This window comes from Phasianus colchicus, chromosome 6 (genome assembly GCF_987193195.1).
Source record: "Phasianus colchicus chromosome 6, bPhaCol1.hap1.1, whole genome shotgun sequence".
Taxonomy (NCBI): domain Eukaryota; kingdom Metazoa; phylum Chordata; class Aves; order Galliformes; family Phasianidae; genus Phasianus; species Phasianus colchicus.
The window spans coordinates 2261433-2363586 of record NC_143441.1 but is presented as its reverse complement, the minus strand read 5'-3'; the positions used below and the strand labels follow the sequence as shown (position 1 = coordinate 2363586).

The following is a 102154-nucleotide window of genomic DNA, read 5'->3' as shown; positions in this document are numbered from 1 at the left end:
GTTGGTTGACTAGGAAAGTGAAGTACTCAGGAAATGGAATAAACCATTTTAAGACAAAAACTGAAGTTGGAGTGTTTGCATAAAGTAGCAATCAGGCAACAATGAGAAAAAAGATATGTATTAGTGACAAGAAGTTGTTAGAAATAGGTGTATATGTAGTTTTTGAAGGAAGACCTTTATTTAGAGATGCAGACTTTAGGAAAGAATAGGAAATATAATGTTTTTGGAAATGCTCATGAGAGAGAGAGTGACTTTTAGGCAATTAAAATAAAATAGGGAGAGGAGAAAGAAGCTTACAGCTCAGAGGGAAGATGGACTACAGAGCAGCAGAGAGAATATGGGTGTTCCAACAGAGGCAAGATAGTACAAGGAACAGAATGTGAGGAGCAAAGCCTGAACTATAAAAGAAAGGTATGAATTCAGAGGAAAAAGAGTTTTCTGGATAGAGAGAAGGATACACTCCACTCAGGAGCACTTTATTCTCCTCCATTGTCCACCTGATACTTGCTTTGCCTTTTATTTTTATTTTATCCATTTGTCCCTCCATCATCCACCCTCACTCATCAGGAAGTAGTTCAGAAGTTCCCTCAGCTCTTCCTATCATTGTGAAGCAGAATTCACCAAGCGTTGGATTGTTCACCCACTAATAGGGAACGTGAGCTGGGGTTAGAACGCTGTGAGACAGGTTAGTTTTACCCTACTGATGATGTGTTGTTGCACTAGAACTTAGCAGATATTTTAGGCAGAGTATTAGTTGCAGGACTGACTTCTGATAAATCACAGATGAAGAACTCTGCTTTTCTGTTGATCATGCTGATTTGCCTATGGTTTACTTTCTTGGAAAAATCTCCTTCTGTCTCTTTATTTGAGAAAGGTTTTTCTCTTCCAAACAACATTGGACTTATTTATTTGTTTGTTTGTTTGTTTGTTAATTGCTCTTTACAATTTGCAAACAGCTGGAAATAAATCCTTCTTTGCTGTGGGAAGAACAGGTCACTTAGCAATGCAATAAAAAGAGGCTATTCATGTGCAAAGATCAGTAAATCCAAACACAATCATTGTAGCAAGTGAGAGGAAATGATGTATCCATGAAAGAAGGCACAAAGTCTGATTACTGAGTGAGAGCTACTTCCACTAAAAACTACTACATTTTGATATAAAAGCCTGTGCAATTATATTAATCAAGAACTGACCCAAACTAAAAGGACCTATGGTGACATCAAAAGAGTTAAAAAAAGAAAGACGTTAGTATTGGAGAAGGGATTTTGAGAGAGTTTATAACGTTAGTGTGATGAAGATTCAGAGATGGAGAAGCTGATGATCCCAGAGGATAAAAACAATAGTATTTGTAGCCAGTTTTCAGATTAGACTGCTACCAATCTTGAACATATGGATTAGAATTACTGAGATCAGTAGGTAAGAGATATGGCATATGAGGTATTCTGGAAAGATGTGCTGGTAATTATTCAGCAGCAGCTGGTATTGAAACCCTCAAAAATGTTGTTATACAAATAAGTCAGAATGTGTCTGAAACAGGTGCTGGAAATTTCTAAATCTCTCCTTTTTTCTTTCTTTTCTTTCTTTTTTTTTTTTTTTTTTTTAAAAAAAGTATTGACAAGAATAGGACATGGCTTCAGATGTTCAGGGTTTTACAGATACCAACTACTGTTATAGCAGAGCAAAATGGGGCCTTGAAAGAGGATGTGAAAAATTCAACGCATTAATCAAGAAACAGAGGAAGGTGAAAACCAAAAACTTGAGCAGAAGGTCACAGAGTTGAAAGCTGATGAGCACTGTCGCATCTGATGCCCTGATAGAAAAAGCCAAGAAATGCTGTGACATATCAAAGAAGCAGATAGGTAGTTTGATAGCTACTTGAATGAATGTGGAAGATGGAAAGCTCACAGAGGATACTACAAGAGAGAAGTGGTAGGATATAAAGGCATTCACCTCGGAAATGGATGTTTGTCAAGAGATCCTTCCCTAGGTAGCAAGCCAGAATTCCCACTGTTATTCCCCTTCTTCCTCTAGCAAAATCAGAGACGGAGGAAAAGTCTTATGTAGAAGAGGAAAAGTACTGGGACTGGCACAAGGCAACAGAGCGTGTCTTTGAGTGTTTCAGAAAGCATAGAAAGCAACAGAGTTCCTAACTTGATTAGAGGGATAGATTACGGATAATCCTGACTTTAAATTAAGCTATCAATAGCCTCTCTTGTATCCATTAACATGAGAATGAATTTGTAGCACATCACAGTGCACATCTGCATATACCATGTGATAATAGCAGCTCCTGAAAAATGCTGGTGAAAACTGTAAGAGTGTTCTCCTCAGAGATGCTGGAGAATAACACTGGGATGCTGCTGTGCAAAGCATAGAGTGAGGGTCTGTGGGAAGGCAGTGTGTGCAGTTCTGCCTGATGTCTCTCCAGAACCAGTGACAACACGTATTATTAACATCTTGGTCATGTGTTATCTTAGGATGTTCCTAGTGGTTCAAATATAAAAAAATAATTTTAAAAAAAGTGTGAAGTTTCTCAGAGGATACAGGAAAAATGTAATTTGTCATCAAAGAAATGAATAACCCAGAAGTCACTCTGCATATAGAGAGGAAAAAAAGGAAGCTCATGTATTAATTACTTATTAAGCAATTCATTATTTTAATTCTTGGTAACGAGTTCAGTAATTATTGATTTATTAAGACAGTTTTGGAAAGTACAAAAAGTTTATTGGGAATTGAAAAATGGGATTTTTAAAAATTAGAAATCAGACAAGACGTTTCACCTGATTAAATCTTGATTTCCACAGGGACAAGCAGTCTTTGTAAGCAAGAATTTTTTGCAAGGTGAATTAGTTCCAGTAATTCCAGTCTGTTTCCTATTAAGAAGAAAATCAGGTAACAGATGGAAAAATACTTGCATGCAAATACATTTAATGTTAAATGAAAGGAAATAAAGTGGTCTCCACACACTGACCCTTAATAAAAAATAAATAGTTATCAATTTGCCACAAACTGCAGGCTTAGTTAGGCCCAGAATAGGTGCTCATAAGTCAAATAAAATAGGAAATGAAATTTGTGAATTAAATGTAGTGTAGATTTTTACAAAATGTCCAGCTTTGTCAGCCACAGACAAGCAGGAAAGTTAGGACTGTTAAGTACCTCCTAGGGTTTCAGCATAATGTAGTAGATTATGCAATTTGCACCTATTAGCATAGATACTTTACTCTAGTTGACAAAAGTGTGAGTATCAATGCAGATTGTGCTTGGAAGCAGATGACATCAGCTGTTGTATCACATTCTCAAGGCTCAGTGGATGAGTGCAGAGGTAATCACATTCCCTAGCAACCCCAACTCCTGAAGCTCTTAAGTCCATCCAACAGTAGAGACAGAAATGTGTTGTCTATTTCTGCTCCAAGCATGATGAAAAAGCACCCTCCCTCCTTGATGCCCTGCAGCAATGATAAGTTAATCTGGAAGTCTTCTTCAGGATGACAGATGTTGACTGAATATAGCAGTGGGAACTGGTAATGGAATAATTTGCAAGTAATTGGGAGCATCAGAACATGTTTAATAATGTGCAGTTTTGCAGATCACGCATTATGAGAAAATATTACAAACTTTAAGTTGCCATGACAGCTTTGTTACAAAAACTGTGTGTAATTTTATATGGAAATGGTGACAGAAGCAATGCCTGATTTTTAAGTAACCAGTAGATGAGCTAGTATTGAGGCAGAGAAGAAATTCACAGCATTCAAGCAGGGAAAACATTACCATGTGGGCAGAAATGTGAACTTAGGGATGTTGGCCCTGTGGACAATCGAGACTGGTGGGAGGAGAAGCAGAGAATGAGGGCTCAGGAGCAGAGGATATTGATGGACATAAATAGTTCTCAGGACCAAAAAAAAAAGAAAACTTAAAAGCTGTTCAGAATGTGAGTAAATAGGTGTCCTGTTAACAAGTATAAAAATATCAGCTAGAGCATTATGTGCCAGGCCAGTACATGAAAAGCAGATTTCTGTGTATTATACAGCACCCTACTTAGTTCTGAGGTTGCAAGTAGGATGTAGAGAAACCTAGAGTGGAAGGTATTTGGATTCATATATCACAAGGCGGGGGAACAGGGAAAATAATGAATTTGGACTGTTAGGAGAGGGAGGAAAAGGAGAACTTGGGGATCCACTGTGCTTGGGTCCACTCTCATTCTAAAGGATGGGACCCCTCACCATATGGTAGTGTTGGATAGCCTGCATGTTTGCATGAACCATGGAGATGGCTGTGTCACATAGGTGTTTGTCCTCTGTAGAAACAGGTAGGAATGCACAATGAGTTTAGGAAGTCCTAGATGCCTTATGTTTACAGGGAGATGGTGTCTGGAGATGCTGCTTTGAGATGCTGAGAGTGCATTGCTGGCAAGTGATTTCTCTGGGATGAAGTGCCCCTGGACTGCATATTGCAGTCAAGGCAGCTGCTGGGGGGAAAGATGAAACCTGGGCTGCAGGGGCTGAAGAAGGCATGTACTGGTTAACCTCTGGGGTAGTCAGAGTCCAGTGTGTGCCACAACCTACTGACACTGTTGGAAGTTTTATTTAGCAATCAAGCAAGTAGCACAAGCAGAAGACACCTGACCACAAGTCACAGACATTGAGCTTTTACTATTAATGCTCTGAAAGATGCAAATCAGCATAACTGAGTCCTAATTCCTCTCTAGTCAGGCATGATGAACTAATGAACAGACAGCTAAAAGAGTTGATAGTTTACATGTCCAAAGATACATAGAATTGCTAGGAAATTCTGCTTGGTTGGAGTTACTCCATGCATAATCAGAGTATCCCTTGTGTGCAGGAATTCAGTGAGCTTTTTCTAATGAAGTGACTTTATAATAGTGCTGATCATTCTCATGCCCAAAGCTAAAGACTTAGAAGTACACTTGAAGAAATGCACAGGAAACACAGATTTCAAATCTCTGGAAAGGATTTAGAAATTCCAAAATATTGAGATATTCTTATGAGGTCTTGTTGGCCCCAGGTAACCCTGCAGGCTTGGGGAAGAATGGCTGGAAAGCTGCCTGATGGAAAGGGACCTTGGTGTACTGATGGACAGTGGGCTGAATGTGAGCCAGCAGTGTGCCCAGGTGACCAAGAAGGCCAATGGCATCCTGGCTTGGATCAGGAATGGTGTGGTGAGCAGGACCAGGGAAGTCATCCTGCCCTGTACTCGGCACTGGTGAGGCCTCACCTCCAGTGCTGTGCTCAGCTTTGGGACAGAAAGGACATGGAGGTGCTGGAGCAGGTCCAGAGAAGGGCAACGAGGCTTGTGAAGGGCTTGGAGAACATGGCCTATAAGGAGATGTTTAGTCCGGGAAAGAGGAGGCTGAGGAGACCTTAATGCTCTCTTCAAATATCTGAAAGGTGATTGCAGCAAGAGTGGGGCTGGTTTCTTCTCACTGGTGACAGGTGACAGGGCAAGGGAAATGGCCTCAAGCTGTGGCAGGGTAAGTTTAGGTTGGACATTAGGAAAAACTTCTTTACAGAAAGGGTTGATAAGCACTGGAATAGGCTCCCCAGCGAGGTGGTTGAGTCACCGTCCCGGGATGTGTTTAATAACCATTTGGATGTGGTGATCAGGGAGGGTTGTTAGAGTTAGGGTGGTATGGTTAGATTGTGGTTGGACTTGATGATCTTGAAGGTCTTTTCCAACCTGAGAAATTCTGTGGTTCTATATTAACACAGAAAGGGCTAGGGAGTTCCAGGGGCATTGATCCCAGAGGGAAGTGAATGAATGATACTGCACTCCTGCTGTAAACTTGTGTGTAGCAGACCTCTCAGACTTGTGTCTGAATCCTTCTTTGTTTTTGGCTCAAAGTTTGCTTTCTGAGACATTTCTTGCGATAAGACTCTGACTTATCTAGGAGATGAGAGGTGAGTGTTGCCCTGTGGCAATCAACATCACTTTGTGGACAATTTCACATTTGAAAGCATTTCTTTGGAGCTGTCTGCCTTCAGAAGAGAGTGTTCAGGAGTGTTTACTAGCAGAAGATCCAGCCTGTGACCAAATAACTCCAGCTTGCTATGGGAAAACTGGGGAATTATACCATCATGTCCTGTGAAAAAAAGGATGCAGGTGAGCACCTCTCTGCTCCCTTTTATCTGCTGGCAAGGCCCGGAAGATGGGAACAAAGGAGTTTCTGATATCTCAAAGCCAGAAGCTGCTGGCTCCACCATTTAGGACTTATAAATAAGTTTGTACTACCATTGAAAAGTCGTTGTTGTCACCCGAACAACAAAGTCTGACAACCCACCACTACTGAAGATCAATAACTGAACTACAAACCACGCTGGATCCATGGTGGTGACTATCTCCCTCCTGCTTCCTACAAAGACTCCTTGCTTTTATTTCCTATCTTCTCTATTGCCCATCTCCCCTTCCCCATCTCCCTAAACAACTAGTATTTGTAATAAACTGGTTGGGCTAACATTTGACCCGTTGTCTCTTAATCTCACAGTCGGGTATACATACATTAAAAGAACCTCCTCTCCCTCCTATAAATTGGAGAGAGACAACTAGTAGGTTACTTCACATAATCAGTTAAAATGTTACCCATAACTCATCTATGTAGTGAACTTTATTCCAAATGCTGTTTCTTCCTGCATCTGAAATAGGAATCTGTAGCCTTGCCAAGGAGTTGTTTACTTTCTAAGGCCAAGTTCATCCAAGTTTATCCCCTGGTTACCATTAGCAGTTTCATCTTCAGAGATCAGTGTGTCAGTATCAGCTTATTATCACTCACCACTCTCCTATCCTTTATCTGTGATGTCTACATCTAACTTTGCAAAATCTTAGTCCATTAAGGGAGTTCTACAGAAAACCTAACTGGAAGAATGTTTGGATATTGAAAGGGAACCCTTTCCCAGGTAAGAATGGAGAGAAATTTCCCTAGAGAAGCTTTATCAGGCTTGAATCTCATTCATGCTGTCTTACCATGTTCCATGGGAGAGCAAGCCTCAAGATAATCGTTTTGCATCTCTGGGACAAGAAGGAGCTGCCTGGCCTTTCCTCAGTGTTTCATCCAATAAATGAAAAAAAACCCAACATGAGCCAATTAGTACAAATTCCGACCAGGACTCAGTAAGGTCCAACTGTGTACTAGCAGCTGCCAGTGCAGGAACGTAGACCAGTGTAACAAGGCAGTGTGTGTCTCTCAGCCTTGTGAGATGGGTTTATCTGTTCTTGATTTCTGAGAAAGAAATGAAGAGCAGACTGAAATTTATAGATGGTGTTATTTGTATGAAGACTCTCTGGAGCACTGGAGTGACTTAACAGATGGAGGCAGGGCAGAGATTCACTCTGTGATGCTTATTTATTAATCCAGCTTATCCTGAGATGGAGGGAAAATACAGTGTTGTGGGAAACCTTTCCCCCTTCCCTGGAATGGAAAAAGAATGACATCTGGTCCTCTTCTGTTCAGCTGTGCTGGGGCTGAATATTTTCCCCAGACAAACATTTCTGAATCCTGTGATATTCTGGTTGCTTAGAATTAGCTCTGGTAGCCCATTTCTTTTTCCCACAGAAAACAGTTTGCATGGTTTTTGATGCACATTGCTGCCCTGTTTCTGTTCTGTGTGTTTATCCAGAAAATATTTAAAAACGTAAGAGAGTCAAAACTTACCAGGGGCAGCTCTTGCTTGATGGGTGCAGTAGCAGGCTGTTGTTAACTCTGTTGTCTGTAAGAGCTTTGAAACGGTGGGAAGAAGGTTGATTTCTTACTACCCATTTTCCTGACAGGCAGAAAAAAAAAAAAAAAAAAGCAGCATTGATGGAGGAGTCACTATGAGCTCTCCTTTCCACTCATCAGTCTACATTAAAAATATGAAAATATCCTCATGTCCTCTTTGATTCTTCTCCCCAGACAAACATCCCTCCTTCTGACTGATATTCTGCATCAGTGAAAGTTAAAATAAACCAGAGGGGCAAAGGCCCAGAGTCAGGGGAAAGTAGAAGAGTAAAGGATAATGAAAAAAAGACTCTACAGAAAGTTTGCATTTATGGGAAAGACGCAATGACTGACAAAACAGGCGGGCGGGAGGGTGGGAGGGAGCAGGATATTTTGTTCCTTTTGTGGGCTAATTTACTAGCTTAATACCTCTGTAGGAAGTTCCAGGAAAACGATCTGTCAGGAGCGTAACTAGCAGTTCCCATAGAGCACAAATCCTGGACTAAGGAGAGTGCCAGTGGCTTGATTTCTCTTTGCAGACATAAGATAAGATTAGTATACCAGCTCCTACAATTACTGGACTGTGGAATTGTGTTGTTTTAACATTTGATGTTAAGAGAGCTGGCAGGGCTTGGGGGACACAGAAGTACCCTTTAGTTATATTTTCTTCCATTGCTTTGTGCATGAGATGATGGGACAGCATGGCCTTGGATCTGATCTTAAGCCTGCAAGAATACAGATCCCAGTGCATAAACCCACTAACAAACTGATTTGCAGATGGCGGATCATTCTTGTTGAGTTGGTATGTAGCAAAACAAAGACCCAGATGGCCTTTGTCCACCTCTCTGCTATTTATAATTGAGAATAATGGAAATCTTTCCATTAGCGCTAACAGCTCAGTAGCCAGTTCTGGTCAGTTCATTGTTTCAGCTAGACATGTCATACTTTTACACAGAGAACAGACTCTATCTTGGATTGGTGCTGAGTTCAGACACACTGCTTTTGCCTGATATGGATTATTATCTTCCACTTTTTCCTCAGCAGAAGGGAAGCAGGGGGGGAATCACAGAAACTACACAATGCAAGGAAACCAGCAGCTTTTCCTCCTTGCCATATGTATGGTTTTAAATGGTGCACTTTTTCCTTTCAAAGTGCTCATTAGCTGAGTATCAGAATTAGGGAGAAAACTTTTTTGAAAAACAACTAATGTGCAAAGTGCTTAAGTATTTCTTCACTGTCATTTATATCAATGGTATATTTCAAAGTATGGCAAACTGCTTTGAAATCAGCAGTGGTCTCACCTATGTCTCTTCCTTTGTCTCTCTTGTCTCCTTTTCTCTGCTGTGTGTTGCCACTTAATGATCATGTTATAGAGGAGAAGCAACATGTTTGGAAGAGAAGATCCCTTTGCTTTCTCAGCTTGGCTTGTCACACATGCAGGTCAGTGTCTGGTCTCTGGGAGGAAGGAAAACAGGAAGGATATTACTGAGACTTCCCAGCAAACAGCAAAATCAGTCTTTAAGCTTGTTGGCATATGGCAGTGTGGGAAATGTCTAAGCAAAGAATACCAACTCTTTTTATTAGCTTTGTGTGTACAGTCTATGGCAAACTCTTGACTGTAGAACAGACCAGTTGAATTTTCATATTGCTGGTCACTTGTTTTCTAGGAGTTGTTTTTGAAGAGTGCTGAATCGGCTTTGCTTGTGTAGAATCACTTGTGTAGAATTACTGAAATGAGCAAGTCTTCTAAATCCCACCAATGACAGCTTCTTGGCTCTGAGTGTAGCCAGCACACTCCAGGGAGAGTCACACTTGTGTAGCTTGCTTCTAGCATGTGGGTTACGTTGTGTGCTTCTCCAAAACCGTGAAAGGGGAGTTGGAGGTCACAAAACAGTGGTAGTGGCTTTGCAGGATCTAGAAATGGATTTAATGTAGGATAGCAAAATCAGCCTAACAATCATAGAATCATAGAATCATAGAATCATAGAACCCCCTGCTATGTGCAGGGTCGCCAACCAGCAGACCAGGCTGCCCAGAGCCACATCCAGCCCGGCCTTGAATGCCTCCAGGGATGGGGCATCCACAACCACTCTGGGCAACCTGTTCCAGACATAGGACCATTGATCACAACACAAAGTAAGTCCTTATTAGTTCAAGCCTTGCACACACATGTAGGCCTATTCCTCTGTGTCCCACTGTTTCAGAGCAGCAGCCTGGATGTTAGGAAATCACATACATGGTCCACAGTCCTCTCAGGAGGTGCCAAGCAGAGTAGGGCTGATCTCAGAGGACTTCACTCTGCATTGTTCTGTGAGTCAGACAAAGACCAAAACGTAATCTATCAGCTGAATAAGGAATTATTTACACAATTTCACGCTCTCAGATCTTACTCTCAGTTATTCAGAGCTCTGCTAGTGAATGGTGTAACTCAAAGAAGGGAAAGATGTATGAGGCAAATCATGAATGATGCAGGCAAAAAGAAAACTCTGTTGTGATCATCTTTGATAAATATGTGTTGGGGCCTGGCCCTGCAGCAAGCATGGTCCCTCTTGGTTGCACCATGCTCCAGGCAGAAGCTGGTCCACCATTCAGAAGAACCACCAGCTAGTCCAGGGCAGGCCATGAAGACAAAAGCCATGGCTAAGGGATGTAGTGAGAAAAAGCCAACAGTGCACTAATCCTTCTTATTCCTTCCATGCCATGCAGTATTTCATTAAAAGTTATTTGACCTAGATTAAGGTGCAATTATATGATGACTGTGCAGCATCCCCAAACCTAAAAATACTGATGACAAACAGCATCCGTACATAAATAAGTGGCTTTCCAAAGAGGAACAACACCTTTCCTATGCCTATATAACACAACACAGATTTTGTCTGAAAGCCTGGCATTCCATCATGCTTGGCAGCCTGCAGTTCTTTTGGAGTAATTTTCCCCTCCTTTCTGGGATATGAATAAAAATGACATTTCTTGCTTCAGGGCATTTGAACAAACTCCATACAGATTCAGCACATAAATTCATTGTAAATGGTATGTCACTGTCATCCTCCAATTCATCCTCCAGCTCCTTGGCTCTGCTCCCACCACCCTTGGGCAGCAGTTCCTCTAGGGACAGGGATGCAGCAACAGCTATCATCACCACCACCCCCAGGGACCAGTAGTGTTCCCTGATGGACCCCAAGCTGAGAAGGAAAAATAGAGATGTTTGTGGGAAAGGCAAGCTGGGCAGAGAAGTGTTTCACAGCTAAGAAGATACTACACTGCTCCCCAAGATCGTTCCTTTATCAAAGAGAGATGGTAGGCGTACATGTCATTAGTGTGAGGATTCACTGCATGCCACTGAAAGTGGATGTAGATGTAGGAAGTAGCGTAGCTCTTGACTTTTCAGAGTGAAGGAGGCAGCAAACAACAAAGATGACCTGGGCCAAGCTTAAGGTAAATGTGCACACTTTTACATCATCAAAACAAAAAGCAAAACTGAAACAGTCTTCTCATTATGGTGACACATTCAAAAGAATTTAGAGCTAATGATAATTACACAGAAATTGGATCTGAATATGCTGGACACAAGGAACATTCAGGAAAAAAATGCTGATCTGTATTTAGTACAATCACATACTGACAAACTCATTTCTGAATTCTTCAAATCTAGGTCTGTGGGATGTGCATTGCAAAAGCCTGGCAAAAAGCATGTATCTAGTTAAATTATAAAAACAGAGCTATATTTCACTGTGGAAGGACTGCACTGACTGCAGGTACTCCAAAGACTCATGGCAGTAAAGGGAGCTGCAGATGTAATAAAGTCAGTGTAAATCCTAAATTTATTTAACTGCAAAAATTTTAGTCTGTGGAGAGCTTAAGAAACTATATTCTCTTTCTATGTCTTGGTAGTAAGTATTGGAGCTGGAGCTGAAAACATTTCTAAGAATGAATGTACAAGAAGCACTGTTTCAGTGTGAGAAATTATGGTAAAGCACAGTGAGTGTGTTTGCTGTATATCTAAGAAGAATGGGTCGATAACTTCCAGGACAGAAATTTGCTGCCTGGTGTTTAATAGCATTGGAGTAAAGAAAAAGAAAAAAGATAGTGGGATGTTTAGGAAACTGAGAAGAAGGTCTGTATTCTCTCTCACTTCAGAAAAATATAAAGTGGGTGTCGATAGAAAAGGAAAATGAGATTTCTGAAGCATGATGTTATTGAAGGGAAGAAAAAGCAATTGTACTGAATGGTGGTTATTGGGAATGATTTCTGTCCAGAATGGATGTGCATTACAAACTAATCTGTCCTGTAAAATTAGCTGAAGTGGTGCCAGTTAAGAGTTGCTGGAGCAGCTGCATTTGGGTGAAGGTCTGCAGTACAGCTTGTATGACAGGAGGTATTAAAACTGGCCTCATGCAAGATGGCAAAACTCTTTGTATAAGCTCTGAGATGGGCATTGTGCAAAAGTGATAGGGAATCCATTAGTTCCAGACTACTCCAACAAAGAGTTGCATGTACAGTGCTGGAAGATTTGATTTACTGAAGGTTGTCTCAGCAAAGGACTCAAGGTGAAAATGGCAAATAGAAGAAAAAAGAGCTTCATGGTCTGTAGTTCCCTCAGTTTTCTACATAGAGTAGATAATGAAGTGAATACATGACAGAAAAGGAGGAGAGAGGCAGTAGGCAGGAATGGCAGTGCAGATACTGAGTTGGGTGACATGTTTAATAGTGGAGGAAAGGAGAGATAAGAAAGGTAGTTTAATAACTGCACGCAAATAAAGTCAAAGTTCAGACACAGAATACGTGCTCTGACATTAATGAAAAATATTTATAAGGTTTCATAAGCTGCAAGAGGGAACCAACAGGTGATACTGAAAAGTAATGGGTGGAGGCTACCTTTTACTTCAGTGCAGAACTGGATGAAGGTGATGATTCCTGGAAGTATCAACCTCCATAAAGAAGCAGTAGCAAGTGACAGAGAGCAGATTATCGTCTGACCAGGTACCACACAGTTGTTCTTTAAGGCAAGGCTGTGGGGTTTTGCAGACAGGAATGGTTTATTTTGAGAGAGGACCATCAGCAAATGCTGGATTAAGCCCAGGATTACCCATTCTGCCTTTGCGCTTCGATAACAGTCCTTCTGCCTGATGAATGACTTGCAGAGATATGTCATGGTCTGGATTTGTGAGCATGATCTGGGTTAAAAAAAAAAAAAAAATAGCTGAGAGGGAAAAGGTGGTTATTTTTAACCCAGATCAGTTCATTATTCATGCTTAGCAGGGCAACCTTATAGAGTCAGCAAGGCATCAGTGGGAGGGCTGCATGTTGCTGAGCAGGGCATGGTTTTAGCCACCTGAAGTCAGGGCTGTGGGACTGAGTTTTAGCCCCTGCTGTGAGCTCAGCTACTGGAAATGTGGCAGGTCTTGCTCTGCTCAGAGCTTTATTTTTGCATGTGTTGGAAGCCATCGGTCTGGATTTGAACAGATGAAGATTAACTATTAAAGGCTGCTACTTTTCCAGGAAGAATATCCCTATTCTATTTTTTATTTTTAAGATTCTTAAGTGGGTAAAAGTGCCCATCTCTGCAGGGAAGAGAAAACAATGTGTATGCTACCACTGAGGCAGTACCTAAGGCATGATGAGGTGCAGCATGGCCAAGGCTGACCATACAGCTGGGGAACAGGCTTCAGAGCAGGGCCTGAAGTACATAAAATACTTTATCCTCTTCTTTTCTTGTTGCCTTTTATCTTGGGAGATTACTGAACTGAGTGCTTGTCTTTTCATAATGAGGTCGGAATACATTGGAAATATCTTCAGGCATCAGTTAATAAACCACAGAATAAAGGGAGAAGAGCTGGCTAAATGCAATCCGTAGTGGTCCTTGCCATCAGATCTGCAGAAAACAGCAGTCTGCTTCTGTGCTGGCAGGGAAGAAGAGTTTGGGGCAGAGGGTACACTCACACCAGTTTTGACAGCTCAGACCACACCTGGTGCAATTAAACCAAATTGCCTGGCTCTATTATCTACTGCCCTCTTGGAAAGCAAGTATCTAATCTGCTGACAGGCTACAGCTGCTAATGAGACTGAGCTATGCAGTGGCATGGCTAGTTTACCTTCTGCTGTGTGTAGGAGAGTGGAATTATAGATGGTGGGCCACGTAAAAATCCTACCACCTTTTGTAAGAGAAAGCCATTAAGTAGTGGCTGATGGCAAGTGGTTATGCAGTTACCACTAATCAACACAGCTGGATGTTGGAACAATGCAAATGTTATTCATTTTCTGTCTTTTTTATCACAGAATTTCAGAATGGCTGAGGCTGGCTTTTGGTCCATCTGGTCCAACCCCTGCTCAAGCAGGGGCACCCAGAGCAAGTTGAGCAGTCCCAGTTCTCATCTTATTACTATTTCAGACAGAACTTGTTGCGCTGCTATCAGTAGCGTTGTCCAGCACTTCCCTTTGTGAAAAGCTGTTTTCAACTGCTTGTAAAAATTCCTAAACATTTGGGCTGTAGTTTTCCACACCAGATACCTGGCTCAACATAAGTAGTTTTGGAAAATTTTCATGCGTTCTGGTTCTAAGGCTTTTTTTTGAGGCATTACTTAAAGAATATGCATTATTTTGTCCATGGTAAAGTTCTAATGCATTTCTAATAGTTTGAAGTAAGAACATAGCACTTGCTGTCCCCATGGTGATCCACCAAGATTTGGCAATACTGTAAACATCCAGAAAAAGTCCTCAGTACAGGACCCCTTGGTAGAGGAGAGACATGGACTGGTTGGATTGTATCTAGGACACAAAAATGATCCAAGGGATGGAAAGCCTCCCCTATGAGGATAGGCTGAGTGAGCTGGGGCTGTTCAGCCTGGGAAAGAGAAGGCTCTGGGGAGACCTGATACTGGCCTTTCGGTATCTCAAGTGGGGCTATAAGAAAGAAGGGGACAGATTCTTTAGGAGAACCTGTTGTGATAGGACAAGGAGAAATTGTTTCAAACTAAAACAGGGGAGATTTAAATTGGATATAAGAAAAAAAATATGATAAGGATAGTGAAGTACTGGAACAGGTTGCCTGGAGATGTGGTGGATGGCCCATCCCTGGAGACATTCAAGGTCAGGCAGAACAAGGCTTGGAGCAACCTGATCTTTCTGTAGATGTCCCTGTTCACTGCAGGGGAGTGATTTGGATTACATGACCTTTAAGGGTCTCTCCCAACTCAAAAGATTCTATGAAAAATATCAGAAAATTCTTCACAGAGCACCATGCCTCAGCTTCAAACCCTAGCAGAAATGAATGTCATGCTCCAGGAATAACTGAGCAAATAATTATGTGCTGTTTGTTTGCTGAGTCTGTGGTTATCTTGTCAGAATGAAGCTTGCAAGTTTCTGTATTTCTACATACGTTTGTGCGTTGAAAGTGAAGCTACTTTGTCTCAGCTCTTAAAGTAGCAAGAATGTACTTTCTTTGAATAAGGTCTGCAGGATTTGTCCCTCAAAACTCAAAGTTTGAGCCAATACGAGTTTGTAATTCAAACCTCTGTCCTTAGTCCACAGTTACATTGATTTTTGATGGACCTAGGAGATGAATTTAAAAATGAGGAGTGCCTTTCCTTCCTTCAGGGAAAGACTGCAATTAGTCAAAGGTGATTGTCTCGATAGAACATCACACACCCAGCTATTTGTCTAGTCTTGTGACTTTAGCAATGAAGTTAAAATCTCATGTATTCATCTGTTCGGATGGAGGAACATAGAAACAGTGATAGCCTATTTATTTTAATGGTTGCTGAACTTCTATTAAGAGGTATTATGCATGGTATTTGATTTTTCTGCCTTTACATCTTTGTATCTCCATGGTTACCGTTTGATTAAACTTTGATCAAAGAGAAGACAAATTGTGCAGTTAGTTGTTTAACCCCGTGTGGAAAGGATTCCTAGGGTAAGAAAATCAATCCTAATTCATACAGGGACAAAATCTAAAATCCTTTGTCAAGTAAAGTACGCACTTAATTAAAAAATATATGTTTGTATAACATGGAAGACGTAGGTTTTCTTCTCTTCTTTTTTCCTGGTATAAACCTGCCATTCCTTATTTTTCATCTGTTGACTAAAATTGTCTGCTCAAGAAAGAAAGAACTTAATAGTTAAAAAAAACCTTTATATTCAATGTTAGTGACATTGGCCAAACAATACTTGATTAGAAAAATCAATGCCACTTTCCTTCTATTCTTTGAAAATGTTTGCGTCATCGCGGGCTGAATGTTGAAGATGGATAAGATAAATTAGTAACATCCTGTTATCCTGACCAACTTCGCCTATTTGCTGGGAGAGAACGGATTGACAGAGAACGATAGAGAACATGGGCAATCTGGAGCTCATCATGTACCCACGTATATAAGAACTTAAACATTAGCAACACATTCTTCCTTGATGTGTGAAGAGCCAGCCCAGGTTTAGGGAGTACTTTCCGCTGGGGCTTGTTTGGGCAGCGGTGCTTATGCCTGGTATTGCCAAGCCCATAGTCAGGAGGATCCAGCTGAGGAAGTTGCCCTATTATGAGACTTGCTTAGGTGTTTGTCTATTACTTTTGAATCAAACCTTGTGGTGCAACACAGCTGGCTCTTCTCAGAAGTGGGATGAAGGTTCAGGATCAGGCCAGCCTGATCCCGTGTACATAGGACCAAGGAGTGTTCAAGGCATTGCAGTGTAGTTTAACCAGTCAACATAGTTTGAGACAGGCTATAAGTCTCAGTGAAGGAGTATTCAAAGAGAACCTGTGACATTCATCGCAGCGCTTGTACTGGGAAGAGTGGAGTAAACAGCAAAAGTAAGGAGTGTAGGACCCCACCACAGGGAATGCTGGAAGCATTAGGCTGCAAAGGTGGAAGGGAGGGATTCTCATCTGGTTTTGTAGTGCTTGAAGTGGTTGGAAAAAATGTTATATTTTGTATAAACCAGGAAACTGGCCATCAGAAAAGGTAGAGAGAAGCAACTCAGGTAAATACTAATACTGTAACAAAATGAATCACAGTCAGGAGAACTGTTTGAAGTATAAAATAATCCAGGGATAGGCATCACAGACACTTAGGGGAAAGTCCTTCAAATAATGTGGAAAACAGGACAAGGAGACAGAAAACAGAGTTCTGGTTAGGTTGAGGCAGCTAAACAAGCTTGATAGCAACCTGGCTAGTAAATGAGCCTTTGAAGCTGTGAGATGTGCAGGAGTTTTGTGTTCTCACGCATAGATAAATCTGATAGTACTAAGAGACACAAATTAACTATGAAATCATCTTAAATGGGAAAAAGCAGCTAGGGGATTCTTTCCATGAAGAAGGTAATTACACTAGAACTGTAGACTTGGGTCATGTAAGCAAGAAGATACAACAGTCAAGAAGTTCATCTGGATTTCATTATAATGGAAAAAATGTATGAGATAGGAACATGTTTGAGAGACACATAATTCGTGGTAAGGTATGACAGCTCCTTCCCTACTCACACAAATCGGGGAATAAATGCCTTATTCATTTCTACATAACTGAGGTTAATTAATCACCTGGTCTGACAATGGTCAGAGACAAAAACATCTTGAAAGTATCTCAGATTGAAACATCTCATTAATCTCAGATTAATTATAATTTGCCATGAATTTAAATACAGATCAAAGAAAGTTGTTCAGGTATGTTAAACAGATAGGAATGTGTGATGCTGTCTATTTGGACAGAGGACTCTGCTTTTTTCTTCCTTGCGTCCCTGCCTTGTTTGACTTTGGAGTATCTCTCATGGCTATGGAGTATCACCAGTGTTGATGGACAAGGATATTAACCAGGATATAACTCACGCCATGACCCAAAAAAACTTCCAGCACTTTGAAACCATTACTTTTCACACCACATGGGAAACAGCATCCAGTTGTCCACATACCTAACTCCTCTCCTCATACAATCAAGATAAAGGGCAGTAGGAAGAACACCACAATAGACTTTGAAACAGGAAAACTGTGCCAAGGGGCAGTTTAGGCTAACTCCAGGATACAAGCTAAAGTGAGTGAAACTTCATAATGCTATGCTAAAGGACAGAAATGTCTCATCTCAGTTCTGTCAATTAAGCATCAACAGAAATAAGCAGATCTCTGAATTGAAAGCTGTTTAGAAATGGCCACAGTACTGTGTTCTTCTTTTAAGCCCTAAATATAGAGCATATGCCATTATGGTTGATGTGCAGGATCCTGGATTGGCTGAACCTTTAAGGTCTATCTTTTCTTTTCTCCCTTAAGCTGACAGACAAAATTGCTGAAGCAACAAAAACGCTGCTCAGTCAGATGAGCGGCAGACAGATGCCTGGATCATCTGTGTAGAAAATAACCATTTCTGGTTAGCAGGACCTGAAAAAGAAAAAATGAGTTTAATTTAGGGACTTCTTTGGCTGATGCCACCACTTTTGAAAGGTTCAGAAATGCAAAGTGCTTTATTGAATCTCTGAACTTTTCATCATCTGTCATGGCGATCAGCTTGGGTCATTACTAAGTGATGTTGTCTACTTCGCTAGCAAACAAGAAATAGGCATAAAGTGAAATGATTGGAAAAGTCAGCATTAAAAATGTCTTATGTGTATGTCTTAGTTGTGCTCCTCCTTGTGCAACACTGCTGGATAAATGTGAGAAAAAATAAATGACAAATGAGAAGCAGACAGTAAATAACTGTCAAACAGGAAGCTGAAAAGAAAAGTAATGAGAACTCTTAGCACTTATCTACTATAGTGGTTTGAAGGATTTACATTTATGATGCTTGTATCTGGGACCATACATACACATTTAAAATGCACTTACAAGGGGCTACTCTTGGTTTCCTGGAAAACAGCCGCCTCCTGCTCGATTACTCCTCCACCTTTTTCTACCTATCAAGAGAAAGCTTCTGCAAGTTCTCCTGCTTCTCCCTGCTGTCTCCTAGTTATTTGGCACTTCCCATGGTTCTCACTTCCAGCAGTGAGAAAGGATTTCGGTTCTACCTGTAAGATTCAAGCTCAGCCCCTGAAAGTGGACTAAGCCTGGTCCCTAAGGGGATATTAGCAACAGCTCCACAGAAGCGCTGGAAATCTTTCTACCTATCCTAGCACATGCTAGAGCTGGGAATAGAAATATTTACAAATTGTAGGGGGAAAAAAAAGTAACAATGCTCTTCTGAAAAAGAAATTAGAGAAATGAAAGTTGTTACTGTAAAAGCTGCTTATCACACAATCAGTAAAAAGGGAATTTCCACCATCAGAAATAAATGCAAAACTGTTCAAACTGGGCAAACTCCCCAAATATTCTCAGAAGATAGATATATACAGACCTCTGATCTTATCAGGAGAGCTTTACCAATATGGCAAAAAGATTGTGACAGTTTATGAAAAAGGGGAACCCAGAATTTTCCAGACTTCAAAAAAACCTCTTGAGACTGTTCTCATTTTAACCTGCTCATATTTCAGCCTCCTGGGAGAGGATAAAAAGAAAAAGGAAAAAAGGGGTTAGCAGAGTTCAGAAAGTCTTGACACATATTATTTGGGAAAGAAAAACATTTTTGCTTCCTGCTACTATAACCAATAATGCATAACAGCAGATGAGATCTGGAGTCAGCATAATAACAAATTTCTCCACCCAAAAGCAGTGGACAGAGTATGAGGAACCCTAGAAAGCTATGAGAACAAGGTTACACGCAGCTGCAGTGTTACTGCAGCACATCAGGTAATGCTAATAGGGGAGCATGTTGCTCTGTGAACTGTGGCCAGTTAGTCTTCACCTTGGTTGAATGATAAGCAGGCAAACTGTAAAGAAGTTAAAAGAACATTTAATTTGAAAGTTAATTCAGATTTGAGTATGGTCTCCACAGAGCACCAAGGAGTTCAGAAAGTGTTTGGACAACTCTCTCAGACGTAAGGCTTGATTTTTGGGTTGTCCTGTGTGACACCAAGAGTTGGACTTGATTATCCTTATGGGTTCCTTTCAGTTTGAGATATTCTATGATTCTAACTTTCCTAACATGCAAACATGGAGTAATGAGCTTGCACAGGTTGTTTGTTTTCTTTTTTAAATTGCTAATTTCTCTTCAGTTTTCAACAGAAATGGATTAGTGGCAAGATTAATTTTTTGATAAACTTACGGTGAAATTTACATCCAGAGATAGTCACAGTCCTTGGTAATTCTCTGTCAGGTCAAACAAAAGTACAATTCAAGCCATTTTAGGCAGTAAAGCATGAGAAGCTGGGTGTATAATCAAAGAATATTAAGATAGCATATAATCAAGGAATGTTGTATAATCAAATAATATTAAGACATTACAATAATGAAATAAACAAGAGAGTTAGGCAAAGCAAGACAAAGAGAATAAAGAGGATGCTTACCCATATCATGGGCTTACTCAGGAAACTCCAGTGGAGTGGATCTCCAGAAGAGAGATCCTTCCCCACTGGTAGTCAGCTCTTAAGTGGGTCTAGGAGAGGTGCAGCCAGGCTCCACCCCTTCCTGCAGCACAGGTGAATTGCTTTCACCTGTGCTCCCATGGCTGACTCCTTGCTTGCCTCAGGTGGTCAATCAGAGGTTCAGGCCATGACCCAGAAGTTCCCATACAGCTGGGAAAACAGATTTTGGGCTAAAACTAGAGTAACCTGAAGCTACTTGAGGTTGAGGATAAGTGTGTTTGAGCATGAAATATGAGGAAGGCATGGCCTTGAGAAGGTGTGAAAAGTGTCTTGGATGTGGTACTGCTGGAGAGCTAATCAGTTGTGAATCAGACCACTCTGCAGGCAGCAATTTCCTCTTATGCTCAGGAAACAGTTTTTGTGTACAGCAGTATAGTGAGACAGGACTATATTAAGAATTCATCTGCTTGGTTTTGCATAGAAATTTTATCCTTCAGGGAAGATACATGTGAGATCTTTTAAACTAACCATGTTCAGGTGAAAAGAGGAATCAGTGTTTTTTTCTGTGTATCTAGATAATAAAGCTGTATCTTTTTGATGACTTTGTTCACTAGTTATAGGTGAAAATTTTAAAAGTGCAGTGAATACTGTATATGGATGCTGAGACAAAGAGGGACTTTCACTGGGGTGCACTTGTGGGGTTTCTACAACTTCTTCCTGAAGAATTTGTGTCTCTTGAGAAGGTGGAGCTATTGCAGAAAATGAATGAATTACAGAGGCTCACCAGAGCACCAAGCATCTTTTTAGTTCCTTCACTGCACACAGAATAATTATAGAAGGATGAAAGGATGAAGTACAGAGGCACCAGGTCAAACACTGTCACCATCTCCTCCTTTTTTCCTAATGACCTGTCATTTGAACTCAGCATTAACTACCCACTTCCTTTAAATAGCTTTTTATCCTAACCCACCCTCCTAATTCTCAAAGCTGCTTGGACTTATTTTTGTTGCCTGCCTGTAACAGAAGGCTTTAATGCTTCATTTATTGTAACTGAGTAAGCTCTGTGTACTCTGCTTACATTGCTTCAAGCAACCAGGCAAAGGTTATCAGGCCTCAAAGTGCTAGCTTGGCTTCTTGAGCTAGAGGCAAAATAAACTCCATGAGTTTTGGGAGTAGGAGGTGAAGGAGGAAACGTAAGTAAGAAATGAGCTAAAGGGGAGAGCTCATATCTTGTATCAGTAAACACAGATGGGAAGAATTCTGTTTCATTTAGCTGTAGACTTAGAATAATTTTTTTATATTCTTCTTCCTTGGAATTAAATGACAGCATACAAAGCAATCATGTCATTAATTCAGACCAGTAGAACACATCCCTGCATTATATAATTTTTTCATTACAGTGAAGGATCAGTTTAAAACTTCATTAAAATCTAACCAGTAGGAAATAATATGATTCCACTGACATTTGATTTAATTAAAATCTCTAAGTTAGGAATATTAAAATGCATATCAACTCTTGAATATCTCCAAAAGCTGCATTCCAGGTATCCTACTCCTCAGTGCACCCAGCTGCTCAGACAGCTGAAGGCAACACGGGGGCATGAGGTGTTCCTGGGGTCCTGGCTCAGTAACACTCAGCACATTGGCAATAGAGCTTTTGTGCATGCAGCCATTCAAAACATACTTGAATTAGTCAAGCTGGCCCTCACATTATCAGAATTAGTATTATTTGTTCAATTCAGCCTTGACAGTCAAAGAAGCAGATTGGTTCTCTGAACTATGAGAAACAATGGCTGTGAGCCAAAGCCCGCTGAAATTAAGGAGATCCCCTGCTGACTTCAATAGCTTGCTGGATCTCACCCAATGTGAGTAAATGACATTGCTTTAAAGTACATTTCTTTTTTTCCTGCAACAGCTTCACACAATATTTTCCATTTTGAACACTGCTGTTCTTGTATGTTCAATTTCACTCTTGTATTGTTTCCAATACTTTGCAATTTTACATTGTCAGGATAGTTTTCTCTGTGGTTTCATAGAGTAAATTGACCTAGTTAAAATTAAAGGCTGCCAGCATAAATTAGATTAGGTTGGCCTAGTGATCTGAAAAAGAACTGTAACATGCTGTGTTTGTCTTTATTTCTATAAGCAAGAGTGTCTGGATGAAAGGGCAGCTATTAGAGCTACTTCATGTACACTGTTACAATTACAGGTCTGATGGTATTCTATTAGGATGCAACAAAACAAAGTGATCAGTCATTTCATTTGGAAACATAATTTCACTGCTTTACTTTCAGCTATAACATTTCACCTTCCATTTGAAACGTGTGTGAATCCAGTTAGTAATAAAGAAATGCAGTTTACTGACAGCAAGGATATGTCTACATTAAGACTATCTACATTGTAAGCCTGAGATAAAAAGAAAAGCATATTCTAAGCTTTGGAGATTGCAGAAAGCATCTATCCTTATACTTCATACCCCAGCCAGTCATGAACAGACATAAAATGGATTATGCCTTCATCTACTAATATGTATCTAAAGTTTTACTCTCTTTAGCCACAGTATAAATACTTGGGAGGCTGAGCTGCAAAAGTCTCCGACTCAGGCTTTTAAAAAATTTCCGATTTTTTAATTTTTACATTTTATTTATTTACTTACTTACTTACTTACTTAAGTAAAAAAGCCAGACTAATATCTTGTTTATGAAGGCTATTCTCCTGTCAGTCCTATTTTTCATGTAAATACCACTTCCTACCACTAAAAAGGGACAAGAGGATAATAGGTACTTATACTGAATTGGAGTCCAGAAGCACTTTACCTTGGGAAATGCATCATTCTTCACAGACAGAATCCATGCAAACATCAAAGGGAGCTTTATTAATGGTAATAAATAGATAATAATTAGTGAATAATTGATGTTGACATTGCCATTTGCTGCTGTATCTAACTGCTGTGTACATAGTGAGCTGAATGTTTATCTTCACTGGTAAAAGCTGCATTGCTCTGTTGATGCCTGGCTGTCCCTCACTCCACTATTTAACCATGCAGACTGAACTGCAGGATACCAGCACTCCCATATTGTGGAAGTAGTTCTCCACAGCTGTGTGTTAGAGCACAACCCTTTCTTCTGAAGCAGCCCAAACTGACTTTTCTGGATTCATTTTATCAATGTTTGCTATCCCAGTAACTTTTATCCTCTACCACATCCTGTCTCCTGTGCCCAAAGACAGCTTTATGTCTACAGTTGGGCACATATCCTTTCTTCTGCATCAGTAAGCCTAGAAAATCCATACCTTCTTTCCCAAAACTATCCTGGAACTTGTTCACATAGTTTCTCAAGGCTGGGCCAGCTGGAACAAAGAAATGGGCATGGGAGTACATGAATGTATATGAATGATTTTAATGATAGGACTTGAAAAGACTGATGACCAGGCAAATATGTGCTAAACTAAGAAATGGTGATGATAAAATCTAGCATAGTCAAAACAGAGCTGCCTAGAAGTCATTTAACAGTGCACAGCACACTGCAGCAGGTTAGAAACACTGGTGATAAGTGTCTTAGATAAAAAAAAACCCTGTAGCGCAGTTTAGGTAGGTGTGAGATGCTGGCCATGCTGAATAGCATTATCAGCTTCTGAAGGCCAAATAAACAATAAATCACAGACTTCATCTGACTTCACTGCTTACCAAGTCCCTACATTGAGATTTACACAATAAACTAGGCTGATAAAATGCATTTTTAATTAGCATAGAAAACTGATACTCCTTGGTTGAATGACTTATCTTAATATTCATGATAAGCAGCATAAATGCACCAAGAAAATCAAAGTGGTTTCCTCACGTAGGGCCTTACATGCTTCAATACCTACATTCATGCTCAATTTTGCGCTAGTGCCAGGGAGAAATTCTTTGCTCTGGTTCTCAGGTCTCCTGAGGAAGGTCTACCTGATGGCTGGAAACAGTTGTTTTTAAGGGGAATAAACCCACTATCTAATACCTTCAGTGCAGAGAAATGGTAGGAGTTGTAGCAGGAAAACTTTGGAGAATAGGTGGATGGAGCTGCCAGTAGGGGTTACCACTGAAGCAAATATTCCCTGCCTAACAGTGTTGTGTATGCGTAAATGTATGCAGAGACACCACATCCCAAATAAGATTGATTAAAGGTCAAATAATCTTCCTTTTCCCATGAGGCTCTTGAAGGCTGCAGCAACAGAGAAAGTGAATAGCATCACTGCATGGTCCTTTCTGTAGTCCTACATATTTTCCTTTTTGTTTTACAGACCAGATGCCCCATTATCTCTGTTACGATTTATAGTTATTCTGATAGTAGTTGAATTTTATCCCTTGTGATTTCTAGAATAAATGTAGTGCTGATTTTTAAAATTTTTCAATCCAGCAACAGCTTAATTCTCTTTCTATCTCATAACAATATGAGAAAATTGAGACTAGTGGGGGAATATTAGCTAATGAACCCATTCCCTGTAGTTCCCAGACAACTGATGCATTTTTTCCCATCTATATTTAATGAGACATTATTTCTCACATTGAAATAGCAAGGCTATCATGGTAGAGAAATTCTCAGTATGCTGTGTGTATTCACAGCATGCTGCAAATCAGATAGATTCACAGTAAGGGGAAAAATACAAAACAAAACAAAACAAAACAAAAAACAGGAAATGATTACTACTTTAAATGGATAAGGAAAATCCCTTTTAAGCAATTTGAACATTTTGTTTAACTTAGATCTGAAATCTCAAATTTTATTCTCCACTTGCACTGGCTTTAGATTTTTTCCCATTGGCTTCATTGGAATTAATCCTAATTTACCCTGGTCTGGGATCACCACCTCTACCAAAATCCTGGTAGAGCTTTTTATTATTTGGATATGAAGATGCTGTAAAGGTTTAAAAGACTGTGGTGCAAACAGGAAGACAAGATAAAGCAAAAATGAAATGCTCCAGACTGTTTCATTCTGGGGGGATTGTTCTCATGAGCTACAAGGCATAGCTTTGCATTTCCACTATATCACCTTCTGCTTTGGATTACTTCCCCTAGGAAGGCAGCATGAAAAGTTCCCACTGTAACTTGACAAGGTTTTGTAATTACCTTGCTCGAGTCTGAAGTAGTCCAGAATACATGTGGCTCCAAAAGAACATGTTTAGACCTCTAATTATCCACTGAACTCAACAGTAATTCTTTGGAGACTAAATGTTTCATTGACTCAAGATTATGTTCCTATAACAGTACCATGAATCCTTCTTTAATCCTTCCACCAAGCAAATATTTCACCTTTCACCACAGACTGTCAGCAAAGAGTTTGAATTTATGAATGATCCATCTTTCAGGAAAAAAATAACCACTTTTAGATCCTGAGTTCTTTAACACAAAGCATTAATATCTCTGCTGAGAGGATAAACTTCATTCTTGATCAAGAAAACAGAACAAAAAAAGCATTGGATTTGATTGATACAGCTATTCTGGTTGCATTTTATAGTATGTCCGATCAATAAACTTCATCCTCCTGATTACTAATGCCTATCTCATGCTTGGTGCTCCACAAGATACTGTTCATTATAGAACTACTTATTTAATATGATGGACAAATACCTGACTGTGCGAGGAGTCTCAAAGCCACAGAATGTGAGCAGCAGTTTTCTGGCCTAGGTATGGCAGTTTGTGTACAATCTTTCCACCCTTTGTTTCTTAGCAAATCAGCTAAACATGGTACACTTTACGGATGCAAGAAGTGCCCATTGTGGTAGTATTTGGTAAGTATGACTACTTTGGGCTCTCACTTGAAAATCTCAGAATACAGTCTAGTCAGAAGTAATTTTCTTCTAGTTTAATGATTTTTATTTAATTTCAGTAGTTACAGAAAACAGCAGGAATTCTGACCCTTCCATGAGCTTTGCAGATGTTAATGATGTTGCTGGCACTGCATTAAAAAAATAGTAAATGGATGTATTGCAATACTAATCAGTAATTTTTTTTACTCAAATTTGCTGATCAGATCAATAATATCTTTCCATATTAAAACTAAGCTGTAGGATGTATAAATGGAAATTTGCATTTCCATTTCAAGAAAGGCAAGTATATCTGTATCATCTCACTGAAATTCCTAAAGATGTAAGCACTAAAGATAGGGGCACTGGGTTAATACGTTAATGAGTTTGGAGCAGATTGCTAAAGCTTAAACAAGTCTCTCAGTCAGACTTCCTTTAACGTCTTATTTGAAGTAATTTTTGATGGATAGTTATTGGTGAAAGTAATGACAGAAAAAGAAGCTTTTATTCTGGGAAGTTGGACTGTAATTTTAATTTAGCTATTATTCTACCAAGAGACTACATCTTTATGTAAACTCCTCCCTCTGCCACACAGTTAGAAAAAAAAAAGGCACATTTTTTTCAGGAAATGGCTCACATCTTATGAGATGCATAGGATATAAAAAAAAAAGTGCTTTGAACTTATCTTGTTATCTTCTTGTTAGAAGCTGCAAAAACACAGCATGTTTGCATTGGTGGGCTACTGTATTTGTGAATACACTATTTTTCTATCTGTTTTCAAATGAATAATGCTAATGTGATTTCTCAAAAGAAAACAGTGAGAATTTAGGAAGATATTTATGCATATTTTGTACAATTCAAAAGGGCTTTCTTATACTGAAAAGTGGTACTGATAAAGGCTATTTCCATTTAAATAATTACAAAGGGGAATCTCAAAATATATTGGAACTTGTCTTACATTTAAATCACAGTTTGGAGAACAAACATAATTTGACAAGTTCTAATAGCACATGTGAAGGAAGTAATAGCAGTAAATAATAAAATAAATTCAAAATTGTAGTTGTTTACGATTCATGCAAAGAAGCAAACAAAATATTGTATTTGTTTATATAAAGTTGTTACCTGCTTCACATCAGCTCTTGTAGAATCAAATGCTTCTCAGTTAGTATTAGGAACAACTGTCCCAACATGAAAAAGAAAAAACTCAATAAAAAGCAGTTTAGAAGCACTTTTCACTGCAAAAATATTCTCCTGTCTGGTTTCAGAATAAATAAAACCTAGAAAATACCTTCATTCATATGTATCTTAAATTCATCAACACCTGTTACTCAATTAGAAAAAGAATTGGTAGAGAAGTGGCAGCCTCAAAAAACTTTCAAGTTTCAGGAATAGAAATGGCTGAATAAAAGAAATACGTTATTATTGGTACCTCCACTGAACAAAGGATTGCAGTATTTTTAGGGAATGTGTAAGAATCCACAAAGGAAAGGAGTGTAAGCCTTGATGAGATAAAATAAAGCTTCATAAATGTTGCTGATCATGGAATTAGATTATTTGTTTCTATGCATAGCTCCTGGGCACTTAGGTGTATTACTATTAGAACAGTGTACCAGAAGAAAGACTAAAATCAGACTGGGGAACGAGGGGCTTTTTTTTCACCCAGAGACCTGGCCTCCAGTAAAAAGCTTATCTCATTTTCCTGTTCCATCAAAACAACACAGTGTGTACCCTGCCTGCTTCGCTGACTAGCTGTACATGGCAGATGGAAAGTGTTCATCAGAGTCTAGATGAACTCTAAGGGGTTCTGCTACAACTTGCACTTTAGCTGAGAAAATGTCACACTCTGGGCTAAGTCTGTTTGTACTCTAACTCCACTAAAGCTAATGGTCATTCCCCAGAGATGAAGATGGTTCCCCGAGTTTAGGCAGAAATGAGAGAAGACATCACTTAAGGGAGCAGAGATATGGCCAAAATGAAATCTGGAACCATTTATGCCTGAGTCAGGAGGTGCTCTTCTTGTTTCAGTTTATCTCTTGGCCTAGAAAGAATTCTGTAGTTAGGACATCCATGCCCTTATATAGGCTGGATAATATATGCACAGGAAGACATATGCTTCCAGACTGTGTGGCTTTCTCTTCCTCCTTCCTGTTACCTCTATCTCACTGTAACTAATCTGGTCATTGGGGAAAAACACACAAACAAACAAACAAATAAACAAACCCAACAATATTCATTTCTTTCTTTTTTGCCTCAGCTGAAACCTTCCTTTTCCTGGGGAAGAAAAAAAAAAGAAAATTAATGCTTTCTTGGATCTCAGCATTAACTCAGAAGGGTTATATGTGTTCATAATTAACTGATGTGTATCTGATACCTGGCTCTTGCCTAGGCATACCTGGGGCCATCAGCTGAAAGTGCAGGCAGAGTTGGCCTTTAATGACCACAGTGCCTATCACACACAGTGCCACAAGATCCCAGATTCCTCTCCTAACTTTACTTCCTGCCTTCATGTTTCCAAAGTCCTGCAAGAAATTGTGCCAGCAGCAGCAGCACAGGGCACTCACGTTCAGCACAGCTCATTTGGTGCTTCCAGATGGAAGTATTGTGTGACCCCAGAAGACTGCTACTTAGGTCATGAAACACAGAAAATAGGGGTGGAAAGGGAGTTCAGTGTAAAAGCTGTCGGGGTAGAGACCTGAAAACAAACGATGCATATATCCTTTTCAAACTTCCATGCAGTGTAACATTTTTGAAGTGGTTCCCAACTTTGTGTTTGTTTGTCATGACAACGTGAGCTGACTTATCTTAGATGATACCTGATACACAATGTGTCTTTCTCTATAACACAGGTTAAATAAAATGGGACTTTCCAACTCATCAGACCTTATAGAGATTTGTGTGTACCACTCAAAAGTTACCTCACCAAGCCTTTATTGCTGGGCAAAGTGATGGCTGTCACATCTTCTTAGATATCTTCTAGCAAATTCAGTTTGAGATGTGTGTATTCATCTAAAAAATGTGCCTCACAGCTTTGGACTGGATGGCATCAAATAAAGATAAACAAATGTCTCAATGGAAAAATGAGAAACAGTGGTCATTTAGATAAAATGTGCACAGGCTGCTTGTGAGTGCACAATGTCATGCAGCGTGTGGGAGGTCCTTAGTCTACAGGCACTTGTTATATAGAGGGTATAGAGGATGTATGATGGCTGCCTGAAAAGTTATGTGTACTATTTTATTATGGTGGTCCACAACATCAGAGGCAGATGTTGGTGGTAGGGCAGTTGAGGTTGAACCTTTCCACCAACATTCTGTTGCATTTTGTTGCCATGTCACAGATGGCAGCAGAGAGGCAGACTAACTACATTGCATCTGACATGGAAGCGCATTATGAAACAAAAGTGTGGAATTGAATTCCTTCGTGTGGTAAAAATGATACACATTGACATTCATCAGCATTTACTGAACTTTATGGAGATCAAACAGTGGATTTGAACACAACAAGGTGGTGGGCGGTGCATTTCAGCAGTAGCAACAGCAATGTGGAAGACAAGCCATGTTGCACGTGGCCATGCAGATTTCTATGAGCACAATATGCAGGCTCATCACTGCTGACAATGCATAGGTAATGGTGGTGATTCTGCTAGGAAAAAAAAAAAAAAAAAAAGCAGAGAATTTGCTCTGTCAAATAGTGGTATTGTACTCTTCATCTGTTATACTTCCATGGAAATAAATAAGTGTGACCTGTGAATGATTAACATGTGCCAGCTGGAAGCCTCTGCAAACTGCCTGAAAGTTGACTAAACAGAAAAAAATACTCACCTGATAATATTTTGCTGAGCCACCTGGCATCAGGAGGTGGCAAGTTCCTTCCTTTAAGTCTGTGATGAAGAAGGAGCTGTGCCTTGCAAGGACATGCTCATCATCTTTGAATAGCTAGCCCACAAAAGAACCATGGGAGTGTACACCTCCTTCAGAAATGCTGTTGGGAAAGGTCTGTTATTTCAGATGGCAACAGGAAGTCCCTCTTCATACCCTTTCATATCCTCCCAAGGGATATGCTAGTTCTTTTGCAACACTAAGATACATGGCAAATTCTAGTCTCATTTGAATGTGAAGAACAGCTGTTTGTCCCTGAAGCAGTGCCAGGACTAGCTGTGGTAAGGGTGGGAATGGACTTGGAAAAGGAGCCTCCAAACACCTCAACAAGATGGCAGTGAAATAAACATCCATGACATAACTACACTGGCCATGCATTACAGGGCTCAATGTACGTGACAATGCTCAAAGCAGTTCCTGACATCTTCTTGAGAATGTGGCCAGGGCTGTTGGTAACTAATCGAGCACATGAAAGATGACAATGGGGACGCAGCCTCTTTGATGAGCCAAAGGCACACTCCATAATGATGTGGGTGCAAAGCCCATCCACATAGCTCCTGTTCCCTATCCGTAAGGCGGTACAGTCTCCTTCCTCCTCCTCTTCCTCAGGGCCTCTGTGTGCTGCTGTGCACTCTTGGCCTCCCACAACATGAATTCCAGGAGCTGCCGTCCCCTGGTCCGGCCAGTCCCCACCACACCAGTCACATCATGGCAGCAACCATCAGAAGAGGGATGGCCAGCAAGGGACAGGAAGGTGATTATATCCCTCTACTCCGCTCTTGTGAGGCCCCATCTGGAGTACTGTGTTCAGGTCTGGAGTCCCCAGTAAAAGACAGGGAGCTGTTGGAGAGGGTCCAGAGGAGGGCCACAGAGATGATCAGGGTGCTGGAGCAGCTCCTCTACAAGGACAGGCTGAGGGAGCAGGGCTTGTTCTGCCTGGAGAAGAGAAGGCTGGGGGTGACCTCATTGCACCTAAAACTAGTACCTCATTTAGTACCTAAAACTACAGGAGGGGAATCAACTCTTTGAAAGGGTAGGCAACAGCAGGACAAGGGGAAATGGTTTAAGTTGAAGGAGGGAAGATTTAGGTTGGATGTCAGGGGGAAGTTCTTTACAGAGAGAGTAGTGAGGTGCAGGACCAGGCTGCCCAGAGAAGCTGTGGATGCCCCGTCCACCCCTGGAAGTGTTCAAGGCCAGGCTGGATGGGACCCTGGGCAGCCTGATCTAGTATTAAATGGGGACATTAGTGGCCCTGCGTGTGGCAGGGGGGTTGGAGATTCATGGTCCTTGAGGTCCCTTCCACCCAGGCCATTCTGTGATCTGTGATTCTGTGACCGCAGCCCCCCCCCCGTGCTCGCTAACACGCAGGACACCGCCTCCACCTGCGCGGGGGTTGATCTCCTCTGAGAAGCGCGTGGCTATTAAGCGCTCCGCAGGCTGCACCGCCGTAACCCTACGGCCCATCCGCCCCCGGCAGAGATAGGGTCGAGCGGCCGGACAGCGGGGCGGCGCCGTGACGGGCACCGCCTCCTCCCCGCCCTCAGCCGCCGCGGCGGCGCCGGCCCCCTTTGTACCGCCGGCCGGGCACCACGCCGTCCGCCGCCTCTCTTCTCAGCGCTGCCCGCCCGGCTCTGACCGCGGCCCCGCGGCGGGGAGCCGCCTGTGGGTGGAGAGGCTGGTCAGCCCGCCCCCGCCTGTTCTGCTGCGGGGCTTCCCCGTCTCCTGCCCCGCCGCGGACCGCTTGCCGGCTCTGCCCCTGTGCCGCCCGTCAGCCCGCCCCCGGCTCGCCGTCCTTCCGCGCGGTGCCGCGTTCCCGAGCCGCCGGCTGCGTCTTCCCCCTCGTGCCGCCCGAGCCCCCCCCGGGCGGCGGCATGGCGCTGTTGACCGCGCCCGTACGCGTCTGAGGCGGCGGGGGCGGCGAGGACGAGGCGAGATGAGGCGCCTGCAGCCCGGAGCCGCGCTGCTGCTGTCACTGCTGTGGGAGGTGAGGCTCCGAGACCCCGCGGCGCGGCGGGCACGAAGGAGGCATCGCGCGCCAGTTCGCGGCGCGGGGCTGGAGGCCGAGGCGGGAGGCGCCGGCAGCCCTCGAGGAGCCCGCGGGGCAGGGGGGCTGGGCGTGACCTGAGGGCTCTGGAGCCGTGCAGAGGAGCTGCGGGCGCCCGCGGGGAAAGTGCGCGGCCGGCTGCCGGGCTGCGCTGTGGTTGTCAGTGCCAGCGCTGAGCCCTTCCGTCCGCTTTGCGCGGAGCCTGGTTACTCGAGTTTTTAATTCTGATTTTAATGAGGTCTTTTGTGGTGGTGTGTTTTTTTTTTTTTTCTTCTTCCAATCTGGAGTGTTGTTGCCATCTGAGTCTGTAGATTAGCGTTCTTTATGTGTTTATTTTCGGAAGCTTAAGGTAGGCTTTTAGGTAAGATGTAAATGAGAAATTACAACTGAAAACGATTTAAGTTGTGTTCTGTAGGACAAGGACACCCAGAAACGGAGCGCCGTGAGTTCAGATAACTGATCTGGCTGTTCCCGAGGGTGTCTGGCATTTGAAACTTCTGCACTGTGCACTCACTTCCACGCTGCCTATTAACTGAAATTGCATTGCTGTTTTTTTTTCTCTTTTTCAAATCCATTTGCAGTTTCCACATGGTCTTAGTTAATATTTAACACAGCATGAGCTGAGGGGTATGCTTTTAAGTGAACATTTTGCAGAAGGCTTTGATTATCGAACAGATAGTTGAGGAGGAGGATGCGTAGTCATTCAGAGCAGTTTGCAGTAGTTTACTGGTAGTTGAAGTTCTCCTAATTAAGGGACTTAAAATGCTTGTTGTAAGGTGCGCTTTCAGTCCATGTGTTTGCTGAGCCAGGAGTTCTCCTTATACCAGTGAAGAGAGTGAGCTCCAGTTGGAAGTGTGTTCACTGATGAAGACATGTGCAGGCTCAGATATGTGGAGTGCTTCCCTATGACTTCCAGGCTGAGCATGGTCATTAAGTAGCGGAGCTGCACTGCTTTGGGGAGTCACGTCTTGTATGCCGTGAATGCTGTGAAAAGAGAGAAAATGGGGAAGACTGGCTGCGGATTGTGCATCAGCTGGTGATTTATTGCATTGAGACAGTCATTATGGGAGGAGGATTTACACATAAGGAGTTCCTGGTTCCTGATCCTTTGAGAGCTTGAATATACTCATTACAGAACCACTTGGAGAGCTGTATTAGTAGTAAAGATTAAGTGATTAATTCAGAGTTTTAACAAGGGTTTTCTTACTTTGTCTTTTACAGCACTCTTTTTCTTTCCCAACCCCACAATGAAAGAAAACCCTTGAATTCCTTATCTGGGTATTGATGCTGAGAAGATGAGAAGACACCCTGTTAGGAGGGACAAGCTGTAGATGCTGTAAGCTTTTCTCACTGTTTAGTTGCTGACTTACTGAACATGTGAGCAGAATCAAGGAACTTTTAAGATGGATTACTTGATAGGTAATTTTGGTTTTTGCTGGAGAAAATGAATGCTGCTATTTATTCATCCATCTTTCTTTTGGAAACTGTTTCAGCTATCTGGAAGTAGCAGCGTGTTATTAAGTAGAGTTGCCTGGAACACCCTGTTTCAGAAGGAGCCTGCAGTAGACATGTAGTGCATTCAGTGTTTACCAGGATACATGTTCAGCTGGTAGTCCCACTCACTAGTGCAGCTCATGGTTGCCCTGGCAGGACTGCATTTGTTTCAGTTCTATACAAGTCCATGGCTCTCAGTTCTTTGGAATAATTTGAGGAATGCCTTAAATTATGTCAGTTTGGCAGTCTGGGCTGTATAACAAGATTTTCTGCTTTTTTTTCAGACATCTCAAAGCTTGTACGCATTTGGCTTTAATTGGTAGCATTGCCTTTGGGATAAGAAAAAAATATAGCCACTGCCTGTATGATTCAGTGAGCTTGTTATCAGCCTGCATGTGTGCACCACATTCTGCTGAGTTGTTCCTCAGGGTGGTACCTTTTTCTCTCCTGCAGCTGTGAGTGTGCTGGGCTGCGAGTGGGTGTCTGATGCTGAACTCATGGATGGAAGTGCAGACCTGAGCTGCTCAAGTCATGGCCTTCACCAGGAGCACATAGTACGGTGCTAATCAAGACAGGGAGGTAGTTGCGCCAAGGATAGTCCTGGTGGTGGCTTGTTGGATAGCCTTGCTTCACAAAGCTGTCATGTAACTTTAAGTGCGTAAGCTTCTGGTTGGCTGTTATGTCCAAAGCGGCCTAGGCACTGGAAAAAGCCTGAATGTTTTTGTATCAAGTCCGTTTTTATTTTCAGTCAAGCTTTTTAGTGCTCTATTTGAAGAAATACCTATGGAAGCTGTTGTAAATGGTGTATAATGTCTGCTGGATGAATTTAAATGTGGCAATACAACATTTAGATGACCTCTTCTGGAAATACTGGAAGTGGGATTTTGGCACACAGTTTCTCCTTATTAGCGATTACAATGTGTATGCTGATAGAAGTATTGATAATTGGATGGTTGGAAAAAAGAATGATCAGTATAGTTGTCCTCTTGTTAGTTTACCAGATGGAAGATGCTGCAGAAGAGTCAAGCTTTTTTTTTTTTCTTGAACAGAGGAATGGATACGTAATGTGAACAGCAAAATGCTTTAAATAAAAGTCAAACACTTCTGACAGTCTGTCATGCAAGATTTATTTAAATAAAAGCAAAGTTGGCTAGTTTCTTCCCAGCTGGGTAAGTGCTGTTTCTTTATTATTTTTGTAAATGGAGTTCAACGGGGCAGATTGTAGCATATAAAGTTAAGCTAGAATCCCTGCCCACCACTGAGGGAACAAGCGCAGTAAATGACTAAGGATTCAAATTTTAAAGAAAAAGAGCAAAAATGCACCAACTTTTGGTGATAGCAGGCATAGCTAGGGCTCAAGGAGTTGTGAGCATCCTTTCACAACAGCACTCCAGGTTCTGATGCTATTTTATCAGCTGATTTGCCATTTTCATTTATGTGCATGTTACAGCAATGTGTGTGCATGCCCAGGTTATCTCTATGATGTTCCTCGCTGTGAAAGCCCCTGATATTGTCCTGTTGATGGAGTGCTGAAGTTTTAGCTACTGTGGGTTTTGCATCAGTGAGTGGTGAGAAGATGAAGTCCCATCCTTTGCCTGTAATGGCAAAGGGCAGTACCAGAATTCCTACAAAGGAGGATGTGTCCGCTTATTCTCTGTTTCTTCTTAGTTCTAGTTACAGAGGAGCTTATCAAGCTTAGGAAACTCTTTCATTTTTCTGACTGTCTTGCAGCCCATTGGAAAGGAGCTATAGCTTTGCTGAGTGGAGGCAGGAAATAATTTACATAGGATTTGTCATTCCCTGATCCAGCTGGTGCTGGCAAGCCTTCCCTGTCTCTTGTCAGCGGTGAGCTGGGCTGTGACTGCCAGGCAGGAGGATGGAATCTGCATGGTTTTATCACTTTGCTCCTGCTGATGAGGATTCATGTTCACTGCAGGAAGGGAAAGGTGGCTGAGTGCTGTTTGCATTCCTTAGGGGAAGACATGAATAATTGTGCAGTGGGTTCTTTGATGTTTTCTGTCTTTTCCCCCTCATCAGAAAAAGCATGTGTAAAACCTGTTGACTTTATTTTTTCCAACAGTCAGAAATGTTCAGCACCTTCTGTCATGCTCTTTCTATAAAAGGAAAACCCTTTGACCCTTTTGATCTGAGTACTCCCACTCAGCTAGCTCAGGTGTAAGGATGCATTCAACTTGATCAAAGTATACCTTTAGACTTAAGCTGCTCTTTTGGAATTTAGCTGAAATGAATTGGGGGGGGGGGGAAGGCCCCAAGGAACTCTTGGTTTGGTTTAATGCAGAATTGTTTTGGTTTACTCCAATAGGAAGAAGCTTAGGAAAAGCTGGAAAAAGTATGCCCACCTACAAGTTTGCCCTGCTCAGTTGCGTAGGCTTAGTCTATGAACAGGAACACGATAATGCTTGAGCTTATACTATCGCATTAAAAAAAAAATTCTGATTTATTGCTAAAATGAGATGCACTTCTAATCTATTGTGGTTTAAAGTAATATCCATTTAAATAAAACATACAGAAAACCTCCATGCAATTGCCATCCTTGTTTTTGAAAATGTCATTGTTTTGCATCCATAAGTTTACCTCTTTCCACAGTTTTTGTGTTTTGCTGAAATCTTTGTTGTTGGAATCTTTTTGTAGTTTATTGTGGTAAATAAAATCTTTATTCTGTGTAGAAAGAGGCAAAACCTTTCTAAAACCATCTTTTTTTTTTCTTTGCTTGAGTAGTGCCTTTTGGGCAACAAATACCACCTTTATAAAAAGGTGGGGACATAATCCAGAATTGGAGGATGTTAAAAGAGCCCTGCAAAGCAAGGGAAAAGATAAAGTCTAAAACAGTGGATATTATCACTTTCTTGACATTTGTAAAGTACTACAAAAAAAAACCAATGTGGGGTTTTTTATTTTTATTTTTTGAGAACGATGCGTCTTGACAGCTTTCTTGCATATTAAGTGGAAAAGTTTGCACTCTGAAGTTAAAAATGTATTTTTTTTTCTCAAGTGTGTCTTCAGCTCTGTGCTAAATGAGTGTTAACTAAACCCATGTTTTAAATAACTTGATGAAAAATCTTTTCCTCTTTCCCTGTGACTCAACTGTCAGTCTGGCAGATTTGGGGAAGCAAGAGAAATGAGGAAAAAGTGTTTTTTTTTCCTATATCTGATCAAATACTGTGTGCTTCTAACTCCTGTGCTAGCTGCCTGCTTTTTCAGGTTTCTTTATTGTGCAACTGCAGATGAACTGGATTGGCCCTCATCGGCAGTGGGAAACTGCTACCAAGAAAAAGTTGGGGGGGAAATAAAAGTAAAGGAAGGAGTTTCCTTTGCTTCTAGAGAGGTTGGTACAGTAGCAGCATCACCAAACTTGCTGCAAGAGGGGAGAGAGAACACATGGCTGCCCACTTTGGTAGTATGCTTATTTCTGTATGTTAGATGTCACCTTTGGTCAGAGTTACCTGCATTCACAATGATATGTAAGGAGCAGAAAGCAGGGTATGGATCTTCTATGTGCACAGCTTAAAGGGAGAACTAGCAGAGTCTGTTTTTTATTTTCCATTGAAAGATGCTATTAGTTGAGACAAACTTCTCTAGAAGCTATTCTGTTGTTTTCCCACACTACTTGCCAAGTGTCTGTTGGAGCAGAAACGCTCAACGTGGAGCTGATGATCTTCCTGATCTTTCTTTTTCTGAGGGGCAGGCAAAGGGTTGTAGCTGCAGAGCATTTTCCCACAGGGTCCATCAGCGCAGTAAGCCAGGGCTGTACTTCTTGAGTCCAGCTGGCGGGTGCTGGCCTGCCCAGCCTTCCTTCAGTGTTTCTCTTTTACCTTAGCTAGCAGTTGTTCTGAGGGTGAATCCTTCTCAGATTTTGCACTGGTGGAGTTAGAGATTATGATCACCAAGCATGCAGATCATATCTGCACAAGTCTTATGTTCAAGTACACTAGGTTAAAACAAGCACACTTATCACACCTTTGTGTCTCTCTACTGAAGTAGATTTCCTGTCTGTTTGCATCATTATTTGGAGAAGGAAGAACCACAGACCTCTGAAATGAAGGAAGGGCGGACCAAAGATCTTAGGCAACATGCATTTCAACACTCTGCCCTACCGAAGGCCTTCCACCCTGATGTAAGAGAAGTATGTAGGTTGCTCCAGAAGAATGCCTTTTATTTATTTGCATGGAAACTATAACAGATATAAAGACCACTATAAAACTCTGCTACAAAACACTATTTTTTCAACAAAGTCCTGACTCTTAGCAATGCATTTTTACCAGCAATGAGCAAGAGCTTTCATGCCATGCTCATAAAAACCTGCACCACCTGAGGTGACCCACTGTCATCTATGATTCTGTGATTCTCTACTGCTGAAATGCACTACCCACCTCCTTGTTGGGCTCACATTAACTGTTTTCTCTCCATAAGCGTCCAGGAGGGGTCCATGAATATCAGTGGGTGCCATTTTTTCCTCAAGGAGAAATTTGGTGACACACCTTTGGTTCAGATGCCCCTTTTCAGCAGTCTGTCACATGGTAAGAAAGTTCAATGGAACACTGGTGGGAAGGTTCAACCTCTACTGCTGTAGCGCCAACATCTGCCTCTGATGTCATGGGGCAACATAATAAAATAGGAGGCTTTACTTTCGGAGCAGTCCTTGTATTTTGTTGTGTGTGCTCATTTTCTTCTTGGGATTCCACTGCAGCATGACCCAAAGATGGCTGCTGCTTTTGCAGGCTTGCTCTGCTGAGCTTGGGGTTGCCAGCAGTGTAGATAGAGTGATAGGCTTTTGCAACCATGCAGCTGAGAACTCTTAGGGTACCTGTGATAAGGGAGCTTTGTCAGGATATGTTTACTAGCAAAAGAAAAAAAAAAAGTAAACAAAAAATACAAAGAGCTGTAGTAGCAAAAGCATGCTTGTCTTATGTTGCTTCGAACTTGTGTTTTGCTGCCATGGTTGTCATTTTACTTATCTGATGAGTGTAGGTAGGCCAACAAAATTCTCTTGTGTTTGCTGACCTGCACCTATTTCTACTTTCATGATAGGAGAGCAACCTTACCTAAGCAGAAATGTTTCGTTGTTCATGCCACAGTAGTTTTAGTGCAATCCGTTTAGTGCTTGTACTGCATGGTGACTACAATTAGAGAATGACAGCACAATAAAGCAGGCAGCATAATCATCTCCACAGAGGAATTGTCCAGGTGTGACTCATTGTTTTGCATTTTAATATGTTATTAGATTTATTAGTGGATAGAAAAAGTATTAATGTGGCCTGCAAATTCCTGCAGGCCTTTCCTGTGATATCTCTATGCATGTGGAAAGTCAGCACAGGTGCCTCTTGGTGCTGTGGGCAGTTTAAAGCATGCTTTTATCTGTTGATAGAAAAACTGGGTAAGGATGAGTCAAGCAAGTGTTTTCTTTCATTTGCGCTCCTTGGGGGAAAGATGTATTGCTCATCGCTGCAGATAATTATCTCAATACTGGTGTAAGTGAGATCCAGAAATTCACTGTTGGCTCTCTTACAACTTGAATTCCCAGCTCAGAGCTGCACTTCCCTGCTACATTTGGAGCCTGAAGTTCAAACCAGTACAGGGAAGCTTTAAAATTCCTCCTGCATCTGTTCAGTGCCATTAAGCTTGTCAGAATTTCAGTTCAAAACAGAGGAGAATACTTCTGCTCTGAAAATCCTGCTTTCAGGGAGGAGAGAGAGATGTGCAAAGCCTTATATCTACTTTTACATGGCTGGCTTTTCTTTTCCAGGCTGGCATGAGCTGTTTCTATCCTGAGCGCTGCCTTGTTGATTCAGAATAAATATCCCTTGAAACAGGGAATTCCCATGGTTTGGGATGTAGCAGTGCTGAGGACACCTATCCATGCTGTGCTTTCAGCAGTGCTGTCATGTCAGACACAAATCTGTATCAGCATGGTCTAGTGTGTGAGTGTGTGTGACCTTTGACCTGCTAATTGAGTAAGGCAACTCGTTTCTCCCATTTATGCAGAAGGAATTGCAGAGTATAGGGTTGGTTGGGTTAAACCTCAGAACTGGGTCATCCTTTGTGTTAAGATGGCCTAAGATGACAATCATCTGCTTCGTTTATCGGGGTGGCTGGAATGATGGCTCTCTCCATTCCCAACCTGGTATTTGTGTCCCTGCAGGAACTGGAGGCACCTCGTGCTGTACTGCGACCAGGGGTTTTACTTCATGTTGCTGGGGATGATCTGCAGTTCCACTAGGGAAACCAGCAAGCAGAGGTATCAGTGAGGAGCCAAATGGCCAAATACTGCTAGCTGCATAGCCTGAGAAAGTGCTTTTTACCTTTGGATCTGAGCCTCATTCGAAGGAGGTAGGCTGAGATCAAAGGCATTATCCTGTTCTGCATTCTTTTTTTCATTCCTTTGGTATTTGGAGAGAGAGGATTCTGATTTTAGCTTCGTAGACAACTTCTTTTTCAGGGGCTTCAGAGTTCTTTTTTTTTTTCTCCTCAATTGCAGCAATCCACAGCTACAATTGAACTTCACTTTAATGCCCAGCACCAATTATGGTAATGGTAGATATTCTAGGACTTGGAGGTGAGATGTGAGGATCTCAGATATTGCATTTTAAGAAGTATCCTGCACTTTCATCATCCAGGACTTACTCTGTCCTTCTCTTTTACTGAGGATAGTACTTCATGCTGGTTTCTTAAAACATTGGTCAAAAATTATAAGATCAGGTCTTATATCCTATACATGACAATGGTCTATGTAGATGTCTGTTGTTAACTAGAAGGCATAAGTGAAATCTTGAAAACAAATTGGTGGATTCACTGGAGTGGACCCCAGACCTTTGAAGAGGTGAGGTTTTCCGGAGTGCCTGCACTGACTCACACTGGGAGCTCTTCAAGAATAAGCAAGAGCCGATCCCTGCTGTGGCTTTGCCTGGTTTTTGCTGCAGGCAAGAACTGCAGGCACGGCTGTGGTGTAAATCCAAGGGCATTTGGATTAAGTTTATTTTAATTCTGCAGTAATCTTGACCTCCTGTTTTTATTGAAGCCCTAAGCCCTATCTAAAGCCCATTTAAAGTCAATGGGGACGCCCTATTTGATCTCAGCAAGTGCTGGTCCAGCTGCTTGGAGGCTGCTTCATACCTTGCAAAATTCAACTGACTCTGGCACCTCAACACACTGAGATGCAGGTTGTCCCTGCTCCCTCTGCTTTCTGGATGCTTCTGTCTTCCCCAGGCCAAAGGCACGTGTCTGTACAGTGCTGTCTCCAGAAAGCCTAGTTGCTTCAAGTTGAATCTTGCCTTTGCCCCTCATGCACCTTAGGCGGCCATAAGCCTGATGTGCTGCTGATGCTGCTCTCATTCGGGAAAGGGGTTATTTTGGCTGACTTGTGTTGCGTAAGTGAAGTGCCTCATAGTGATTATATAAAAGATTATGTAACCCACTAATTCTGTAATCCCTTCTCTGGTGAGCCTCAGAACGTGTATATCTCCTTGATGGCTGGCCGCAGCAATGAAGTGCAGTAAGCTGGCTGCTGGGCAGTGTGTAGGCTTAGTGATGTGTGCTGCTCCAGCAAGGCTTCTCCACAACTTTTCTCTTTTTCCTTTAGCACTGTGCCTCCTGCTCTTGAGGTACAGTGAAGTTTCAAAGCTGTTTGAATAGCAAGTTGCTCTTAGCTCTTCAGTAAACCCATACGATGCTGCTAGCTGTCAGGTGTGTGGTTAAGATGACATGCAGAGCAGCTGATGGTACGGGGATCATGTGTTATTTCTCAGTGAAACTTTTTACTCTTTCTTTCTTCCTGGGGTGTCTCACATACCCCACATCAGATATCTAGGCTGGACCGTGCTCAGGGTGCTGGCAGCAGCAAGAACCCTCCCAGGCTGCTCTGAGACAGCGGAGGAAACCGTGTGTGCTCCGGCTCAGCTGCTGCCTGCCTCTTACTGCCCGATTTGTCCCTGTCCACTGCCCTGGCGGAGTGAAGCAGGATGTGACTCGCTAAAAGCAGATGCAGCCAGGGCTGGGGAGAGCTCATGTAGTGCTAACTGAGATCTTTGGGGAAAAAAAATTCTGGGGAGGAACTATATGCTGTTCTTAAATTCTCTCAGCCCTGAGATAGCTGTGTGGGGATAAGCCAAGGATAGCTCAGGAGGAGGCGAGAGGCTGGCAAGGAGAGGAAACAAGCAAAAGAAGTTTTCTTAGTGTCAGTGATTCATCTCGGTGCATGAATCTCAGCCCCTGAATTGCTGCCACGGATCCTAGCTTAACTGCTGGAGGCTGGGCAGCTGCCTGTTTATTTCTGGCTTCCCCTACTCCTCTTTTTGTATTTTGTTTTTTTTTCTTTTGCCTCCGATATACTGTCCGGACTGCATTGTTGTCACCCTTTCTCATTGCTCCAGCCGCGGTGTCCTCTCTACCTTCAATTACTTTATAGGTGTTGAATCTCATGCTGCCTGAAGCTCAAGATGTTTATCTTCAAGCTGCCACGTAAGCTCTGACTCCATTTCCCCCTCCTCCTCCTCCCGGGATTGTTATGGACATTTGTTCTGCTCCCCTTGGCTTTGGGGTGTTTTCCTTCTCCCTTTGTGCATTATTGATTTAGTGACTGCCACCAATGCTGTTTGCAGATTTTTCTACTTCCCTGGCTGCTGAACCTTCGTCTCCTTTTAAAATTCTTCCTTTTAACATTTTATTTGCTCTCCCCACATCTCTCTTTTCTAGGATTTCTTTTGTTCCTGTAATTCAGGGCTGGCATATTCACATCCTGCGTGGATTGTTCTTCTTCCATTATTTCTTTCCTTTGTCTGCAGAGGTCTATTCTTGAGGCCGTACCATCTGCACTTATAAATGTGACGTAAATCATTTTTTAATATATCTATAAATATGTAATACATTTTTACTGTATTGTAATTATGTTTGATACAGATAGAGAAAAACATTCCTTTTTGCTTTTATGTTTTACCAAATATTTCTTTTTCCCCAGCCTTTTTTGCTGTTAGAGATTTGAGGGTTCCATTTGATGTTTATCCCTAGAGTTTTCTTAATAGCACGTGACCCCTCAATACAGAGGACTGCCCGCTTTTCCTTCATACTTCTTCCTTTTCTTTTTAGTAGGATACTGGTGCTGAAGCATACAACTTCTGCTGTCAAGGCAAAAGAGTATTAGGGGAATGTTTTTAATAGGCACAATGTGGATGGGAGCTAGGAAGAGGAGACTGTGTGTACAGCTAATAAGCTTCCTGCAAACCACTGCAACAGACTTGCAGATGTTTTGCTTTGGTCTGGGAACAAGTCATGGGTGATATGAAAATACTGTAGTATGTCAATTCACAGAATTTTAATGGATGTATCTTCTCAACCTCAAACATCTCATCTGAGCAGAGATGTGAGTTCAGGTGCAGGTTTTAGTGCAAGAGCATGAAAAGGTGTGGGAAAGCTGTTATAAGAGACTGTGTAACATGAAAACTTTTTAGTATGCATCTATGCTGACACAATAAGAATAATCCAATGGAACTGATATGCAAACAGCAAGTAGTGAAAAGAGGGGGACAACGGAATTCACCCACTGCATTGACCTGTTCTGTGAACCTGGGGTTGATGCAAATTAATAGCATTTGTGTCTGTAAACTCCTACCTAGGATCAAAGAAAAGCATGATGTTCTAGTTGCAGATGGATGCAAGAACTTAAGTATAGAAATACAGTGCAAACAGGTACCAGTGCAATTTTTTTGTCTGTAGCAAAGGCCATGTTCAGTCTTTTCTTGGTAAATTGCCTACATTGCCAATGTCATGTATAGTATGTATAATGTTGTTAATTACAGAAGGTGTGTTGTGTTCCTTTACAGTCTGGGATTCCAGATGCAGCTTTGATAGCACAGGTTGCTGGTCCCCAACAGGAAGCCTGCAATGGAGCTCATCATGTTGAATTTGGTGACTCTGTGGTGGGAACAGGACAATTCGTTACATGTTCTGGAGTTTTAGCTCTGATTAGTTGGTGATATGCTAACTTCCAGGAAAATAGGCTTCTTAAGAAAATTCAGTTAAATCGAGTTCCAAGTGCAAGTCCTCTGAAGATGAAAATTAGTGGTGCCTGCAAATACCCTGCTGTCTGGAAATGCCTGATGGAGCCAAATTAATGATGTGTAAAAGCTTCCTTTTGAAATGTTCCTGTAGCAAGCTTTTAAATAAATCTAGAGAAGCTTGGAAACAGGGATCTGTCATAAAAAGGCTTTCTTCTTCCAAGCAAGAACACTTAAGCATGAAGAAGGAAGGTTATAAAGGGACAGTTATTACCAGGCTTTCTGATGCTGCTTAGGGAAAGCTCCACAGCCTTGTTTACAGCAGTAGGAAGGGCACTTGCAATTCCACCGTCGCATCTACAAGTATTATTCTAGCACCGGTAATGATTCCCTGGACATCTCCTCAAGGGTGACTGTTAGCACTGCCACAGCATGGGTCTTGGTAGCTCCTCCAAATACCTATCTTCCGAATCAAATTAAACCTATTTGTATGTTCAGGATATTCCTTCATGCTGTATTTAAATAGCAGTAATGAAATAAAAAATAATTTGCACTGTTACGCTTCATGTGTATCTGACAGTTAGCACTTAAATTTGCATGGATGTCGTGGTTTTGTGATTTTTTTTTTTTATTGTTATTCCACATGATAACATCATGTAAAGCAGTGGGAGTTAAAGAGTTAATGTTCTGGTTCATTGGACTGCCTTTTTTGGGTGTTTGACTCTCGGAGGGGAGGAGAGGAGCAGCATTTTCCCACAGGACTTGGAGCCCAGAGGAAGAAAGGTGGAAGTGCTGGCTGGTCACCAGTTTCTCTCTCTCTCTCTCTCTCTTTGTTCACATCAGAGCAGCACGTGGACCCCTTACAATATATAGAGTAAGGCATCGGTTTTGGACAGTCTCTCTCATTTTTGTTTGATTTGTTGGTCTCAATTCCATTTGTATTGTGTTGTATTGTATTATCTTGCATTCTGAGATCATATTTAGTAAATGAATGTTCTTCCTCAGATCTTTGCCATTGCTCTGTTTTTTTTGTTTCTTTCTTTTTTTTTGACCCATCTATCTCCCTACCCATTCCCCTTTTCCCCTCTCCTAGGGCTCAGGCCTGTGAGTCCCCTGACTTATTAGTCACAGGGCTGGGCTGGATTGACCTGTAAGCCCTTGACACTTTTTTCTTTTTTTTTTTTGTTTTTTTTTTCTGGGCTTGTGTCCCTGTCATGGACACAGATCTAGAGATAACTGTGACAATGGGAAACAATTTTGCAACCATTTGTAGTGACTTTAAGCATACTTCTCAGACACCTCTCAGAAGGGATTTCATAACGCTTTAGAAATATGCTGTATCTTGTTCCTGTCGCAACTAGGCCAGATGCATAGCCATTGTACAGATGGGTAAGTGGGCAGAAAGGAGTGAAAGTGCCATGTGCAGCATTAGCATCAGAATTAGGATCTTCCTATTTTTGACTACAGGTTTCTCAGTCCAGTGCATCACACAAAAGCTTTAAACTCTGTATAGCCACAGAAGGTGGTGACAGTGCCTTCTAATAGGATACAAGCACTATGGAGCAATAGCAAGTAATAAAGAAGAAAAACTAGTTCATCCCTTCAAATGACCAGGGATGGCTCGAGTCATACAGTCCTTATCTAGAGAGATGCTTCTCTCTCAGCTGCTAGCCCTTAAATGAGGTTGAGGAGGGGTGAATTCAGCCTTCACCCCTTCCAGTCACTCAGATGCATTGCTTGAACCTGAGCTCCCTGGGTTAGCAGTGACTTCTCACTTGGTTCAGGCTGTGACCTGGCAATTCTGCTGCAACCTCAGAGTAAACGCTTAATTTCGGTGAGGTAAGCACATGCTTTACAATGCAAAATGACAACTGAGTGCTTCCTTTTCAGGGGCATTTAAACGTGGATGTTTTTTGATACCCTAGGCTAGACATCTCTGTAGATGGGGTGAATCATTCCGCTTGAATGGTGTGGAAGAAAATTTATTGCAGTTGACCTCTTTTGCTCATGTGATTACCAAATTGTGACCCTAATGCTTGTCCAACGAATCTTGCTAGTGCTGAATCTGACATCAGTAAATGCATCCTGATTCTTATTCTCTGCATTTTTAACCCAGTCTTTTGATTATGTATTGGATGCTTAACACCAAACAACAAACTTATATTGGACTTGTTTTCATGACTTTGTGTTGATCTATCTACTGTCAAACTATAGTGATGACTAGAACTGGTAAAAGTCTTCACCTGCATCACACCCCTTGGAATCACTGACTAAATGAGGATTTCTGTTCTCATTTTTGTTTGTTGATGCATTTGTTTTTAATCAAAATGTCCTAGGACTGTGTTTTTCAGAGATTAAAGTTCTGCAAAATTGTGTCAATGCAGCAGAATAGTAGTCAAAATGGAAATAAAAGCATGTTGAAACTTTTCCAGCACTTAAAAAAGCTGAATTTGTTTATATGTGTCCAAAAGCTAAGGAATTGAAAGTACAGGTTTACAGAATGTGGCCAGAGAAGAGTGGAGCTTTTTTTTTCAGAAGAACTCGGTGCTCGCCTAGAGGACTGGAGGCCAGTTTTCTGTATGTCCTCAGGATTTTGTGAATGTTTATCATGCATCTCCTGGAGGAGTTCCTATAGGATATGGAGTATACTGGAGTTAATCTGTATTAATTGTTGTTGTTATTCCTCTCTGCATGATATGAAATGTAAAGGAAATGTGCCTTAAGCCAGATAGATGGAAAGGTCAGTGGTTTAGATGGCCTCTTAAAGAAGGAGTTGGTACCTGTGTTTGTAGTGGAAGCTTGCTTCAAGTGGAAGAACATACAAGTTAAAGACTAAAAAAAAAAAATGTTCATGATGGTTAGGTCTTTTGACTGCTATTTAACAGCACGGCCTTGACATTCCTAAAGTGTTAGAGTTTCAGGAAGAACTACTGGGGAGAAACATGTTACTGGTGTCTGCTGAAAAGTTGGGATTGCTCCTCTGCTCAGTGATTGTTACAGTAAAGCTAACTTTAACTTCTAAGCTTGTAAGGAACTGTAATCATTATTTTGTTACAGTTCCTTGCAAGGAATTGAGCTGGATTCCAGACTTTAGATTTTAATTTTCTCTGCAGGTGGTTATTGGTGGAGTGAAGAACTCTTTGGTACAGAGCCGTAGATCCTAAAGACCCTGAAATGCATGTATTGACTTGTGCCTCATGAAACTTCATTGCTTTTGATAGATCTGGACTGGGGATAAAGCAGTATATGTTTGTCTCCTGTGCAGATGCTGAAAAAACAGGGGACCTAGTCTAGCATGATTTTCCAAATTCAGTGCTCAGAAATGTGCTTGAGTGTGTCTGTAAGAAGAGAGATACAGTTTAGCCTAAAGGACTGTGGATATGCTCTGCTGAGAACAGGCACTTGGAACACACATACTGCTTCTCCAGCAAGCTCTCAGTTCTCTTCTGTTGTGAACGTCTGAGAGAAGGCTGCTCATCACTGTGGCCATCTTGTTAGAGCAGTACCACAGAAATTGATGTTTTGTCACATGATTTGAATCTTCCTGAGCTAATCCTGTCACCACAGGTACTGCTGGGGTCATAGTGACGAGACAAAATTGGAGCTGAAAAATCATCTGTACATTGCCAACATTTACATTCATGTCTCTTCTAACCATTTCTGCATTGATATAAATAAAGAAAATGTATTTATTAAGGCATTTGAGCCTTAATTTAGTTAGCTGAGCACAAATTGCTGAAGAAAGAACTGGATGAAGTAACTGGAATGTGTGTTACTTGTAATCTGACCATTTGATATAATAGGTGTGAGCCTGTACTAAGTTCATACATCAGTGTAGAGATTTTTCCTAAATGTGCTTGTGATTTTATGTGACTCATGGAAAAACTCATGAAGTTGGGTACTGCTTGCTCAGAGGTATTTATTTACCCATTCTTATAATACCATATACATACATGTTTCACGTATGTTTAGTAGACTTTAATTTGCCTATTTTTTGTAGATAGATGCTTGGTATGTTTTTTAAGGAGGACTGTTTTGATACTTAAACTCAGATATCTGTGATTTCTGTGTCATGTGAAATGGAAAGTAGTTTATTACTATGCTTTAGGCCTGAGATAGTTGAATGGAAGATGTGTGGGATTTAAGCATAGACATGGTTTGAATATTCTAAATTCTTCTGAGGGTTTGGGACACAGATGCAATCAATTGGGAATAGTACTCTACTAGCAATCTGTTCCTTAGTTCCAAGTTCTTTTAAAATTGCTCAGTAAATAAAAATGTCAAGAAGTGAGAAAAAAAAAATTGACAGTCTAACACCAGAAAAGTTTTGTTTGATTGTGTTTACTACCTGATTTTCTGGCCAAACTTGTCAGCATGGATGGGATTGCAAAATTGCTGTTTCTGTAATAACATTGATGGTGGTGGCATGTTGAGATCTAAAGCAAAATAAAAATATTTGTAGGCTTGCTAGGCTTATGTACTCCCTGTAAGTGCTGGGTATTTCTTGCTACTATGCTTTGAGAAAGACTTGGGATGTGAACAGAAAGATGTATGGTGGGTCATTCCTTGATCTGCTTGCTAATGGTTCCTTGAGGTTGTTCATGTTAGAAGATATTCCTATTCAACTCCTACTTGGGTAGACAGGGTAGTCAGAATAAGACTCTGTAGATAGGACTTGTCCTGTTGTTCTGGTCCTTGTTCTTTTTTTCCAAGTCCACTCTAATCTTCAAATAAACCTTTGAGGCAACATGAGTGTGGCTCAGTAAGGCACACTGAAGTTGCCTTTTTTCTTTCTCATTAGGTCTTGCTTCCATGGTTGTTTTTACTCTCTGTTTGCATCCTAATTTCTGGTCCTTTCTTTTGGTTGTTTTGTTTTATACTTTGGTACTCCCTGCTCCCATGTTGTGTAGTGATTGTGCAGTACTGTCCTGGCTCCTGATTATAGCTTGTAGATTACACAGTAAGTATTAAATAACAATTATCCTACCATGCTTTCTGCCAAACTATACTTCTGGTGAATTTATTTCTGCTTTATTTCTTTTTGCAATGTAAGCACATCAAACAGCTGCTTCTCCCAGCAGAAATTCAGGAGGACTGACTTTTCCTCTGTTCTTTTTCCCTTCAGTCCATCTGGATTTTTCCTTAGACCTGGGGAGAGATGCTCAATGCCTGCGCAGTTGTATAACAGGCTGTTGCTTGCTTTTGTGCCCTGAGCAAATAATGATATATCCTAAATGCTTATAAAAGCTTTAGCACCAGCTTCATTTCATCTTAATAGACCAATAAAAGTAACCAGTGTGTGTGCTGCTGGCTCCAGTACTTCTGCATAAGCCATTAGCAAAACAACATTACTGGCTCCACACAAAGAAAAACAGAGGTGACGAAAATGAGAATTGGCTCCAAGAATAAGTTGACCAAGTGCCAGTGAATTCAGAGATCTGCTCTTATGCATGCTGGCTGCTGTGTGCTCTTTGTTTGAGGCTGAGAAGTCAGTGCCTTCTAATAATTTGTTTTATATTCTTTTTTTTTCTTTGTCTTCTGTAAGTATCCTTTACAATGTTTCAGCAAAGCTGGCAACTTCCCAGGAGCCTGTAGAGCTTTTCCAGTTAACTTGTATGCACAGAGACCTGGCAGATTTTGCATTTTATACGTGAGAGCAGCTGGTCTGGCCTCTGCTTTTGCTCTGCCCCTGTGCAGTTATACCCACTTGCCAGGTACAGTGGCTTGACTTTGAAGGTTATACATGTCCCCAGCAGACATCCAGTTACCTTGCTGATAATGTGGAAGTATGAAAAGAAATGTGCCTATCTCATGGCACCCAGCCCTCAGTCCAGGGCAACAGCAAAAATAGTCCTGGGTATGCACCATTTATGTAATATTTGCTAAGTGTGCCTATACAATTGATGTATTGTGTATTTCAAAGTATACAGAAACTGTAGAACTACCAGTTAACCCTCATTTAATGTAAACCAATACCATCTGCCTTAAGAAGTGAAAGCACTGCTGATGTGTTGGTACTTGCAGAGATTCCGAATTCAGTCATGCTGCCTGCCAGAGTAGCTGTACCTGGGTGCATTCCTACAAATGCTAAAACTCTTATCAGGGAGGTCTAGAGTCCTCAGCTTTGCTGAAACTCCTGATACATGGCTTGTGGTTAGGCTTTGCCTAAGCCCTCTGCAAAGGCAGGATATGATTTTGAGAGGTTTAATGCCTGCTTCCCTTCATTCTCCTTCCATGCTGAAAATTCAAATTCAGAAAGCAAAGTTAAAAGATGTCACGATTGTTCTGTCCAGGAAAAGCCTTTAGCATTTCAGACTGTCTGAAGATGTCTATCGAGTACAAGCATTCCCAAAAATGGCTCATCGGCTGGAGCAGTTTAGAAGTGCAATATCAGCTAGCACAAGACAGGTGCCAGGGGAGAGATGCAGATGATCTCGGGGAGGGTGAGGAGGTAGTAAAGGATAAAACTATCCCAAAACGGATAGAGGCTTTTTTTTTTTAATTTTCTTTTTTTTTTTTAATCGTTCAGAATGTTCTAGTTTAGTTGGATGTGCATTAGGCACAAAGAATGCAATTGAGACTTCTACCTGTTCCCCTATAGCCTGGAAAAGCAGTCAGTGCATTGCATAGTCTTCCCTTTTGTCTCCTCACTCTTATAGAGCTGAGTGAACAGCACAACATCATCATCTTTCCCTCTCATCCAAGTTTTGTTTGTTTGCAGCGTTCTGTTTTGCTGTCCTTATGCAACATTTGCCAGTCATCTAGTTGCTTATATCCTTAAATTTATATTTTTCTGTGTATCGCTTGTGTTTAGCAGTCTCTTCTTTAGCAACAATCTTAGAGTTCAAATCTGGTATCTTGATTCCTTGTGCTTTCTCTCTTTGCTTCTTTTTACTTACCTTTGTAGTTGTGGTCTTTTGAAGAATGCTCATCCTTTTGTTTCCTATCTCCTGATGTGTTCTATTGTTTAAAGGAGGTGTTTCTAGCCTATGAAGAATGCCATTACTATGCCAGTTTGATTTTTATTTTACTTTACTTGATTTTTTTTTTTTTTTAAGAGGCAGGATTTTCTTCTTTCTTTGCAGAGCTATTCTGAAATAGGACAAGATTTTTCAGTCAATCATCCTTAGACTTTTGGTGCACTGTAGAATTGTTAATTTCAGTAATCTTTGCCATTTAGTTGTCAGTCTCACATTAGCCCCACAAACATGAGTAAGTATTTCAGTTTAGATTTTAAGAGTTTTTCCTGATGATGTTTCCTTTCCTTTCTTTTAATTTGAATGAACATGCAGAATTGCACTTTGCCATGATAAAACATCTGTATGGTGCAGTGGTATGTGTTTTCTTTTTCTCTCCTGCTAGTGGAAGAACATAGTAGGTCCTTCATTTAGCTGGGTAATACCATAGTTGCAAGCCTTGAAGCTTCACCGAACACAATTGGCTGGACTGAGATTTAAGTGTGAAGAGCTTACTCCAGCAGAAAGATTTGTAAAGTGTGCTGTTGTACCCTGATGGCATATGGGCTAGTTCAGATGGATGCAGAAGCTGTGTGTGTGCATGTGAAGGATCTGTTCATGTCTGTACCAGACTGGGTAAGACCTCATTCTAAAATCTCTGTACTTAGTGGGCTTTTAGAGCTCAATGATGACCAGGGTCTTGTTTGATCCCTTCCATGCATTACCGTCATAGAATCATTAAGGTTGGAAAAGATTACTAAGATCATTCAGTCCAATTGTCTACCCATCACCACCATGCTCACTAAACCATGTCCCTCAGAGCTTCTGAAGGTCCAATAAAAATTACTTTTTGACTTTCTGGGGTGTGCTTGGTGTATCTCAAACATTTGCAGAACCAGGCCATCACCATGACAACCAGTCAGAGGAGGTTATTAGGGAAGTATTGGATCCTGTTCTCTCACGGGATTGTCTTGCTTTGCTGACAACCTGACATTATCTTTCCTGCAAGAAAGTTTTGATAGAAACTTATTTTTCACAAACTTGTTACTGCGACCTTGCTTGTTTATGACTCTGGGACAGTGCACCTGCAAGCCCAGCAGGCACAAAAGCATACTTGAGATGGAACCCAGGGAGTTGTCTTCTTCCTCTTCTTTGTCGTCTTAGTTGTCATTGTTGCTGTTTGCTGGATTGAGAATACGACTGTCAGACTGGTGCGATTCCCCCCCCACCATCCCTTCTCCAGCACTCTTGGCCAACGCTGCAACTCCTCAGAACACACCTTTGAAACAGACCAGTCATCAGTCTTTTCCTGTCTGTGTCTTTGAGTCTTGTTCTTTCACTGTTTTTTTGCTTTTTTCTTGAGTATCTGAAATCTATGACACTTATCCTGAATTATGGATGGGAGGAAGTTGGGCAAGCATTTAACTCCCAGACAGACAAATTGGAAATATATCTAGAAAAAGCCAAAAGCCTTAAATTCAGACAGAGAAAGACTGAAAGGAAACTACCAGGCATGCACTGTTTCTCCACAAAAGAGGAAAATGCACTCAGACATTTCCTGTACTTTTCTGGGGTTGAGTTTCCTAAATTTGACCTCTTGAGTGAGGAGACTAAAGGCTTTGCTAGAATGCCTGAATGGTGGCAAGGGCTGCTACCAGGCAAAGACTTATTTCAAAAATAGACATAATTCTTGGGTATTTACCCTGGAGAAGCCTGCACCTGCTATCCAAAATTTGAATTCTTTTTGGAGGTAACCAAGAGCTTTAAATCAATGCCCAGGAGGAGGCTCAGGTTGCTACTGGATAAGGCAGGACATGCAGGAGTGTTGCTGTGATTTGGGGTTGTCTGTTTGTGAGGATATTTTCTGTTTTCCTTGTTTTTTGTTACAGCTATTTCTGCAGGTGCTTTGTGGCACAGGTTACTTTATTAGTGTCTCTAATATGAAATACAAAAGCTGAACAAAATCCATTTGGTGGTTTTGTTTCCTTCTCTGGAGGGAAACTACTGTCAACTTAGACTTTTAACTTTTTTTCCCTCTCTTTGAAACTGTTCCTTGGTTGTCATGCTTTAGATTTTGCTGTTGCAGTGGGCCGTTAACATTATCTTGTTATCAGTTTTTTTTCCCTTAAATGTAACCTGCTGAATGCTCTGACTTTGTGATCTCTGACTGTGCCCTTAAGCATATGAATGAGGCAAATGGAGCCTAAGAAGGTCTGAATTTCCAATTATAATGAAGTTTCCTGATTTTTTTTATTTCTGAGCCTTTGAATTTTACTTTTGGACCCAAGACTTAGTTTTTCTTTTGTATTTCATTGGTACCCTTGAGTGTTGTGAATTTATAAGCATCGACTGTCTACTGATGTGCTTGGTCTCAATTGTAAGCAGATAAGCTTGAGAAACGACTTAGGAACTGCAGATAGTTATTGTTTTCCAAATTGCGAATTTGTATTGAGAACTTTTTTTTTCCAGCTGTACGTATTAATCACTCTGTGAACTTGATCTAACCAACTGGTGAGCTGACTAATGGTTACAAATGAGAGAGAACAAGCAGGGAGAAATGTTTTGTGTGGACACCCAGTGGTCTACATTGTGTTGTTCTCTTGTCCCTTCTCTGGTTGCTGTAACAGTTTACTCGCCTTTAGCATTCACACCAAATCAAATACCTGCCTCCTGCTCATGTAGCGTTGTGCAAGGTCTGGAACTGGAGCATACTGTTCCGTCATTAAATGAGCAATGTTGAATACTTGGGAAATTATCAACAGCTGCAAGTTCTTCAGCTATTTTTATTTGACTGTGGCTATAATTTTTCTGGTGTGTTTGTACTGAAGTTAGAAGTGAAAATAAAAATAGGACCCCTGAGAGACTGACTTTTTGTTTTTAATTAAAAATAAAAAGGATCGTGCCTAACAAAAGCATCCATAGAACTAATAGCGCAGAAAGCAGCACAGAGATTTAATCAGAATTACATGAGCCTCTTAGTCTGGTTTTGGTATGAATGACTTTGTAGTCACCTGGGCACATGGTTTGGTAACTGGCAACTTCTTCAGGCAGTCTGCTCCACTACAAGCCCTACAGAAAGATTGTCTGTCTTAGTCTTTGTAAAGATTAACAGCAGCAAAGGAATTTTGTTTTATGTTTTGTAGTCTTAGCCTAGATATGTCAAAACCCATGGCAGCTGCTCCTTCAACAGTCTTTGGATGAGGCCCTAAAATCAAACTATGAAATCTTAGGATGATGATGGTAAAACAGTATTTCTCAAATATCCTTGAATAAATAGTCCAGCTAACTCAGATTTTTTTTTTCCCAGGAATTGTGTGCTCATATGTCAGGAGTGATGAGGCAGAGCCAGTGCTTCCAAAGGAAAAGTCAGCGTGAATCTGTGAGTTAGCTGCTTGTTCTGGTCATAAAGGGGTTCAGGTTCTCCATCTGCTCCTTGCTCTAGTATAGGCAGCTCACAGAGTTGTGCTGGGGAGGTGATGTGGGGGAGAATCTAGTATCAAAGGTCACTCTTTGTGCTTTCTGGAGCACTTGAGGTCAGTGTTCTTTCCAAGGAGCTAGGATATTGTCTTGAAATCTGGAACATAGCAAGAAAACAGCTGGAAGGGTCACTGGGAAGAAGAAGAACGAGGTCTTTTCAGTATTGCAATTGAAGATTTAGTGAATACAGAATGAATGGGAGGAAGACCATGCTGAAGCCTTAACTTTTCCACCAGTATAAAAAGATGCTTCTCAGAAGTCTTGCCATTGAACAACAGGAACCAGCAGCAGGTGCAGTGGTGGTTTATTTGCAAAGCAGCTTAGCAATAAATAATCTCCTTTAGCTGAGGAGATGGGAGGTCCAATTCTTCAGCCTTTGTGTGACATGACTCATGTCAAAACATCCATTGCTTAAACTGGACATCAATTTTGAAAAGTACACACTTCTGTGAGAATTCGTAGTCATTATTTTACATGTTGAAAATACATTGTTATATTTCTGCATTTAAGTGGAAATGAGTAAGGGAGGCAGTTTTCTGTTATTCTCAGTTTCCTAAAACGTTAATTACAAACTCAAACCTGTTCCCATTAACACCTGTGCATGTGCTTCACTGCCATGAGTTAGTAATGTGTTTGTTTGTGTTGTTTGTATGTGCAGTGCTACTCACATGCTTCAAAGACTGAATCATAGAATCACAGAAGGGTTTGGTTTGAAAGAGACCTTAAAGACCATCTGGTCCCAGCCCCTCTTGCAGTGGACAAGGTTGTCACCCACTAGACCAGGCTGCCTGGGGCCCCATCCAACCTGGCCTTGAGTACCTCCAGGGATTGGACATCCACAATTCCTCTGAGCAACCTGTGCCAGTACCTCATCACCTCTCCATGCAAAAAAACTTCCCCTAATATCTAATCTAAATCTTCCCCTCTTTTAGTTTAAAATCATTCCCCCTCATCCTGTCACTAAGACTGTGTAAGAAATCAGTCTCCTTCCCATTTATAAGCCCTTTTATAAGTTGAAGCATTGTTTGGTATCTTATGACTTAAGAGTCAATAAACTGAGGTAGAGTTCTTTGAGATGTGGCTTTACTGACGTGAGGTGGCAGAACAGCATTTAAATCATCAGATGCCAAACTGCAGTCAACACACAGGAGGGACTGGATATCATCCTGAGGGACCTGGAGAAGATAGGGAGTACCCTGTGTGAATCTCATGGAGTTCAGCAGGTCCAGGTACGAAGCCCTGTACCTGGGTAGGGTCAGTCCCAAGAACAGGCATGACCAATCAGTGTGTACCAGCAGCCAACTGCATTCTGGATAGCATCAAAAGAAGGGTGATCAACAGGGCAAGGGAGAGAATTGTCCCTTTCTACTCTACCCTTCTGAGGCCTCACCTGTAATACTGTGTCCAGGCCTGGAGCTCCCAGCACAAGAAAGATGTGAAGCTGTTGGACTGGGTCTAGAGAAGTCCTGAAAGAAGGCTGGAGCAACTCTCCTGTGAAGAAAGACTGAAGGATAGGCTGATAGGCTTATTCAGTCTGGAAAAGAGAAGGCTCTGGGGACACCTCATTGCATCTTTCCAGTATCTAAAGGGGCCTACAGGAAAGATGGAGAGGGACTCTTTCTCAAGGAGCGTGTTCCTTATAATGGACAGTGGATAAACTAAAATAGGGAAGATCTAAGTTAAGTATCAGGAGGAAATTCTTTACTCAGAGGGTGATGAGGCACTGGCATAGGTTGCCCAGAGAAGCTGCATGATCCACCCCTGGAACTGTTGAAGGTTAGGTTGGATGAGGCTTGGAGCAACCTGATCTAGTGGAATGTATCTCTGCCCATGGCAGGAGGCTGGGACTAGATGGTCTTTAAGGTCCCTTTTAACTCAAGTCATTTTGTGATTCTAAAAGTGTTCATCTTCTAATTGAAAATGAACAGCATCATGGTAAGAGCGAGCCGAGGCTGAGCAGCCTGTCCATGGTGGAATGGCAGGCTTTTTCTCTCATAAATTAAAGACTAAGCACAATAAAAAATGTAGATGTGGTTGTTGGATTTTGTTTGTTTGTTTGTTTGCCTTGCAATGCATGATGATGATACCAGGATTTCCATATTCCTTCAGATGGCTAGAATGAGGACCCACAGCTAATTCATGGTGTCGTGCTTGTCTCTGTCAGGAGGGCTCCTAGTCTGAAGCCTTTTAAGCTGAAGGTGGAAACTGCTACCTCGTAGAGGAGAAATGCAGCTAGTTGGCAGCACCACACATCTGTTACGGTATAAAAATGACTATGACACTGAAATCTGCTGCTTTTCATCAGTAGCCTTCACAAAATGCTCTCAATCCAATATATTGGTCCTCCTACTACATGGCATTCAGAGTCTGCCTTTGTGTTTGGTTTCTGACCTCTGATGTGAGCAGCCTGTTTGGAAAAGTGAAGAAGCCTTGACTGCAGCTTGGAACTTGTGCCATTTGTTCCAATTACCCTTTTTTTTCCACTGCCTGTCAGTTTTGTTTCTGAGGAGCAGAAAGGAGGAGAGGAAGTAGACTGACTGAGATCTGAAATTGTTCTGTAAAATCCACATCCTGAAAGTGTCACTTGTGGGGTCACTGGAGATTGTTAAGCATGATTCTGATCTGATTCTTCGCTTGTTACCTGTTAACTCTAGCCGGCATATACACAGGTGAAGAAGAACAAGCCCTAAATTTTATAGTTTCTTCTTTTCTCATTCCCTGACTTAAATGAGGAAAGAAGTGAAAGATGATATGTTGAGAGACTGCCATAGTAGATAATACATATCAGAAATAAGAATTTATTTCTTTCTCATATGACATTCTAGTCTCTGATTGCCGTCTCCCCTTCCTTCCTGTCTACTTTTTCTTCTCCTTATTTCTTCTCCTTATTCACAGGCCTTGTCTTCACTTCTCATCTTGCTTGCTGGCTTTGGCACTTGAATTTCTTGTTTGCTTCTCTGCTCACATGTTACTCCTGGTTTACTTCTTTCTCCCATCTATGAGTTTACATTTTTGGCTACAGAATAAATGGTAATTTTCTTGCACAATACTGTTTATCGTGATGCTGCCTTAGTGCCCTCATTTTGTGGTCTGAAGTGCACCCTGTAGTGCATGGAGGAGTGAAGAGATGCAGAGAACCAAAGTGTGACCCATGAAAACAGAAGCACTACCCTTGATGCCTTGGGAGCTTCCCACTGCTTTCACAGGGATTTAATTTTCTCTAGAAGTTAGATTTACAGTGACAACATTGACCAACTTTGCAAGTGCATCTGTACTTTGTTCTGAGTGCTATTGAAGTTCTCTACACTTTCAGTTCAGTTGAATAATTTTTAGCTACTAGGTTTATGAATTAAACATGTATGACCATATCTCGTGCTATTATCCATCCATAGCAGTACCTCTAGGCTGAAATCTTGAACTTTTTTGGAATGTAGATGACATGTTAATGGAGCGCTGATGTTTCATTTATACTTCATCTCACTCTTGCAGTTATCAGTTGCAGAGTGTCTCTAAGGAGCATTCGGATACTCTTTGTGAGGAAAATAATCTTAGTAAAGAGATTTGTGTTATCTGTGTAGTGTGTATGAAAGAGAGGGAAGTTCACTGCAACATCCTCACTTTTTTTGAGTCTCATCAAGTAACCTTTCCCCCTTCATGAATGTATTTCGTTAAATGCAAGCTGAAGAGCTTAACATCAAGCAAACCACAGACCATCAGAGTGGTTACCAGAGGTCCAATAGTGATTGCTAGAATTGCATTGTAACTGCTACCAGAGAAAGCCAAAAGCTTGATTTGGTCCAAGAAAACTCAAGTGTGTATGGGGGTGAGATTCTAGGGCAAAGAGCATGCACTAGTTGAACAGGTGAGAAGTCATGTAAAAAGTTCTCACCATCCAACATAGCCTTCATCAAGCTGTGAAGTGTGTGGAGAGAGTTAAACTGCAGGATGAGCCAAGATGTGATTGTGACACCAAGAGATTTTTTGAATTTGTCTGGTTTTCAGCATCCAGTACCTGCAAGAAGATGGAGAATATACTGCAGGTTCCAGAGTTTAGGTGGGTTTTTTTGCTTGTTTGTTTCCCTCCGTTGTTGCTCCTCCCCCACCCCCCACTTTCTTCCAGGGAGTTGTTTTAAATGCGGAAAAACTCAGATGATCACTCACTCTGAGGAAATAATGCTGTTAAAAAGTGCCGAATGCTATTGTGCTTTTGATTTAATTGAAGAGATTTGTCAATACTTTTACTGGATTATATTGAAATTTGACAAATTGGGACACTAGAAATTATTGTTAAAGTACGTTCAGGCTTCTAGTAGAAGAAAAGCAGATACGTCTTATGTAGGAAGTTAGTTCATTTTGAAAATTGCCTTGCCATTAGTAGGTAGGCACTGTTCCCTGCCAGAAGGAGTTAAGCAGTCTTTTCACCGGAAGTACTCCAAGGACAGATGCATAGTATTTCTTCTGTTCAAATAAGAAGTAAGGTACAGCTGTTGGATTGTGTTTGTACTGGAATTTGATAATAATATACTGTCACTATGGTAGTGACAGTCGAAGCAGGAGTTAGTTTATGTTCTTAGTTTAATTTAAAAGGCATTGATGTTTCGGTCTCCTTGGTGAGTGTCTATGCGAAAGGCACAGTAAAGCATCTCTCTGAAAGCTTGAATTTACTTGTTAAGCAAATACAAATTATACTAGGTCAAACTCTTCTGCTGGTTTTCTTTGAGGAAAGTTTTGCCCTGAAAAAGAGATGTTCGCTAACAATTATTAGAAACCTTAACAGAATATGTGCAAGAAGAGAGGCTTGATTATTAACACTGATTAACCCAAATCCGTGAATTCCCTCCAGCGTTCTAGGAACTGAATCCTGAAACAGAATTTTTTCTGCGTTGCAACATGGAGATGACTGTGTTTTACCCTTCAACTAACACAGCCCTGTTTTCTGAGATATCAAATGTGAAGTTGGTCAGGTATTCAAGGCTGTTACTGTTTGAGGATTTGTGTGTGTGTTTGTTTATTCAAAGTAGTTAGTAGTTGGTCCAAGAAAACTTAAGTTTCCTTTAGAACTCTTTCTGTCGTTAAGGCAGATTGAACGTGCATCACAAATCAGACATCTATGTTTTTTGTTTTTCTTTGGGGAGACTGAGACAGCTTGTGAGCATGTGAATGCCACAATAACAGTGACTGTTAATGAAGCACCTGTAGGTAAGCATCTGATAGCAGGGCTTACAATTCACTGCTATGCAGGTGGAAGCTGACCAAGAGCAAAGCCTCCCCAGCAGAATATTGAAGTAGATTTTTCTACTCAAGTTTCTTAAAAAACTGCTTTCCTTATATAAAAATGCCTGCAAGGTAACCTCTTTAATCTTAACTGTATTCAGGTGCTCATTTGCTTAATACATGCATGATGTATGTAATTTACTTTAGAATGAACAGGTGCTTATACCAATAATATAGCATTAAGCATGAGGGGTTTCTGGGATAAGCACTTGAAAGTGAGAATTTGCCTTGGCCTTGCATACTTTACAGGAGAGCAACACTTACCTGATATTTCAGTATTACAAAGTTTCAGCCTTGCGAACCCTACAGGGAAATAGCACTTAAATGGTATCTCATTATTACCAGTTTCTTTTGTTCCCTGCACTGAGTGTGCAGTTGGCCATGAACTCTGTATCTTGTTTCTTGGGACTGAGGCGTTGTTACTTTCAGTGATTCAGGTATTTTTGGACTTCAAAGTAGAAAGGATTTTGATCCAGTATTTGCAGTTTTGAAATAAATATCTCAAAGCCTTGAAGCGAAAAGTCCATGTTGAATGTTTATTAACCAATGTTAATACTTGGTTTTCCAAAAATTGCGTGTAAGAAGGGACTGAGGAATGTGTGCATCAGTGGATTAAATGTCATGAATGAGAGAGTGGTGGGAAGAGGAGCTGGGTCCTGTCAGCTCTTGCTGTGGAAAAAGCGAACGTGCAGGGGATGCATAATACAATCAGAACAAAGCCCATCAACTCCCAGGGCAACTTCCCTGGGTTGTCATAGCCATAAAAGAGATGTGCTCTCCTGCAGTCTCTGATGGCCTGTCATCATTTAACTAACCAGCATCTGTAGCACACTTCCGTTACTGCCTCAATCTTGTCCACTCTGCGAATGACTGAGAAAATTGAACTCTGAATCCATCTTTTTATACTCAGTCTTTCCTTGCTTTACCTTTATTATTACAGAAGATGAAAGATGCCCCCCTAGGAATTTCAGTACAAGGCAATTTACAGGTTGTTTTCATTTTGGGGATGGTAAATTGTAAGAATAAAATGTACATAGGAAATAGTCAAAAGTGCCAATTCAGTGTGAACTGAAGGGACTTGAACTGTAGCATGGATTTAGATTGAAAAATAAAATAGAGAGTGGAAGCTAAATCTAAACTTTCCTCTGAATAAAATTTAAGCAGTACAAGTTCCTGAGAGAAGTATGTTCCTAGGGTTAGGACTGGAGATGAAGCAAGCCATCCCGTCCTAAGCTGAAGGAAAATGTGTTAGATGCAGGTATCTGATGGTTAAACTGAATGCATTATCTACATTCATTAGTCTTAAAGATAAGATTGCTGTATGATGAAATATATCTGGGAAAAACAAACAAACAAATAAATAAAAACCCTAACAACTGGTTTGCTTTGGTTTTAAAGAGACTGAGGGTAGATATCCTCACTCTTGGCATGTCTTACTTTCAGTTCCTGAGAAATAGATCCTTTTCCTCTTCCCAAAATCTTCCTTTGCGGGCTGTTTTGTAACATGACTTATAACTTGTTCTGTAGCTAAAGAATGCAAATAACAACCTTGCTTTTATTTCTCATGCATGTATAAAAGGAAGCATAATAACTGCAGAGATTAATTCAATTCTGGAGCTGTGGAAGCTGCCCACTACCATTTGCAATAGATCAACTTCTAGGGGAGTTGGGGAAATCATAGAATCATAGAATGGCTTGGGTTGGAAGAAACCTCAAGGATCATCAAATTCCAATCCCCTTGCTGCAGGCAGGGTTGCCAATCACTAGATCAGGTACTAGATCAGGTTGCCCAGGGCCCCATTCAACCTGGCCTTGAGCAAGTCCAGGGATGGGGCATCCACAATCTCTCTTGGCAACCTGTTCCAGCACGTCCCACCACCTTCTCAGTGAAAAAAAACCCTCATATCTAATCTACATCTCTCTTCCTTTTTAAAGTTTTAAACCATTCCCCTTTGTCCTGTCATTATCAACCCATGCAAAAAGTTGATTTCCCTCCTGTTTATAATCTCCCTTTAAATATCAGAAGGCTGTTGTGAGGTCTCCTTGCAGGCCCTCTTCTTCAGACAGAACAAGTCCATCTCCATTAGCTTGTTTTCATAGGAGAGGTGCTCCATCCCTCTGATCATCTAAGTGGCCCTCCTCAAGACCCTCTTCCAAAAACTCAACATCTTTTCTGTGCTGGGGACCCCAGACTTTGAAGCAGTACTCCACTTGGGGCCTCATGAGGGCAGAATAGATATTATATGTTTTCTTCTATTTGGAACAGAAAAGGCTACCACTTCCCCCCTTGAAGTTGTGAGATTCCAGTGTGATGTTGAATTTTTTTTGCTTTTCTTAAGTGAAAATGCTTTCAAAATGTGGTATATCTCGTGCTTTTTTACAGATTAGAACTTCATTTGTAAGGTCAGTTCTATCAGGAGGGTTTAGCCCCCCTGAGCTTTTATGCATGTGCAAGTCAGTGGATGTAGAAATAGGAAAACAAAGCAAGTCCTGGTATAGAGGATCTCTTGACACTTTTTGTCTTGACATCCTGACGTCCAAGTCGGATATTTCATGTTGCTACAGTAAGTGTCATAACTGATTTTGCAGACAGTTTGAAAAAGACTCAGCACGATTATTCCATTCAATTATCATTCCTTGCTTCAGTTCCCAGGCGGCCTTTTGCCAGGTGCTGTCCCCGGTGCTGAAGACTTCTTTGCCTTTCTTCCTCATTACTATTTTTTCTCCCTAAGTCACTTATGAAATGATTATATTCAGATGAGACTGTATTATTCTAGGACTGAAGTGCATTTGCAATTTGCTGCATAATGAACAACAAAAAAAGTCAGACTCCTGAAATGAAATTTAATGTGAGGGATATTTATATTTCTTTTGTGGGAAAGGTTAATCGATCTAAATGTAAAGTGGCGTTTTTTGATGGGAGACTGTCTAGTGCTAAACACACATGCATTTTATGCAAAAAATACAATGATTAATGCATGTATTCTAAGCAGTAGAAGAACTAACAAATTAGCTTATTGTGCTGAAATTTTACTGTTGCAAAGTACAGACTGAAGAAGTTGCTTCTATTAAGAATTCTTTTTGGAAAATATTCCTTTTTTTCTCAGAGGACAGAAAAAACTCCTGAAAAATAGGAAAATTTATTCTTTATGCAGTGACTTTGGGTTTTGAATAAACAACTATATATCTGGTGTAGTATCTGTTCTGTTCAGTGCTACATAAAGTAGAAAGTGAAGGACAGAGAAGTCAGCATCCTATTATACACAACTTTTCCTTCTGTATTCTCATTAGCTTAGGAGATAAAAATAACTTATTGTAATCCTGATTTTTGGAGTGAGTTGCTTTGTCTCGAGTCAGAAGTGGATTTCTTGCAATCGCAAGTGACCTGGCTTGCAAGCTCAGTTTCTTAGAGTAGATTGGAGATGGCTACTTTTACTCTCATCTGTAAGCACTACCAGGGAAAAAGTAGGGATGAATTTTGATGGATTCAGACAAGGCTAAATCAGAATGTATTTTCTGTACTAAATTGTTTTCACCTTTACTCTTCACTTCTAGTATGTACTCTAATGGATGACATTTTGCTCTTTTTATTGGCTGTGGGAGAGCAGTATGTTCATATTGTCTTTGTAAATCCAATCTTTCAAACTCAACATGGAGAAGGCTCTCTGATTTTAGTGCACTGTATCTAATGAGAAGCTTGTATCTCTTCTTTCAGCTCTTGTCTAGGCACTGAAATGGATAGTATTCTGAAAACTGATAAAATTCTAAAGGTCAAATCTTATAAAGCATTGTGATTCCTATTCAATAGTGGACCTTCTAGAACCAATTATTTATTCTGGAGCCACACTGTAAACAGCCCTGTCCTTTGGGCTCCATTGAACAGCTGCCAAGTGATGTGACCAGTAAACCTGCAGAAGTTTAGAGCAAGTGGCTCCTGTGACAAATCTTGTGCAATGCAGGCAGAAGGCAATAGGCTGCCCAGAGAGGTTGCTCCCTGGAGATGTTCAAGGCCAGGTAGGATGGGGCCCTGGGCAGCCTGGTCTAGTATTAAATGTGGAGGTTGGTGACCCTGCCTGTGGGAAGGGGGGGGGGGGGGTGGAGCTTGATGATCCTTGAGGTCCCTTCCAACCCGGGCCATTCTGTGATTCTGTAATTCAGGCAAAGCTGTTTGTGTGTCAGATGCAATGGGGATATGTGTTCACGAATGTCTTGTCCTTCCCACTTCCTCAGTGACTGGTTTTGGTCTGGCTGTGTGGAAAACAGAGTTCTCACTATATGCTGGAACAGGAAATTCTTTTGTAACAACATTTGATGTGATGCTCAGAACCGATGATGTCTTCTTCCATGTCTTAGATGCTTTTATTTCTTTCTTCCTGTTCATATACAAATGAATTAATCCTAGCAAAACTGCAGAGACTGTAGCCATATAGAGAATGAGGTTTGGATCACCTGGCCCCTATTAGTGCACAGCACGTACCCAGCTGAATGGGAGGCAGCAGCTCACTGATGTGCCATGCTAGAACACTGTGAGCCATTCCTGTCCTATCAGGATGGCAGGTCACTCTCTTAAATTTCTACTTTTTTTTTCCAGAATGTATCTATTTTGTTTATTTCAACCCTTAAGGGAAATGGTGTGTAGCATCTTTCTCTGGTTAAAAAGAAGGAAAGGTGCCCTCAGCGACTCGGAGCTGATACAATTTCATTCACTAAGATCAATAGCAGACCTGTGCCTTTTGCAGAATCTGGCTTTGAGCAGATGTTACCAGCCCAGCCTGAGCATTCCTTCAGAATACAGATGGTCATCATCCCACCCTGCCCTTCACAAACATGTCTGTCAATAGCAAGCTGCTTTTTTTCATTGCTGCCTGTCACAAAAATTGATTGTACTTGTATTGCAAAGTATTTACTATCTACAAATAAGACTGTAATTGTTCTTGCATTGTTATAATTTAAATCTCCAATGAAAGCAAAGTGCGTAAATCCACTGCTCCCTTGATTGCAAAGACTAATTAATTGACCCATTCTCTTTTTATTGTCCTGTGAACAGAGAGATAATTATGTACAGTTTAGAGGATATTTCTGCAAGCCCTTCAAAGCATAACTAATGATTTGTGGAACACTTTCCGACATTCAGTGAGCAGTCTACCTCCACATCATGTGCATGCTTGTATGCTCACACTCTGTATTTTATAGTGTGATCAAAGCCAATTTTTGCTTCATGTTTTAGTAACTTTTCTTTTTCATTGTTCTTACTAGCAGCAGCAGCATTTGCAATTTCAATCTATGGCAGAAAGCACATTTCCTTTCTTAGAGAAAATGTGAATGAATGTTGAAGCCACAGAAAAGCATGGCTTGCAGCTTCTGTTGCTGCAGTCTATCAGAAAAAAACAGGCTACAAGAAATGCTGATTTATTAAAATATATAAATGAATAAATAAGTCTTATGTTTTTTTCTCTTCAAATACACAATCTTAAGGCAGGTTTTCAAGCATCTGGCTAATTCATATGCCTTTAATTCTCCAAAAATTACGTATGCACACCCAATTAGGCCTGTCTCATTCATTTAAAAATTGACACGCTGGGTTGTTTTTATATTTTATAGCAGTCCCAAATTGCTAAAAAGCATAGGAGGAGGAATTTTATAAGCAAAATGTGCTGAGTTCTTCTGGAAAAGTGGATAGCTTCCACAGAGCTGTACCTACGTCCAATTTAAAAAACATAGACACACTTGTTTTGCTATTAGTGAATGGGTAAATGGTCTTTTCAGAGAAAATGTTGTAAAATTCTGAGGTGGCAGGAGGTTGCAGAGTGGGCACCAAGCCTGCTGTCTGAGTTCCCTTCCAGTTGCAGTAATAAGACTGATCTTCCATTTATATGTGTGTGAACTGGAATTGATTGCTGCCAGCTGAGGTTTCCTGCCTTCTCTCTGACAACTGCACAGGCACAAGACTGCAAAGACTGAGTGAGGATCAGAGCCCAGTGCTGGGGGCAGATGTCTCCCATGAGCCTGCACAGCTTGCCAGAATATTTGTACTTAGCATGAGACTGGTGATCACAGTCTCCTTCAGAGGATGTATGTGGGATAGGAGAAACTAATCTGTATCCAAACTACTCTCTTCATCTCTCTGGTTAGCTAAGGAGATTGAGATCCTTAGAGGCACCACCAGTGTCGTCATCTTATTATCAGTGAATTCCTGTGAGGTCTGCTAACTAGCAATAGAGACTGTGGTTAGTAGCCTACTGCTTTATGTTGGGATTTGCTTATCAATGTTGCCATGGAGATCAGGAGGAGTTCTAAATGCAGGAGCTGCAGCACTTGGTCCTATAAATGTAATACGTACCAGATTCTGCCCTGCTGCTTACATTTGAGGTCTGCTTGTTTGTTTTCCTCATTCTTGTGTAGGAGAGCTGAAGAGCTTCCGTGCATTATTCATATTGTTGTGGTATTAAAAAACGCAGAATCAGGATTGGTGCCTACTGTTCTAGGTCCCATATAGAAACAAGGTCTGAGCACCAGATTTTTTAGCATGCATATCTAAGCCCTGTAAGCTAGAATGAAATATTTGCAAAAACGTCCATTTCTGTGATAGCAGTAAGCATATTCTCTGTCTGAAACAGGTAATTCAAAACAAGAGGCAGAAATGAATTTTTTACAATTTGGAAGATGTGGAAAGGAGGAATCTTCCCAGTTTGTTTTAGAAATTGAAAGGTGGGTAGGAGGGCAGCAGAATGAGTACTGAATGCAAACACCTTCTTTACGTTTGTAAAAGGTATGCGGGCTCCATGAGCTTAGAAACATTGCTGAGAAAACATCAATTAAAATAGTTTAGACTGACAAAGGCTTTGATGATGTTGAGGTAAACAGTGAATCATGTTCATTCATTAGCAGGAAGAAAAACATTTTGCAGTGTATGTTCCAGACTGGGCACTGGACTGAAATGAGCTTCCCAAGAGCATGACTGGGATTTCAGCCAGGGCTTGCTGCTTTGCAACTTTCAAAGGAAAAGAGCCAAAGTGTTTTGCCCTGTATCAGCAGCAGGCCTGCTGAATTTGCAATGGATATGTGTTTGCAGAGTGATGCCAAGAGAAACTTGTACTTCTGAATTCAGAGTAAGAGGAAGCAGCATGCTGATAATGAGATTCAGAAGAAAACTTTCAGAAATTGGAAGCTTAGAAGGGGTGGGATAATAGAGGGGAATAAAACAAATTTTCCAGTGATGGGCCCCGTGCTCTACCATTGTCAAACAGAGGGAGGTAATTTAAGAGAAGAGGAGGAGTAGAAACAGGCCCCAGCTCAGTATCACAGGCAATCCCCATCCCAGGTTCTCCTTTCTAATAGGTTTTGAAGCTCTGGAACTTGAGGGAGAGGTGAGTGAGGATGCAGTGGGAGGTTCACCCACAAGGTTGTCTAGGGCTGCCTTTGCCTAGAAGGAAAGAAGGGTGATTGTCATAGGTAACTCCTTTCTGAGAGGAACAGAAGGCCCTATATGTCAGCCAGAGCCTATCCATATGGAAGTGTGCTGCCTCCCTGGAGCCCGGGTCTGGGATATTTCTAGGAAACCTCCTAGTCTGATTCACCCCTCTGATCATTATCCTTTCTTGATAATTCAGGCTGGCAGCAATGAGGTCACTGAGAGAAGCCTGAGGACTACCAAAAAGGACTTCAGGGGACTGGGGTGGTTAGGGGACGGAGTGGGTCGTATTTTCCTCTATCCATTCAGTGACAGGGGGGCATACTGAATTGAGCAGGAAAACACTTCTCATAAATACATGGCTGAGAAGCTGGTGCAATTGCAAGAATTCAGGTGTTTTTGACCATGGGTTGATTAGACCCTGACCTGATGGCTACTGATGGTTCTTACCTTTCTTAAAAGGGGGAAATGGATCTTAGCCCAGGAGATGTCAGGGCTCGTTGAGGGTCTTTAAATTAAATATGAAGGGGGAAGAGGATAAAACCGGTCCTGCTAGAAATAATCCTAGGGGAATGATGACAGACTGGGGAGTGAGGCAGGGGGCTCAACTGAAGTGCATCTACACCAATACAGCCTGCATAGGCAAGAAATAGGAGGAGCTGTAAGCCATTGTGTGGCAGACAAACTTAATTGCCATCATGGAAACATGGTGGGATCACTTCCACAGCTGGTGTGCTGCAGTGAATGAATATATGCTCTTCAGAAGGGACAGGCAAAGAGGGAGGAATAGTGATGTCACTCTCTATGTTAAAGAGTACTTCAGCGTTGTTGAGCCCAGCAGCTGGCAGAGTTTGCGTGATTGCCAGCCCTTGTTCTCATGGGGGGGCTTCAACTTCCCTGATTTTTGCTGGAAATACAACACAGCACAGAAGAAGCAGTCTAGGAGGTTTCTGGAGTGTATGGAAGGCAGAGGTGGTAGGAGAGCCTAGTAGGGGAGGTGCCCTGCTTGACCTGCTGTTCACAAACAGAGGACTGGTGGGAGATGAGGAGGCTGGGAGCTGTCTTGGACAGAGTGACCATGAAATGCAAGAGTTCTCAGTTCTTGGTGAAGTTAGGAAGGGGGACAGCAAATCTGCTGCCTTGGACTTCCAGAGGTTGGATTTTTCAGGACTCTGGTAAGAAGGTCCCTTGGGTCCTGAAGGGTAAAAGCATCCAGGAAGGCTGGTTGTTCCTCAGGAAGGAAGTCTTAAAGGTGCAAGAGCTGACTATCCCACTGTGCCACAAGATGAGCCAGTGGGAAAGAATCATGAACAGGGAGATTTTTCTGAGGCTCCAGGAGAAAAAGAAAATCTACTTCTTGTGGAAGAAGGGATAGGCAACTTGGGGAGAGTACAAATAAGTTGTTAGGGTGTGCAGGGAGAAAATTAGAAAGGTAAAAGCCCAGCTTGAACTCAACTTGGCCTCTGGGATAAAAGAGAAGCAGCAGCTTTTTTACAAATATATTAACAGTAAAAGGATGGCTAAAGAGAATCTCTGTCCTTTACTGGATGCATTGGGGAACGTGACCACTGAGGATAAGGAAAAGGCTGAGGTTCTCAATGCCTTCTGTCTTTAAAAGTCAGACCAGCTATCCTTGAGATACTCTGCCCCCTGACCTGGACGTCTCAGATAGGGAGCAGAATAAACCCTGTGCTATTCGGGTGGAAACAGTTAGAGACCTACTGCTCTGGACTGCCACAAGTCTATGGGGCCAGATGGGATTCACCCAAATGTGCTGAGGGAGCTGACAGATGTGACTGCCACGCTGCTTTCCATCATCGATCAGTGTTCCTGATAACCAGAGAGGTCCCAGAGGCCTGGAGGCTTGCCAGCGTGACTCCCATCTAAAGAAGGGCCATAAGGAGGATCTGGGGAACTGCAGGCCTGTCAGCCTTACTTTGGTGCCAGGAAAGGTTATGGAGCAGATTGTCTTGAGGGAGATCACAGTGCGTGTGCTGGGCAACTGGAGGATCAAGCCCAGCCAACATGGGTTCATGAAAGGCAGGTCCTGCTTGACCAACCTGATTTCCTTCTGTGATCAAGAAACCTGCCTGGTAGATGAAGGAATCATAGGATCACAAGGTTGGAAAAGACCTGCAAGATCATCTAGTCCAACCATCCTCATATCACCATTACTACCACTAAGCTACTAAACCATATCTTAGCACATCATCCAGATGCCTCTTGAACACTGCCAGGAACAGTGACTCCACCACCTCCCTGGTCAGGCCATTCCAGTGCTTGACCACTCTTTGAGAGAAAAATATTTTCCTTATATCTCATCTAAATCTCTCCTGGAGCAACTTGTGGCCATAAAAGGGAAAGGCTGTTGAGTATTCTACCTAGATTTCAGCAAAGCCTTTGACACTGTCTCCCATGGTATTCTCCTGGAGAAGCTGGCAACTCATGGCTTAGACAAGTACGATCTTTGCTGCGTAAATAAATGGCTGGATGGCCATACCCAGAGAGTGGTGGTGAATGGAATTAAATCCAGCTGTTGACCAGCCATGAGTGGTGCTCCCCAGGGGTGAGTATTGGTGCCTGTCCTGTTCAGTATCCTTATCGATGATGAATGAGGGGATTGAGTGCACCCTCAGTATGTTTGCAGACAACACCAATCTGGCCGGAACTGTTGATCTTCCTTGGGGGTAGGAAGTTCCTACAGAGGGATCTGGATAGGCTAGATAGCTGGGGTGAGGACAATGGGATGAAATTCAACAAGACCAAGTGCCCAGTCCTGCACTTTGTTCCCAATACCCCCAGGCAACATTTCAGGCTTGGGGCAGCATAGCTGGAAGACTGTGGAAGAAATGGACCTGGGGATGTTGGCTGACGTTTGGCTGAACATGAGCCAGCAGTGTGCCCAGGTGGCCAAGAAGGCCAATGGCATCCTGGCTTATATCAGAAATAGTGTTGCCAGCAGGAGCAGGGAAGTCATCATCCCTCTGCACTCGGCACTGGTGAGGCCACACCTTGAGTACTGTGTTCAGTTTTGGGGCCCTCAATATAAGAAAGACAGCGAGGCTCTGAAGCATGTTCAGAGAAGGTCACCAAAGCTGGTGAGAGGTCTGGAGCACTAGTCTTATGAAGAGCAGCTGAGGGAGCTGGGAGTGTCTAGTCTGGAGAAGAGGAGGCTCAGGACAGACCTCAATGCACTCTATGCTTCCTGAAGGGAGGTTGCAGTAAGGTGGTGGTCTGCCTATTCACTCACATAATGATAAGACTAGAGGGAATGGCCTCAAGTTGTGCCAGGGGAGATTCAGGTTGGAAGGTAGGAAATTTCTCTGAAAGAGTGGTCAGGTGCTGGAATGAGCTGCCCAGGGAGGTGGTGGAGACACCATCCCTGAAGATGTGGAAGAAATGTTTAGATGTTGTACTGAAGGACATTATTTAGTGGGAATTATTGGTGATAGGTGAACAGTTGGACTGGATGATCTTAGAGGTCTTTTCCGAACTTGGTGATTTTGTGATTCTATGAAATTTGAAGACAGCTCTCTGAACACCAGCATCTCCAACAGAAACCACGGAGCCCTCCTACAAATCCCCTGCATTCATTGCACCATAGATTTGAGAAGGGAACAAGGTTTTCCCCGAAGGAAAAAGTTCTAGTTCTTCCATTAGAACCAAAGGCATGCTTCTTGGAACTGGTGGGAGCCTGTCATAGGATTAGTGGTCAGACCTGATCATACACATATGAATTCTCTTCTCCTACTCCCCTCCTCTGTACTAGTCTTAACAATTTAATCCATAGCAATTTGTCTTGAGGGGCTGTAATTGATCCATCTGTGATTTAGCTCATCAAATGCTCATTAAATAGCTTATAGCCTTTTTTATTCACGAGGAGTAAGAATCAGAGATCTAAAACCACTTAATCTTAACTGCATTCACTTAGTATTCTGGGATTCAGGGAGGCTAGTAAACTTACATGAGTTATTATCTAAAGGTGAGCTGCCAAGTGAACAGGAAGAACGATCCAAGTGCTGCTGATCTGCAAGTGCTCTCTGACCTTGGGTGTCAGGTGTGAGCAGCGTGGAGAATTATTGTTAAAATCCCAGAAGAGATTTCTTGCTGCTCTATGGAGGTGTCCCAGAATCCCCAGTCTGTATATGATCAGATAATGCAGTTTGTGGTGGAGCTTCTGGAACTGCACCATTTTATGCTAGCACTGTCAGCAGGATATGCAGAAGTATTTTCTGCCTTGTATATATAGTTTGGGCTTGACAGTTGTTTTTCTTTTTTAAGCATCACTATTGTTCTTAGCTGCTGTCTGTACTCCAGCGGTGCCTGTAGTGATACGCATTTTTCACGTCACCTGCACCATCCCCTCCCCCTGAGAAAATGCCTGTCACCATCCCTTAGCAAGGATATGCTGGCAATTTGCAAAAGACAACAATGTCCCTGAACAGCAGAAAGCAGTTTCCTTTCCCAGGTTATTTAATGAACACTTGAAACATTTCCAAGATGTAGGAAGGTGAAGTGGGATCTCTGTTTTGTTCCTTTCCAAGCTTGGCTCCGCATGTGGAGAATTCCTTGAAGATGGACAATTTCCTGTATTTCACTATGCAATCTTATGCCTTGCATCTTCAAACTCAGTGTATGATGGAGATCTCTTAAGTGACTACAGCCACAGTGAGCTCTTAAATTCTCCATATTCTTTTAAGGGACCACTTTATCAAGCAATGCATGCAGTGCACAGAATCTATTAACTATAGTCATGAATCCTGTTAACCTTTGAGGCCCCATAGACAAAGCCCACTGTGAAGGATCTGAACCTGAATGGGGCATGTCACAGTTCAGATTAACTGAATTCCCAGATATATGTTTTAAGATTGCAAAGTCTTTGGGAAAAGACACCTTTTCAAATTGCTCAAAATAACAGTATTTATAAACACTCAGTGTTTGTGTGTTTATAATTGCACCTTGTTCTGTGTAAATATTAATAAGGTATTTTTCTTTCTTTGTAGTGTACAGAGGCCAAAAAGCATTGCTGGTACTTTGAAGGGTTATATCCTACCTATTATATGTAAGTAGTCATCACTTTCCTTTTTGTGTTTTCTAGTGAACAAGAGGTAACTAGATTCTTTCAGCTCTTAGAATGTTATTCTTTCATGGATTACACTTTTTCCATAACTTTTCTGAGACCTTCTCCCCATCTAATTTAAAAATGAATGTGCAAGAAATTTTATTTCCCCACTTTCCCCATCTATTCTTATTTTTATTTCCCCTCCAGTTATTAAAAAAAGAAAAAAAAAAAGTATACATACAGATTCGGATGATCTTTCCAGTTGAAAAGAAAATGTTGGATATTAAACAGCTCTCTTTTCAGAATGATGAAAGGAAACATAAGTGGAGCTGTGTGAGGACAGTTCTCTCTTTGTTTTGAACAAGGGAAGGTAATCAAGCCGCATACCAAAAGTATCTTTGTCCCTATGGTAATACTGTTGCTTAATTTATGGATTTGAGATGAGTTATTATCTGTGGCATTAACTGTCATTTTGATGGGTGGCATCTATATTCACATCAGGTTTGGGTGTTAACCAAATGCCAATGAACTGTAGGTGCATGATTGAGGGTCCTTCTAAATGGCAGTTTTTTGTTTTAAATTGCTCACAGCAACAATAAAGAGGTGGACGAAATGTATGAGTGGGCGGTTATTGTTCTTGTGTACTTGGGGGCAGAAAGGAGATAAATGCACTAGACTTTGGGTTATGTAACTTTATAATTGCAAACATCTTTTAAACCTAAGTTAAAAAAAAAATAAATGGGGTGCCGAGTAGGTAGCAGCAACAGGTCATTGTTACCTGGGCAAATTCTCCTCCGCTCACAGGTAGGAAATTACTGTAATCCTGATCTCCCCAGGAACCTTCCTCCTTTTTCTTCTCCACCTCCACTTCATCTGCCAGAAGCAGGAGAGAAACGCTAGAAACAAAAAACAGCCAGGAGGCCAGGCAAGAAACAAAGCTCCCTGAAAGACTGAACCACTGTGTGGTTTAATTATCTGTGATGCTGAATATTAACTGATGAGGAAGTGTTTTTGCCTGCAGTTTGCTGTCTATTTTTCATCTGATTGAAATGTTGAGAATGGTCCAAACTGTATATACAAGGCATAAAATGTTTCTGCATAAATGGTTGGATAGAACATATGAGTGAATTTAACTGCACACAGCTTTGAAGATGGGAAGGAAGAAAGTTGTGAATTAAACAGAGAACTGAGAAAGGGATTATATATATGTATATATATATATATATGGTTGTTAGAAAGAATTGCATGATTTGAGAGATTTTATTTTGTTTTTTAGCGTGGAGAGAAATCTGTTGTATATTGGCTATGTCAGGCCAGTCAAAAGAATGCAAACTGTAGTTATGTTTGTTGTGATAGTTACTACATGTTGGGAAATATTTTTTACTCTGATAGGCTTGCTCAACTATCTTAATCCCAAAAAGAGCCAGAGGAGAGCCTTTAGCTTTCTTTATTGAAATAAAGAGAGAGACTACTGGGGGCATTTCTCTGTAGGCATGTCTCTCAACCCATCAGAGGTTGCAGACTCTTTTTTATCCCTCTTCCTGAATACATTGTTCCTTTTCCTTTCTTCATTGGCTGAAGTACTTGGAGGTGACAGACTTCCTGATTTGCCTAATATATGTTCCCCCTTGTAGGTGACCACTCTGTGCATCATACATTGCATGCGCAATTAACTTTGTGCCACCCAGGACAGAGAAGTTAATTGGCCTATTAAGCCTGTGCAGTAAGTTTAAAATTCCTAAGTTCAGGTTATTGATTGACCTTTGTAACTGAAGCCTTATTTGGTGAGAGTTTACAGACATCAAACAGAGAAGAATTTGTAAGCCTGTGCACAACTTGTCTGCATGGACAAGTTTGCAAGCCTCTTCTATCTCATTACAACACCCTGTTTTCCAAGGTATTGCATAAAGGTGTGACACTGTCCAGTGCTGGACAGTTTAAGTAAATGGAAAAAGGAAGGGGAAAGTGGCGGGATGTGTGTGCTCAGTGATTATTGTGATGGTGATGAGGATCTTATTCATGCCATTATTATTATTGTGATTATGAGTTTAAGTGAGGAAGAAGAAACTCTAAAGAAAGGCGGTAAAGATTTGGAGATGATAAAGCTCAGAGGGTAGATGAGGGTAAATTTGGAAGGAAGCAGGGAGAGGCTATTCGAGTGTATATAAACCCTGTAGGGTTAAAGGGAGAACTGGCACCAAAACTATAGGGAATCAATGCCTGGAATTTCCTGATTTGTTACTTCAGTTTCATTTCTTGCTGGATAGGATCCCTTGCTGTCTTTCCTACCTGTGCTGTCTTTACACGTCTGCATTGTGAAGGAGAAACACAACACCAATCTTAGTGTCCTAGGACAGTGCCCCATTGCTTTGGCATTTGTTTTACCCATGACTGAGTTAAGTCAACTCACTCATGCCACAGAAACTGGAATTTTATCAATGCTCATAAGTGCTGGTGGGGCCAGACTCTTTTCAGTAGAGCGCAGCGACAGTACAAGGGCAGCACAAATGAACACACAAAAGTTCCATGAGAGCATTGAGAAAGATCTTGTTTACTTTGAGTGTGGCAGTGCACACACAAGGTGCCCAGACAGGTTGTGGAGTTTCCTTCTCTGGAGATTCATTACACATCTGGACGCTTACTTGTGTAACTTACTATAGGGAGCCTACTTTAGCAGGGGGGTTTGAACAAGATGATCTCCAGAGGTGCTTTCTTACTCCAGTGATTCTGTGATGCTTCTCTCACATTCTCTAAACTTTTCTACATTTTCTGTGTGAATCTGTTTGCTTAAAATATAGCTTATTTCAGAGTGGAAACTATCATGAAAACTTGCAAGGATTTTTAGAGACACATTGCTGTCTGGCTGTTGATAAAGTGAATTTCCAAGAGAATTCTTAATTTACTTCTCTAACCAAACCAACTGGTTGTCTGAGTCATGAGATATTGTCACTTAGTTACTTTTGTTTTACTTTAGCAAAATATTTATTTCTAAGACCAGGAAAAGTAAGTAAGTATAAAATAAACTCAGAAAAATCAATCAGTCAAAAATTCACACCTGTGCTGAAAAAAATTAGATCATACTTCTACATGTTGAGATGCACTGAAGGCAATTCAGAATTGAAGCTGTCATGGTTTTATGATTTTGATTATTGGTATTCCACACCATAACATCATATAGTGCACTGGGAGTAAAAGAGTTAATGGTCCAGTTCCATGCATCTGTCTGGAAGAAAAGAATTACGTTCCCCAGAACACTTTGTGTTCAGAGACAAGATATAACCCTTGGCAAGGTCACAAGACCCTCCCTTTCTTTTTTTTTTGTCTCTCTTCCCTGCTGCTCAACCCAACAGCACGCATCGCCTCAGCACTAGTGTAAGGCCTACAACTTTCAGATTGTGAATGTACACAAATGTACCCTGTGTATTGCAGGGTGAAGTGTGTTCCAGATAGGGCTGACTGTTCCCTTAGATCTTCATGGTTTATTTTTCCTCCTGTTGTTACCTACCTTTGCATCTGAGCATTTAACAAAGTGATAAATTCCAGGTGCTTGGTTCTGCATTGCTCTAAACCTTTCCTTTCCAGACTTGGTGGCATTCTAATAAAGCAGCATAAATGTTTCTGAGTGTAAGTACGTGTCCAGAGATATGGAAATACCATGGGTCATGTTTCTGGGTCAGTGAGGTAGTCACATGCAGTAAGGAGTATGGGTAACTTAGAGGGAGAAAAGAATTTTGGTATTATCCAGCATAGTTTTAAGATTATTTCAAATCATCCTGTTGAATAATGGCGTGTTGAAGTTCTTAATGATGTGATATGCTAAGAGAATAGTCAGGAAAAGTGGGAGAGGTTCTCAGGATATCTCCAGTCCAACCTCCTGCTCAGAACAGGTCAGACTGGATTTCTCAGGGCTTTATCCAGTTGGGTCTTGGAAAAATTCCAAGGAAAGAGATGGCACAAACTCTCTGGACAGTATGCTCTCTTGCTTGACCATCCTCATGGTAGATACATTTTTTTGCTGCATATCAAGTCAGAACCTCCTTTGTTTCAGTTTATATCCATTATCTGTGTCCCACACTGCACCACCAGGAAGAGCCTGACTCCATCTTCTCAGTAACCTCCTGGGTCCTGACAGGTTGCTCTTGGGTCTCTTTGAAGCCATTTTTTCCTACAAGGAAAACAAGTTCAAGTTCCTCAGCCTCCTCACAGAACAGGTGAGGCCTCTGAGCCTCTTTGTGGCCCTCTGCTAAGCTTACTGCAGTTGATCAATGTTATTCTTTATACCAGAGCTGCAAAGTCAAATATAGTATTTTAGATACGGTCCAGCAAGTGTTTGGTGAAAGATGATAATTACTTTGCTTGATTAACTCACTAGGCTTCAGTTGGCCTTTATTGCTGCCATGGCACACTCCTGGCTTGTGTTTAGCTTGCATTTAACATGACCCCAAGGGCCTTTCCAGCAGAGCTGCTCTGTGCAAGATGTTTGTCCTTCTCACAGGCAAAGCTTTTGCATTTGTCTTTGTTCTTTTTTATGAGGTTCCTCTCAGGCTGTTGAGCTCCCTAGCTGATCATCCACAAGTTTAGTATTATCTCATGAACTTGGTGAGTGTACCTTAATTCCATTGACATGCTTGTCAACAGGATGAGTTCAGATCTCTGCAGCACTACCAGTGGTTTTTCATTCTTTCTGGGGAGAGTGTGACCTATAGACACTGTCCTTTGAGTCCTGCTGTCCTACTAGTTGGTTAGAGTTTTTTTAAACCCATCCAGCTCTCTGGCTTGTCCAGCAACCCTCAATCTGAATAGGAGTGATTTATCTTTAGTAAATTCATGCCATCTGTTCTTGGTACCTTTCTTCTTCTTCATAAGCCCATAAATGTGTCTCAGAAGAACTTGGTCTTTGATTTTTTAAAATTATTATTATTTTGCCAGCAGCTGAAGTAAGTATGATTGGCTTGTGAATCTCCAGATTATCCTTTTGGCCTAGTTTAAAGATGGGCAAAAATTTACATTTTTGCAGTGTCTGGGGATCTCCCCCAGAGAAGTCTCTGACTTTCTGGAGATGCTAAAAAATGTTACGACATTTGCTAACTCTCTCTGTATCTTTGGGTGAAGCTTCTCTAGCCCTATGGACTTGTATGTTTATGTAAGTAACCTGTGACATGATCCTCATCAGATTCTGGTAATTCGTCACCTCCAACACAGAGATGTTGCTAATGAGTAGTGAGTTGAAAAAGGCATTGAATACTTCAGCCTTATCTGCTTCTGCTGTCACTAAATCACTCGGCAAGAACAGAGGGTCTGTGTTTCCTTTCAGCTTTTTCTTCCACTGTAGGCGTGGAAGCTCTTCTTGCTGCACTTTGGTGTCCCTTGCAGTTATCAGTTGTAGGGGACTTTTGGCTTTCTTAAAGCCATCACTATTTGTGCATGTGATGTTTTCTAAGCTCCTCCATTGTAGCTTGTTTCCTTTGTAGCCTTTGTTCCACCTCCTGAGCACTGAGTCTTTACACTGGAGCTAAGTCTTGGGCTCCCTGTGTGAATATGTTTTGGAGGGTTACTGGTAGGCTTCTACATGAAAGATCTTCAAAAAGAAACATGGAACCTTTATTTGGAAGAAAATGCTATCACTGATGGGCAGGACAGAAGCAGCATAGAGGAGTGTTGTCTTGTAACCTCTTCTAGATCTGACACAGGACCTGAATTAATGCTAAAAACATGGGCAGACAGTGGTGCAGTATTTTTAGGCTTAAATGTTTCTGCCATAGAAAATACCTTACTGCATACAGCAGGCAGCTGAAAATGTACACAGTTATGTTAAATACTGTTTAATTTTCCTTTTGGAAGTAGTATAAGAACTTTAATATAAATCTAAAAAAAAAGAATGTTTTGAACATGAAGAATAGGGAGATGATTGTCCCCCTCTGCTCGGCTCTTGTGAGGCCCCACCTGCAGCACTGCGTCCAGGCCTGGGGCCCCCAGCACAGGAAGGACGTGGAGCTCTGGGAGCGGGTCCAGAGGAGGGCACTGAGATGGTCAGAGGGCTGGAGCAGCTCTCCTGTGAGGAAAGGCTGAGGGAACTGGGCTTGTTTAGCTTGGAGAAGAGAAGGCTCCAGGGAGACCTCATTGTGGCCTTCAGTACTTGAAGGAAGCGTATAAACAGGAGGGGGAACGGCTGCTTACGAGGGTGGATAGTGATAGGACAAGGGGGAATGGTTTTAAAGTGAGACAGGGGAGGTTTAGGTTGGATATGAGGAGGAATTTTTTCACCCAGAGGGTGGTGAGGCACTGGAACAGGTTGCCCAAGGAGGCTGTGGATGCCCCATCCCTGCAGGCATTCAAGGCCAGGCTGGATGTGGCTCTGGGCAGCCTGGTCTGCTGGTTGGCGACCTGCACATAGCAGTGGGTTGGAACTGGATGAGCATTGTGGGCCTTTTCAACTCAGGCCATTCTATGATTCTAAGATTGTGTGACTCTATGAATATTAGCAAGCATCTGCAGTGTTTAGGAGCAGCCAATTCTTTCTGTTATTTTGGAGAATGCAGATTGTATTGTTTTTCCTGTGGCTTTTGAAATAAATCTATTGTGTATTTCCACTGATTTCTCTTCCTTTGCTGATTAATTTTTGTTGTATTTGTTACACAGTCATATTCATTTGGGTTTAGAATGGAAGTCCTCTTTTGGTTGCTTGCCAGTCTATAACAGTATTTTTATGTTACCAAGAACCTGAAAAATGTTCCAGATAAAAACAGTAGAATAGATGTCCTCCCTCACTGTTGCTCCAAGTGCTCAGGAAGTAGTACTTTTGTCAAAAGTGTACAGGAGAACAGGGAAAACACCACAGTTTAGATATGGGAATTGTGGGAGTTACTTTCTGTACTCCACATCCTGCTATGCTTATCCTGCTTTTAATTAAGTTAGCTTTCCTGATGATACACTCTGCTTTCCAATTGCAATTACAGTTGCATAAAATGTCAGCAGGTTCACGCTTAGGGCAGTAAGCTAGTTGTTGATTTATTCTTCCATTTGATTTGAAACCAGTATGAGAAGGAAGAAGGGACCACCTTTGCAGTTTTGTATGATTCTAGACATTTTGAATGGATGGCAGAGTATGGAAACAGAGACCTGGATCTGAGCCAGGGTTAACATGTAGGAGTGACCATCTAGAGAAAGGGCCTGTTTGCTTATGTATGTTCAACTCCAGAATGAAAGTATGTGGCTTGTGTATTGAAAGAAGACAGTAATTATCAGACTATCTATAAAGGCAACAAAGCCCGACCACCTTTATTCATTCCTGTGTAGTTCTAAACAGGTACAAAACATCACAGCTAGCTTCAATAGATCTATGCCTTACAGGGGTGTGTTCCTCACTTGGAATAAGGGGCTAGGATCCCTCAGTGTTGATGAATCTGTTGATGTTGCAGTCACGAACATCATAATCTCCCAGCTTCTGGAAGTCTTGCGACATAGCTGAATTTTCTTTGATGGATCGTTTGTAGTCTGTGCAGTCAGACTACCAAACTGGCAACCAATTCAACTTGATAAGAATGGCTGTTGAAGAAGGGAACAGAGTTTCATATCTCAGCCTTCACAGGCTGTAAGCAGGTGACTGGCCCTACTTAAGGTCTGAAGCTCTGATCTCTCAGAAGTGGGGGCTGAGCAGATGTAGGTAGTTTATTCTAAAGGAGGGAAAGAGAAAGGTCTCTTTTTGATATACTTATCTAGGAGATGTGAACACTGAAACCAGGTTCTACTCTGCTCAGAGTGGAGCAGGAAATGCAGTCCTACTCCCCCTTACCTCCACAGTTGTGACTTATGAGTGAGCCTCAGCTTTTCCAGGTGTAGCCATTTGCCTTGAAATATTCATCAGAGCACGAACTTTTCCATGCTCCAGTTAAGAATCCTAGTGCAAAGTAATTTCTTCTGTCTTCCTGTTACTGGGATGAGAAGGCTTATAGGTGATTTGAGCTCCAGTGAACTGCATCAAGGATCACTCAACCCTGAAGTCACCTTGATGCTTCTAACCCTTTCTGCACAGGGAGACCTTGAATGAAAATTCTGAAAGACTTGATGTACCTAACTAGTAGAAATGAGTGCCCTACTACTCGTAATTAGTATCCATGTACTTTTCTGTATTTGGTCCTATGGTGGCCTGATGGAGAAAAAGATTTCCTATACATAAGTATGTTAAAGTTAGGCAGATAGCAAATTCTTGAATGCCCACTTCCTGCTACCAGCAGGCTGCTTGCAGTTTCTGAAAGCAGATGAGGAGTTAGATGCAGTAGGAATGCTTGACCATTGGGAGCACTTTGAGATACGAACAGCTAATATTGTGCTTAACAGGGGGCTTGATGATTAATTAGAAGTCCATATTCCTCCTGGTATGAGAAATTTACACTTTCTTCTCCGGAAAAGTAAGAACTGTCATGATACAGTTTATCTATGTCTTCCTTTTTCTAGAGCCTTAAATCGGGTTGTTTCTCTGCTTTGTTCTGCTAAAGAGAGGCCTGCAGCCTATGTTATAAAAATAAAAAAAGACCCTTTGTGGTGTTGTATATCAGTAGATAAAACCCAAAACCACAGGAGGAACAGAGAAAATTGCAGGCTGGAACAACAGGAGACTTGCTATCTTTGCAGAGTGGCTTTCCACTTGGGGTCTGAGAAGAGTGAGCTGAGGATACAGTAAGCCACAGGGTAGAAGGTTTGTGGGATGGCTGGTGTGATAGGAACAGCTGAGCAAATACTGCTCATTCGATCAGAGACAGACAAGGTTTTACCATATTCTTCTAAGTTCCTGCATGAATACAGTGTTTATAAGCCCTTCACCTACAGAATGAGAAATAATCCATTATTCAGCTGTTGCCTGCTCATATTTTTCATATTTGTATGAGAGCCAAGGGTCAAGAATCTTGTCTTGTTGTGAAAATTTTGATTGTGTCAAAGGAGACAGAAATCAAGTCTGAGCAAATAACCAGTTCTGTCTCTGTTGTTTCTAGTCTGTGGAGAGAAAAAAAAAAAAAAATACTGGAAAGCCCCTTTCCTCCTTTTGGCCTTCTAGACTTACATTGCCTGAAGTAGTTAAAAGCTGAGTGATTTATATAAGTAGCTGATTAACTGTGCCTCTCCTGGTTACCAGGAGTAGCATTTTACTCTCAAGTACAGGTGTTCTACCAAGGTCACAGCTGCATTAATCTATGAAGCAGTTGTATTTCTTATATATTTGTGTAATTATAAGCCAAAATCAGACCCACATTTTACAAGGGACTGTTCTTGCATGCACTCAGAAATTACCTTTGCTATGTATAAGAAGAGAAACTTAGGAGACTTACCCAAGCAAAACCAATAGCTGTCAGAGAGAGAACCAGACTGTTGCGCTTAGCTAGTGAGCCAGTGATTTTCAATCTATTTCAATTTCTGGGGCCCAAAATTTCATCAGCAGAGGTGCATACCTTTGCATAGCAAATCTAAGTAGTTGCAGTGGGTTTGCTTCTGTGATTTTCTGCGGTCTCCTTGAAATTCTTGATTCTCCTAAAAATTAGCCACACACATTAAGATGACCATTTAAAAGATCACTCCTAGTCCCAGGTATCTTGTTTGTGGTGTATATATGTGTAAGCATGCTCAACATGGATGCCTTGGGGTACAGAGCACCTGAGAGTGCAGGTAACCATGATAGAGTTGTGTCCTTCCTGGAAATTAGGCCACATGAGCAGACATTGCAGAGACATGGCCACCTCTAAGACTGAGGCTGGAAAGCAGCTGTTGCCCATCACTTTGCTCCACCAGCTGGAGACATTGCATGTGTTGTAGTTCCTTAAGCATTTGAATGAATACCAATGGAGAGATGTGGCATTTGTGTTGTAACATCTTTCTGTTGAGAGATGAAACCACTCGCTGCTGAATAGTTACTGAATTGGATACCTGAGACACTTGGATTGGACTCTGTGTTTTGAGGAGTGTACTCATGAATTTTCACATTGAGTGGGCTGCTATAGCAAAAAAATGATTCCTCTAGATAACCTCCCCACCCTACTTGTAATGCTAAGCTCCTTCCTTAATGTTAAGCTCCTTGTCTGCTAGTCTTTCCCATGTCTTCAGTCAATAACATAGGTCTTTCCTTGTGTAGAAGTACAGACAGTGGCTTTGTTTTGAAAACTCGTTTTTTACTGAAAGATGGGAATGCATGTACAGAATTGCATCACGGAATTGCAGGGGTTAGAAGGGACCTCAAAAGGTCGTCAAGTCTCCTCTCACCCCCCAAAGCAGGTTCCCTGCAGCAGGTCGCACAGGGAGGCATGCAGGTGGGTCTTAAGTATCTTCAGAGAAGGAACCCCCCCACCTCTCTAGGCAACCTATTCAGTGCTCTGTCACTCTGACAGTGTTTGTATGGAACTCCTTGTGTTCTATTTTCTAATTTTCTGCTCCCCTTGTTCTGTTGTTACAATGAGATGCAATGATGCTTGCTCAGAACACAGAGCAGGGAAAAAAAAAAAGCAACAAAAACAACAACTTATTCAGGTGTAAGGCTTTGTATTACATCCAGATTGGCATTCTCTTCCCTAGTATGGCCCTGACCACCTCAGGACTCAGACCTGCCTCATTTTTTGCCCCACTCTACAAGACATATTAGTTATCCCATTCCCCTTTGAGTGCCCACAGATCCTTTTACTGTAGCAGAAAACTTACTCCAACTGAGGAGGCCCTTAACATACCATCAACACAGCCCCTCCTCACCCCCAGCAAAATGGTGGAGCCAGCCTCCCAGCCTTAAATGAGTTAATGATGGTGAAATAAACTTGATAGAAAAATAACTTCCTCTCTTTCAGTTTTTCTGAACTGTACACCTTCTGTTGATCCTCATTTCTTTTCCGTCAGGTCTCATTCTAATGTTTATGTCCTATGACCCTGTGGTCTTATTGAGCTCAGCAGTGTTACTTCTTAATCTTAACACAACCAGGCCTCTAGGCTTCATCAGAATCGTATTTGATGTCACCTGATGGTGTTAGCTTCCTTTGATTTTCTTTCTGGTTTTCTTGCTTGATTTTTCTCAGTTCAGCATTACTGTATCCCAGCTGAATTTCAAGACAGGCAGTTGAGTTTCAAGCAGATTAAATCTTTCTTAAAAAACAAAACAAGACAAAACCGTTTCTTGTTCCTTGAACAAGCAAATGTATGCAGATTTCAGGTGTCCACCTTGATCTGTTAACAGCAGCAGATCTGAACAGCTTTGCAGGCTCAGCCTTAGGTTTTCTTGCAGGTGGCCCAGTCGCAGCAGTTCATCCTTTCCACTTGTGGTTCTCCTTCTTTTTTCACTTATACCAGTGTTATGAGGCTTTCTTAGCTCCATCTGATGCTACTAGCCATTTCCCCCAGATCTTTCACTTCTTCGTTTCAGTCTATTGCTACACAATCCTTTGCGTAAACTTAATTCTTGGTTCCAGCAAGGGGTTGTAAATGAAGCAGCAATCATTTAACTTATCACTGGCATACAGCCTTCTTTGGAATTACAGCCAGGCTTGTGTATAGGACACTAGTTAGAAACCATACAATTTACTGTATCTAAAGGACTTTTGATTGTTCTGTGATTTTCTTTCCTGCTCACTTCCTCTGTCCCTGCATTCTGAGCCAGCTTTCTGCCCCTACATGTAGATTAATGATTTGTGTTTTGTTTTACTCTTCCAAAAGACATTGCTGGTCAAACATTTCAGTGTTAAATCAGATTTTGGCACATATGACACCAACAGTCTAGAGAGGAAAACTAAGAATATTACAGCCTGCATTTCAAAGGAATTATTTTTATGGGGAATACGCTGTCAGACCAGTGCAGACTGTAATCCTTTTTTACCTTTTTAACTTCTCTAGTTTTCAGCAAGTGCCAATCAGGGAATTGTTTTTAGATGCACTTCTTTCCTGCAGCAGCTGCTGGGAAGGAACTTGTTCATCGCTGTAGGAACGGGTATAAATTGAAAAGAAATTCTGGAGCATTTCACTGAGTGGTTGTTATCTGAAGAACACATGTAAGTCCAGGGCTTTCTTTAGGTGCTTGGGTCATACCTTCACATGAAAATTCATGCTTTGTGTGTCCATTAAGAAAAGCATTTGGCTTTGTGGTTTAAGTGCAAATCCATACAAAAAGACTGTTGTTGTGATCTAGGAATGTAACTTTGATTCCTGACATAGCAGTTCTTTGATGTGCTGGCAATACCAGTAATTAGACATGGAAATGCATTAATTTCACTCCACTGAATTATGAATGAAAAAATGTACCTTCTAAATCATAAATCACTGGGAAGGCCATTTTAAAAAGAGACAACGTATGCTTTCCAAGTTTCAGGTTAGCAAAGCAACTAGTGGATCATGCCTCATCCTGCATAATGGATTAAATGTTGATCAATGAGACAAGCACTTCCCTAGGGAAAGGAAGATCTCATGATCATCGTTTATGTGTGAAAGAAGGAAACTGGCTTTAGCGTAGGAGATGAGCACAGGCCAGTTCAAATTGATTCTAAAGCTCCTTTTTCAGGAACAGTTCTATTGTAACTTGCATGTCCAGTTTAGGAAAGACAAAACCCAAAATACACATCTGTCGAGCAGCTCTTTTTTTTTTTTTTTTGGGGGGGGGGGGGTAAAACTGCCGAGAAGTTTTAATTCCATATGTGTGGCAGACAGATGTTCCAGGGGGCTGAGTAGGGTGCTGTTGAGATTGCTGGGTGGAAGACACACCAGCACTGTGCACAACCAGCTCGTCTCCGTTAGGAAGAGCTAAAGCACAAAGATAATAATTTAAAGAATATGACTATCAATTCAATAAATATAGTTGTGCCTGCTTCATTGTCTTTTCCTGAGCTAGGGTCTTAATTCCTCTGGATTTGCTGTCTGGCAGCAAGAGATAGAACATCAAAAGATTGATCATGCTTAAGCATGTACGTTGCTCTATTAATAAGCTGATTTTATTCTCTTCTTTTGCCTGCAAATAATAATGTCTTTTATAAATAAATTAATTTTGTTGTAATTTAGGATCAGTGTTGGTAGAGTCTGTGTTGTTTTTTTCATAGCACATTGAATCAAGAACAGAAGAGAAGCAGAGCTCTCAAGCAGTACCAGAACAGCAGTTACCAGCAAATGGCCATTTGTTCTTCAGTCTGCTTGGGCAGCTGCTCTCAAGTAGTGGCAAATACTACAGCCAGCACACTGGGATCGTGGTATCACAATTGATTCCAGACTCCTACATACATGTTTTCTTACCTAAGGCACAAAAAATCAAGCACTTGTTTGATTTTATAGGTAAAAAGTTTTAGTTTTACTTCTGTCAGACTTCAAAGGGGCTTCCCTTGAGTCATGATGATGGTTTAACTTCAGAGATGAACTCAGGAGGTGCAGTTTTCAGACTTGGCTCAGTCACCATGCAAAGCTTATTGGCTATAGTAAGATGGAGTTTCTCTAAACATAGCTGCAGGGAGAGATTGGTCAATTTCAATTCTTCTATCTCATTTTCAGCCATTTGAAAGTGCAGTCATCTTCGTAGATGACAGAACTTCTTGATGGTCTGCTTGTTTGCCATTCAGTGGTCTTAGGAGCTTCATAAACATTCAGCAGTTGAGACTTTATGTCTTCTAGCTGGTACTTTTCTTTTGCAGGAAGAAAAATTAAGGCACCAAGACTTTAAAAATGGTGCTGACTTGTAACCTAAGAACCTTAGAGTTTAAAAAAAAAAAAAAAAGTAAATTCAGGTGCTACATTGAATCATACAGATGCTTTTTTTTTTTTTTTTTTTTTTTTTTTTTTAATTTTGTTTATTGGAATGACCATAATTACAGATTTTAAAATAGCCTTTTCTCATCCCTTCTTGCTCTAGAGAAAACAGATGCAAAATAAGCAAGATAAGGATCAGGGAGGAATGTGTGTAGTCTTGGGAGACTCTGGATTTTAGTTGGAGACTAATAAAGCCAGGTTCCTGAGGCTTGATCTGCAAAATTATACTGGGGCTTTCAAGTTGTACAGTGCAGCATCCACTTGCTCCCTGTCCCAGTTGCATGCACTCTGCACATGGAGGCACAGCTACAGAATACTCACACCCAGATCCTTCTGTTTTCTGGCCTCAGTTGACTCAAGGAAGGTTGCAAGAAGGTACTCCCTTAGCGATGCAGAGAAACTCGCTCCCTGTCTCTCACAAATCTAAATATGAATTGCTCTTCTAAAATGCATAGCAACAAGAATTGGTCAGAAGTGTTTTTATTTACTAGCACACTTGGTCCACTATTTCTGCTGGATTTACAGCCTCTTATTTCCTCTCTGTTTTTCTGACATATGCTGCATCAGCATGGCAATTTGGTAAGCAGCCTGGTCCTGTTAATGTATTTATGACTGGTTTTGAAAGCTCCTTTTGGGTTGATCCATTGGGAGGAAGTGTGGAACAGTGCTTAATTTCTTGGTTCTGATAAGACCCAAAGTTAATGCTGACTTGCTAAGTCTTGCTGGTAGTTCTGTGATATTTCAGCCGCTGTTAGAATCAAGGCAAGCTTTAAAGAAGAGATGTTGGAGACTGGAGAGTGTTCAGGCTCAGCAAAGTGGGTATTTTCTCTTCTGGCTTTGGCAGCTAGTTGGCTCACATCCCAAACGGTGCGTCTGAGTACACAAGCAGACTTGGCAGGCCGATCAGAGTATCAGATCCTTGGGCTTATTACAAGAAATCCTGTCTGCTTGTCACTGGAAGAGTGCACACTTCTTTCCCTTGCAAAATGATGATTGTGTGTTCATAGTGCATCTTCCCCTGCCCCCATTGCAGGCTGAAGCCTGTGTGACTTGGTGAATATTGTGAGTGGAGGCACATTAATTGAGCATGTAAACATGTAATTAGCCATACAATTAGCCAGTTGTTTTTGGTTTTTTTTTTAGCTTTGCTTACAAATATGGAAGCACAATTATCTAGTTGAGCAACTTATCTGAAGCCAGATGCTTAATTAACATACAAAACATTCAGAAGTATAACACTTGTTATAAAGATTGATCTAGTTGTGGTACACACCTCTTTCCTTTTGGTGTGTGATTTGCTAACTCTGAATATTTTCACCTAAGACTGTCACGTGGTTTCTGCATTACCTCTGTCCTTTATACTGCTGCACATGTAGCATGTTTCCTTGTAGAAATGGCACTTTCTGTAGAAATTGTTCAGAGGTTGCAGTTAACCCATGTGCTGGCTTTTGTTGGAAAGAAGTTATACCTTGTGTTTGCTATAAGATTGGTGCTACAATGTTTTCAAAGCCGTTCCGTTCTCCATGAAATACTATTTCCCAATGCAGTGTTGTAGGAAAGTCTACTGAAGTAATGGGGGTTGCTGGCAGTTGCTGTTTGCTGTAACTTCTGGAAAGCAAAAATTGCCCTTAAAATTGTCTGTAATGGTGCACTTGGAGTTTTTCTGCACTTGGTGTTTTCTGTGCTGGGAAGCTGCCCCTTTGTGGAGAATGAGGGGTCTGGCAGTTTTTACCTTGCAACTCTTGTTTTTTGCAGTGAATAAAACCCCAAACGGTTCATGTTTGATGTCTGCAGCACTTGTCCTTGTAGTTTGTCCTGTTACATGTAATTAAATGCTAAATTCAGTTGTTTTGAGTTGGCTTTAAAAGAAACATGTGGAAAGGCAGTTTCAATAAGGTAGGAAGCTTCTGAATTGTGTCCATAGTTGTGTGGATGTGAATCACAACCTTTATCCAGTTGGCCAAATGTAGTTTGCTTCCACTCGGTTCAGTTTGACCTTGTTCCCAGTGGTAGCTCAGAGATCTGACACAGGTTGACAGACTCAGCAAGTGAGTGTATGAAAATAGAGGTGTAAAGACCATGGTACAGGTTTAAGTGCAAAGTGATAGCTGAATCTGATTCTTTCTTGTTCCTGCAACTTCCTAGACCAGGGGCAGCTCCAGGGACATTGTCAGGGTGCAGTTTGTGTGCATCAGAGTAGATCAGGCTGGGGCTAGATGTTGGCTCCTTCACAGCCTTCAATAGACAGTGGTGCCTGTCCTTAGGCAGAGCACAGCTGTGCTCTGTGCCAGCAGACAGAAGCTGCAGATTTTGCCTCCCAGGCTCAGGGCAGAGTTGTAAGCCTCTGGGGCTGGGCTAGCAGCATCTGTGTTGTAGACTCCTGTGCATGTTTACGCTCTGAATTTGCTGGAAATGTTATTTGAATTTATATTCCCTTCCCTACTCTGGTGCTGTTTATTCTATTGTGAGCAACAACCACCTTCTCTCTCTATTCCTGTGCAGATGTCGCTCCTACGAGGACTGCTGTGGTTCGAGATGCTGTGTAAGAGCCCTCTCTATCCAGCGACTATGGTATTTTTGGTAGGCCGCAACTAAATTCCAGATTGTAATGTTGCCAGTGTCCTGTTCTTGTCTTGCTTGTAGGACCAGAATCAGGGTATCACCAGCCCTAGTGATTTGAAGTAAAATAGATACAAGTATGCAGTAATGTGTACGCAGAAATGAAAGGACTCCTTTTTTTCAGTTATAAGATCCTCATGATTTTGTAATACCTTAAACAGTAAAAAAGAAGTATTTCTCTGATGAGGAATGAGAAAACACTGGAAAAGGAGGATACTTGTTTCAGGTTGGCTCTTCCCATTTCTGCGTCATGTTGGTCTATACAGGCAGTGGTCTCACATTTATCCTTACACGCATCCCAGCTACTATCGGATGGCAGCATTTGTCCATTTTTGATGGGAACTAAATTTAAAAATCTTTTAAGAAGATTGCATAAGGAGAGCTGTACATTCATACGGGGTTTAAGACAGTCTCCATGCTTCATGTCTTGAACATGTCATGACAGCTCTCTGTATTGAGGTTTCAGCTAAAATGAGAATGTCCCTGGAGATGACAAGGGAGAAGAAGGCAGAAAAGTTTGAGCTTGCGAAACCAGCAGCTCAGTAATCTGGATAAACCTTAAACTAATAAATTTTATATGCATAACAAAAAAATAAGGTAAATTCTTTTAGAGAGGAACTTCTTAAAGCACTTGAATAAAACCTTCCCATTACAGTAGAGAGGAAGCAAAAGCTCTCCTAGAAAACTTGATTTTAGGCATTTTTTAATGTATAATTTGAAGACTGCTTTAAAAAAATCCTTAAAAATTGAAATGAGTAACAACTGACGAACAGAAGCCTGATATAATATAGAGATCTCCCAAAGCTGGCTGTGGGATTTCAGAGTACAATCCTTATGGATATAATTGAGGAGTTGTGTGCATCTGTATTCGTAGAGTAAAATTGTAAATCTGTTTTCCTGTACAGAACAAATCCTTTGCAGGAACACTGCCAAAAAGACATGTATTAATTTTGGCTCAGGGAAATAGGACCTCATTCTGCTCTTGTGTCCACTGCAGAAAAAAGAAAAAAATTGATCCTGTCATAAAATGTGTCTTAGTGTTGTTCAGCGCTGTGGTTCCTCTCAGGCACCTGGGAGTGCACTGGAGGAGATAAGCATGGTGTGTAGGCTTGCCTCTGGCCAACTTAAGGAGAGAAAAAGAATAATAAAATCCTTTTCTTGCCTCCAACCCTTCCAAAAGTGCACAGTTATCATAGCCTCCCTAGCTTCAAGGCCACAGAATATGGCCTTGAAAAGAAAGGAAATGATGTGGCCATTAAAGTCAGAAAAAACACTTAGGTTTACTGGAGCTTGCGTCAGTCACTACTGTCTGATAAGTACTCAGATTCAGAAAAAGTTGCTGTTCAAAAGTACTTCTAAGAAGATCTCCTGATGTGCTCTTGCTGCATATGCCAGGGCATCTGAGCACGGCAATCATTAGGAGGCTTTAGTCAGGTTGGAAAAGAAGCTGACAAGAACTGAAGCAAAATGATGGCCTTTCCTTAAAAATACATATCTTGGCTAGGAAGTGCAAAGCAAAATATGATGATTCTGTGATTCTGTCATTTTCACTGTTGAATGCTTCTGCTTGAGCTTAAATGTCAGCTGCCATATTTCCCATGGGAGTCAAAATCACCTCATTTAAGAGCATAGAATCATAGAATCTTTAGAGTTGGAAGGGACTCTTAAAGGTAATCTCATCCAACTCCCCTGCAGCGAACAGGGACATCTACAACTTGATCAGGCTGCTCAGAGCCTCTTCCAGCCTGGCCTTGAATGTCACCAGGGACAGGGCTTCCACCACATCCCTGGGCAGCCTGTTTCAGTTAGCCTTATTAACATCTAAGAGTATTCTTATGAGCAGAATTAGCATACCTCTTTGTACAACCAGTCCCCCTAAACCTACTGACTAACCTAGATGCTCTAAGAGCTAGACTTGGGTCTAGGGTATGCAGCTTGAAACTCTATGGGCCTAGCATTTCAGTTTCACAATCCAGTGGCATAAGTCAGATAAGAAACTGAACTTTCCAAAAGTTCAAGGGCACTTCAGTTTCAGATTTGTGTTTTATAAGCCAGAAAATATTGAACAATAATACAAATCACAAGAAATGTCCACAGTATGTCCATAAGTAACTCAAGATATAGCTATTCAAATGACATAGACAACTCATCCAACCTAAATGATTCCATGATTTTGTGATTTAAGAAACCCTGATAAAAGTCATAGATTGTTGGCTGATAGATGGTACTCCGTTGTTGAACAGTCTCAGTTTGAGAGCTCCCTGAATGCAGGTGGGTTTTGACCTCCTTCTTCTCTTTGCCTAGGTTCCTTTTGATGATGGGAGTTTTGTTCTGTTGTGGAGCAGGTTTCTTTATTCGAAGACGGATGTACCCTCCTCCACTTGTAGAAGAACCTACTTTTAATGTGTCTTACACCAGACAACCAGTCAATACTGCATCAGGTCAGAAAACATTCATTAAACAAATTTCACTAATTTCTTACATCTGCCAAGGTATTGAAAAAGTATGTTTTTTGGGGGGAGGGTGTTTGTATTTGAGAACTGGGGGGTTTTGAATAGGAATTGCCCTGCACTGAACCACTCATTCACCTCCTGTGATGAATGAAGTTCTGCCTTCCAAATGATACCGTTCAGCAGCAGTGCATAACAGTATGTATGAGACCCAGAATAGCAGGACTTTAAGTTCTCTTCTGTTGTGGTTCCTAGAATCTTTACAGCAGTGTCCCCGTTAATGGAAGGAGGATAATAAATGCTCACTTTGCAGTGTAGATGAAATGATAAATACCCAAAATCAACAGTGATATCTCCTCCATGTGAGGAATTTGATAAAAAGAGCTTTAAATATCATTAAATACAATTGGTGAAATTTGACAGAGGTGAAGAAAAGCCAAATATTGTTCTTCCATTTGTCTTCCATGTTCTGTACTGTTTTTTCTGTGATACAGTTGCCCTTCATCCTTTGTTAGTCTGATTGCTGGTCCACCATGTCTGTGAGCATCAGGAGGATCCACATAGTGATGACTTCTCTGGCAATACTGTTTCTAAGTTTCTCATTTCTTAGACTTAGGCTGTTAGAGAGTCCCACTTGGGAGAATTCTGCAAAATAAGACTCGCCTGTAAGGAGAAGATGTTGGCACCTTGGGGGAGCATGAGGCACTGGGATCATATCTGAGTGGACAATTGGGTGTTTGTCTTTTCCCCACCCCAGGAAGGCCAAAATGAGATGTTTATAACCACGCTCCTGATGGCACAAGCCTCTGCTAGCATTTGTCTATGAAAACACACATAGGCAGGCAAAGTTGGTATACTGACATTTCTCCTCCTGGGCTGTCATTTTGTCACAAGATGGGTTAAAGAGTGCTGAAGCCAGAGGGTAACTACCTTTTCTGACAAGTTTTTGGAACTGGCAATTTGTTTTAGTTTTACACTACCTTGGAAGTGTAAGTAAAAGGCAATATTTTTCTTTGAAGAGGAGAGATCTCTGAAAATTTGGTGCTTCATACTTTTCTTTAAAGAATTGTTTTCTAAACCATTACATCTCCATGCCATACTAGACAGCCTCTACAGAAAACTGTCTTAAAACCATTCCAGTGAGCCATGACAAGCGTGGTACAGAGATTGGAGCATTCAGGCTCTCTGCTCCATCATGCTTGCAGTTGGACACCTGCATGCAGAGTACAGACTTTGGAATGCTGTTTATGGAATGCTCTTAAGAGAGCGTTCTTAAGCATGTGCTCATGGACATGCATTTCTCCCTCTCTGTCACAGGTCTAAGTGAATAAAAATGTTACAGACACAAACTAAGACTCCACTCACTCTTTTATAAAAAAAAATAATCCCAAGTTGTTTCTTTTTTTTTTTTTTTTCCTTAATCCTAAGGGTCCTGCAGCATCCATTCAGCTTTTGTTTTTTTTCATTCCACACATGACTCCAGAGAGTATTTGTCAGCAGTGGAGGGCTGGGGAGAGCCGAACTAACTAGAGGATATTCTTTAGCCTGAAAAATAGCTCCAAGATTAAGTAAACAAGGAGTGTCATTGGCTGGATTGGTGAATCAGATTTAATTTCAGAACATCATTTTAGTTTTTCGTAACATCTTGTGGAACACAACTTGGGGGCAAGTATAAAATAAGCACAAGTCATTTGGTAAACTGCATGCTCCATCTATTTCCAAACTAAGTTTTTCTTACTGTTTCTAAAAGCTTTGGCATCTGAGCTGAGCCTACCAATTTTTCTTCTACTTGTTCAGCTGAAATTTTGTCAGTCTCTCAGCAATCCTGGGTGTTTTCCACATTCATGGAATCACAGAATGGTTTGAATTGGAAGGGACCTTACACCCACTTCCAGCCCCTCTGCTGTGGGCAGGGTTGTCAGTCACTAGATTAGGTTGCCCAAGATCTGATCCAACTGGCCTTGAAGACCTTCAAGGATCGGGCATCCACAGCTTCTCTGGGCAACCTGTCCCAGAGCCTTACCACCCTCTGCCTTACCACTTCCTTCTAACATCAAGCTTAAATTTCCCTTCTTTTAACTTAAAAACATTCCCCCTTGTCCTGTACTATTTTTCCATGTGAAAAGTTGGTCTCCCTCCTGTTCCTTGCTTTATGTTCTGCCTTTCCTAAATTCTGCAACTTCTAGATTTCTCTATTGTGAGCTGCTACTGTAAGGGTTTATGAAGTAATGCTTATAGCGTTCATGGCTTCCTTGTTGAATTTATGTATTCTGAGGAGCAGCTGTGAGTGCAGAAATGCAATGGAAGTGCTGCTTAACAAAAATGCCAGTTTTTCTAAAAACAGAGTGCAGGGAGCTACCTTTCCTTTCCCATTTCTCCCTGCTCTCCTGCAGCTGTGTGCTAGTGCAAGTGAAGCTGGACAAAGGATTCTCACTTCCATGGCAAAGGAAGAAAAGCTGTTGTTAAGAAGGAAATAGCCTTGTTCCTGATCTGCTTTCCATCCTTTTTGCTCGTGTGTGTCCAAACAAAACTCCTGAGCCATATACGTATAGCTCTGTGATTGTTTTCATCCATGTGAATTATGTTATCATTCAGTCCATCTGATCTTAATCTTGTAAGGGTGTGTTTTTGGCTGCAGGGGTGCAGTGCGTAGGTCCTTCTTGAATGCTTGAAGTACTGAAGGATGCCTACAGCTTTGAGATGTCTAAATTCCTTCTGTGGTAGTACTGGATCCTAGAGTCAGTGATGGAAATGAATGATTGACTTGGAAATCCCTTAGAGGCTGTTTCATTATAGGAAAGATTTTGTCACAAAAACAAGAAAGCCTGTTGCTCAGCCATAATTTTTTTTCAGTCCTGTCTTATTTAAAGATACAAGAAGAAAGAAAAGGAAAATAATGAACATACTGAGATACAGAGACTCTGAGACTTTAGTTGCTGAAATAGTGCTTAGTGGCCTTCTACCGCCTGTTGTGGTGTGTGTTTTGTTCCTCCTCAGCACTCTCTGTTACTCCTCACGTCATAATTAAGGAAATTTCTGTCCTGATTTTATGTTTCCGTTCCTTGACCCTGCAGGCTCCACTGTCATTTCGTACATTTAATCTGTGCTGAACAATCTTGTCCCGCTTTGTTAGCCAGCAATAATTGACTTCAACCTAGATTTTTGCTTTGTACATGTTTACAGAATTACAGAATGGCCAGGGTTAAAAGGGACCTCAAGGATCATGAATCTCCAACTCCCCTGCCACAGGCAGGGTCATGAACATCCACATTTAATACTAGACCAGGCTGCCCAGGGCCCCATCCAACCTGGCCTTGAACACCTCTAGGGACAGGGCATCCACAGCCTGTCTGGGCAGCTGTTCCAGCACCTCACCACTCTCTCTGTGAAGAACTTCCCCCTGACATCCAACCTAAATCTTCCATCCATCAACTTAAAACCATTTCCCCTTGTCGTGCTGTTACCTACCCTTTCAAAGAGTTGATTCCCCTCCTGTTTGTAGGCTCCCTTTAGGTATTGAAATGCTGCAATGAGGTCACCTCGCAGCCTTCTTTTCTCCAGGCAGAACAAGCCCAGCTCCCTCAGCCTGTCTTCATAGGGGAGGTGCTCCAGTCCCCTGTTCATCTCTGTGGCTCTCCTGTGGACCCTCTCCAACAGCTCCCTGTCTTTCTTGTACTGGGGGCTCCAGACCTGGACACAGCACTCCAGATGGGGCTTCACAAATGCAGAGTAGAGGGAGACATTCACCTCCCTGTCCCTGCTGGCCACCCCTCTTCTGATGGAGCCCAGGATAGCATTTGCATTTTGTGCTGCAAGAGCACACTTCTGGTTCATGTTAGGTTTTTCATCCACCAGGACCGCCAGGTCCTTCTCTGCAGGGCTGCTCTCGAGGATCGCTCCTTCCAGTCTATATAAATGCCTGGGATTCCTCCGTCCCAAGTGCAAAACTTTGCACTTTGCTGTGTTGAACCTCATTAGATTCCCTGGGCCCACCTTTCCAGCCTGCCGAGGTCCCTCTGAATGGCATCCCTTCCTTTAACCATGTTGACCGCACCACTCAGCTTGGTGTCGTCAGCAAACTTGCTGAGGGTGCACTCGATTCCATCATCGATGTCATTGATAAAGATGTTAAAGAGCACCGGTCCCAAGACAGATCCGTGGGAGACGCCGCTCGTTACCAGCCTCCACCTGGACATGGAGCCATTGATGACCACCCTCTGTCTGCGGCCTTTCAACCAGTTTCTTATCCATCGAGTGGTCCGCCCATCAAAACCACATCCCTCCAGTTTGGAGAGAAGGATGTGGTGGGGGACCATGTCAAAGGCCTTGCTCAAGTCCAGGTAAATGACATCGGTCGCCTTTCCCTTGTCCACCGATGCCGTCACTCCATCATAGAAGGCCACCAGATTGGTCAAGCATGACCTTCCTCTGGTGAAGCCGTGCTGGCTGTCACGGATCACACGCCCTTTCCTCATGTGATCAAGCATGTCATCCAGGATGATCTGTTCCATCATCTTCCCAGGCACAGAGTTGAGACTCACCGGCCTGTAGTTCCTGGGGTCCTCCTTGCTCCCTTTCTTGTAAATGGGAGTGACGTGACCGTTCCTCCAGTCATCTGGGACCACACCAGACAGCCACGACTTCTCAAATATGATGGAGAGCGGCTCGGCAACCACCTCAGCCAGGTCCTTCAGAACCCTGAGATGCACGCCATCCGGCCCCATAGACTTGTACACATTGAGTCTCAGACCTCAGACTTGCTCTGCCCTTACAGTGGGGGGGGGGATTTACCACCCTGGTCCCCACCTAGAGGTTTAGGGATGCAGGGCTCAGGGACGTGAGAAATACTGGAATCGTGGCTGCCAGTGAAGACTGAGGCAAAGAACTCATTCAGTCCAGTTTTCTCTGTAGCCATATTCTTCCTTAAAGGGAAATGTTCTGTTTGAGATGTATTCTGATGTACAGGAAAATACAGTATGCTACAGAGCACTCTGTGATGTCCTTTTTGTCTGAGAAGACTTTCCACCTCAGTCAGGAGCTGCAGTCCATCTGGAATCTCAAGTCTCTCCTTTCTGTATTGCAACAGTTCTTCTGCCTGGAGAACAGAGCAGGGCTTTGTTTCAACTGGTGTTTGGTTGGGACATTAGTGCCCTTTGTTTCACTAAGTTATTTCTACGGCATGCAAAACTGAAATGTTTTGGTGAAATCTCAGTAAGTGAGGTAGTCCTGTGTTGGGATGGGAGGAATTTAGTTTCCTGTCCTTACTCCTATGAACATTTGGAGAAGACTTCTCTGAGTGTGAAAAGCACAGGCACACTTTCTCCAGCCCTGGAAGAATGTGACTTCTACCTGCTGCTGCTGTTGTTAATGCCTTCTCTCTCCTGTTATTTCAGGGTCACAGCAACCTGGAGTGCCATACTACACAGACCCAGGCGGACCTGTGATGAATCCCATGGCAATGGCTTTCCATGTCCAGCCCAATTCCCCACAAGGAAACCCAGTTTACCCTCCTCCACCTTCCTACTGCAACACACCACCTCCTCCATATGAGCAGGTGGTGAAATCCTCCACATGAGGACTCTGTGGCTCTCTGACCTGACTCTGGGAGAAGAAGGTGCCATTGCAAAACACCCAGGATGGTGGGCGTCTGCCCCTTTGAACATTTGCTAGCTTTCCATGTCCTCTCTCCCTTCCTTGCACCTTTCCTCATTAAATTTCCTTGCGAAGGGGTGATTTTTTTTTTCTTTTTTTGCAGTAGAAGTGGATTTTTTCTTTGTCTTTAAAATGAGAAGTTGTCTTTGTAATGCTTTTAATGGAAATCTATATTTAAAACCTGTATCTCTTTCTCTTTATTTATTGTTTGTTTGACCCATAGTTATAATTACATTGTGGCAGACGACCGGTAGCAGTTCCTTGTGCAACCCGACTGATGTGCATTCTCCTGAAATGGAAGAAATGTCTTCATTTAGGGAAAATTACGGAGAAAGAGGGTAAATATAGAAAAGGTAGGGCAGTCTTTTGCCAGAAATGGTAACCACTATCTTTTTTGCTTATGGTTTTCTTGTAAAACTCAGTTCTGATGCACACCATAGAAGCTCTGTTAGAGGAGTCGCTGAGTGGCTGGGACACCGATGTTCATTGGGTCATGGAAGAAACTTTGCCAAGTGCCCTAAGAATGGGGATTCAGTGCTTTAAGTGGTGCATTTGAAAATGAAGGACCTTGAGCTGATTGTTTCTTGGCCAGAACCTGGACTCTGCCTATGTGAGCTACATCCTGGCTACACTTGTTTTGCCAAGCAGTGAGATTGAATGAAACAGCTGATGACCTGAATATCAGTGGTGAGAGGCAAGTGCTATTATCTCAGAATGACTTGTGCTTGTGTCCCTAGACTAAGTGGTTAGAAATACTGAAATACATAGAGTTTTCTTCATTAAATTAGAGAACAGTAACACTAAGAGGGAATGGGAGCACATTTCCAAGTTTGCTCCCTTTGAAATTGATGGTAATTTTGTCACTGATAAATAATACTTTTGATTCTGGTCTTGCTGCTACCACAAAGAGTACAAAGTAGAGCTGTCACCTCTGGGTGACATGTCTGTGAAATGCTCTCCTCTCTAGGACAAATAGATAACTCTTTGGAACTTGTGTTTAAGAACAGTTCCTTCATCTGATGTGCAAAAAAAAAAAAAAAAAAAAAGTGTGAGGAAGAAAGAAAGGAAAGGAAAGGGAAGGGAAGGGAAGGGAAGGGAAGGGAAGGGAAGGGAAGGGAAGGGAAGGGAAGGGAAGGGAAGGGAAGGGAAGGGAAGGGAAGGGAAGGGAAGGGAAGGGAAGGGAAGGGAAGGGAAGGGAAGGGAAGGGAAGGGAAGGGAAGGGAAGGGAAGGGAGGGAAGTAAATTTGGTCAAGGTCTTATCCCCAGTATGAAAGGATTCAAGTATTCATGTTTTTCAAAGCTGGGTTGGTGGTCTGGAGGATGGAATTTCTTAGTATTTCTACAGTCTCAGGCTTTTATTGCTTGTAAAACTTGGACAGGCTTTTTTTTTTTTTTTTTTTCATAGAATCACAAAATAGGAAGGGAGCTTAAAGACAACCTACTTCCAACCCCTCTGCTGTGGGCAGGGTTGCCAGCCACTAGATTAGGTTGCCCAAGATCTGATCCAACCTGGCCTTGAACCACCTCCAGGGATGGTGTACCCACAACATCTCCAGGCAACCTGTCCCAGTGCCTCACCACCCTCTGAGTAAAAAACTTCCTAACATCAAACCTAAATTTCCCCTCTTTTAGTTCCAAACCACTTCCCCTTGTCCAGTCGCAATCTGGCTCATGTAGAAAGCCAGTCTATCTATCCCCTCCTGCATATAAGCTCCCTTTCATTACTGGAAGGCTGCAGTGAGATCTCCCCAGAGCCTTCTCCAGACTGAACAAACCTAGCTCCTTTCTTCATAGGAGAGGATTCTTTGTAGCAGATGCAGATCTGGTTTAGTAGCTTGTGGTAGCAATGGTGATGGGAGGACACTTGGACTAGATGATCTTGTAGGTCCTTTCCAACCTTGTGATTCTATGATTCTGTGATTTTATTAAAGTAAGTTTAGATGGTGCTGTACCTCTGATCATCTTCTTTGCTCTTTACCGAGGTGTATGTTTGAAGTTCTTTATGTTAATGAGTAGAGTTGAAATTGTGATCTCATGTGCACAAAGGAGGACAGAGGCAAAGAGGCAATGTTCGTTCTTCACAACTGTGGAATCCTTTGTGGCATGCAGCTTTATACACTAGTTTTTCTGTGGCATTCTCTGGTTTCTTTTCCCTCTGCCAACAGAGGCTGGGTGGCAAGCGTGTTGCTTTGGCCCTGGTGGGAGGGTGGCTAGTCCCTGTTGGCAGGAAAACCTCCAGTGAAGCATCCCCCAAAGAATAGGCATCACTGGTAACTCATTACACCTGGCAAGTTGTGCTGGTGTGGGAAGTGCTTCAAGTGAGGAGAGCCATGGGTGTGCTGGAGGCTGAGCAGGGAATATGCCATCCTGAGGCTTGTTGGTGAAGCCTGGGGCTGCTGTAGCAGTCTGCCTCAGTGAAGCACTGCAAAGGCTTTGAATGGCAGCTGGTCTCTGCTTGCCTTCCTCCTGTGGGACTGCAGCATGGCATAAGCAGTGGCAAGAGCTTGTGGCTCCAGGTGCACAGTCATCACATTTCCTCCTGAAGGATGACCAAACACAATTTCTTAGACATGGCCACAGGCCTGGTCTCACTTTTGGTTTTGTTTTCATTTGAGTTTCCAGGTGCTGGCTCATGCTCTGCACCACCTGGACAATCCCTGTTCTTTGGTTTATTTTTAACTTCCATGAGAGTTAACTGGTACGAGCCTCCACATCACATAGCAGAAGTGCTTCTTGTAGGACCATAGCACATCAGTGTTGAGCTGTGAAGCTCTGTTACTTGGAGAATGGAGGGAGCAATGCCACAAACCCCATATTCCTCATCAGTGCTGTTTGGCTGGAGAAATGGGCCGTGTTGGTGGACACGTGTGTGTAGCTGCTGCTTCCAGGATGGGAGTTAACTTATTTCTTGAGTACCATCCCAGCCATTTCTTGGTCCAATCTTAATCCAAAGATGTGCAGACAGCTTGAGTTCTGTTTTGGGTTGCTAAATACACCACCTCATGACACTAAGGGCTGACTTTGGACAAGCATACAGAAGGCCCCTAGCTCAGCCTGTGCTCACCCCCTGCCCCGTGCCATTTTGCTGCAGTTGTGTTTGACTTTCTGTTGACATAAATACACCTACAAGTTTTCAAATGGAATGTATAGATTTACATTCAGATATTCCATTCAGCGATCTGATTGTGTCTCTTTACCAGACCTTTATAAACCCTCTCTGACAAGAGAGAAATAACCTTTGCTTCACAGTCATGTTTTATTAATACAATTGCTTTTGGCAGTATGTACATTTCTTAGCAAATTTTCCCAAGAATGAAGCACAGGGAAAGTAAAATTTCATCAAAAATCTCTGATGAACACCTTGAGAACTCACTAAGATTGGCAGCCACTGCCACTGAACCAGACAATGCATTAGTTTTACAACAAGAAGGTTGAACCTCCCATTGGTTTTATGATTTTGTTGCTCTTTTTAATGTTTTAGCAAACAAACAAACAAAAAATTTGCTTGGTACAGCCTTGGAATAGACCATCTTACACTACTGTGTATGCACGCTGCTGATAAGCTTCTCACTAGCAGGTGTGGACTGAACCAGCCCAGCTCCTTCCTTCTCTCTTATGCGCTGTTATCTTGGCAGCTCTCCTCTGGATCCACACTAGTTTATCAGCAACCATTCTGAAAGGAGAGGCCCCAAACTTGGACACGGAAATCCAGCACCAAGTGTATGGTCTGCCTTGTTCATGAGGTGAGCATGGTGCTGGCTCTCACTTAGTATGGCATCCACTGTAACACCTGGGTTTTCAGCAGATTTCTTAGCTCAGACCTCTGCCTGTACCCATGAGTGGTATTTTTTTTTTCCTCTCCAATCCAGGTGTTGTCAGTTGGGCCCTATAAGAGCCCAAGTGGGAAAAGAAACAGTGAGTTCCCTAAAATCAGATTGTACCTCATTCTCTACAAAGAGTAAACGCAACAAGAGGATGTTATAAACACATCAGATATACATCATACTTAAGTACATTGATTACATTATACTAGTGTTCTAAAACTACTTAATCCTCTCCCAGAACACAAACATTTTGAGGGAAGAAGAGGCCCTGGGAGCCTGATCCTGCAGCTCTTACATCATAGTTTTAGTTTTCACTTGAGCCGCTGCCATTAATAAAGAATATTTAAACTTTCTTTTTTTTTTTTTAGTGAGTTCTACAAAAGAAAACTTATAAAGGTTGAAATCCCACAGATTCCAGATGAACCTTTCCTTTATTCCCATCTTCTTCTTTACAGTTTGCCCAGGTAGTTCCAGACACACATCCCACACATTAGCAGCTTGCTAGTGTTACTCAGAATCCAGCTTGATTTCCTGCTGAAATTCACAAGTCTTTAAAATGGAGAAAGACATTCTTTCAGAATCCTGCTATTGTCTGTTAAAAAATACATTCTTAAAAGGAAAATATGTGAAATACTAATCTACCTTTTTTTTTTTTTTCATAGACCTCCCTATGTAAAGTTCCTTAATTACATTCTGCGTGTCCGAAACTAAATTTCCAGTAGCAGGTAGCATTATTACTTAATAGAAAAAGAGCAGGATCGAAGGACTTTTACTGAGAGAAAAATCAGCTAACGGCTGTGTAGGGATCAAGGTTTTACACATACAATAGGATACATATCTCGGAAGAAGTGTTCCAAACAGTTCTTCTGTAATGAAACTGGTAACCTGTTTCGTTTAACAGTTTCAGTTAAAAATCGAGCCAAAACAGGCGCATCAGAAAAAATATATTTTAAATGAAAGAAATATATATTGCTGAACTTAAAAGGAAATGGGGAGGAGGAGAGGAGGAAAAACCTGGAGAAGCCTGCAGGGAGACCTCGCTGCGGCCTTTCAATATTTAAAAGCTTATAAACAGGAGGGGAAATAAACTTTTCACACTAGTAGACAGTGATAAGACCAGTGGGAACGTTTTTAAACTAAAAGAGGGGAGATTTATGTTAGATGTCAGGGGAAATTGTTCAGTAAGAGGGTGGTGAGCTGCTGGAATAGGCTGCCCAGAGGAATTGTGGGTGTCCCATCCCTGGAGGCGTTGAAGGCCAAGTTGGATGGGATCCTCAACAATCAATGTAGTGTCTGATTTGGTGGTTGGCAACCCTGTCTGGAGCACAGGGTTTGGAACTATATGGTTGCTTTCAACCTAAAACATTCTGTAATTCCGTGAAAACAGAGTAGAAATTTTAACTTCTTCCTGTTTAAATAGCTTTGAATTTATTTTTCTTACACCACCAATGACAAATGAAGAAATTATAAATATTCTCTTTAAAATACTGAACAAGTTAGCGGAGCAGAACCACTGAAAAAAGATAGGAGACATTTTTACATCTCTTTGGAATAATGGAATTTTTGGACGTTGAAGAAAAAAGTTCTTAGAACCTGGAATGTATGTCAATGTGGTATTGATTTTCCTGACACATCTCACTTACGATTAAATAATAAAAGCTTGAGGAAAGAGCATGACAGGGATTTATTTTCAAACTGAAACGTTACATATGTTTTATAGAACTGGCGAGCAGTGCTAAGTACTTCTTTTTATTTAGGAGCCATTAGGAAAGGTGCATCATGGCATCCTTGAGCACTGCTTCCATCAAAGTTACTTTTCTGATGCGCACCAGTGCAAGCAAGTGGTAAAAAAAACCAACAAAAATCATGTTTTTCTCCTCTCCTCCCCTGCCATTTCTCTGCCATGACTGTGAGCCCCACCGCTGATAACAGGCAAATTCCACATCAGACATGATGTGACTTTCCGTGCGTCCCAGTAATTAGCAAGCTGCTATATCAGCTGCACTGCAAATGGGAGCTAGGTTGACAAGGATGGGACCAACCTTCCATTTCTTTTTGGGGCTCCCCCAGCCCCTGCATTCCAGCTGCTCCTGTGCTTCATTAGCATTTCAGAAAAGATAATGCAGTGACAGGCTTCTTTGTGCTGGGGAGGGAGCGTCCTTTTTCTTCTTTTCTCTTAAGCCTTCTGATAGTTTACACTGCTGTGAAAGTGAATGGCTGGAGATGCAGCATCAGGCAATTTCTGTGAAGCAAGTGCCAAATAATAGTGCTGTGGGGTACTGCACTGTATGACAGACGTTTCTGCAGAGAAAGCAGAGGAAACACGAGCAGCTTCTGGCTGCACCTGTGCGTTATTTTGACATCATGCAGTAAGAGAAGGCACAAGGATGGGTGAGTGTTTTTCTGT

The 102154-nt window shown here is 41.7% G+C and overlaps 1 protein-coding gene and 1 long non-coding RNA gene across 4 annotated transcripts; one reads left to right on the top strand and one right to left on the bottom strand.

Moving 5' to 3' along the window:
* Positions 1 to 7684: 7684 nt before the first annotated feature.
* LOC149917355 (uncharacterized) lies at positions 7685 to 20142 on the bottom strand. Its single transcript, XR_016467419.1, has 3 exons — positions 20057 to 20142; positions 9010 to 9163; positions 7685 to 7772 (listed from the first exon to the last, which is right to left on the bottom strand). It is a non-coding gene; the product is annotated as an uncharacterized LOC149917355 (long non-coding RNA).
* Positions 20143 to 31284: 11142 nt separating this feature from the next.
* On the top strand, positions 31285 to 96946 carry VOPP1 (VOPP1 WW domain binding protein). 3 transcript variants are annotated; one of them, XM_090142187.1, is made up of 6 exons: positions 31285 to 31715; positions 53540 to 53611; positions 71398 to 71456; positions 87705 to 87773; positions 90126 to 90262; positions 95665 to 96946. In XM_090142187.1, the coding sequence occupies exons 1-6, from the start codon at positions 31665 to 31667 to the stop codon at positions 95844 to 95846; spliced, it is 570 nt and encodes a 189-aa protein (XP_089998313.1). In that variant the 5' UTR covers positions 31285 to 31664; the 3' UTR covers positions 95847 to 96946. The 3 variants fall into 3 exon arrangements, with proteins under 3 accessions (XP_089998313.1, XP_031455237.1, XP_089998315.1); XM_090142189.1 differs by having other exon boundaries at positions 31289 to 31715; positions 87705 to 87782; positions 95665 to 96945; XM_031599377.2 differs by lacking the exon at positions 53540 to 53611 and having other exon boundaries at positions 31288 to 31715; positions 87705 to 87782; positions 95665 to 96943.
* Positions 96947 to 102154: the final 5208 nt, after the last annotated feature.

Coding starts and splice junctions, on each gene's coding strand:
- VOPP1 (XM_090142189.1), top strand. CDS start 31,665: ATGAGGCGCCTGCAGCCCGGAGCCGCGCTGCTGCTGTCACTGCTGTGG. Junction 31,716..53,539: donor TGCTGTCACTGCTGTGGGAG/GTGAGGCTCCGA, acceptor TTTTTTTCCCAG/GAATTGTGTGCTCATATGTC. Junction 71,457..87,704: donor TTATATCCTACCTATTATAT/GTAAGTAGTCAT, acceptor ATTCCTGTGCAG/ATGTCGCTCCTACGAGGACT.